The sequence below is a fragment of the Agelaius tricolor genome, unplaced genomic scaffold, assembly GCF_023055355.1.
Source record: "Agelaius tricolor isolate 1412-34295 unplaced genomic scaffold, bAgeTri1.0.p SCAF_7, whole genome shotgun sequence".
Classification (NCBI taxonomy): Eukaryota; Metazoa; Chordata; class Aves; order Passeriformes; family Icteridae; genus Agelaius; species Agelaius tricolor.
The window spans coordinates 42,058,892-42,203,070 of NW_027269267.1; the positions used below are offsets into that span (position 1 = coordinate 42,058,892).

A 144,179-nucleotide genomic window follows, 5' to 3' on the forward strand; every position below is an offset into this window, starting at 1 on the left:
AAGAAGTTTTTATGTAAAAACTCCAGAATTTTTTCATGTAATTTATGTACTTGCAACAGTCCACATTAGATTTTTTATTCATTTATTAAGATTTATAATTTTGAACTACCAAACAAATGAGAGTACTAAATGATCTCAAAAGGCAAAATAAAACTATATCAGAAAGTGATGGCAAATAGTTTTCTCTGCTGAGGTTTTTTTTATGTTGGCATATAGTTTGCAATGATTTATGTCCTGAGTAAGTCTCTAGACATCTACCCTTTATTCTCTGGCTCACCAATGAGTAGCAGCTCCATCTCTTTGGCCTGCCCTCAGGCCATTAACAACTCTGCAGCTCACGGGCCAAACTTGGGATTAGGCATCTGTGTGCAACCCTCTACCATGACAGATATCCCTTGCTCAGAGACAGCCCAGAGACAGCTTCTGCCATGACATCAGCTTCCAGATCCTAACACTCACCCCTTCCCATGTTACAGACACCTGGTTACTATAATGGCATTCCACTTCTGATATCGACATTCGTTCTCGTGGTTTAATACCAAATTGACTGTGCAGGGAGTAAATGGACTTGAACATCAATGCACACTCCCTTACAGATATGTTTAATGTTGGCAAGTGATACATGACCTGCTTTTCCCATAAAGAAAAAAAAAGTAGTCTCAGAGAAAGCTCATGTTGGCCAGTGCAGAAGTCTGTCTGTGCTGTGTGTGATACAGGTTTCTCCCTGAGTTACTCCAGATCCTGTCAAATAAAGGGTTGGGCAGAGAATATCAATATTTGATCAGCTGATTCAGAGTTTTGAAACACCTGAACAGGTTGTCATCATTGCAGGTGTTCTCAGTCAGCTCTTAAAGATTCTTTGCATCTCTCACAGAGACTGGTGTGTCTCTTGGCTTTAATTTAAAATCTCACTCCAGTCTTAACCCTTATGATTGAATTTCAGCCACTCCCAGCCTATGTCATTTGCCACAGGCCCCCATTAAATATGGGTAGAAGCTGAGACAAATGGGTTTGTTCATTCTGAAGAAGAAAATTCTCCAGGGGACCTAATTGTTGTCCACACTGCCAAATGAGAGAGCATGGAAAAAATGGAGCCAGAACTCCTCCCTGGTATGGAGAGCAGGGAGTGGAGGAAAGAATGAGAGAGAAGGATTTTGTAGGTAACAAACAGGGAAGAAGAAAGGGCAACACATAGGAAAGGTAAAAAGGAAAAATGAAGACAACAGAATTTAGAAGCAATCAAAAAATCATATGTATGTTTTGCACCTTGTGTTTGCAAATCCAGACTCTAAGGGCTGTTTGCATTTTCTTTTAGAGGAGTGAAGTTACATGTTTACATTTAGTGACCTGCAGTGGGGTGCAGTGTTTCCACTTTTAAGATGATTTGTCTCTGTTGCTATCTTCAACTTGTGCATTAACTGAAACTTATGCTTTTGAAAGAAGTGACTAAATTCTCCATAGGTGCCAAACATTGATGTGGTTATCTGAAAATTAGTTTATAAACATGAAGACTTAAGGACCTGGCTCAGTTTTTGTGTGATCATAGTCTCAAGCAACAAGTGCAATGGGTTGGGTCATTTTAAGTAAACATAAGTGGCATATTTAATGCTTTTTAAAATTATAATACATTAATATGGTAACAAATCAATTTAAGAAATTAAATGAGTGTAAAAGCCTATCGATATAGAAACTAAACTCTGAGTTCTACATTGAAAAACAGAAAAGAGATAGAAATAGTCTTACTTTCTTACCACCTCTAATAAATTAATAAATTGCTGGGTTACAGTTTTGATTAAACCTAATTACAAGGAGTAAAAAAGCAATGGTATAAAATTATATTTTACTTTAAATTAATTAAATTAAATTAAATTAAATTTAAATGAAGATTCAGGATGTAACTGTATCTACAGAGTCATATGAATCAGACTCCTACTAGGTGTTATATTTTTATCACCAGGAAAATACAGAATGGTTGTATTGGAAATAATAACGTACTTTGGAAAGGATCAAAGAATTCATTGAAAAAATAAAAATAACAAAAAGTTCTTGGAAATACTATAGCCCTTAAGGGAGTTATTCTGTGTTTCTTTTTGGTTTCTTATTGAAATGCAACTTTTTATGTTAATCAGTGGTTTTGAGTGTGGAATGTTCAGGTATTGTAGGATGTTACTTAGAATTCATATTCATAACTTACTTTGATTTTCATGGAGACTAATGTTGTCTTTCTCAGGTGGAATGTAAGATTTGTCTCAGAGAAATGTGTTTGGATCTGTGGGGCCAAACATGAACTTCAGTTGTCCCTTACATGGAGTTACCATGAGCCCTCGATACAACTGCCATGTATGTGTGCATATAGGTAGTATAAGACTTAAATAGGTGTTAATATATGGCAAAAACAATATTTCTGAATAATCTGGTGACTAGGAGGATGTTGTTTTTACATGGTCATTGCTGAGAAGGAGTTTCGGCTTCTGTAGAGCTGCTTGCAGACTGCATGCCAATATTGTATTTTCTTTGTTCTTGTCTGATTATTTTCAGGTTTTGAAAGATTTATGTTGAATTTTTTTGTAGAAAATCACAGGAGTAGCCTTATTAGCAGTTCTTGGTGGGTGCTTTATCTCCTGACTTTTATGGATCTTCTGCACACTGAGAACAAACAGCAAAAGAATACAGACTATCTCATCCTTTTCAAGTGAGATGCATGCTCTGGGGAAGTTATTAATAGAGAAAAAAAATAATGATTACGTGATTTGTGATGACTTATTGTAAGAAATAATGTTTTAAATTAAGTGTCTACTGTCTGCATAGTACTTCCCACTTTTGAGGGATACTTGCTTTATCCAGACTTGTGAATGGCCCATTAAATTGTGAAAATATTTGCACAAAAAGGTGTTGTGAACGTAAAAAATATAATCAGTTTTAAGAATTTTCAGATTAATTAATGGTTCCCATAGTCATTAATTAGCTTCTGTAGTAGGTAGTGCCTAAATAACTGGCTGGAGGAAAAAGAAAATGAATAGGCAATGAAGGATGGCTTTTAAGCCTCCATGTTAACTTCTGGCAGAAACTTTCAATGAAGCCAGATTTGATTTTCAGCCATGCTTAACATCAGTGGCCATGTGCTCTGTTTTGTCATAGGCAGCTACCTGAAGAAGGTTTCTGTGCAAATCAACTGCTGAGAGCAATGATTTTCACTGCTCTAACTGCTATTAGTAATATGTTAAGGGTCTCACACTTATCACTTCTCTCCATGTTGGTCTCATAGTCAAGATTTACTATGAAAAGTCTGGAAATAGCTTCTGATCTTTAGAGGAAAATTTTAGAGTAACATTAGTCTCCACTGTAGCCTTTAAACTTTTATTAGTTTAGCTTACTAGGTCAAAGGACTAAAAATATTGTCCAAAAAATAGAGATTTATTTTTTCTATTGCTCTTGTTTTTTTTTTTTTTGCATTAGGTACTCCCTAACTCTATAAGTAGGGTCACCAGCTTGTCCGACAATATTAGACCATTCAACACCTCCCAGGTTTAAACTAGATTCTTTAGTTGCCCTGAAATATCCATCTTCATTTTTTGTATTATCATGATCCATCAAAAAAAGATTATGGAAAATATTCAAAGGTAAATTGCAATTCCTCGTGTGAAATTTATTTTTATCATTACTGGGAAAGTAAATAAAAACCACAGTATATTTCCATAAATGAATTCTAGGAAAATCAGCATCTGCCTTCAAGCATGTAAGAATATTTTCCTGTTAATACATTCATCAGAAGTTATTCATATAACTTCATGTAAATTAAGCATATTTAATTGTGTTTTATATATATCCCAGTGTGACTCTATCTGTTTAAAATACAATTTTCATTTCAATGCCTGTACAGCAAAATATTATAAAGCAAGGAGGAAGAGATAACTTTGTTTTCTCTTCTATATGGCTACTTTATTAGCTATAATTGAATGTGCAAGCTAATTAAATAATTATTTTCCCATTCATTTTAAATTCTGTTATAACTCCAGATCTATACTTTGTTCATAGATATGTGAATGGGTCTGTTTGAAAGCCTGTATATGGTTTCCTAAAGTTGGTAAATACACCATTTCTTACTGCCCCCCATTTCTTGAACAATATCTTGCCAGAGATCTGCGATTACGATCCTAACTATGAGAAGACTGGAAAATCATCAGGTGGGGTTAATTTGCATAACTCAATTGAACCCCATGGAGCTGTGCTGATTTATGTTGACTGAGGATATGGTTTCACATTTGCAATTCTATGTCTAATATTAATTTCTAGTTAACAAAAATTAGGCTTTTCTGAACACAAAATTATGGATTCGCATTTTATTGTGTATTGGGTTTTCATGGCCAGGTTTTGCTAGTGGGGCAAGTTGTGGGAGTTTGGCAGAGTGGTTTCCATGTCTGACAGCCAATACAAGGTGCTTTAAGACAGACCCAAAGCTTGCCAAGGCCAAGCCGATCAAAGATGGTAGTAATGCCTCTGTGATAACATATATAAGAAAGGAAAAAAAAGGATTATGACACAGAAATGACAGAGGTCAGAGAAGAGTGAGAATATGTGTGAGCATACAGACAACAAGGCCAGGGAGAAAGGAAGGGAAAGAGGGGCTCCAGGTGCTGAGATTCCACTGCAGCCTGTGAAGAAGATAATGATGAGACAGCTGTCCCCATGCAGCCCATGAAGGACCATGGTGGATGACTGAAAGTAGGCTGTGACACTGTGGGAAGCCCACATTTTAGCAAGGTCCTGTTAAGACCCAGAGACCTATGAAAAGAGAAGCCCACACTGGAGCTGGTGTCTTGGTAGGACTTGTGACTCCATGGGGGACCAATGCTGGAGCAGTTCATGAAGTCTGTGGAAAGGACTCACACTGGAGAAGTACATGATGTACTGGACCCCACACTGGAACAGGGACTCCTCCCCTTGAGAAGGAAGCAGCAAAAGAAACGTGATCTGACTATAATGCCCATTCCTCATCTTCTGTGCCTCTCAGGAGGGTGGCCAGTAGAGCCTGTGAATGAGGGAGAGGCAGGGAGAAGATATGTTTAAGATCTGTTTTTTACTTCTCATTACTCTAGTCTGATTTGTTTGATTATTAATTAAATTCAATTCCAAAAGTTGAGTTTGTTTTACCCATGACAGTAATGAGTAATCTCTCCCTATCCTTATCTGAACTGTCAAGTCTTTCATTATATATTTTCTCCCCTGTTCAGCTGCAGAGGGGAGTGATTGTGCAGGTTTGATGGGCATGTGGCACCCAGCCAGGGTAAACCCACCACATTCTTATTGATCTAAAGCTAGAGTAATGTGAATTACTTCAGTCCTTATGTAACTGAACAAAATCTACCCATATGCATTGAGCAGAATAACAAGACACATGAAATCATCCTCGGGAAATGATTATTAGTGTAATTTCTTTTTGTTTGTTTAAATAAAAGCTACCAACAGGATTGCATGTTCTGCGGTGTGGGTTTATTCAGCTTTTAGCAAGCCAGCTGCGTGGAGTCAAGAGCTCCTTCAGAGAGCCCAAAGGGAAGAAAAAAGCAGCAACCTCTCAGTGAACATGAGTGCCCTTCGGCTAAAGTGTATATAAATTCTATTATCTGATATCTTTCTTCTTTTAAAATTTTAATTGAACATGGACATAAAACAAATGTGAATTTTTACTCTGGTATCTGGGAAATTTTTCTAAACATCTAAGTCTCCACATTTAGCTCATAATAGAAGTAGCATGCTCTGTCCTTTTTGATGATAATGCCACAGGAAACAAAACCAAGCTGAGAAACAATATAAATGCACTGTTGGAGTCTTGTTCAATGTTATGTGTTATTTTCTTAACTCTGAGAGTTGGAGGGTACGGAAATAAAAGCTTTCAGCAGAACAGCCCATATGGTGAATTCATAATGTGTGATCAGGACAAAACAATTACTATGACTAGTCCATGAGTGTATGTTTCAGTGATTTTAATTAGAGATAAGAATATTTTCATACCCTCAGATGCATGTCATGATTTTTGTCTTGCTTTACCAGAATCTGCCCTTCTATTTCTAAGGGCAGCTACAGAATCACTGAATCACAGTAATGAAGAAGAGTGGACTAGTAAGGAGAGTAAAACACTGCATGCTTTGCATATTTCATTAATGCTATCAGAGCTATTGCTCTTTTGATGAGAAACTCATGAAGTGACACAATTACAGTCACAGGCTTCTATTAATATATTAAATAATTCCTGCAAAAGTCAGAAATAATTTTTTCAAGGTCTTTATCTGTGGTTTTCACATGTCTTTGAGCTTATTATCTGCAGAGATGCTGCAAAAAAACCCAGAGGTCTTTCCCATTAATTAAGAAGGTTGGATGCCTGTTGGAGCCTGAGTTCCTCTTTTAAGGAAACAAGGTAGGATACATGGTAGCTGCATTCAGTCCTAACCATGCTGTGGAGGTTAAAAATGGATAAGGCTGGATTCAGAAGTGGCAAAAACACCTGCATTCTGGAAATGAGGTTTAGACAGAAAACAGAATCTGTGTTATAGATAATGTTGTTAAAGGAGAGTTGTTCAGGCCAGCCCAGCATGAATAGTAATGAGATATAGACTGCTGAGACAGACAGTTGCTACTTATTGCCAGTGATATATAGAGAGAGAATGTATCAAGTAAAATCCCGCAAGCTGTGTGTGTTGCTATATATGTTCCAAGTCTGTAGAGTATGCAAAGTCAGGGGTTTCTGACACTGCAAAATTCATCAAGCAGTCTGTGCAGAACTGTAGCCACAGAGATGCTAAGAACATCATCATTACCAGGAAACCACCTTGTAAGGAATAAAAACCAAAAAGACCCCAAACTCCAACAACCAAAAAACCCCAACTTTTAGTAGGATATAAAGACTTTTTTCCTTGGCGTGCTGCTGTACTGACAAGATTTTAAGTAATGTATAGTCTGTGACTTGTAATAAAGTCGTAGTCAGTTATAAATGTGCAGCAATTTTTCAATGAGCTCTTGATCATTTGTCTCAGATAATGCATTTTTAAAGGTACTTAGTGTGGGTAGAAAGGATTGTAAATGAACACTTCACAATATAAATCTTGACTTACTATACAACAGCAATAAGAACTCAAGATGTCTGTACAAGATGGATACTAATAGCATGTTCCCAGTGCATATACTTAGCCCTGAAATAAAACTACATGAATTCACGTGTCTACTGATTGCTAAAGCTTTGTCTTCTATTTTCATGTTTCTTATTTTGTTCCATTTCTTTTTTTTTTATTTTTAATTTTTCTCCTCTGATGTTGCTATCACAAATTCCATAGGCATGTGGTCTCATAATTTTTTTCTGATTTTGAGAAAACTACAGTCCCCATCCCACACAAGAAATGAATTTGCAAAGAAAGCCAACAAAATCAGGCAATACCTTTGTTCCTACTGATTACTTTTTTATGCATGGGTCCCCATACCATTTGTTTTGGAATGAGTGTGTTCTGAAGACCTGTAGAAAAACGGAGAAAAAATTCTTTGCAGGGAAACCCATGAGTTTTTCCAGCTTAACTTCTTGATTGATAAGAATCTAACTTCAAGGCTAGATGAGATTGTTCTGGGTCTTGTACATCTGTGTTTTGAGCAGCCTGAGGAATGAAGATTCCATAGAAATTTAGTTCCACAATAATTTTGTGAGATGATATCCCATCTGGGCCAACATGCTTATAATTTCTGTGGGAGTTATGTGTTGGAATTGTTTCTTAACAATCAACATGGTGTTGCGACCTGCACCTGAAGGCACAGGGTTACTGGAGTTCTTGTTAATAGATCACTTGGGGAAAAATAGAGTGAAACAACACTGACAGACCTGTACCTTTATATATGTATATATAGTTTTATTTCAGAACAATTTGATTGAAATAGAAAGCAGGTATGTAACTGTTTTATTTATTATATAGCAACATAGAAGTATAAAAATATTGCTTAAGAAAATACATAGGGGAAAGAAAGAAAGAGAAAGAAAGGATAAAAGTAGAAAGTGGAGAGGAAGATGTTACCACCCATGGAAGCAGTGATGAGACTCAAATGTGACAGTTTTGAGGTCCATTGATTGAAGTGATGGGTGCAATCTTTATCCCTTGAGGGTGGGGGAAGCCCATGAAACACAAAGTTCAATGGTTTGACCTACATTCGGGTTTGGGTGGGAATGCTCAGGTACCTCCTGTGAGCAGATAAACTTTCACACTGCCTTTTACAACCCTGTGGATTGTGCAAAGTGCTACGGTGGAAGGCCCCAGAAATGAGCCTGGGGGTGTTTCAGTGGTCTCTGGTGGCTTATAGTACTTTTCAATGACATGACTGCTGCTTTGCCCTGCTTCTCTCACTTTAGTAGAGTCAGCAGTGCCTATCAGAGGGTAAATGGCATGACAGAAGCATCACACTACCTCAGAAGAATCTGCATCTTATTGATCTTTTTCCTTATCTGGCCAGAAAACAGCTTGTTTAAGGCATTAGTTGCAAGCTATCAAGTACACAATAATTGTGGGGCTCGGTCATTTTGTATATAAAAAATGAATTCATCATGCTCATACTCTGGTAGTGGGTGCTGACCCCTTTGTTTCATGTGGATCAGAATTTTTATCACCACACAGCCAAGCCTCTCCTCCTCCCCTTCAGTTTGGGGCTGCAAACCTGGCCTCAGCAAAGTAGCTGCTGCTTTTGCAAATAGCCAGTTGTTTGAGTCATTAGCCTTTGACATTTCAGCCTCTCATATACGGTACATAGTTGTGATTTTTGATCTGACATAACTATAGTTCACAGTTAAAATTTTTCACTCACCTTGATTGTATAAATTAGTTTCAGTTTTAATTGCTTCATACTAGAAACAGCTTTTGAACACTGCAGAGATTTAACCTTTGCAATTTTAAAGATTTACTTAATTTGCCTCTATTCATGCCTATTTACTCTTTGCTCAGTAACAATCATGAAAACAAAGAGGGTAAAGATAGGGTTTTTTTTTGCACTCCATGACAAATTGTATACAGTATGCTCTAATTATTCTTTCAGCATGCCACCTGTGAGGGGTTCAACACTCTGGAAAAGGCATGAGGCCCTCCCATTGCTCTTCCTCCAAAGACCTTCTTCTTTTTATAATTTCTGCTAGAGCACACAAGATCTGGAATGTTCTCCTGCTCATACTGCAGGAGGAATGCTGTCACTTACAGAATTGATAGTCTGGGAAAATATTTTGGGTGCCCTCTCTAGTTACTTTCTTCAGAAGCTGGTCAAAGGAATCCCACAGTAGCAACAAATAGGTGCTCTGACTCACCATAACACACATACAAATTGCAGATATAGTAGTACAACCTGTCACCTGTGGGCTAGCTTTATAAAATACAGTGTGTCAATTTAGCTCTACATCTATTACAAAGATATCACCTTATCTTAGTTTAAGAAATTGTTGATCACATCTTCCCCATCTCCAGAAAGAAATCTGAAGTCCAATGCATTTTCCTGGGTCCTGGTACTCTTCTTAAATGATGTTAGGCCAGGACTGAGCAGCTTGTTAATTTCTTCTCTGCATCATCCTTCCACAGCAGTCATTCTTCGTGTAACCTGCGAGGGGATGTGCAAAACTGGTTACTTTTTCCAATCACAGGTATCGGGTTGCCCACTACAGATTGAAGTAATTTCTTGCTTCACATTCCTTTTCACGTGTGATAACTTTCATGACATCCTAAATCTAGTTTAAGTTATTGTTAAACTGGGTTGGAGATGAACAGTGCATTTGTGGGTGAGGGATCAACTATTCATCATTTCCTCCCTTTCAATTTTAACTGGACAGATGGTTTTACAAGACCCTCAACTCTACTTGAGTTACAATACCTCCCACTGCTTCTGTAAAGTGTTTGTAATTCAATATGTGTGGCAAAATAACTTCAGGTCTCTTCCTGCACAATCAATGCCCTAGATACTAAGGAACCGGGCTCAAAAGTGACTTGAGAAATCTAAAAAAAATTTTTTACGTGGGTATTCAACCTAAATACAGAATTAGAATTAACAAAATTTCACACAGCCCTAACTTCATATTTTAAAATAATTGTTTGATATTCATTTTTCCATTTCCCCTACAAATTATCAGCTGACAGTTTTTGTGGATTTTTCTCTTCATTCTTGAATTTGGTCTAACTGATGCAGTGTCTGTTTTCAAAAATCTTCAAAAATTGGTGATGTTATTAAAAAACCCTGCCTAGAAAATATTCCTTGTGCAAACATAGACCATGAAAGAAATACTAGGATCATTCTTACCTGTTTGTCTCCATTCTGGAACTAATGCTGCCTTTTGTATTACAGGTTCCTTTCTGTACAATAAAGCATAACATATTAGCTCTTTGTTCTTTGGTTGGGGCTTTGTTGTTTTTGTTTGCTTTTGGGTTTCATTTCTTAAAATCTGGCCATAAATTAAACTCCATACATCATTCTTTCTGAGTCTCTGTTATTTAGAATAGGAAATTTCTCTTTCCTGCACTATTTTCATTTGAAGTTGATACTACAATACATAATCACAAAGATTATCCAAAAAATGGAGAGCAATTTTTTTGAAAATTAAATCTGAAACTATATATTATGGTCTTATATGCTTCTTTTAATTAATTCTTTTTAGTAATCAATTTGCATTAATCATTTAATCACTCAAAATAAAATTTACTAATAATTTAAATACCAAAAATATATCTCTCGAATTTCTTGCTATAATTTCCTATATTTATGTAACATATAAATTGATGTATTATAGTTGTAAAAGGCTGTAAAAAGCTGTTTAACCTCTTAATATTTGGAGCAGGATTTGCTACAAGATAAAATTTCAGCAGTGGAGCAGTTTCATCCTTTAACATTTTCAGGAAGATGAAGCATATTTGCAGAAAGAGATTAGGGAGAGCACAAGTAGAATCAGGCAACTAGAAATAACTGAGGAGTGTCAAGATTCCACAAGCAGAGGATACCAAAGGCAGTAAGACAGAGGTAAATTGTAGATGAACAGAAAATGAGAATGGGAGCATTTATCAAATCTCTAACCTGCGCAAGATTGCAAGTAAGAAATTAATATAAGGAAAAGTAAAGATGGGGCAAATAGCAGAATAACAGCAAACAAGCAAACATGCTGTTCTTTCCTTGCAGTACTGGACCACAGAAATACATAAAAATACAATAATACTTGTTATTGTAAAAGACAATAAAAACCCCTCTGCAATAAGCAACTATATTTGGTGTTGATGAGATGGGTTCATAGAACTTAGAATTACATAACTCTTATCTTCTCAGCATCTCCTGGATGAGAATACGAGGTACTTTGAAGGAAAATAGAGAAAAACTCAAGAACACAGCTTATCCTTGCAAATTTCCTTCTGATATTTCCATTGGTAATATAGTCTTGTTCTAGTATTGTCTTTTGTTCTCACAGTAGTAAATGTAATTCATAATGAGGAATAGCAGGGAAAAGACTGTAGTTTTAAGAAACTACAAACACAGAGAATGGCTTTCCTTCCATCTAATTTTTTGAATAATACCAATATCTGGTATAAATATTTGTTTTCCAATACATGCTGTAGTACTGAAGTTTTGAACACCATCAGAACAAATTTGATTTAATTCCTTTCTCTTTAGGATTGCACACAACTATTTTTTAAAAAACATCAGCAAAAAAGATCTACATTATACTTGATGATTTTGGGCATCCAATAGGTAGATGTGTGCATACTAAATAGGTGATTTAAGTGTGGACTTATTTCTCCATACTTATTAAAATTTGTCTTTACCATTGCTACTTCATATGCATCATTTTTGACAAATACAATTTGAAATTACAAGGATTTTACAAGAATGAACAGTATATGAAGGCATAAATACCTTGTAAAGAATCCACCATGAAAGAACTTAAAAAATGAATAACTATGTGCTGCGTATTTTGGGATACAAAAGAACTGAAACAATAAAAGCAACAGCTGAACACAACACTATTTTCTCTCAAAACTTTTATTCTAGGTTTGTAAATGCTACAATGAAATATATAAAATGTAAATATATCTTACATAAAACAAGATACAGGTCTCTCAAGATGGGCTTTATCCTGAGATTCAGATACTAGAATTAATTGTGTCTACAATATAGCTGTTAGTAACATTTTGTGAACTCTGCACTTTTGTTTTTAGATTACAAATTGAACTTTTATTTAATCTTACTTTTAAATGGGGTTGGTCATGACCTTCAAAATGTCAATTGATGTTTGCACTGCAGTTTTAACAAAGGCCATTTGAGGACTAAGCTGAAGACATTTATCATTACTCTAGGTGGTGATGGAAGTGAATTACCCTGAGTACAAACACACTTAAATCACTTAAAAATGGAAAAATATAAATGGAAAAGAAAAAGAAGTCTCTGACCAAGGATATATTTTGATGTAGGAGTTGTCTATATATGATCATGCAGTCCTCATCCTACAGATCATGGTCTTACATACAGATTCTGAGTCAGCACACCTTTTCAGGCATATATTTACACTACCCTGCTGCCTCACAGCTACCCAGATTATTCTTATTTTAAGGACCATAGTTCAAGATAAAATATACATATTTTTTATGTATTTTACATATACATACATAAATATATTATGAGCTTGAAGCAATATTCTTTGGAGCCACATTACATATCAGGATGATTTTCACAGAAAAACTGCAACAATTTATCAGATATGGAGTATCCTGGTACAGATCAAGAAAATGCTGAAACACTTTGCACAGGTCTAAGGCTGCATTAGTTAGCATAAATTAGCCTAAATTAGCATAAGAACTTAAGTTAGATTAAGTAGTAATACTATAAGGAAAACACATGAAATGGAAATAATGATAAAATAAGAACACTTAAGAGGTGCTGAATGTTCCACAACTGACATTTAGATGTATTTAAATACAGAATGATCAAATTGGACTAGTTAGCACTAGTTTGACTTCAGATTATCAGAATGAAGAGCATTTTCTTGAAACATTTATATTCAGATAGCTTCACATTAGTGATTTTATGATAACAATATGTCTGACATAGAACAGTGAGATTTGGTATTTGCATTCAGAACACGAGGCTGATCAAATCAGTTTTGCAAATAATGTTTATATGTAATTTCACCGTTTACTTTTTAGTGAATGTACATATTAAACAAACTTGTAATAGTTTACTTTTTTTAAATTGTTAAACAGCTCACAAACTGATTTATTTTAGCATTTCAGTTCCTTGAAATAAGTTCAGCTTTTAATGTTCAAAATTCTGACTTCGTGTCACCTCTGCATGACCAAATTCCTTCCTTTTCCTTTTATCAGCTTAATCTCTTCTAGCACTCAATTTTCTGTTGTCAGATGTTTTGTTGTTATTACTCTCTGAGATTTAACAGGGAATTTGATGTCCCCAGTAATGCATCTGATGTATCTTTTTTTCTAATAAAATCATCATAATTTATATATTCCAATTCATTTGTACATGGCTGATGAATTGAACCTTTGGTAGAATAACAGTGTGTTTAACACCACTGAGCAGACACTAAAAGGTAACATGGCCTACAAATTCAGTAACAGAAGGGCTTGAGTGGGAAGATGTAAGTAGAAATATTGTGAGTATTGTGTCTGAAATGAGCTGTAGACAAGATGTCTAATCAAGAGAGAAACTGGCTAAACTGTGAAAAAAGAGAAAACAGAGAACTAACCCAAATTCAAAGTTCTTACTACAAAAATGGTCTTTACACCCATACTTGCTTAAAACCTTTACAGATGTCATCTAACTACAGTCTTGTTCCTGTTCTGGAAAATCTAACTTATTTATGTCAGTTCTCATTAATATCTCCATCAAATATCCTTTAAGTCACAGCTGACAATGGGGAAAAATGGGATTCAATTAGATATTTTTGTCTTGGCAGTGGGAGAGAAAGGGTAAAAATCCAAATTGCACCTGAACCTCTTTTAAGTTTAGAGCTGCTGCATTTTTAAAAATATTTTTCCTCATCAATTTAGAGAAAATAGTGAATAACAAAAAGACACAGTGAAGTTTTCATGAAAATTTTGCTTTTGGAAGAGCCAGAGCAAGAAGATCTGAGGTTGACTTCTGGGAGCTGGTAAGCTTGATGAATTTTGAATTTGTGCAACCATTTATGCAACATGCAACCTTTAGAGAGACTGTAATAAATGGATAATTTGAGTTGGGAGTGGGAATCTCTAAGAGTATATAATTCACCCTCCACTCTTTATACTTTTAGGTATGTCTGAATCAGAGGCATAAGTCGCCTTCAACACCAGTATTTTATTAACTTATGCAAGAGATATTGCAAAGGAACAGAGCATCTTCAGGGGTGGCAGAACATGTCTGTAGCAGTAATTTTGGTAACTGTTCAAGTTGACTGCTGATTTTGTGGCAGTGAAAATTACCAAATAAATCTTTTCGATGTTGAAAGGCAGAACTATTAGTCCTAACCCATGCTGGCAACAATAGAGATAGGAAACATAGGTGGGAAATTTAGGGGTGAAATTCAGGTTGCTATGGTTCTGACCAGCAGGGAGTCCAAGTCTCTTGTCAACAAGGAATCTCTTCTGTAGTACTGCTGGCTGCATATGCAAAACCTAGAAAGAAACTGCATGGGACAGATGTATTTCCCATTAACTAGAAGAAAACCAACCTGAATAAAAATATCATGCAGCATTATTTTCAGTAAAAACAGAGGGAAAACCAACAGGCATGGAGGAGTATTTGGACTTGATGTATACAAAATCTTTTTACATGAAGACAGGAAGCATATATATGGAAAAGCAGCTCTATTACTCCAGGTACAGAGCCCTGCTTGTGTCCCTGGGGCCTTTGGGCCATCAACACAAGACCCTTCAGTGCAAGCTGTGGGTGCTGTCCCTGAGCTTACAGGGGGATGACAGCCAGATTTACTAGAGGAATTGATTAAGTAATTGAAAAAAAAAAAATTATGGTGATTTTTCATAACAGAGAAAGATAACAGAAAGATCTCTCAGGATGCGTGGTATAATGTTTTTTTTTTTTCAGTATGTTCATTATTAGCCTGGAAAAAGCTAAGGGCTGCATCTGTGAGCTTGTTTCTGTGTGATGGAGACCATTGAATGCAAGTTTTATTTTATTAAGGCTTTTCATAACGTAATATTAAAGTTATCTGATGAAGTACAGATTTGATATGTAGAGAGTGAGGGGGATTGAAAATTTAACTGACTCATCTGGGGTTAGGTGGGTAGGACTATATAGTCTCCAGAGGACTCCTGACTTGATAATGTCAATTTTGTTTACATAATGACTAAGATTATGAAGATATTATGGTGTTTTCTGTTGCCACAAGGCAATATAGAGTGAGGTAACCTCAAGAAGAGATCTAGGCTACTCTGTGACATAAAAACTGAGGTGTGAGTGAGATGGGAATAGTACGTTGTTAATAATTTCTCTATCTCCCCCATATGGTCTGTAAATAACACACACATGACAGTAGAAGTGTTGGCACCAGGTCTTGAAAAACCAGATTATTCACTCCAGCTTGTTGATTTCTCCAAATACTGAGAGATGTGCAACAGTTTCAATGTCACCTTGGCCCTTTGGCATGATGGCAGTTGTGCATGGAGGTGTGTGGGCTGTGTGAATGCATGGAGACTTATTTTAATTATTCATTACTTCTCATGTTTAATAGCTGGTGTGAGCTGTCAATGATGACTTTAAAAAAGTCAGATTTTGCTTAGATTTTCTATTTTTTTTTTCTAGTTTCTACTTAGGTGAGGTCTAAATATGATCAAAGACTGGGACAAGGTTCACATGAGCTGTTACCTTTGGGAAGTATCTTTCTTTATTTCATTTCCAATGAGCTTGACAAGCACTTGTCTACTGGTCGTGTCCTCATGTGTAATTCACACATATTGCAAAAATACTTCTGAGACAGTAACTTCAATAGAATTGCTTTGAATATGTTTGAAGTTCAGTGTGATTAGGCTGGAAAATTACAGCATCATCAGTCTTGGGACTGCAGAATTACTGCTGTTAATATACTGATTCAAACTAGGACTGAAAAAGGTCATTTCCAACTTTGTGGAGCAGCATACAGAGAACTAACACATTAGCAGAAATTGGAAAAAAAAAACTAAACAAAACCCTTCAGTCAAAGCATTATTTATTTATTTATATATATTTCTTTGACTCATCTAGGAATCTGGAAATGGATTATAGCCCTCTATTGTGATACAATTAGGCACATATTATACAGGACTTCTAGTTATTTGGGTTACTTTTGGTTTGTTACATGATGGCAGAAAGAGTGCAACATTTTCAATAGTACATTTTTTCCCCTCAAACAACCAAAACACTGTCTTTGACCATTTATGCTGAGCTTTTGTAACAGACACATACTCAGAGGGACAACCTGACTCTTCTAAAACTTCTAGAAAAATTAAAGAACAAAGCAACAGGGTTCTTATCTTAGTGCCACTGTCTCTGACATGAAAATGAAGATTCAGGTGATGATTGTAAGCTTATGATCATGGTCAAAGGAAAAAGAAAATATTAACTGTAATAAATCACAGACAGAATTACTTGACAATAAAAAGAAACATTTTTGACTTAAAAATCAGTTCTGGATTTCTTACATATATTTCTTTTGTTTCACATGTGAGTTTTCCAAAACATATGCTGAATGCAGAGGAGACATACAGCAAAATATCCTTTCATTACAAAACTTAATTTTTTTAAAATTCAATTTTTACTTGGTTATCAAACCTAGATATCCTATGTGCTTAACTCTCATTTTAAGCCTGTCCTGATGAGAATTAGCTAAACAAAGCATCTCAAATTGAGCTATGAAATTTACATATTTGGAAGTGTGACTGCCAGAGACTTGGGAATGGTCAGACTGGGAAGTTTCTTTAACACTTGAGAAAACTAAGGGTTTCTCTACCTTTAGAAGATCAAGGGGGATTTTTTTCTTTTTTTTTTTTTTTCCTTTTGCAGCTACCTAGTAGAACATCATAGTGGTGGCAGGAAGACTTTTGTCCCAGGTGGACAGCAGAAAGATGAGAGACAATGAACAAAAATCTAAAAAACCTGGGAAATTCTGTCTGTTCAGAAAATCTCTCTCACCATGGAAGTGATAAGTGTTAGAGGAAGTTTTTAGAGAAAGTGTGGAATTTGTGCCATTGGAGATTGTTAAAAGTCAACTAGAAGGCCTTAATGGTATTAGAGAATATTAAGGAACGCCTTGGTGCTATTACAACAATTAAGTGATATTTAATGAGTATTGCATCAGTGTGAAAGCAGTCCATGAATAAACACATGGATAAAACTATAGAATTTTATTCTTTTTTATCTTTTTTTTTTTTTTTCAATCAGGTAATTATCTGGGGGTTATTGCTTTTGCATGTTACAAAAAAAATTATCCAGGCTTTTCCTTTAAAACAACATCTTGTTTTAGTGCTTCATTAAATATCACAACTCACACTTAGATTTTTTAAAAAAAAGATTTCAGAAAGAGAAAGGAGGTTTTATAGCTAAAATTCAGGTTTACCTACACTTAACTTGGCAGAGTAATTACTTTAAAAAACAAATGACTTGGAATTTATACTAAAATATCAGAGAACAGAAAAAAAAGGGTAAAAACATTTTTAATGCCACATAAGATGATGAAAAATATAGGAAAGAGAAACTGTTTTTTTCCCATATGAAGGCTTCAGGTGGTCATGGCAACAAGAATATAAACCAAAAAACAAACAGAAGAATAAAAGCTCTATTAGCTAGGGAAGCTGAAACACATTCAGGATTTAATATCAAGAAAGTATGTAAAAATTAGTCCACACTTACTGGAAAATCTGGAATAGTATCATAGAACACTTAATTTCCTGTTATAAGAGCCCTTGTATCTCACTCATGAGTAAATAACTTTCATCAGCATTTCTAGGACGGGAATGATTGTGAATATTTAAACTCAATAGCAATCGAACCTGACCTTTGTTTGGTCAATTTATGGTAGTGATAAGACATCACTTTTATGGGAGCAGTTACCTGCTACAGAAAAGCAGAGCTCAATGTAATGATAGACTAAGAATGTTACCCCACTAACTCACTGATTATACTGATTTGAAATGTGAGGTGCAATATATCTTTGAGAATAGGGAAAAAGGAAAGAAATCTTTTCTATTTCTACCATGAATGAGAATTTTTTCTAAGTTTCATCAACTGTATCAATTAATTACTAATAAATTATAAGGATCAGACTATATTTTCATATCTTAAACTTGTCCTGTGCAGTTCACAATGAGAACTGAAAAAACAAAACTGTTTTTGGTAGCACATTTGGTGACATCTGTTGGTCTCACTGTCTGACTATATGCAAAGAATAGGAAAAAGTTGCTCACATTTTGAGCTATTTCATCAAGGAATTGAAGATTGTATGAATCCACAATAGAAAATGTTGTTATTAAAAGCAAAAAATATTTGGAAACTCCGAATTTAATCACGTGTGGAAATAAAAATGGGCACTGTGTGGAATACCTGACACTGATGACAGTCAGTCTATATTAACCATCCCTGGTTCAAAAATGTGTTTACAAAATCTAAGTAAATGTTAATCATTTCAACAACATGGCACATGGCACCCACAATCTCTAGCCTTAAGAAATATGTTAAGTGGAGATATGAAGGCAGAAAGAGGGTTTACATTTGAAGAAACTTCAGCTGTCTTATGTAAAACACATTATCTGTGATACTCCAGGATGTGTTCTCTTTTCTGTCCAGCTTGTGTAGCATGCTGAAACAGATACAAAAATGAATACACACATACACACACAGAAAGATGTTTCAGGAAAAATCTTAAAATGTTTTTCAAACCCATTCCCTGCCATTATGTGGTTACTCAGGTTAATATAACCTGTCAGAAAGAAGAGGTGCTACCACTAGGCTGTCATAGCCATGGAATCATCAAACTGGTATGTGGCTGGTGCTCTGCTCTGTGGTATTTCAGCCAGTGTGTTTGACATTTCTCAAAAAGCATTCTTACTGAGAACTTGAATTGCTCTGTAGGTGCTTAGCTAAAGCAGAGAACCCATCTGTTACAAGACTTTCAAAGTTTCTTTGAAGGCAAATTAATATTTAATTCATTAATGTGTACTAATTAATATTACTCTATCAATATTAATTTATCTTTTGAATACATTTTATTCTACACAATTTACAGGCAGGTAATTATCACATTAACTATCAGTTAGGATGTAGCTATAGCTAGACTTAGGAAGTTAGTTAGGCTTTTTCCTGTTTGGTAGATTTTAGGGGGTTTTTTTGTGTGCATATGTGATTTTTGTGTTTGATTATGCCTTTTTTGTTTGCCTTTCTTTTAGTTTTCTGAATCTCTCAATGTAACTTAAGTCGATTTTGCAAGTTATTTACAAGAGACTTGGAAAACAATTTATCCCACTTACATTCACAGCAGCCTTTCATCTACTTGAATACTATTATCATATAACTACTTCTCTGTTATAGAATAAGCAGATAGAATGCTCAAATATTCCTTTTTATTGTTTTAGTATACTATGGTCTCATTTTGTATGCTATTATCTCGCACCCTCTGAAAAAGATAATATTCCTATCCAGTAATTCAATATACCACATTCTGGAAATTCTGTTGCCTTCTTTTATTCCCCTAATTACTTGTTTCCTTCTTCTATACATGCCACTTTAATTTCAGTTCTTCCTATTGCTGCCAATCTTTACAGCCAAAATTAGTAAAACAGAAATTAAGTGAATAAATAAAGAGGAGGGAAGACTGGTGCTTGGCAGTTCAATATTCAGTCTGGCAGAGCTCTTCATTGCTTCTTTACTGTTTATTTTGGCTTATAAATTCTGCACTTCAAACAAAATCTACACATTACTTGACAGGATACAGTAGTGCAGCAGTCGTGGAGCTGTCTCAGATTTGTGTGACAGAAACAGTGTAAAGTTACTCATAGATTTGTAGATCTTGTTTTTTGTGGCATAATATAGGCTATACTTAGCAGAAAACAGTTGTATCAGTTCCTGTGAGATTCCTCTATGTGTAGGGAAACATTCAGCTGTAGGAAAGATGACAAAGATCAATGCATTACATTTGAATCTTCAAGAGGAACAGTACTCTTATTTCTCCAATTCATATCAAGAACTGAAAAAAAAATCCTGAAAAAAAAAAAGATTCTGAAGCTTAATTTTTTTCAAATATATTTTTAAGACAGTTGTGACAAATTCAATTACTTTACTGGTATTTATATATATTTCATAGACAATGTGAAGATATAAAAGTCATTCTGCAGTTATGTTTTAGCATATGTAATTACATATGTCTTAAAAACACTATTAAAAATTATCTATAGGTAAAAACATGTATAAGATATACCAGTAAATGGATATGAAAGCTTGTGTTTTTATTGTATGTAGAAAAATATTAAATGGCCTGATATGTCCAGTTTGTGGATCTTAAAGACCATCCTATTTTCAAGTGAAGGAGACACCATGATTGATGGAAATGGAGTGCTGAGAGGAAATTAACATCATTTGCTTCCTTTTCTATCAAATCATTATTTCAACCTGCCAACTTCCATTTTATTTTAACTCTCAGGATAAATGCAATACATGTAATTCAATTGCAATAGTAACGCAATTGTAATAGCAATGCAAGAGTAGCAGTATATTTCTTTGCTCACAGGAAGCTGTGGTCAATGCATGGTACACTCATCATATGTATGTCCAAACTGCCAACTTTGTAGCCAGATGTGAATTTATTTAGTAGTTAAAAAATAAGACAATTTTTAATACATAATAAATTGACAACAACTAGACCCACTAATCCTGTGTCCAGGTTGCAAACAGCAACTTAGAGGCTGTGCACTTCTTTTTCACAACCCTTCATTCATTCATTCATGTTATGACACTGCCACCTTTGATGATGTATTGAGTTCATGTGTCAAGTCCTGTGTGTTGGGGGCTGCAGGGGTAGCAGGGGAGGAGGAGGCAGGGACTGGTGCCAGCCTGCTTTGCAGAGGAGCCACAAGTGTGAGGAGGAGAGAGATGCAGACAAGGTCCTGTTATGGACTGACCACAGCCACCCATTCTCAGCTGGACTTAAGGGTTGGGGAGATGGAAGAGTTGGGAAGCAAAGAATGAAGAAAGGAAGGTGTTTTCAGTTTTTACTTTGGTTATCACTATCCAACTCTACATTTAATTGGCAATAAATTAAGCTAATTTTCCCCAAGCTTTGTCTGTTTTGCCAGTGATGGTAAGTGTGAACTATGAATTATTGTTCACACTTATATATGAATTATTATAAGATGCTTTTGCATCTTATTCCCCACCACCACCCCCCTAGAAGAAGGGGACTAGAAAAGCAACTGGCTGGTCTCTCAGCCAGTCAAATTCAACTCACCACACTGTGCTAGTTAATAATTTTTTAAAATTAAATCATTAAAATAAATTAAATTAATATGTATGCTTTTATAAATAGCATTATTATATTCAAATATTTTATTAATAAGTTGTGGAATTATAATTATGTTAAATTAAATAATGCAGCATTGTTCTGGGAAAATCTTACTGCATTTTCTTATCTCTTTCCAAATTTACATTCTCCTCTAGCTTCCGGTTATTATTTATTTATAAAACCTTCATGGTTTTCTGTCTGTATATGCTGAAGGCCTCTATGTTGGGGGAAAGAGGTGTCATTTATATTTTATAGCCTCCTTCCATTTGCTTCACAGGAAGTATAGATTTTTTGCTTGTATGTTTTCACTATTTATTTTTACATTAAAGTTTGCAATTCCAGATATTGATTTCTTTGGAAATGTCTTAAATATTTACCAACTGTTGTGGTACATTTCTACTCATATCTTTTTTGTCTAAAATTCCATAGTTTTCAAATTCACAAGATTCACTTTTGTAAAGCTGGCCTTTTCCTTTCACCATAAAACTGAGATCTACCAGAGTGCTCTCCCATATTGCATAAAGGTCTTACAGAGGAAAACAATTTTTTCTCTGCAAATTGTAAATTCTGTAGATATTTTATATTTGAAGTTTGAGCATCAGAGTATATCACAGATTTGAACACTGCAGGTTTTATTTTTCAGCTGAAAATCAGTAAGCTATTGCTTCATGCACTGGCTAACCTCCTCCTAGTGTGTTTTGGGAACTTGCTGTGATATATTTTGGTAATGGAGTCCAAACAATAAAACCTTCCTTGAAAAAATGCACTCTCATTCCCCTTGTCCCAATTCAGTTTTAATTGCAAATGCTATGAATAATATTCCTGATTTTAATATTTCAGTCATGAGAGTGTTCCTAACACAGAGATGTATCTACCGACTAAAATGGTATTTCCATTTATTTTGATTTAATCCTTGATTTTGTACAGGCACTCAAATAATTGTTGAAACACAAGTTCAAGATCATAAAAGTGTCTCTCTTGTAATTAATGAGATAAAATTTATTTTAGATCAAATTAATTTTTCTAATACTATCCATAATATAATTAAAAACTGAATTAGAGAATGGAAGGAATTTATTCATATGCTCAACCTAAAGCTTTCCTTTTAGCAATTCTTTTCACAATTCTAGGGATTGCTTGACAGCTGACTTCCAGAGTCAGCTACATCTTTCCTCAGTGATCAAAGAGGTGATGGGCATTTCCATGATTGTAACATTTCAGTGAGGGCAAACTGAGATGTTCTTCACCCAAAGAACATTCCACAGCCATAACAAAGCACAGTAACAGAATCCTTCACACCAAATGTGATCACAGGGTTCGACCTCTGCAATCTATATCTGTCTCCCGAATTCCCTGATGCAACTACTTTGTATGCCTCTGACTGGTGCTCATATTAATGTGCTAGTTGAATATATGTGAACAACCATTTCAAGATAATCAAGAAGGGCTATCAAATCTATGCAATACCAGTTTTTAAAGAATGATGTTGACATGTGAGACATGAATGTTTTACTAACACAGATATTAGTTAAGTCTGATTAAATGGAAAAAATTCAGGGAAATACTGGGCAAATCCTCCAAAGATTATTGAAATATATATTTGTCATGCTCTTTGAAAAGAATTATTTCATGAAGATTCTCATGTCTGAAAATTAGATTTCTCAGTTTAAACCATGCTTTCACGGTAGAATGAAGAGTAGTGGTATATGCTTCAGAGGAAAGTGAGCCAGACTTCCTTAGATAGCCATTGCACAGGTTTACATATGGTCAAATGAATCCCACACAGCGTGACTAAACAGAGTTCAGTCAAGTTGACCAAAGAATTTAAGCTGTACAGACTGAATGCAGACTGAATGCTTTCTTTAACAGCTCTTATTTCAAATTGTATTGCATCAGTATTTATGCATCCTAAGAGAATAGGGACAGAATTCACTTTGTTTAACTTTGAGGAGGAATTTCCAAAACACAACCTAAGATGGATTTGTGGCATTCAGGATTATTAAGCATCTAAAATTTATGAAGTGGTCATAGACTTTATAGACACCTACTTTAGATTAGGTGCCTAACTCTTAGTGGGATAAATTAAGGAAGAGATTTCCCATGGTTATTAATCGCTATCCACCTTTAAAAGATAACATAATTGAAATACTTTTACAAATATAAATATGAATACAGAACAATATATATAACTCCTTCCTCTCATCTTCCTTGCAACTGCTGTTTATTTGGGGAACCAAAAATAGAATTTAAATTCATATTGGTGAAATATTTGTCAAATAAAAAAGTCATAAATCTGAAAATTCAGAAAAAGTAAGAAAATTATAACATTGTTTTTCATGTTTTTTCATATTAGACATTCCTCAGTGACTTCCCTCAAAGTCTGTTTGAAGCAAAATTTTGAAATAATGAAATGTAAATAAAAATCTTATTGTAGTTGCTGCTATTATAAGTGTCAAATGTTAGGGCACATTATTACATTTCATATGAAATGGTCAGTTTAATGTGTTGTGATTGACAAGTATTAACTGCAGCATTGCTGCAGTCAGTGAAAAAATTAGTCATTCCAATAGAGATTTTGATGTTAATTTTCTATGAATTTACTTATGTTTGCAAAAATTATCATCATGTATGTAAATTAATACATTTTATGCATTTAAATTATCATATATTATTTATTGAGACAGCTGTCAAGATTAACCCATTTAGAATGTCACCTTGAAGGTGCTGTTGGTTTTGGCTTGACATAGCTGTTGTGACAGCAAGGGAAACATGCTAGGAGCTTCTAAGTAGTCTTTTTTTAGCTTTTATCCAATTTTATCTTGTAGTTTTTAGTTGTATTTTGATGCCTGAGCAGAAAAAGAAAAACTGAGATAAATCCGTAAACCGAGATAAACCCAGTACAATTTTCAGAAGTAAATAAAAATGTCAGGTAGTGTTTTTATTTTGGAACATCTTTTTTGGCATACACTGTAGAGCTTTGATTTTTTTGGGGGAGGGGCATTTTTTAAATTTTGAAAATCAGCAAATCAATAGAGTATCTCAATGGGTGGTACTGTATGCTAAGGTAAACAAAATACCAGGATGTCTGAATGTGTTAGGAAACTTCTTGGTCCTCAAGGTCTTCAAACAATTCTTACAGATGTGCATAGGCAATGAATTCAGAATTCAGACATCAGAAACCTAAAACTGTACATCTTCCCAAACTGCCACAAATTCAGTCTTTATAAACAAATACTAACCTTAAAATCACATTTACTTTAACATTTTTATCCTCCAAACTATTTAGTAGTGCTCTCCAGAAGAAAATTTTTAGATTGTTTTAGCAGTGTCCTAGCCTAAAAAATGTTCTTCAGAATTGCTAGTCAAAAACTTTTCAAGTTAGTTACTCTGCATATGTCACAGTGAAGAAAGCTAAGGAAAATGCAAACAGCTTGAATACAATTATTTTAAATAACAATTAAAATTGTGGAGAACAGTAAAAAATAATGAAGAAAAATAAAATAAATGGAAAGCATTATTGAAGAATTTAAAACTTTTTGCACTTAGTGTAGATACACATCTGTATCTATGTATTTTCATAGTAATTCTGACTGATACACAGATGTTTTACATTTATTTTACACATGAAAGTAATTGCTTCAGGGAAAAAAGTGCTTTAAAATATGCCAATTTATGTTGTCTGTGCTTTTTTATGTTTCTATGAGGTCACATAGGTATTGAAAAATGGAATTTAATGATTTCTGAACAAATGAAAAGAAATTAACATCAACATTTTACTAGAATAAGAAATACTCTCCCAATTTTTGACATGAATAGCAAAAATCTTACAAATAATATAGAATTTTGATAATTTGGTTTTAAAAATAATATTTTTCCAGTCTTTTTGACATAATTGAATCAAATTTTTCTAGGAAATATATATATCTATATATATTTTATATTTTTATATATTTATATATATGTACAAACCATTATATGTATACATGAATTATTAATATATATTCACCATGTATTCCATAGGTACATAACTTTGGGGGGGTTGGGGAGTTGTTGGGGTCATTTTTTGTGATTTATAGTCTGGTCTTACTTAACAAGAAATATATTGCAAAGGATTTGAAATACAGCACTAATAATAACAATAATAATGAAGGGCAGGACATGAAAAACTTTCCTTCCACATTCCTGATTTTGTAAATGAATGAAACAAATAAATAAAAGAAGCTGTGCATGTTTCCACTATGCTGGGTGCCAATCTATATTCTGAGATAAATAAATGAAGACAGCAGCTTTCCTAAATATGCAAAACTGGGTTTCTAAATTTTACCAGTAGTTAATTTTACAACCAATGGGCTAAATCAGCTGATGTGTATTGTCAGACTTAACTCTACAGTGATTTACACTTTTTGTTTCTGAAAAGAGATCTTTCCATATCTCTCTAACAACAAAATCAGATGACAAATCTGGAAAGTATTTCCCCTCAATGTCATGTGGCTTTACGATTTCTTGGCTGATCTCTGTCATGGTCTGATTCCACTTTCAGCCATGATTATTGAAAAGAAATGTAGTGCTAGTTCAAGATCAAGCCTAAGGACTGGAAATTTACACATTCCCATTTGAATTGCTGTTGGCTTCACAGATAATATTTTGTGTATCACAGGTCCTAGAACTCTGCACATTGCTTTAAAGACATTTAAAGCTGATCCACTTTCAAATGCTAGAATTCTACTGCATGTAGAAATAAAGCATACCTCATAAAGGTTAGGTATTGCTCTGAATTTTCCCTATGCAAATGATTGTAAGTGGAATCTAGGCATAAAAATGGTATGATGTTTTAGGTAGAAGTGCTCCCTTATGCTTTATACAACTTCTTTGTGTTATCATCATAAAAATAGATGTCTCAGTGTGGTTCATATAGATGTACACAAATAAAGATGAGGATTAATTTGTTTTGGCTTTGCACATTATCATTGGCAAAATACCTAGCTGCTATTTTTGGTAAGTTGTTCTTGTTTAGAAAAAGACTTTGTGGTTTGTTTTTGTTGTTGTTGTTGTTGCTGTTGTTGCTGTTTTTTAGGGGATTTTTGGTTGCTTTTATTTGGTTGGTTTTAGTGAAAGATTTTGGTTTCTTCTAGTGAAAGTTCTTAACATTCAGTAAAAGAAGACTACACATAGAATAAATATCCCTTTCTCATACATACGCTCCGGATTTTTATTGGAACTGGGTAAATATTGAATATCTCAAATCATCAATGAGAAAAAAAATCAATTTGAAAAAGAAAAAGTTCAGGGGAAGAAGATAAAAGTAATGTCTGGCCTAAAAATAAGCAAAAAGCACTGTCTATACTTGACCAGCAAAGATCTCAGATCTGAGTTGAGTTCTCTCTTAGTTGAAAGAAAAGGGAAAACATTCACTTTCATAATTTAAAATGCTTTGGGATATGCAGACCAAAGAGTCATTGATAGGAAGCAAGAAAGCAGGGACTTTAACTTGCCTCATGTATATTATAAATAAATCAAATAAACATTGCATGACTTCAGAGCTCTCAAAATCTGTCCTTGGTCTGTGCAACTGTCTAATAAATCCTAACATGCTACAAGAAGCCTCATGCTCTGAAATATAAAAGTACACAAAAAATAGAGAAATTGCTCATTTGTTTCTTGTTTCTTTAAGCCTTAGGGAACATGCTAGTCCATCATGTCCTAAGTATTTACGGTCTACCTCACTAAAAGCATTCTGAAATTTACGTAGAGATGTATCCAAGAGAATTTAAAGCTATGCTATAGCATAATGCTATAAAAGAATATTTTCTGCCTATCTGTGGTTCCCATTTCTTTCAAATTTGTATTCATATGATTCTCATACACCTTCCCAAATAAAGTTCTTCTGAAGATTAAACAGCTAAAAAACCCAAAACAACCAAACAAAAAACTTTGCAAATAAACTGGAAGAAGATATTCTCTAATCTGTTTGTCAACAGAAAAATTCCATGAGGCAATATCTGTAACTATTCTCAGACCACAGGGCTCATGCACATTCTTCTGGTTTATCTGAGTGAAAATCAAGTTCTAGGCTTATAAAAACCCATAATATTCTGGGTTTTCTTTCTTGTCAAGTACAGTATTTCAGAGTTTATTTTTTATTCAACTCTGCCATGACTCCCTTTCTCATTTCAATTTTCTGCTCCATGAAAGGCCTCTCATGCCCTTTTAATATCTCATCTTCTTTGTAGGTAAATTCAGACATATTTTAGCTTTTTGTTTCCCCTCATATTCCCTAATATTTTCAACATTCACCTTGATCCTGTAGCCTTGGCAAGTTTCTCTTTCCTCCAATGAGCCATATGTCAATTATTGCTTTTATCCTTCTCTTACTATAAGGCACTTGGCCATGCTGAGTAACCAAACCAATTAAAAACACAAAATGTTATTTTTTTAATAAAAAATAATATTACATGTAACTACTCTAATTGAGTCAATATTATTGTGGGGTTCTTTTTTTTTGGAGAATTCCAGGATTACTAGGAACAGTGTGGTTTTCAGCACTTCACCTCCCATAAACCCCAAACCCCTAATATTTTTCACTTTAAAAGCAAAAACAAACCACAATTGAATTATTGTTCTCATAAAACTCTTTTAAAATAAAGAATTCAGTAGTGTATTATATAACTAATCTTTTTTTTTATTTTAAATTACTCTAATTAGATTTTTATTAACAATAATATAAATTAAAATCTGAATGAGCACCTACCTGCATTTTTACATTAATCACATAACGAAAAGTACAGAATTTATTAGTGTTGCACCCCGAGAGCAACATTTAGTTAATTAATACATTGAAAGCATTATTTCTGTATAAGCAGATTCACTCAATCAAAGATTACTTAATTTCTTCAAAGATGATTGTTACAGAAATAATCTTTTACTTTGTCAATAGAAATTTTAAATATTAATAGATTCTGACTTGACTGCCTTATCTTGGGAGCCAGAAGTTATTAAGAGGATTTTTAAAGGATAAGACTAACCCCAGGACAATCCTTTCTCAGTGGGAAAACTATCACAATACCACATTTGCATTCTCAGAGTAAGGTAAAATGGAGAGTCGGTATTTTTTATTAGGCCAACTCTCATATTTGGGGAAAAAACTAAAAAAAAAGTCTTGCAAGTTTTTTTGTTTTGTTTCTTTTTTTTTAATTTGTGCCATACATTCAGCCGTATAATAACTGCTGACCTTAGATTTTATGACTATATACACTCCAGGAAGAAATTGGGGCAGTTTAAATGTAATGCTCAGTGTTTGCAAATCTTCAAGTACATCCACTGCTGTCCATCGACTACATACAGAACCTATGCACCTTCTTCAGAGGATTGCTTCAACATGTGCTGAAGATATAGAGGCAATTTTGACAGCTAAGCTGGTTAAAATGATTCCAATATTATAGTATCAAGCTTTATGTATGTAAAAGAAGAATTTCTACAGCAATTTTAGGCTGGTGTAGTGATTTTAAAGCTTGGGAAAAGATAAAATCTAATCAGTATGGCTGTGTGATTAAAATAACGTGACACTTAGGACCATGATTGAATGAGGAATTAGATTTGAACTATGTCTGGAGTTGACCAAAGATTTGTGAGAAGCTACATAGAGGGTGTTGTACAGAGCCTTTTGGTGAGCAGAATTCAGTTGAAAAAGAAATGTGTTTGAAGATTATTTTGGCCAACTGTTATAAAATATATGCTTCTTGTGCCTCTTGCACATTTTCAAAAAAGAACATATAAGCATGAGTAAGCCTGTGTGTATTTTTTGGTCATATAAAAATTCTTTGCAAACTTAATGTAGCTGACAGCAGAAAAACATACCATTCCATTTCCAGCAGAAAAACATACCATTCCATTTCTGACAGCAGAAAAACATACCATTCCATTCAGTTAGTGTTTCAGATTAGGAGTAATTTTTACCTTACCTCAGAAGGAATAAATAGATGACTTTCACAACAGGATTTCTTTCTTTTCTCCAGAAGAGCAGAATGCTCACTGGAAGAGTACTGCAGGATTCATGCATGTGCAGATACAACTTTTGCTTTTTCTCAGGTAAGAAAGGATGGAAGAGAGCAGGAGGGTTCTGCTGAAGGTCAAGAAAGTCATAATACCATTTGTGGAACAGGGCATTTAATTGGTATTCTACTTGCATGGTGTCGACCCTGAACCGATTGAGCTACAGTGTTGCCAGAACCTAGGAAGTCACACAGCATTAATTTCAACAGACCTCCAAGGGTCTCATAACTTTTCATCCAAAAAATATTGAAGAATTACAGAAATCAAATTTGGTTTTATTTTCAAGTAACACAGTCAAACAGCTATTAAAATTAATTAAATTATTTAATGCACTGAAAGAAAAAAGTACCATACTGATACAAGTAAAGCAGACAAGGAGGCACAAAATTTTTGAGTGCTGTCACATTTGACATAACACTTTAACTTCTCATTAATGCTGACATTTAAAAGATTTATTTTTCTGTAAATCTTCCTCACAAAAAGCTAACAAATACATGAGTGTTGAAAGGATGTTTTATACATTTAATACAAATATCTGGAATACTGACTTTGGAAGGTAAATGAGGTAAGACAAGAAAAAGCTGGCAGTGTGGAGACCTTTTTTCCCCTACACAGTATTTTAAGTCAACACAAAAATCCCACAGCTTCTAAATTGTTGTGGTGCTTTTGTCTGAGGGAAAATTAATTTTCTTCACAGCAGCTTGTATGGGGCTGTATTTTGGATTTGTGCTGAGCACAGGGTTGATAATATAGAGGTATTTTCATTATTGTTCATCAGGACTTACCCAGAGCCAAGGCCTTTTCTGCTTTTCCTACTGTCACACTGATGAGGAAATTGAGGTGTCATGGGAGGTTGGGAAGAGATAGAGCCAGGACAGATGACCCCAACTGACCAAAGTGACATTCCAGACCATGTGGCATCGTGCTCAGTACATAAAGTGGGGGAAGAGGGAGGAAGAGAGGGACTTGGGGAGTGATAGTGTTTGTCTTCCCAAGCCACCATCATGTGTGATGATGTGTGGGACCCAGCTCTCCTGGAGATGGCTGAACACCTGCCTGCTCATGGGAGGCAGTGAATTAATTCTTTTTCTTTTTGCTTTGTTTGTGTTCTTTCTCTATTAAACTGCCTTTATCTCAGCCAACAGTTTTCTAGCTTGTACCCTTTAAATTATCTCCCTGATCTGCTAGTGGGGGAGTGAGAGAGCAGCTGCCTGGGGCTGGCTGAGGTTAAACCATGACAATAGCAGGTTTTCATAACTTTGTGCCTTTCATTAATGAATTAGCTAGACAAAACATTTTCTAGTAAAACAGTGCACACTCTATTTAAAGCTTTTTATCCTAAAATACAGAAAAGATTTATTTAGTTAGGGCATTAAAATATAAATATCTTTTCTATAAATTGAATGCCACAAGATAAAGAGCACAGGATTTCTTAAGAAATTGAATGTGTACAGTTCATTTCATTTAATTTATTGCTAGAATAAGTTTTATTAATGTAGAAAATAAATTACTGCTAATAGGGCAAGGTAATATTCCACTCTTTCCTAGATGAATTATGTATAGTATGCTTTGTTTTTGTTTTCTTTCTGGTGGTATCTGAAAAACTATATAAGAATTAAAGTGTTTTTATCAGAAAATTTCAAAAAATTTCCTCTGGTTTGATGATGATTTCTTTCTTATATTATTTCTGGCTGCAGACTTATAGCTGTCAGGACTTCTCTATGTAATTAGCATGATGGAAAGTCCAATATTTGGTCAGATAAAGCAGTGTGTATTTAAATAACAAGACAGGTTGATAAGTTTAATGAAATGATGTGTGACATTATTCAGCAAAGTTTTCAGTTAGAGAAAAGGTCTCCCATGTAATACTGTGAGATTTGAAGTTTTTTTCTGTTATCTCTAAAGTAATTAATATATTGTTTGTCTTTTTTACAATTTTACATATAATGTCACTGAAAAATATAGATCTAAAGATGAGAATTTGAATGAAAAACTTTCTGGAATTACACTGACTATTCAGAACTAAGGTTTGAACCTTTGTCTTCCATTTCTTATGTAAATTGCCTAATGCTAGAGTCCTTTCTTATGTCTGTTAATACATCAGTAGAATTTGCTTGTTTCACAGTGACTATCATAATCCACTATAATACAGATATGAAATGACAGATATTTTAAAATAAAAATAGACTTTTTCTATAACAGTTTAGCTCTGTTCTTTCTAGTTCAAGCATTAACAATGGCGATAAAAATTTCACATTTCTGTAATAAATGTGTTGATGATACATGAACTAAAAAAGAAAAACTGCTCTCATTCACTTATAGGAAGGTTTAAATTGAATCAAATTTACTGAGTGGAGTAGTATTGACAAAATTTGTTTTCCAAATTCCCTCTCTGTCCTGAGCTGGTCTTTAAAATATATCCAGAGGGAAATTCCATTATCTATTTAAAACTAAGAACAGAAGAGAGAATTTCAAGGTCATACAATCTTCCAAAAACTAAATTCTCAGCAAAGCTTTCGTAGATTTTCTAATAAAAACTTGTAATACTACAGCTGACAAGGATTTCATTCTGTTGGCAGTATACCATATAGAGCAATATGAATGTTATTTTAAGAGCAATCTCTTAGCAAGGATCACAATCTGTTGAATCCTTATGAACTAATTTCTTTTTTTAACATACATGGAAACTAGCAATAAATAAATTGTTTTTCTAGTTCTGAATTTCATTTACTCTTGGATATATACCTCATGATTTCTGATTGCATCTCCTAAGTTCCTATAATACACATTAACTAGGAAATAATTAGATTCACTCAGAAGCATCAAAATGTGTTCTCTCTCAAGCACTGGAAGTTTTCCCTTGTCCTTCAAACACTTCATAACTAACTACCTATTCTTTTTGCAGATAACTTTCCTCTTTCTAGGTGGAAACACAAGTAGCATTTTGAAGACAGGGACGTTCTTACTGTGCTGACCCCCCGTCACTCCTATATTACTGACTATCAATAGATCCTTGACACTCTTTCCTTTTTAATGACAAAAAGGTTAATATCCTATTTCTATTTCACTTATGATTACTTACTATTACTGGTAAAATATTTATTCTGGTTATTTATTTTTCACATTTGAGCTTTTGGGATATTATATCTACTTTTTCATTTCTCTCATCGATGGAATTTATCCCTCTTAATCTTTTAAATTAAATCTACAAAGTCTGAGAAGACTACAACAAAGACAGTGGAACTGGATAAGTATATCTTTCCCAGATGGTTCTTAAACCCTAAGATAAATTTGATCTGTTCTTTGAAATCTTTCCAACTTTTAAATTAATTTTATTTTTTTTTTTAGGAATACTGATCACAGCATTTTATTAGTAGTCTCACCAATAATATCTTCAAAAACTTACATCATCAATGTACTCTCATATAAAACTTAGTTTTATATATTTTAATTTTGGGGGGTTTTTTTGCTACACACAAAAAATAATTTATGTTTTTCATGGTGTCATCAAAGAAGATAATTATGTGTATTCCACATTTCTAGGGGTACAACATGAACTTAATATTCCATGAAATGTTTATAGACAAACGAAGGAAGAAGCCACATGAACAAGTAAGAGACACCCTAGAGAAGGTTTATGGAGAATATCTAAATGGATCAAATAATAAAAGAAAACAAAAAATGCTGCTGACAGAAAAGACTGATTTTCTCATATTATGCCTTCCTCTAGAAGGTTCACATTTAGGAATTTTCAATTTAGTCTTTTTCTTGTTTCATCTTGAAGCAGAATACTTCTGGTAGTTAAGCTGAGTGAAACCATTTTGTTTTACTTTGACTAAACATCAAGGTGAGTTTCTCTGGATTGTTACTGTGACTGAAATAAATTATCCTGCATAATACAAAACACAAGTTTCTGTTGTCTTTCTGGGAATAGACTCTGTACCCAGGCATGACCTATAAACCACATGTACATGCTAAGTTCTGCTTGTATCTTTGGGGCTTATTTTGAAAAACAAATAACCAATGCATAATGAGAAGAGTTGTCAATTCTTTGACCTTAGGCCCAACAAATTCAGTAGAAAAATTACAGGACTCATGAAGTACTAGGGCAACTATAGTGTACATACAGATTTATAGAGGAAAGTTAAACAAACTAATTCTGACTTGACTTGATAAACCAAATTAATTGCTTTGATACTCTATGAAGGAGAAGGATTTTTTTATTGTCATTCTGACAACTTTGAGCCTTACTTACTGTGTGGTTTTCTCCTTCATATGTGTTTTTCATGTTTCGTTTACCTGTAATTACTTCATAAATTGCTTCTCTCCTCTGTCCTATTTCCAGATAACATCTTGGAAAATTTTGTGGCTGAGTTAGGTTATAAAAACTATTAAGATGCATTTTCAGATTGTCACTGTGGATGATCAGAACACATCTATCAAAATTTGGGGAAAAAAAATTTCTACTCAGAGTTAGAGGAAAATAATAATATATTTTTCCAAATGTTTTTCTTTGAAATACAAGTAATTATTAATTTTTAAATGCATTATTAGCAATTAGGTATACTTTTTTTATCTTGGTACTTCCTAGAAAGCTGTGTGCTAACACTTTTACATCCATACGAAAATGGCCTTTGAAAATTGAGGATTTGAAGACAGGTATTAAGAGGAGGAGAAAGCTTACCCATGATAAAAATGGCATCTTACAAGACACTGAGAAATTCCTGAAATTACTTTCTGACTTTCGTGTAGCATATTATTTTAATATGCTAATCTAGCTTAGGAGTGTTCCAATTTATAGATGCCAGTTCCTTAATTACCTCTAAGTAGTCTATTAATGAAAAAAAAGGAAGTTGTTTTAGTTTCATTAAAAAGATCCTTTGTCAACTCTATTCTCCTTTAATTGTTCTTCAGTACATTTGAGCTTTCAAAAGGAACTAATCACTGCGGTCTCTACAAAGGGGAATTGTATCAGTCTGTGAGAATTCCTCTGAACTGCAAACAAAAAAACCTAAGTAGAGGTACAACAGTCCACATAATTTTAGTAGACTTTCAAAAACCTTGTGACAAGGTGCCACACAAGCAAGTACTACAAAAAATGGATAACTGTAGATAAAGATGGTATATTTAATCATCTCTCCAAAAGTATATAAAATACCTAAATGAAAAATAGATTATCATTACTACATTCCAGTATACAAAAAAAATAATAATAATAAGGGATTTTGAGGTTATATCCTAGTTTCATATAGTTAAATACTTCCAAGAGTGATTTAGAAATTAAGTTAATGGTAAGGAAAATATTCCAGAAAACAGATTTTTTGATTGATTAGTTCTAGACAGATTGAAAAGAGTGAGAATGTTTCTACGTAATAGAAGTCACAATCAATAAAAAGGGAAGGTGTGTTACCCTACAACAGTTGAACTTTTCCTTAACAAGCAAATGCTTCCAATATTTGAATTCCCACATTTGTGTGTATAGTCCTAGGCCTAAGGATTTGGATTTGAACTAGTGCAGTTATGGTGGTAATGGTACTTCCTGATATTTGGAAAGTAGAATACTGAGAAGAAATATTAACTAGAACATATGAAAGTAAATTTAATCATCACCAGTCAAACAGCAAAAACTGACCTCTTAGATCAAGCTGGAGCTGACTTCAGATTAAAGCTCTAATCCCATCAACAGCTATTTTTGCTAATGTAACATACGATTTTTTAAATTAAAGTTTAGAATAAGTTTTAATCAATTCACTTCAACGTGGAGTATTTCCTTCAGTCCAATTCACCAAAAAGTAACCCTAAAATTTTCATAAAATCCTATATTTCAACTCAGCAAAAAAACGTGCAGAAATTAAGTCAATGATCCTGTATTGCCAAAATCAAAGCAATTTATGTCTATATAGACTCAGAATAGAATAAGAAAGATCAGCTGTGACTTGCATCCCTCTGCAGTGGAAAGGGATAGCAAAGTATATGAATTCTTTCACAGGAAATAGCAAGTGAGCATTCCTATTGATATCTAGCCTACCTTGCTGTATCATTTAACACATGATTTTCCAAGTCAACACTTGATTACAATGTTTGAATATTTAATTCTGGAGATTTTTTTAGGAACTCCTTTACCATTATGTTAATCATTTATGCATTTTCCATTACTATTGTAACAAAGCAACCTTACAAGTGATTTGTCAAAATTCCTGGCAACAAAATACGTCTAATCTATTGTTGCTGAACTATATAGCAAATATAACATTCCTCAATTAACTACAAGTTTATCATAGTAAGATGTTGTATTTCTCATTTATTGCTTATCTCAAATCTTCCTCAGTGAGAAGTGGAAAAAAATCTGTTTGAAATGGCAGCATTCAAAGTGGGTTTCATAATACGATGCTGGGACAGCTCAGCAATGAATACCAAAGCCCCAGTTTTATTTAGGTTTTGATTACAGGAAGGAAGAGGAATATTCTAAGAAAAGGTGCAGATTTAAATGAGAAACCAGGCTTCTTTCTTCCAGGAAAAAGGAAAAAGTAGGTTTCTTCTCATGCGTTTTGAAATGTTTACCACTCAGAGAAGTAATGCATTTATAGGAGAATCCCAACTTCTATCCAGTTATAGAAGTGTCTTAAACACAGCTTGAAAAACACCAAGAGCAAGGCATTATTTCACAGAGAGTAAAGGTTATTGCTTCCCTGGAACCAAATGCCAGGTTCATACAAGGCCAATACCCTGAAAGAATTCCCTTATTGCAGGATACTTCTTAATACCCTAAGCCACTATAAAGGAGCTAATTATTCTTCCATGTGAGTGAAAGGAATTAATTAGAAAAAATCCTGAATTTTTATGGAATGTACATGAAGAGATGTGGCTTCAAACATTTGAGATATGTCAGTAAAAGATGCTTCTAGAGACAGAAAATTTCAAGCACGTGACACAGAATGCTGCCAGTTCTAGCTGTTCATCACCACAGAGGAAAAAAAGGTCACCATAAAGAGGACAAGCTGGGTAAAAAAAGCCTGTAAATTGAACTTATAGTCAGGGTGTTTTCATTTTTATTGTTCTAACTGTGCTGACCAATAGATTTTATTTAATTATTCTGAAAAAATTTGTACATGAACAATTTCTATGTGTCCTAGTTTCTCTGAACTAAATTAGAAAAAGGAAAATTTGTTTGTATCAGCACACTTCTGACTTTAATTTAAATTCTGGTGCAAATCACATTTCTACTAAAATGAGCAGAGAATGATTTTCTTTGTTATTGATTTTAGATTCTGTGGCTTAATGCTCTATGCTTACCCTGCCTAATTAAATAAATCAGCATTTTTCAAGACCAGAAAATATGTATACTTGTATAGGACTTTGTATCTCTTTTGAGCTAATACTCTGTTAGGGGTAATACAGTATTTTGCTTCTTGAATGTGTAATTTTCTTTGGAGTGGTGTTTAGAAATAATTATATATTAATGTAAACTGTATTACAGGCTTTTTTTTTTTTTTTCTGAAGTAGTTAATTCTTAAAAAAAAAACTGTTTTCCATTCATATGGCTATGACTTATTTTGAGGGGAAAAAACCCCAAACAACAGTATAGTTTTATGTGCACATTAAAATAAAAAAACCAAACAGATAACAAAAACCCACAACACAAACCCATCAAAACCCCTAGAATGTCAATGACCATGTAGTCAGGAAGCAAAGTGAGAATGCCAGAATATTGTGCTGAAGATAAGGCCTGTAGGACAAGTTTAATTTAGAAGTTGCCATTTTAAAGGTGCTATAACCAGTAACATTCCCTGAAGGTTTCCTCAGCTGTTGCAAGCATGTCTTGATGATACACTGATTTCATTCCAGTATTTCATAAATAAATGTTTGTTAAACTCTCTTAAAAGGCAGTAGGAGCTTTTCTGTGCTGCCTGTAGTATGGATAACTTCCTGTATTAGCTCCAAAAGCACAAGGGCAGGAAGTTTTCATTAAGCACAGAGCAATGACATTCAAACAACTTCCAATAATTCTGGCACTGGATCCTTCTCTGAGTATCAGAAATGGGGTCATACTTAGAGGCAGGTCAATGAGCACAAGTACAGGGGATTCTCACCTATTTTACTTTTGGAGGTCTCTGGCATCCATAGGGTTAAAGACTGTAATTTTTGTTCAAATTCAGGTTCTTTACTAGAAAACTGTTCAGACTTAGTATATTGCCTTCTAAGTATATAAACATAAATTGCCAGTTTTATTTTCCAATAGTAGCAAGCATTTTAAAGACCCTCAAATGTTTCTTCTCAATAGTTATCACATTTTCACAAGCACCTAGTTTCATTCACTAGCTATAAAATGTTCTTATCTTAATTTCTTACTACTGTCTCTGTCAATTCAATGTAAGTATCATAATATTGTGATATGAAAGAACATGAGAAATAAAAAAAGGAAAATATGAAGTACTGTTTCTAATTTTGCAGAAACCATAGTACAAGACAAAAAAAAAAAAACAGAAAAGCATTATGAGTCATTAACATATTGCTAGAAACCTTACTTTTTAAACTTCTCTATATCAGACTTAAATTTAACTGCATTTCCCAAGGTTCAGGGCATGACCTGTTTCAAAGGGTCTGTGCCTGTAATCCCTATTCTTATTTTCTGCTATCAAGGCATACAGGAAGTGTGCATGACCTGGAATGCCTATTTTTGGCTCACCAATACATTCAAGCCAGTACATTTAGAGGTTTTCCAGTGTTAAAATAACTGCAGATCCACCCTTCCCCTTTCTGCTTAAGATCTGCTTCAAGATTAAATCCTTGCACTTTAAAATATAGGAAAAATTATGACAGAAATGTACCTAACAAATTGAGATCTGTTTTAATAGAGGTAGAGAAAGTAAGCATATTTTGAGAATTTACTTCAAAGTAACAGAGGAAATTTGATTTATAACACTTTCAATACTCAGTCCTTTTTGATCAATGCATTCTGCACTGTGAAAAATTATCCATACAAACTAGCTCCTAGAAAGAATTGTAAGAAATTCTCCCTCTTGACCCTTCGAGAAGAAATGACTAGCATTTATAGAATACCTATCTGAATGTCAGACTAAATACTATTTCTCCCTATTTTTATTTCACAGAGTATTTTTATTTTTTCCAGTAAGAGTTTCATTTATATCTTATGTTCATTTGGTTCCTACAGGTCTGCACAAAATACAATCTACATACATCCACTGCATTTTGCCATTAGACACCTAAATAGTCTAAATCAATTTTAAACTGATATCTGAGATAATAATCTGAATGTTAATGCCAATAAATTTGTAATAACACCTTTTACAGCAAAAAAAAAATCAACCATTTCCATTTTTATAGAACTGTAAATAGGGAAAAATCATTATTAGTATTTAAAATACACTGGTGAAAGATTCATTTTATAATTTAGATAAATATTTTATAGCTTTAGAGACAGATTTTGTTATACTGAATTTCTCACAGTAGTGTAACCTGCTTTTTAATTTTGACTCCTAATCTGTGTTTCTAGATGTGTCCTTCATGTAAAAGCCCCCCTTTTAACTATGAAACTATCAATATGAATTTCTCTAAATATTTTTTTCAAAATATTAATACTGCTGAATAAAATAAAATTTTAAACAATTTTTAAATCCAAAGACATGAGATAAAATTCAAGTTGACATATATGGGTCAGCTGTTAAACATGTATTAGCACTCAGATCATAGTAAAGACTACCAGTTGGCTAGTGTCAGTCAAGGTTCTTTTGTGCTGTCAGTTTGGTCTTAAAATTAGGACTTCCACTGTTAAAGAAATGTAGTCGGGGGAAGATTCTTAGACGTGCCACTTCATAATACCTAAATTTGCAAACCACTTCAACTAAAAAAATAATAAATGTTATAGTCAATCTCATCTATTTACTTCTGTAGATCTCTGTTCTCTGCAGACTTGGTAAACCATGTGATTCAATGGGCACTGCTGTTTTTTAAGTCTTTGTAAGGTACAGAATATGTGTGTATGTAAATGTGAACATGCTGATATCTCAAAAGATCTTGAACTGTGGGTAGAGATCTAGATACCCAGCAATAACCCAGTTATCTACTAACACCTTTATGAACCTTCTTAGGTATATATAGTGACATTTATACAACTAAAATAAATATGATAGGGACTGTAATGTGGCTGGCATTAAAAACTTCCATATTATTAAGCACTATTTTTCTCCAAACCAAGGTACTACTTGCAAACAATACGTTGTAAGTGGTACCTGATTCATGCCAGCTCCCAAATCAAATCCAGGAATTGCTTGGTTAAATACTGACTGGAATGAGCCATGCTTGCAGATCATTTAAATAGCTTAATATTTCAGAGGAGTGAGATCCATTGAATGAAAATATTTTCAGGGAGTGTCTGATTTTCTGGCATAGATATAGCCTAGCTGAAACAGCACATCTAGAAACGGAGGGTACTTAAATTCTTAGTATAAGGAATATAAAGTAAGCAGGTTGTTCCAAAGATGTTGGAGAGGCAAGATCTATCTCCCTGAATTATCAAAATCATATGGACTTGGTCCATCTATTCATCTGACAAGTCATGGACTCTATATTATAAATAAGGAAAAAGAAGTAATGAATGCATGGGTACATATGCAGAACATGTTGAAAACAAAACAGGATACCACAAAATATTGCTCATAAAAAAAAAAAAAATCATTAATACAAATACATTATTCCAGTAATTAGGTCATAAAGTGAAAGGCATGGAAAGACAAGTGCAACTCCCTCTTTGTAAAATGCCTATTGAAGTTAATCCGCAGAACTACCAGAATGACTCTGGTTCATCAACATATTCTGTTAACATTGTGGTCTTTTAAGCACACCAAATTTTACATAAGAACGTGGTAAAGTCAGTAACTTCTCAAAAATTAATGCAGAGCTTTGGAGAGGAGTAGTTTATATATTATCTTTATCTTATAGCTCTAATAACAATAATGAAGAAGCTCGAAAAAAAATGCCCACTTTGTAAAAATATGTGTTTGTACCTGTCCACCATAGGATTGTTCAGTCTCATCTCCTCAAAATCTCAGCTTGGTTTGAGATGTCACAGATTTTGTTCTGCTTGACTCAGGCAGACACTGAAAAGAATAATTTAATTCTGCAACGAAGTATAATAAAGCATTCAATTCACAACCAGTTGCCTTTACCCATGTGCTTCAGTCATCAGAACCCTGTAGACCAGTCTTCCAGTGACAATATTTCTGCTATGTTTGTTTCTTTTTTTTTTCACATTGAGCACTAATAAAAAAAAATGTGTTTCTTTTAAACAATTAGACTGCATAATATGAGTTGAACTCCAGTTGCCTTTGGTAGCTAATTTAAAGATTTTCATTTCCAAGTTTATTTAATGAGCTTTATTAAAACTGTAGAAACAGCTGAAACAGTATTAATATAATATAATATAATATAATATAATATAATATAATACAATATAATATAATATAATATAAATAATACACACATGATACATGTTCTGGTGTTGTGACCTGCCACTTGATTATTCTTGTTCTTTTCAACATTCTTTCTTTATTTTTTTGACTTTCATCTACTATGCTTATTATGAGGATCTTCCAATTTATATTTTCTCTTGTGAATGCCAGCCATAAAGAAATATTATAAAACTAGATAAATGTAGTGGCTTGCAGAAGGACACTCAACTTTTTGCAACATAAAAATATTTGGTTGTTTACAGTGTTAGACTTTAAAATTAATCTTATTTCCTGTGACAAGATGGAAAATTACATATTAAATTTGAAAAAGCACCCTTAAATTGTCTGTACAAACCCACATATTTTAGAGAAGTATGAGAAAGGAAAAGCATTAAGAGTGAGATTTTTTGTTTAACTTCAGCATAAGAAAGTAACTAAGTATCTAGGCATAACTCACATTTTAGTAGTTGTCAATAATCAGTGCAGCTGTACTCTGGGCATAGTTAACATTATTTATCTGCTTTAAAACAGAATGAATCACTAGCTGGAAATGTCTCTCATTAACTTGAAAAAGAGCTTTGATATGACTCCTTGACTACATTTTTGAGAGTCCAAGTGTCTCTGAATCTTCACTTTGAGTTATCAGATCTGTGAAAAAAATATAAATCAGAATTTCAATTTTCCTGTTGCAGTTGTATAAACACAACATAGCTTCTGATTTCAGATTAAGTAGACTTGCATTGCACTTTATATTTACTTACTTATTTGTTTATTCTGAGAGAAGTTTGGACAATGGGAAGGAAAAAGGAAAAAAAAATCTCGGACTCTACATTTTTTGATTCACATTTTTTTGCCTTACCCAGTTTATAATGTTTTGTGTGAGCAGGGGTCTTACAAGAATTTTCTACTATTGCTCTATGCTCCATGACAGCAAGGCACAGATTCCAGGCCATTACCCCCCAGTCTACCTCTAGTATACATTCTTTGTGGCACAGCCTGTAACACTGTCAGATTAGTTATGCACATTTAACTTATAAGGATATTAAACTGCTTTTAACTGCACCCCAGGCAGATTTTTAACCTTGTCCAGTACACAGCTGTATCCTTTATTCTTTGGCTCCCTTTAAGAACTTCTGTAGTTCTTTCAACCAAAAGGAAGAAAAGGAAATGGAAGAAGACAGAGAGATAGAAGCAAGTCTTTCTTATAGAATTCCTGTCTGTTGGAGATATAAGGTTCCTGGAATAGATCAGACTCTTATTTAACTTTTCAGCTCCTATACAATGTATGTGATTGAATTATGGATAGTTTCTTAATGCATACTTAGTGTAGAAGAGCTTAGAAAATATACAGCATCATTTGATCAACTCTTTAGCTAGAGTCGGTTAAATCTTCAATATATCTAAAGGCAAGAAAATGTGTGAAATTGTTGATTTAATGTAAGACAACTAAAGAATTAAAGAGTATAAAGCCCGTGAAAATAATTCTATAAATGTGAATTTCTTGTATTGGAACACTCATTTTTTATTTTTTATTTTATTTGATCCATTGTAAGCATAACTTCAAATACCCTGAGAAAATAAAAACTGTAAAAAGTAAAGGAAAAGCCCTGACATGGCTGTGTTATAAGACATATTATCTCTCATAATCTAGAGTTTCAATACCCATTTACACACATAAATGTCATAAAACTATTGTAACAATATTTGTGTTCACTCAGACTATAGCTTCTCAATCAATACTTTTTCAGAAGGCTTAACAAATTTTAAATGGCTTTTTCATACTCTGCAAATCCTGACAAGCAAGCCAGATTTTTTGCTGTCACAAAGTATAGGGATATAAATTCATGTTTGGCTTCATTTTTCCATCCAGTAAATAACTTCACTGTTTCCACTGAGCAAATGGGGTGTCAGTCAGAAGAAGTGACTCATTTAATGAAATGTGAGTTCACACACAGCATAGTGTCTAAAATGCTGCTGTGTACTCCAACCAGTTTAGTACCTAGCATTTAAAGTGGCAACATTTTATTGAAGCACTGTAATAGTAACTTTGTTAACTACCCACAACTGTCACAAATATTTTCAATCAACATTTTACTTCATGAAGCAAAGCTGTGTAAAACTTTCATTACAGAAAGCAAGCCCATGCAAAACAAGATTGTGTCGTGTTTCATTTGTGAATGCAAAACTCATCTCAGTTTTCTGGCAATATCTGAAGCACAGGAAAGATTCTGGTAATGTATGACTGTCCCTTCTTGTGAATTTATTTATTTTCTTCCAAGTTCTTGAATATAAAACCACATTGCCCATAAAGACTGCTGTTATCTTCTTGCTTATCATATGCTCTTGGCAAATATATTTTACTTTATTATATGATTTCCTTTCCAAAGCTTTCTGTCATAAGGAATGCATCCAAATAAAGGTGAAAGGGGCACACACAACTGCCAGAAATATCTAGTCATTTTGGAGAAGTTTTTCCAGCCTCTTCCATTTTTGAAAGATTGCTTTCTGACTGCATTATCTGCTTGTTTTTAACTATTTTTTTATCAGTTGTTCTTTTGGAGAAAAAAGAAAAACTGGAAAGGCTGCAAATTTCCTGCCAGTCAAAGAAATCCTTATATAAACCCCCCTAGCATTTGGAGGTGACTTTTCTGGTTTGTTTCTTTAGAAAGGGACTGATGACAATCTCTGTAGATCCTCTTAGAGAAACACAATATGGAAAAATAAGGAAAGGCACCCAAAGAAATCATGTATTGCCATTCATTTCCACAAGGACAGGAATGTTTTCTAGGTAAAAAATTTATGGCACATGCTCTCTTATAAGGGGTGGAATAAGTTAGGATGATTAAGAAAAGCTTGTCAGTTTTTGGGTTTCATTTTTTTTATTATTATTATTTCTGACTTGTCCTGAGTTCTATGACATTCCACAGAGTCTAGTATTTACACTTTTCAGTGCATTTATCTTTACTATTATTTGTGTGCATAAGTCATGTAAAGTGAGGGATGTCACTGTACATTCAGATTTTTTTGCCTAATAGCTTGAAAATGAAAATTATTCTGTTCAATTTTCTTTTCAGTGTGTTTCTTTATTGTTGAACAAAGTCCCCATTAATTAAAAATAGGCATGATGGTATTACTGGAATGATGGTATTTACTAAGAAAACTCTTTAGTAATCTTTATTAGAACATGAAAAAAACTAAGGAAGGGTAGGATATGCAAAGAGAAATGTTTGTAGAAAAATGTTACTTAATGGCAGAATTTATCAACAAGAAGATATTTGGTCTACTTTAAAATTTGAGGAGTGGTAAAAAGTACATGGTCCTTGACAAACATTTTTAAATCCTGATTGAATTTAGCCACTGCTAAAGCACTCTGTAGGAACCATTACTGAGATGCAAATAAGCCTTCTCTACATCTTCTTAATTTTTTCCTCTATCCTTCCTGGTTGTTGCTCCTAACTTAAATGCTCCAGAGAGAAACTAGAAATTTCTTTGCCCTAATAATAAAAGAAGTTATGAAAAAAAAATAGAATGTGACCATTTGCATAATCTTACTAAACATGGTTTGGATTTTTAAATGAAATAATTGGAAATTCTTTTTAAAAAATCAGCATATTCTTAAAACTACTTTTAGGTGACACTGGGTTTTGAGTTTGGGTTTGATTTGGTCTGGGGTTTTTTTCCACTCTGAGGTAGATTTCAAAATGTTCTCAAATATCCATAGCAAAATGTTGCTACTTTTTGAATAATTTTGGTTTTCAGTCTCTTCTTCAAATGTATACATTCTATATGGTATTTGCCCGTATTCTTCTACCTAATTTTGCAGGGCCTAGGAGAATAAGCAGAAAATAGATCCATTGGGAAATTATGCAAGCAAAAGTTTCGTAGAAATAATCTGCTAGCAAATTTTAATGGCTTTTATTTCTTATTTCTCACAGAATAAATTGTTGGGGTTTTTTTGTTGTTTTGTTGTTTTTTAAACCCAGCAACAAACAATGAGCTCCACTTATGTAAATGGATCCAAACAGTATCACACTAAAATTTTAATGAAGAAAAATTTGATTTGGAGGGGGGTAGGGCAGGGATATTAGTGAATCCAAGAGGGTTGGAATGAGAGTAGAGTTTTATGCTTCCCATTTCCTTCAAGTTTTTCTGAAATATGGCTATATGAAAGGGACTTTCTTTCCATCTCCTTTTTGGAAGTCAAAAATTATATTTCATTGTCAAAAACATTACCAAGAATATTTCATTCATATAACAGGAGTATTTCATCTTCCAGTGTACTAGCATTATAATTCATATGTAAAATCCCCAGAAATATCCCCTGTAGCTTTTCTATATTTAATAATTTCCTCTGGATAATTTATTTCTGTTGATTAATCCTAATGATATGACCAGCCAATGGACGTGAGGACACCAGTAGATACTACCTCTGTGCAGTCTTTCCTGGTTCAATCAAGAATGAACATCCGTTAGTCCAAAAATGCAGGTGTGCCATAAATATTATCAAACTTGGAACAACCTCAAGAGAAGCAGAAGAGATATCCTCTGCTTTTGCTAACTTAATCCTCATAAATATATTAAATTCCAGAAATCGAATATCTTGAGTTATTTCATACCAAAATCAATGGCAATGCCATAGATTTCCTTTAACTGTGGAGCTTTGTGTCTTAAATTAATGTGTTATGTATTCTGAAAAACTAAAGATTCTGTTATTCCTATAAAAATTTCTTCAAAGCTAACAGATAAACGTAGAGCTTAAAGACATGAAGAAACTAGAACTAAACTACTGATCCATATTCTAGACCAAAACATATATAAAATATGGTATAAAACTCCAATATAATTGGTGGAAAAAGATCATCATTACAAAATTTGTGAAGGAAAACCAAAATCAAATCATCCCTTCACTATTGAATCAGTTGCCCATAAAAATCTAAATAGTAAAAGTTTAAATAGTCCTGAAGCCAGAGCCATGTGGGATACTCACGTTCATTTAAGGCTAAGGAATCACACTAACTGTGGAGTGGGACAATGACTTTCATTAATTTGCATAAGGTGAGCCATCTGAAAATGAGATCACAATGTCACCCATTCCTAAAATATAACTCAGGTTTGACAGGACAAGAAAAGGCATCTCATGGGTAGTTTCCATTCACAGGGATTTTCCTGGCCTTCCTTTCTGCCTGTATTGCAGCAGCACATCTGCTCACACATTGAGCTAGTTCATGCGGCAAAGTCACCAGGGGAATAGGAATGCATGTCTGGATATGAAGAGGAACAGGGTCCCATCTTCTAACCATACAGCCAGTCTTTTACACAGATCTGAAGTGGGAAAGGCAAATTACACCCCCCCAGACTTAGTAAAAGTTATAAAGATTAGATCTCTGCAGGGTATTTTTTTTTGGTTTATGGGTAGGATTTTTTTGTTTGTTTGTTTTTTGGGCTTTTTTGGTATTTTTTCCTATGGGAGCACCTAATACGCAGTAAAGGCAATGAATCAAAACATACAAGAGGAGAAGGATCCTTCTTTCTGCAGAAAAGTCAGTCATTTGCCTGTAAATACTTGACTGCAGTTCAGGTTCACTTCCCTGTTTGATCCCCAGACCTGTACAGATCTAAGCTCCAACCCATAAAGAAATGTACATACGCCCTTCTGAGCACATACATGGCAGTCTACTCCTGTGGAGAGGATGGGTGCAATACACTGGGAGAGCATGAAATAGAAAGAAAAATATCCAAGCCTATAAATAGAAAAGTGGGACACTGAGAAGGAGCACAGCAGCCAGCAGCCTGCAAGGATAGCAGGTAGATAAGATGATTTTTCCTTAAGGTAGTAATTAGGAGTGGAAAAGCCAGCTGTGAGAGAGAGCGACTCAGAGCAATAACACTTTTTTAGAGCACTGTCCATCAAGCCTTTCTTATCCCTGCTCTTTATAAAATTATTTATGAGTACTTTCTTACATGAATAAACACAAAAGAGAAGCTGGTAGATTTTCATAACAAAGGTTTTAATCCTAAAATAATTTGTGTGTAAATAATACCATAAAATGTCGTTAATTTCTATATTTTCCCAGAAGCTAACAGGTAAGTTAGCAGGACAAAACACAATTGCTCAGGAAGTTGTTGTGATAGTTTTCTATCATGTTCCCTCAAATTACCTTGTTCTTCACTGCAAAAGTGTTATTTATGTATTCCAGGACTTACACAAATAAAACATGACAGCTCTGCTGAGTTGTACATTGGATTTTAGTGAAAGAGTGATTTTGGAAAAAATTAAAGTCAGTCAAAAAAATCTCAGGTTGTTTGATTATTTTCAAACTGATTTGGTTCCAAAACTCATAAAATTAAAGACTAATAATTATATTTTTATTAAATTAATTATATATGCATATATATGTAGATGTATGCAGATAGATAGATGTAGATACTTACATAGATGATATCGATGTAGGTACAGATATAGATATAGATAGATATAGATAAAATAACTGTGCCTTCTTAATAAATTGGAAGATTGAAATACAAATACAGATGTCTCTAAAACAATATTTTCTCATAAAAATATAAATAGTCAGACATGCTGACATTAATTTTGTACGAAAAAATTAAACCCCCCACAATATTTAAGGACGATGAATATCACTGCCTAGTAAAATCATTCATGTTTGATTAACATATCTATTAGTGATGTTAGTTTACCACTGCATAATATTTTCAGTAGAAAATTTTATATATTATTATTTCAAAGATTACATTTCTTCTTATTGATCGAAGTATTGAATCTTCAATAGAAATAAATGGCAGCTAATCCAATTTACATAATTTGGAAAAAAAGAATTCTTAAATCTTACTTTTCCTCTTTTCTTTTTGAAAGAACAGATTTTTCCATGCTTACTTGTGACTGATGCACATGCTCTTTTCTGGATTTTGTAACCTGGGCATAGCTAACCAGCAGTGGGTCATGCGTAAAAGCTGCTCAGTTATGCAGTCTATAGTTTGTGAGAGGGTTTTTTTTCTTACTAATCAAGCCTTCCTCTCTATTTCTCCAAAGCAGAAGTTTCTAAATGAAATAGACAGTCTTCCTGAAACAGATTCCTTGTGTTTCTGCAAGACCAATACTTGTTTCTGTTGTGATTGGTTTTCCTCCAAGTATTTCACCAGGATTTGCTGATTGAATAAAAATATTAAAACCATATCAATACCATATTAAACATATTCACTATTGTAAAGTCTAAACAATATACATATTAGTTTCTCTTTCCATTCGTCTCTTGTTCAGGTATTTTTTAAAATCCATGTTAAAATTAAATCTGAAAATTAAAAGTGCACAATTTTTTCATCTTATTTATTAAGTTTTAGAATAATCTGCCAATGAATCTCTGCAAGGGTTGAGTATCTATTAGTGGGAGTTGACAGACCTGAAATAGATCACAGAGAATTTTATACTAAGTTGACCAATTAAAACAGGAAGCTTTTCTTGGAGATTCGTTTCTCTGTGCTTTATTATTTTTCTGTCCTTACTTGTTCATTGCTGATTGATGTTTCTGTGAGAAAAGTATAATGGGGCAGATCTTTTGAAGGCACTTTTATTACACAGGCAACACTGTGGGAATAATTATACAGTCATAAAAAAAATGCCAAAATATCTTCCCCATCTCAAAAGACACTTTCTGCAAGTGCCAGTCAGAAGAACCTGTCATGACTTCAAGATCTGTTTCTTCAGTTGTCAGGGAGACGGCACAACACATCATAATGTGACAGTCCCCTTGGGGGGGCCAAAATGTGTTAAGGGATTTTACTCCCTAGGATAGCAAAACAGGCTGTTTTAAATGCTATTAAGGCCATAACTCTGACACAAGACCAATTTTCCCTGCCTTGACCAGAATTCTTGAGCAGAGCAGTCCAATCCAATCTATTGAAAAGGCCAGTTGAAGCAAAGAAAAAAATTCAAGAGACGTTTTAGATTTTGGCACCCGGTGCTGAAGACAGCTGGAGTCAAATGGCTTTTTAGTTCCAAGTACTACTCGGTGCACTGTAAATTCTATATAGAAATAAAAACAGAATTAAACTTTTGGTAACTAAGAAGGTCATGAGGAAAGATTTGTCTTAAAATGTCATCTCAGAATCCCAAATAGCATGATGTCAGTAAAATTCAGGTGTATATATCACATCAAGTCCATAACACTTCCTGCAAATAGCTTGGGAAACCTCATTATAACTTTAACTTCTTCAGGTGATAAAGGTCATGTTGTAAGTAGTATTCTCTGCAGCTTTTTGAAACCAGAAAAATGTCTTGTGGAGAAAAACTGTATTAAAACTGCTGACCTATCTTTTCTGTAAGATCATCAAGGATTTCAACACAGATATACACAGAATAAATTGAATAAAAGGGAAAAATAATCTGAAGTATAACAATACTGAATAAATTATATTAAAATGCAGTACTAAAAGAATCATTTAATAAAAACATTGTACTTGGCTGAAGTGTCCAAATAAATTAATGTGCTTAGTTGAAATATATATTATGGTGATGCTGCAAGATTCTCACCTGAAATAGATTGTTAAATTTAAATAACGTATTTTATTTTCTGATTAACTGGTTGTTAATTTATAGCACTTTTTCTGCAGATTACTCTGGAGAGACAATTATCTTGAATCATTATTTCCTTATGTGACATTGCTTTTTTTGATTTATAGTTCTTTTATATGCTACATCTCATCAAGGTTATAATGGACTTCCAGTCTAAGAAATAACAGGTTTGAGCATTAATTAACACATTGTTATTCCCATTTTGGTCTATTTTTCAAAGTTACCTACGGCTATACAGAGTTTTTCTCTTTCTTTGAACCCACACAGGGAGCCCAGAGTCACGTCCTGGCCTGGGAGGGCCACAAGCACCACACTTCTCCTGGCTGTGACTGTGGGGTACTGGTTTAACTCCACCATAAGTGCACAAAATTTTATTTTGCTCAACCCCAGGAGCTTTTTCCCTCTGGACCCAGAGGAACATTGGATGACTGTAACACCAAAGAAAAGGGTTAGGAATTGAAAAGATTTTGTCCATTAGCGAATCTTCCTACTTGGGTCTGTTTGTGTTGGCATTGTTTGTTGAAGTCTGTTAAGAGTGAGGCCACCCTTCATATACTCTCATATTATTGTAATTGAGTTAGCAACAACTACTTGTTATATCTTCATTACACTGCTGAGATTCTAAGAAGGCAAAGTAAGCACTTTTTTTCCCCTAAAAGCCTTTTTGACTAACATTTGGATCTACATATATGTATTGAAGTCAGTGTAAGAACAGACTTCAAATTCAACAGACAGTATGGGGTGAGGTCAGGTACAGAAGTAGACACCTGCACCTGGGCATTTAAATTACCTGTAATACAAGGACAAGACTGAACATAAATGCTCAGTGGCATTTGACATGCCTTAACACACATATATTGTTTGAACTTCATCTGACCTTACAGAAAGCATGATTGTTTCCAACACCTCGTGTCACATATTCCATATATATATATGTATATACATGTATATATTTCCCACTGTTTGGGCAACAACTGAACCAAAACCAAGGTTTACATTGGCTGTAACAGGAACTTAGATATGCAGTTTACATGTAGACATCTACATGTAGATGTCACAAGGACTACATAATTTCAGTAATGTCTAAGATTTAACATGACAGTAATGTTTGCCTTACTTTAGAATTACATCAGCTGTGAATGATACAAATACACACATTAAACCTTCACAGTTTTCACTTACTCTTTTACTTCCTTCACCCATATTTATATTGGGTGAATATTTTTACCAAAACACATCTTTGAAAATAATGGGTCCCAAGTTATCTCATAGATATTTAAATGTGAAAGTTTGTGATTACCTCTAAATCTTGCCAGAAAGCAGGAGTCTGAAAAATGTGTGATTGTTCTAGCCTTCTGATGGATCTCTAGAAGCAGCAGGTAAGGTGTAAGTATTTTACAAGATCTACTGTCCCCTAAGGCCTAGTTTTTCAAACAGAGTGAAAGAAAATGCATTGGCTGATGTCACAAGTTTAAAAACACATATTGAGTAAGTAACCTTCTGGGAAGCCAAATCATCAAATTTGTAGACCCGGGCCTCACATACAGGCTTTGGCTAACTTAGAAATGTAATGGCAAATAGCTCAAGTAAATTTACATAAACTTGAACATCTTGCTCTGAAAATCCTGAAGGACTTGAATTCCTAAAATTGTATCTTTTATCTAGCATGTTTAAGTTTTGACTATGATGAAGTTTTTGAGACAAAATGTTTGTAATGTGGCTACCTATATTTAGCAGTGAGAATTACAACCAAAAGGTGGCACTACTGTATGCACTAAACATTGGGTCTGAAAGATTATTACAGAATACACTGAATTGGAAGGGACCCATGAGGATCATCAAGTATAACTCCTGACCCTGCACAAGACCATCCCCAAGAGTAACATCATGTGCCCCATGAGTAACATCATGGGCATCATCCAAATGCTTCTTGACCTCAGCCTAGTGTTGTGACCACTTCATTGGGGAGCCTGTTCCTGTGTCCAACAACCCTCTGGGTGAAGAATCTTTTTCTAACATTCAATCTAATAGTAGTGAAACTAGATTTAGTGGCTGAAACACTCTGAATCTCAGAAGACTTATTAATTTTGAATGGGAAACATTGTCCTAAGAAAATTGTTTAGACTTGGGGTACCCACTCCATATTCTTGTTCTGTATTTAGAGAACATACATTTTATCTTTTGTAATAAAAGTGAAATATTAGGTTCTGGCAAGACTGTTGACCTAAAATAAATTAATAAAATTAACTACAGTTAATGCATATAACCATTCTGGATCAAAATCAAAGATTTGTATCACATTGCCTTTTTTTACACAGAAAAAAACTATCTATTTAAAACTGTTAATTTCAAGAAATAGAAGTGGTCAACATAATTTGTAAAATATGATTTTAAAATGGGTAACAAGCACTAAAAATGGACAGCACAGTTTCCTAATATTCCAGAATAAAATTCATATGACATACCTCTTGAATTGGAGTTAAATATGTTTGTCTTACACAAATGTCTCTTAAAAAAAATAAATAATAGTTGTTAAAGTTTTTCAGTCTAATGAGAGAGAAGTTACATTTTATCTTTCTTACTGTCTGCTACAAGTGTTTTTGCTCTTTCTCAGTAGTTATTTCACACTGCTAATTAATATCTCCCTAGCTGATCCCTGGGTCTTGGTAGCCTCCACCATTTATGCTTCATGAATGCAACTTTACTGCTTTGAAGTCAGTCAGCATTTTCCCTCTGAAATATGTTCTTGGTTCTATGAACAGCCTACGAAGGCAACTCCCATTGTGAAATTTAGAAGAGTTGTAGCTGGGACTTGGGCCCATCCAGCCTTCTGAGCTGTCGTTCACAGTTCCAGCAGGCTTTGAACCCCAAACTCCCCCATGTGTTGTCATACTGCTCTTCTGAATTCAGAGAAACACTGCTCTTACAGTCACCACTGCGGTGAGACAATCATATTATTTTAGATCCTGTGAAATAGAAAAGCCAACATGGTTTTAGAGCCACAGAGGACTCAAGGACACTCAAGGCCAAGTGCTGTAGGTGTAGCCCAGCTGCTCAAGAAGGGGTTAAGCTTGAGCAGTCTGACCACAATCCCCAGTCAGTGTGTACAGGCTGGCCTCCAGGTCAATGATCAGTCCAAGTGGAAGATAAACTTGGAAAATATTCAGAAAAACAATGGTGTTTTTAATTCCCCTTTTCCCCCTCCACAAAGGCAGAATATTTTTCTATGACATTTTTTAAATCAGTCAAGTTGTGATGGATGCACTCAACATTATATTAAAACCTTTTCTTGCTAATACCTCTGATACTAATCCTTTAAGCCAACCAAATCATTCATTTGTGACACAAGTGAAAATATATGGGAAACAATGAGCAATGTCAAGGACTCTGTACAGAACTCCAGAGGACAATTAGTAAAGGTTAATGATTTAGGAGACCCAGAATCAAAGGAGAGAGGTTCAAACCAAGTTACCTGCTAAGAATATAATTATGTCTAAGCTAGAAATCCAATATTTCTCACCACATCAGTAAAAATAAGGCTGACAGACACTGACCTTCTATGTTCTCAAAGAAAGATTGATTATTTTTAAGGGAAAAAAAAAGACGTTCCTTCTTCTGGTTATAAGATATCAGAAAAGCAGAAAGTAACTTCAGTTCTCCCGCATCTCTGCAAGTAGAGACAGAAAGAGAAGAGCTGTTTGAAGTACTTTTTTTGGCTTTCCTTGATTTAAAGTTTTGAGTAGCATAGGAGGATACTGAAAGTTTCTGATGGCTTTTAAAGAACAGGTGGAATTTAACCTGACCTACTGTAGGAGAGAACTCCCAGGAAAAAGGAACTGAGAGAAGACAAAAACCACAGGTGAAGCCAAGAGAGCAGACACGAAAGATGGATTCACAAAAGCTAATTTTATACTATACAGGATGACTTCATAGAGCTGTCTCTATAGGACTTACTGAGAGTCAGATGTAATACAAAAAAAATCTAAAATTATTCTCTTATTCTGAATTATCTAGTGGACTTTCCTATCTTTTGCAAGTGACTAGGGAAGTTAGTGCTTTTGGGCTAAATTTACAATTTGGGTGAAATGAAGTTTGATAATCAGAACAGAAAGAAAAAAATTTACTTAAAAGTCAGTAATTAAACCTGAAATAAAAAGATTTTCTTGTTCTTAAAAGAAAAAAAAAAAAACAACAACAAAAAACATCACCACCACCACAAACAACAACAACAAAAACCACAGAAAATTAATTTCTAAAATTTTAGACTCCCAGATTGATGAGAATTCCTGAGCATATTATTTGCTCAGACCTGAGCATATTATTTGCTCAGAACATATTCTTTTTCTCTCTTAAAAATATAAAAATGAAGTAGAGAAATAATGAAGTAATGAAGTAATAAATGGAGTAATGATTTTAAAATTTTGAAAATCTTTTTTCTATATTTCTTGTGGCATTTATGCCTTCTGCCACTCTAGTACTCTTATCAGCATTTCTCTGAGACTTCATGAGAAGTCACTTATGCTAATATTATGAATTTTCTTCTAAGAGGAAAATACTATTTCGGAAACAGGTGCAAAATGCATACAGAAATTGAGTTTCTAGAATAAATCTATATATTGTCTTGATATAAACTTCATTACAGGTCACATAAACTTCTCAGAGCTTCCTGAGTTATCCAGTTATGAGACATGCATCAGGTCAGTGGCACTTTCTTCTTTTTACTCAATACTTTAAAATTGATTGATACCTGTCAAACAAGGACAGGCAGCAGAGGAGCAGGTTTACTTAACCTATGAATCTGTCTCTGTGCAATCACAAGTATGGTCATGTATATGAATTTTTATATATGTATTTGTACACACATATATATATATTTATTGTTCTGCTTTGATGAATTTCATTGTCTCCTCCTCAGTATTTGTAGGTGTTATTAATTTTAAGATGCAGTATAGAAGGAACACACAGAGACTCCCTGTTTTTCATTCTCCCTTAATCCACCCACATAAATGAACAAACAACTCTTCCCACTGAACAGTCCCTCCTAGCACCTGGGAATGTCAGGAAACTGTTACCTTCCTTCTGCTTTTGTTTGTAGAGAGCTTAAAAAAAGATCTCCAGATTTCAGTGTTGACATATTTGGCCGAGGAAATAATTGTTACAAAATGGAAAAGTAAACAAAAATCAAGCAAATAATGGATGCAAATTTGCATAATAGTTTTGATTGAAAATTCTCTAGAAACGAGACTGAATGTTTAAATGAACTCATTAATGCACTAGTCTCTTTAACCTAGTAAAGTAGTAGTAATTTTTGTAATTATTATTCACTGCTGAAAAAAGCCTTAAAATAGTGAGGGTGTTGTTAGAAAAAATTTAAAATATAGAAAGGACAAGAAATAAATACCAATCCTCTCACAGAATTGTAAACCTGGAAAATTCTGGATGTCTATTTTCATCCCAGACTTTTTAAATAGGGGTTCTATTTTATTAATATTGAGTTTTAAAACAATTCTCTAAAGAAAAAAATTAATTTGAAATGTTATGTAGAGATTTCAAAGTAAAAACCTGTAGTCTGTAAGCTTACAAAAAAATATCAATTGGAACATTTTGTCTTAATTAGAATCAATTAAAACATAGGTGAAACTATTTAGGAGAAATTGTGATCCTGCTACAAGATATGGCTAATTTTGACCCTTCTCTGTTTATGGTAGTGTAATTCAAATTCTCTCCTTGTGTCACACTGTCTTTATAATTTTCACTAGGATATCTTTGTTCATTTGAGGAGTAGATTCTCTGCCACTAGCCTCTGGTGTTTTTTTGTTTCCTGGGTTTAGGTATCTCAGTGCTTGTCATTCTGGGTATTCTAATTCCCTGAGGATTTTAGTTCCCTTTGATTTTATTCATATGCACTGATTTCACGAAGATGCACATACCCAGAGCACAGATACTCCTTCTTTTGCAGTAGTGCACCCCAGCCTTCCCTTCATAGCCCTAACTGTAATACAGAAACACAGAAACATAGAAAACTTCTATCATGAAGGAAAAGCAAGTGAGAGACAACAACTAATGATGGAGTCAAGTCCACTGAAGTTTATTGCAAATTGAGAATCTACAGAGAGCAGACGTAAATCACAGAGCAACAAATATTTACCAAAAGGCGAAGAATGAAATATGAAACCCCAAGTGAGGAGGCAAGCACAAAGAGTGAATCAGAATATTCACTAGATTTTTTTAAATTTAAATTTGTCTATTTATTAAATGATTAGTTTTTGTCTTCATGCTGCAATGGCTTTAATCAGCTAATCTGTAACTCACAAAAAACAGACTGCAGTCTAGGGCTGACAAACCAATACACAAGATATGGCATTGAACTTCAACTACCATTCCAAGCATTAAAATGAACAGTTGGACTGTGTATATTTGACTAATGTCTTGGGTCATTAGTGATATAGAAACAAAGGGATAACAAATGGTTTTATCGTAATTCTCATTGTTTTCAGTTGGGAGACTGAAAACATTTATCCAGCAAGATATCACGACATCAGTCCAACACAAAACTGACATGAGGAGCAGCTAAGGGAGCAAAGAGAAGAGAAAATTGGATGCATCCTAAGCCCTTACTCTTGCACTCTGAATTAAAGGCTTTTTAACAGCTATTGCCTTGCAAGTATGGGGCCATTCAGTGATACACCCTTGGCTACACCAGTCATATAAGACTTTGCCAGCACCATTCCTTTCAAAATCACTTTTTCAAAACTGACAATTTTTTCCATTAGTGATTTAGGGAAGTCTAGAAAAAAATTATATTTTCTGACTTATTTTCTGCTTCCAATAGACCTTATTTTAACCACTTGGAAGTAGAATCTTCTGACGTAAATGGTCAGGTACAACTTTCAAGGACTTTGATAGCATCTGTTTTTTCTACAGTATCAGATTTAAAACAATGGCACTTTTCTGACAGAAATTAAATTACTTCTCAGTGCTCTGTCTCAGGGTATTATGGAAAGGAAAAAGGATGTGTTAACTATTAAGGATTATCAATATACACTGTATCACGGAGTGGAAGATATGAGGGGCAACTGGAGACAGATTAAAGAGAATCAGAAACAAATCAAAACTACATATTCACAGCTTCCTGCTGTGACAATAATGAAAGAGGATGAGTTTCATCCAAACCCCCTGAAAATTACAAGCCATGAAACAGATAAAAAGCTAATATTTATTGAGGATAAGTCATTTATGTTTTATTACTTTTAACATTTTTTAAAGATTCAAAACTAGTAGCTGTTGTAGCAGAAGTGAGTTAGATGAGGAAGTAGGGATTTAAATGAAGAAAAAACAGTATCTTTACAAATGATGGTCAAAAAATAATGAAAAAAGAACAGGAATACAAACGGAAGAAAGGAGATATTTGTGATTCAGCATCTTTAGAATGAACTGCATTTATAGAAGAGACATTTTTTTCTTCATAACTTGATACTGAGATTTTTAAAGATGTTAACATGATTGCAAATGTATTTGTGACAGGGGTAATAACTCCATCTACAAAACCTAGAAAAAATCTGAGTAGGAATAATAAAACTGCCTGAAGCATTTACATTTTTTGACACAGAGAGGAAAAATCTTATTTTAAGAACTTGAGAATCCCTTTTTATTCCTCCCCATCTTCATAGATGACTCTTCTTCCTGACAAGATTGCCATGAAGTTGGCTAAGCAGAGTCTTCAGTTTCAATTATGCACACAACCTTGAAGATGTTAGATTTTATCACCTGCAAAGATGGGCATCAATTATGTATGTGCAAGCCAGATTTTCTAGGAAGTTAGAATGACAGAATGTGATGGAAAATACTGTGAATATTTTCTCATCCTCTCTCCACTGAGAGTTTTCTAACAAATATAATTTGATCATTGGTTTTGATCACTGATTCGGCCGTGACACTGGTAAAAACAAATGTTATTTATATGCTTCAGGGAAAAAAAAAATATATTTAGCTTCTGGATATATTGCTCATATTATAAACAAAATGAATCCATGTTATTATTTCACTTAGATTTCACAATGGTGTTACAGAGGTAATGGAATTACTTGCACATAGCAGGAAAAAAGTAAAGAGAAAAGCAGGCCCCTTTTTTAAAACCTTTTCCCAAGATTAAGAGGTCTGAATCAGATTTTTCAAAAGCAAGATGAAATAAGGTTTTAATTAACAGATTAGAGTACTTTGTTCCTATGTTGGGCCTCCCTCATTGTTTTAAGATAAATTTCATCAGCCCTAGAACACAAGACTTCCTTTAGAGGTGCACTAACATTACATATTGAAGACCAATGAAGATTTAGTGGGTGAAATATTCTTTGAAACATACAATGTTGGTCAGCCAGAATTGTTCCTGAATTTGGATTGTACTCAAGTGAAAGGAAAGAAAGAACATTTTAATTTTCATGTAAAATAATTTTCATTAGAGAATTGGGCAAATTAATAAAATATTTTATTTCAAAATGAGAAAAACCATTTGGATTAACCCCAAAAGAGTTGTTTTTTTTTCTTTAGCTTCTTTAGCTGAATCACCAGACTCCTATTGTTACAGTTGTTCTTATTCTGGATAGATTTTTTACAGTTTTGAATGTTCCCTCATGATATAGCATCAGAAGGATTCTAAGGTATGGAGTTCCATCATGTAAATTTACTTCATCAAATAAATGCATATTTCAGAAATTCATCCTCAATAGGGATGGAAAAAATCTTGAAATATTGGACCTTATCACAAAAGACTGTGGGAGAAAAGGTTAGACATGTAACAAGCTATTTATTATAGAAACCTAAATATAAATCTCATATTAATTAATGAATTTAGAAGATGGAGCAATAGTTTCAGAAGGAAAAATTCAAGAGACAAAACCCAAAATATGTTTTTTGGACATCATCTGAACACTAGTTGCAGTGAAAGCACTTTTAAAAATGCTTCTGTATTAATGATTCATATTAACATGACAAGAATTAAACCTTTCACCTTATTAGCCAATATGTGGTCCATGAAAAAAAGTGAAGATATTTTCAAGTAGCTGAAGCTGGTGAAGAAAATTATTCAACAGGGCAGATATCATCTTTTGGCAGACAGCTTAGCAAAACAGAGTTGAAGTTTCTAACAGCTCATGTTCCTTTGTTCACTCCCTTTCTTCTCTCTTTGATCACTGCTTTGGCAGCATCTATTATATTACTGAAAAGCCCATTTCCATTAAATGGCTGTGTTGATTTGGAGTGACAATGTTTTTCAGTCACTTTAGTAAATGAGCATTTCTCCTCAGCAGTTTTCTGAGAAGTGCCAAGAAAAGAGAGTACTTTCAAAAAACTCTGAAATTACATGGCTGGAGTCGTGAGATAACTGCATTACTACAACTGATGCCTTTTCTCTGTTGGACATAATAAACCCTTAATAATAACAACAGCAATGACAGCAGACACCTGTTTTAATCCTAGAAGATACTGGGAGTGGGGGGATGGGGAAGGAATACTAGGAATATTTTGTGTCACTTTAATGACCATCAAAATTGAGAAGAGGAGATTACATTTTTTTCTACCATGTAATTATGTCAGAGGAGAGGTGAAGTTCTGTGTTTGGTGTGTATATTACTTGTTCTTTTCTCAAATAAACTTTTGACTATTTGATTGCAAGACATCAGCAACAACAAAGAAATAATAAAAAGGAATTCTCTAGAGACATTATGCTCAGAATAATATGCTTCACAGTTTTTTCTATGAAGAGGAGTGATCGTGGATGATAGAGAAAGTTCCTGATGGTGTTTATTTAACTCAATTACTACAATTTGAGTGATAACTTCTCTTTAGGCAAGTAATTTTCCTATATCATCCACTGTGCTGAAAGGAATAAAAATAATTTCTAGTCCCTGACTGTAAGTAGCAAGTCAGACACAAGACATTTTGTTGTCTGCAGAAAATCACAGTAGCCTGGTCCATTATGGGATTATTTGTGCATTGAGTCCATGTGAGTTACTGTCATTCCTGTATTCTGGGGAACAGATGGTAATAGGTAATTTAGAGTCAGGAGTGCTGACCTACTCTTATTCAGGAATTTCACAAAATTCTTCTACTTAAGTAGCAATTAGAAGTGAATAATTTTGCAATTTTGGTTTGGAGTGGGACAGAAGGAAAACAAATATTTCATTTTTTTACCAATCCTTCCAAAGAGCACCAACTGTTTCCGGCCCAATTTGAAAAGGGTAGATAAAATTATTCTAAACATTCAGAGAAAGCCTTAGTTACAAAGACTTTGGATATGCTAATAGAAGTCTTACACCTTTCCAGTTTAGTATTTGTATACTGGGGTGTTTTTGACAAAATATTTATAAGAGAGAGAATGAAAAATAAAAATAAAAATATTGTGATTTGGAGACCAATATGGATGGCAGAAGGTATGGGATGAGTCCCTGAGCTAATAAACCTTTATTTAGTCAAGTAAATTTATTATAGAAAATAAACAAAAGAAATTAGAACTTTCATTCTGCTTGGTTATCTTCCTCACTTTCCCACAATATTAAGTTTACAGACTCACAGAATCATTTAGGTTGAAAAAGACTTTAGAGATCATAAACTAGTTCACTAGATGTTGCCTTCCTTTCCCTGCAGGAACATTTTTGCTGCTCTAGGAAGGTCAGGCATAAATTTCTGTTGCTTCCTGCTATGCAGCTGCTGGTAGTTACTAGTCCTGTGCATCACTAGATTAGGCACTCGCCTCTATGCTTCTCTCCTATCTCCAGGACCTTCTCCAATTTTGAGAGCTTTCCTACAGCTAGGATCTTCCCCTTATTATTTCTGGACTTCTTTCTTCTTTTCTCAGCCTCCTCTTTGTTTCAGAATTCCTTATTTTTTGTAGCACTTTCTTTCTGGAACATCAAGTCCCTGGTTTTCACAATCAAATGGACAGTGTGGATAAACAAATGCTCTCAGTTTTGTAATTTTAAGGGGCTTTGTCTCCTGTCTGTATTGATTGGAGGATTCACTTCTGTTTAATATAAGTGTTTTCCAAATTTGCAACAAGTTCATACCAAGGACAACTAGCAAGTATCAGGCTTCCCCTTGAAACTTCAAGAACTCACTTTAGCACATTTACTCACAAACACACAGACATCCAGTTAGATTCCATGAGTTTACATTCAAAATTAATGACTTTTTTCTCCTTTCTTTGATTCCATTTTTTTTGGGGGGGGGGGTGTGTTGGGGTTTTTTGGTGTTTTTTTTTTCACATACAGCAGACGGAAAAGTGTTTTTCCTCAATAAGCAGTTTTTCTATTAATAAACAGACTTGTGGAGAGAAGGGAGAAATCCTTTCCATTTGCTTTTGAAATGTGAAATGGTGATCCACATGTTTCCAAGCTGATCCCTTGATCATTTTGTTTTCTGGCTTTGCAAAGTCTGCTGTAGATACAAGTTCCTGCTAAAATAGAGGGATTAGGGAATTTGAACAAAATTTCATCCTCACCTGTAATACATATTAATCTATTTTTTAATTCCTTACATGAGGAAACATGGATTTTTCATCTGGCTTCCTCAAGTCCAGAAGAGACAACCTGAAGGTTTTTTCCTGTATAGACTCTGAAAATATGTATCATTTCCAATTCTGACCATAATTTATCTGTAGATATTGCTGGTCCGAGAATAAACTTGGGTTCAGCTTGGGTCACAAGTAGCCATGAATTTCTGGAAAACATACAGAAACATATTTCTGTCTGGGAGTCTTTCAGGTTTAGAAAGAGCTGAGCAAGGTCTTGAAAAGTTCATCACTACATTATTATTTTATCAAGTTGCCTAAATTCATACAGATGCTCAGGCTTTAATCTAAACAGACAAAAGAAAAATCATTACTTTTTTTAATAAATGGTTTTACTGCTGAATTGATTCACAACTGCATCGGCTCAGAGATCTAACCAAAGTTCTCATGGAACATCTTTCTTTGCAGCTGCACTAATGGAATGGCAGGAAACATTTCAGACAGTTCTGCATCTGTTACAAAGGATACAATACTCTAATGAAAGAGACTACATCCATTGGATCTTACATCTAATTCCAACAAGTGTATCAAACATCTTAAATATAACAGAAGAAGTAGTATTAGAGTGCTTAATATTCTGTCTATAGACAGATGGATTTCACCTTACCATCTACACATTTTTGAAGCTTAAAGTTTTTGGGGTTTTTTTATGATAATGATGGAGGATTTTATACCATAGTAAACTAATTAATGGTCTAATCAGGTTTCACATAAAAGAAAATCTTCAAAAAAAGTATAAATATTTAAATAGTTTTAATATTTGGATTCATGAAGCACACCTCTCTTATTTCTATTATGTTTTGTTTTGCTGGGGTTTTTTTTGGTTGTTTCTTATTTGTTTTTATACTTCTAGTTTTACCACACATTTTACTATGACGGTTATTAAAGACTTTGAGGAGAGGATGTTACTGCAGCTATTTTAATGAAAGATTTAATTCAAATTCCTACACATAGTCTGATAAGAATTTCTTAACTGAGGTGTGTGATGTAACTGTTTAATTTCTCTGGTGTTTACTTCATGTCCTTTTTATTTGTATTCTGTTCAAAGCATATGGCAGAATACCAAAAAAGGCAACCAGCTGTTTACCTTATTGTTGGATAATACTTCCTGAATTGAATGAAACTGCAGAGAAGGTAAAAGGGATTGCTATTTGTCTGTAGCCAAAATATCAAAAGTAGTTTGGAGAAATCCAAAAAGTTAGATGAGATGAAGGTAATATGGAATCATACAACAAAAGAGTTTAAAAAAAGCTAGGAAACAAACAAGCAAACAAAAAAGGGTTAAAGGGTAAAACGAGCAAAAAGGGTAAAAGAAATTTTCCTGGGGACTGACTTTGTTGCAGTTCAGTAAGACCCTGAAAGTCTCTGAACTCATACCTAAACAAAAAGCACACCCTTACTTAGGAAGGACAAAGAAAGAAACATGGCAGATTTGTTACCAATTCCTTTTATTTCAAGCTTTTAAATAAATCAAATTCTATTCTGTTTCAAACAATGCCTTATCTCAATGTGTTTACTAATAATATATACAGGTAGAGTTTTCAAGGATGACAACAAGTGAAGGGAAAAATGTTACAAGAATCTAGTGAAAGAAAGGCTTATTTTATTCCTACTAGATATACTATTGCTCAGTTGCTTATTTTTTTTTTTTTTTGGTAAAATTTCTCTGCTAGTTGTGGTCTTGCTCCATATTACCAGATTTCTGTTTGGTGAAAAAAAAAGTCAAAATTTTACTTCACATACCCACCACATTTACTGCATATAAGTATCATCTGCTGGTTAAGAATAAAACCACAAGTAATCTTTCTTTGTAGCATTAACTGCTTTGAACCAGCAGTTCCAGTGCCAGCATGATATGCAGCAGAGCACTCTAGCACAGTGGACTGGGGAGTTCTGAACTGGAGCAACCTCAGGGGCAGCCAAGAAAGCCACTGGGAGCCCCCAGCTTGTGCCACAGCAGCTGGCAGACTTGAGCAGGGCCACAAGCAGTGGTGGCCAGCAACTTGCTGCACACCCAGGACCTCAGCTGCAGGTGTGTCCTGCTTTCATGACAATACTGAACATGCAGAAGTGAGCACACCTGCGGGATGACTGTCCTGGTACAGGAAATCCTCTGCTTAGGAACAGATGTCAAGGAGGAAGTGACTAAGGGGAGGAGCATGAGGGAGCCTGAAAGGTAGATTACTGGAATCACACTCTGCCTTCCCTAGGACAGGCCAGGCAGGCAGACAGGACACATGGTACGGAGGATTCCCTATCTTTTCTCTGCCTGGCTGAATGTGTTGACTCAAGCAGTCAGGGGCAATGGTGATAAATTCCTGCGTGGCACAGCAGACACATGACTGAACAGTGCCATGACTTCACAGGTACAGAGTTTTGCAAGTGAAACTGAACAATAGCAAGCACAAAGTTCATCTAGGTTGGGATGTTGCTGAGGTTAAATTGTCCTACAACCTGCATCAAAATAGCTTCCATAAAGAAGATAACTTGCAGACACAGCTGGTGAATGAGTCAAGGACCTGCTATTTGTGAAAACACAAGAACTGGTGGGTTATGTGATGGATAAAGGCCATGTTGGGCATAAAAATAATGAAAACATAGTTTTCAAGTTATGGGGACATAAGGAACTGTGTTCAGCTTTGGGTGTCTCTTTACAAGGAGAACATTGAGGTGCTGAAGTGTGTCTAAAAAAGCTGTTGAAGGGTTTGGAGCACAAGTCTCGGGAGGACCGGCTGAGGGATTGTTTATCCAGAGAAAAGGAAGCTATGGGAAAACCTTATTCCATTCTACAACAACTGGGAAGTAGGTGCAGAGTTCAGAACCACAGAATATTCTGGAAGGGTCCCACAAGAATCATCAAGTCCAATTCTTAGGTGAATGGCCCACACAGGTATTGAATCCACAACCTTGGCATTATTAGCAGCAAGCTCTGACCAATGCGATGATATGGGGGTTGGCCTCTTCTCCCAGGTAGCAAGTTACATGATGAGATTAAATAACGGGCCTCAAATTGTGCCAGGGGAAATTTAGATTGGATATGAGGAAAAATTTCTACCCCAAAAGAGTTGCCAAATTTTGGAACAGGCTTCCTGGGTAAGTGGCTGAGTCCCCATTGCTGTGGATATTTAAAAGACCTGCAGCTGTGGTGCTTAGCAACATTGTTTACTGGTGGACTTGGCAGTGCTGAGTTAATGGCTGGGCTTCATAATCTTCAAGGTCTTTTCCAACCTTAGCAGTTCTATGGTTTTATGAATAATAAAAACTTATCTACATGATGGAAAAATATTTATTGCATTTTTAAAAGAAAGCTAATGATATCTCAGTTCCTGTCTTGATTTCAGTATTTTTGCTCTCATTACAAATTGCTTTGCATTTCTCAAAATACTGAGATGATGTCAAATACTCCTATTAATATGGGCAAAAGGAAGCATATTTAACAGAGATGATGGGTAAACATTTAATGAGGACACTTTGAATAATTCCTAGCTGTCTATAAATAGTTGACAAAACTGATTATGAATTTAGGCATCGTGCCTGGTGTATGAAGTGAGAAAAAAGCAATCTGAATAGCTTTAAAGCTTGTCTTTGAAGTGCTAAGGGTGATATCCATTAGGTCACTTAGGTTTTGGGTGGGGGGTTGTTGGTTGGAGGATTTTTTTAATTTTACTGCATTATGCTTTAATGGACTTATCGATGAGGTGGTTTTTAGGGAATTCTGAAATTCCTGTATTTACTGTAATTTGATAATATGGTGTCTGTTTTCCTTATTATTCAATTACATGGTGGTAATTTAAATACTCCAAACTAGACTATGATAATGAGCTCTTCAGGGAATTAAACTTAAATCAGCCTGGTAACTGAAACTAGTAAAGCACACAGCATCTCACATATCTCCTGACATGTAATTTTGACATCCTATGATACCTTTATGCTCCCTAGTTCTCCTGATGGAGCTGCTGGTATTGTTAATTTTGTCTAAAGAGCTGAAGGTCAGGATTTTTCAATCCACCCAGATCTGTTACCTATGTGCTGGGGTAAATTAGACATCATCAGAGGATTGATGAATATGGTCGAGGACCTGTAGAATACTCCTTCTCTTGGTGCAACCAGTGATGCCCCAGGATCACCTTTAGCATGGTAAATAGCAGAGTATGTCTTTCTGTGCTTTCTTCATGGTTATGTTTTAGTTTTGGTTTTGCTACTTTGTGATTCTTAGGACGTGTCAATCCTTTCTTTTCCTCAACTCATGGAAACCAAATTTCAAGAAAACACTGACATTGCACAAACCAGAGCTACCTTTTAGTGCAGTGAAATATATTCCTTCTTCCAGAATTCAATTGTATCACCCTATTTCCCATGAATAACATTCTAAAGTTCTGTCACATTGCCAATGCTCCTCAGTTTTGTAGCATTTGCAACTTTTGTCAAGTTCTGTAAGCACAGTCTGGTCTTTCTGGTATGCCTTTGGTCTTGCTATGTTTCTTTTTTTTCTATATTATCTCTTGGATAGTCCTTATATATATTGTGCCTGTGTGTACTTGGCCTTGCTTTGATTTCTGATGCTCATATATAAGATTATATTTATGCCTATTTAACCTCAGGATTTGCCATATATATTTCATGGCATAATTTGCTACCAATGTTAGTTTTAAATGTCTGCCAAGCAAATAAAAATAAATGTGAAGAACAGATGATAAAATGCCACAGTTTGTGCAATCACTTGTTTTCAGGCACATTTCACATAAAATAGTAATTGTGGAAGCTTCAAAGACTGTCTGAAAAACATTGGGTATAACCATGTTTCTGCCTTCTGGGCAAAACTGTTCTAAGCAGTTCAGTTCCAGCACTGATTCAATAGTCTTTCTTTTTTAACAAATTTTGAAATGCCATTGTCACTGATACTATAAAAAACTCTTGGGATCACCCAATGGCTGGTGATCCAGTGCCTCCATAAATTTTAGTTTTTGCCAAGAAATCTGGGTGTTTTTCCCCAGGTAGTTTTAACCATCTTCAGCATATTCTCTTCTTGAGCTACTTATGTTTGACTCCTCACAGCTGAGGCACACAGTCAGGAACAGAGCTCAAATGGACGATCAGCTGCTGAAGTACATTTTATGACAAGATTAATTATTTCTAGAAGTGCCAATTCCTTAAAGTTAATCTGAATGGTTAGCTTGGATTAAAAAAATGACATTGTAGATACTTGGAGCAACAAGCTATGTTCCAAGACCTTTTGAAAACACTTGAGGCTGACGTATACCAGGCACAGTTGACATTCTGTCTTTATAGCCAGGAAATTGGTAAGAATGTCAGCTGCACTGCACATCTCCAGCATCTAAACAATTCAGGGAGATTGTGTATTTTTAGCTTTTTAATTATTTTGAATTTTCAGATTTTTTTGGGGGTAGGAGGGGACAAGCAAAACATGTTTGCATTTAAATTAGACAAGATTCAAACTTTAAATAAATACATATTCACATTAAAATTTTGACTTTTATTAAATTCCTATATCAGTAAATCAATTTCCAGAGTTTCTTAAGTATAAATAATAGCTTTATCTTGAAAAAGATTTAAAATAAGAATATTCTCAAACCTATAACAGGTAAGCTTTAGGGTTTTTTCAAAAAGAAATGCTGTAGTTATCTTTTATCATACTATTCCAACAGTGTTTGCAAGACAGTTTTCCTAGGCTAGAAATATTAAATAAATAAATAAATTTTATTTTTCATTTCACATGAAATAGAGAAGAAAATTCATATACATATATACTTCTCTACTGTCTATTTGAGGCAAAGAAGACTATTTCATCAATTTAATTTAATTTGTGTCACTGTGACAGCAAAGTCCCATAGCCTTAAATTAATGCAAAAGACAGAGAAAGATTCTATTTCAGTTTGTGCAAAAGTTCTGCAACAAAGACACAATGGGCAGTAAAATACCCTGGGCATTACCACAGTTTTTGTCTTTATTTCATCAAACTGACAACACAGTCACAGTCCTTTTAGCTACAGCTTACACTGCATTTGTTGTGAAAGTTCTTGAGTGTTTTGGCAAACTGAGAATGCTCAGCATGAATTTCATCTAAGTAAAAAATCACAATGTGACTTGGAATTAGGTACTGAGCCCTTTTGAAAAGAAGAAAGGGTACTAATAGTCTCAGTTTTTCAAAGAATACAACCAAAATACATTTTCATTTTTCTGCTTTCTACACAAAAGCAAACTATAAAATAAAGAAAACAAGAACTAAAACAAGTCTCTAGAAATTATCAATCTCATCTCACCCATTTGAACAACGTATAAAGGCACAGCTAGAGAACCTGTAAAATCAAGGCATATTAGTGCTTCTTGTGCTAAAATGTGATTGTATTGCACAGTATCATAGAATTGTTCAGGTCAGAAAGAACCTCTGGAATTCTTCTACTTCAGTGTTCCTTTTAAGAGTAGGATCAATTACAGTAGGCTACTTAGGGCTGTGTCCAAGTTGAATTATTCATGTCTCCAAGAAGGGAGTATCCACAACCTGTCTGGTAAACTTGGTCCAATGTTTGACCATTCTACAGTAAAAAAAAAGCCTTTCCTTGTGCTCACACATGATTTTTTGTATATAAATTTGTATCTTAAACATGTGCCCACCACAGTTGTCCATTCACAGAATATCACTGAGAGCTGGTTTTCTTCTTCCCACCCACAGCAGGGTATACCCCAGCAGGTATTTAGACACATTGGTAAGATTTCCCCAAGCCTTCTCTTCTCTAAGCTAAACAGTTCCTGCTCTGTCAGCCTCTCCTCACATGTCTGACACTTGAAGTCCTTAATGATCTTCATGGTCCTTTGCAAGATTTACTCCACTATGTCCATGTCTCCTTCCTACTGAGGAGCTCAGACATGGACACAGCACTCCAGAGATGGCCTTTCCAGTGCTGAGTTAAGGGGAATAATTAACTCCCACAATTTCCTGACAATGTTCTTCCTAATGGAGTCTGGGAAGTTACTGGCCTCTTTTTCTGCAATAAACAATTGCCGGTTAATTTTCAATTTTCTGATCATCAAGCTCTTCTCTTCTCCAGATGCTTCCCAGTACTCATGTACTCATGTATGGATTTATTTATTTCCAGCTACTCCAAATTTTCTTTTGCTGAAATATCTGACATTATTATTGTCCCTTTTCTCCTTCCTATCTGAGCAGTTCTTCCTTAATTTTCTTGATGCTTTGGTTTTTTTTTCTTTTCTTTCTTATTTCATAATTTCTTTAGATGCATCCAATGTAAAAACTATATAGTGCTGTCCGAAAAAAATTAAAAAGCATACACTATGCTTATGCTTTCAGAAAATACACACTTACTCTATTATTTACTTGTCTGTATGCATGTGTAAACACAGACCATTATGTCATACATATAAAGGTATGTGTTTGCATATGCATACAGACACATACATATATTCATAAATATATTTAAGATTAAATGTATTTAAGTATCAATTATCAGAAATAAATAACATATTATATAAGAGATCTAATGCAGTTCATATGATAAGTGTTCTTAATATATGTCTTGGATATTTAATATGTTTTCAAAAGAGCCCTCTCTCTATTTAACAGCAAAATAAGCCAGGTATTTCTAGCTGTATTCAAAAATTAATAATATTGAGAATTTTCCCTAATGTTTATGATTTAAGTATTTATGGAAAGTTTCCTTCCCTGTCACTGATTTCACTCCCTTTATTTTATATTAAAAGTGGTTTTAATTTTAACTTGATTAATTCTCAATGTAAGTTACTGATAACTTACTGATTTATTACTGGTTGTAATAAATCTTCATCCATGAAGCTGAGAAGCTACAAATCCATCTCCACTCTGTCATACAGTAAATAGTTAAATGCACTGAATATTGATATTCATATTATATTATTTTTTTTTCCTTTTTTGGAACAAAACTTGGCTAATTTTAAGAGGTCAGCCAATACAAAAAGTTTATTAATAGAATGCTCAACTCTTCTTTACTATGCTTTCTTTTTCTTTTCATCAAATATCTGCATTATGAATGTGCTTCTATCTTTCAAGGATGTCAGTGGAAATAGGCAGCCTAATTCCAATTTTATGACATCTACATTTTTGCTCTGTGTTGTCACAGTCATCATTTTAAGAATACATTTTGCAGATTTTATCTGTATATCTTTAGACCTTTAGACATCATAACTAAGTAAATCAACTATAAAAATAAAACACTATGGGTTTTCTTTTCTGTTAGTATATAAAACCTCTAACAGAAAATAGTTCCATTGTAGCACTCTCTTTTTTCTGGAAGACTTTTGAAATAGCAGAAAATTATTCTTTTCTGTCTGTGGTTCATTGTTCTCTTCGGACATTTCCTACTAAAATTAACCAGAGCAGGCTCCATTTTCTATCTATTCAATTGCTTTTATTAGGTTATATCATGCCTGTTCCCTCAAATTGCTCAAGGATTCAGCACATACTACAGAAGAAAACCCCCCCAGCCGAAAGTTATGCTACTGTTGGAGTGACATCTTCTATCAGCATTGTCTTGCTTGCCTCCACAATTTCACTGTGCTGGCATCAGAGCAGGAGCAATTCTTTCCTCTCCGTGGCCATGCTGAAGGCCACTGTGAAGTCTCTGCAGTACCTAACTTCAGTGTGTAAAGTTTATGTTAGCAAAACAATTATTGAAGGTCTGCTCCTGAAAACTTGTATAGCTGTGAAATTGTAATTTAACTACAGTCTAGTGAGAATCACTGACTTACCTCAATGCCTTTGTTGTACTTGCCTCTGGAGTTACCAGTTATTTTGAGTCTGACAAAATAGGACTGTTTTCCTTAGTTAATTAAAATCTTAGATGCTGTTTTAGCTTCATAGAATTGTTGGATTTAATTTGGCCCTTCTACCTAGCTACTTTCAACCAGGCTGGCTTATGCTCAAATGCCTGTCATTTTCTAATAGTCCATTTTGGAAACAGAGTTGTTTATTATATTAAATATATTTCCACTCTGTCATTTACCTCTAACAGAAATACAGTCAAGAGGTAGCTCACGAATGTATACACAATTTATTACAAATATGGAATGTAAATGTAGAGGGGGTAGTAGGGGGAAGGACAGATAATAATATAATTTGAGGAAAAAATGAACACAAATAATTTAAAGGAAAATAATTTACATGCATAATATAAGTGGGAATAATTCCAATTGAGAGAAAAATAAAATTATCATAATATAATAAGGGCATTTCATAATAGAGTTATGAACCTGTTGTATTGCGCTTGAAGTTTCTAAGTTGAAAGTAAACTTCATCTGCAAAGATCTCACCCCTGAACTGAGATAAATGAGACTGATAATTCAGAAGAGACAGAGAAAACCTATGACAATTAGCCAAGGCATTTATAAATATACCTCTTACATGATCTTGCAAACAAGGACTGGAGAAGTCTTATTACCCCAAAGCCTTCTCATTTCCAGGCTCAACCATCCAAGTTTCTTAGCCTTCTGTCATAGGAATGTCTCATGGGAATTTCATGAGGTTCACAAGGACAAATACAAGGTTCTGTACCTGGGTCAGGGCAATTCAAGTAACGGGGCAGGCTGGGAGACAGAAGGATTGACAATAGTCCTGCAGGACTTCAGGATTTGGGGATGCTGGTGGATTAAAAACTGGATATGAGCTGTCAATGGGTGCTTGTAGTACAGGAAGTCAATTGCATCCTGGGCTGCATCCAAAGAAGCATGGCCAGCAGGGCAAGGGAAGAGATTCATCCCCTCTACTCTGCTGTGGTGCGATCCTGTCTGGAACCCTGCATCCAGCTCTGGGGCCCTCAATGCAGGAAAGACATGGACCTGTTGGAGTGGGTCCTGAGGAGGGCCACAGATATACAGAGATGGCTAGAACTCTCTTGTATGAGAAACCTCTGAGGGAGCTGAGATTGTTCAACAGAACAGAAGGTGGGGAGATCATATTGTTGTCTTTCAGTATATAAAGGGGTCTTACAGGAAAGATGGGAGAAAATTTTTAATAGGGCCTTTTGCTATAGGAAAAGAGACAACAGTTTTGAACTAAAAGGTAGATTTAGATATATGTCATAATTTTTTTTTTGAGAGGGTGTTGAAACATTGGAACAGGTGGCCAAGAGAACTGGTAGATTCCCATCCCCATTCCAGGCCTCTGAGGAACCTTCAACCTGTAGTTGAAGATGTTTGTTCATTGCAGCAGCATTGGACTATACAATCTTTAAAGGTCCCTTCCAAATAATACTATTCGATGATTCTATAAACATTCTTAGCAATATAGGTGTTACACAGATTTCTGTTCTGCTGATAAATTCTAAGGTAAACCAGAAAGGCAAAGCTTGACCATGATTTTCTGAGAATGTGAATTCATACCTTTTCCAGCCCCACCAAAGAAGTCTCATTTTACCATAGATCATAAAAATGGAAGGCAGGAGGGAGACAGTTCGGCAAGTTATCTCCATCTGCTTCCCAGCCAGTCTCTCAAGCTGCATGCCAAAATTAGCATGTCACCTCCCAGCAAGTCACAGAAGTATTACTAATTAAAATATTATCAACATGTCAGATTTGATTTTAATCAAGTAATTACTAGTGCTGTGCACTAAAGTAGATCTGAAAAACACTGGAAAGTGCATTTTAATCCCTTTTCTTCATTTGTTTAATACACACTATAAAATTGTTCTGAGTAAATCAACTCTGTCAACTAATTCAATTTTCTTTCCACTGTGTGAAGACCTCACTAAGCATTATACCTGGCAGCTTAAGAAAGTGGGCAGTGAGCTAGGAAGTACATGGAACTAAGAGCCTAAACCGCTTCCATTTTAATACTTTATTTTTGGCAGATTCATTAAAAATTACCCATTACTTTGAAAGTAGCTCCTCTCTGGATGTCATCCATAGATACAACAAATTTTAGATAAAAATCCCAACTTATTAATTAATGAAAATCCTGCAAGTCTTGCCTTCCTAAGTGGCTTCTTTTATCATTTAACTGCTTTAAAATACAAAGAATAAACCAAAATGTTTTATGAGAAATGTAAGAATGTAAACATTATCTATACTGGATTAGGTACATAACCTTTTGTTTGTTAGATAGTCTAGATGGGTTGGTTTCAATGGTAAAATTTATCACAGAAAATTTTAGCTGATTAAAATTCATGCATCCAGTTTTAGTAACTCAAATGCCTAAGATCTGGCTAAAGAATTAAGGCTCGAGGTGGGCTCATCACCAGGTTTTAGATCTAAATTTAGCATTCAAATGTAATTGGCTAGGCATGAGTCCAATGACATGATTCAGTTTCTAGACCACAGGCGTATACCATTAGGTGGAATGCTCTTGGGAATACTGCAAAATGATAATTCTGACAACAGAAATTTATACTTTCCTGGAGCAGTATCTGGAAAGTAAATGAGATACAGCAGAACTTGTTAAATAAAATGAAATGTTCTCTCTTACACTACTGAAAACTACTACTAAGTAAGTTACTTCTACTGCAGCAGCAACTTAGATTCTTTGACATGGGCTTCACCAATTAAACTTATGGTTAGTGCCATTAGGGTATTTGAGTCAACACTTCCTCCTGTCTGACTGGTGTGAGCCTGGAACTGCTAGAGGCCTTAGTCCTGCAGGAAGAGCAATGACAGGCAGCTGCATTCCTTCCCTAGTTCACATGTACATATTGCAACCACATACCTAGGTAAAGGGGTTTAATAGCATTTAAGAAGCCTTAGGTAGATTTAAGATGTCTCCATGAATGTAGCATACATGTCACACCATACATAAGTAGCTGAAATGGTAGCTAAAAACATCTGGGAGTCACACTTCAAGTCATCTAAATCAGCATCAGACTGCTCTGTTTAGGATGCTGAACCAATTTCCAAGTACAGAGTACAGCTGCTGTATTAGGCATCTAATTTTACATGCAAATTTACCTCTCTGCAAGCTGGAGTCCATCTTGATATTTAATAATGCTTGCCATATTGCCAATAAAAATCTCTAGTTTTCAGTCTCTTATTTATCTAGTTTTTCTATATTTGCTAAATAAACTGAGGCATTTCTGGTTTTTTGGTTTTATTCTTTTTTTTTTTCCCCATGCAAGTCTTCTATGATTTTAAGAGCAATTTCTCTACACCTCCTTAGGTACCTCTGCTTACTCAGATTTTACATTAGTGTAAGCAAATTGGCTTCAGTTTTATTATACTATCTCTGAAAGCAGAACAATATAATTTCCTTTGTATAAAAATCTAGTTCTTAGCAGTAGTCCCCTGTGGAAACCCAGTTTTTGGAAGAAGCTATTATGCTGCAGATAAACTTAAATGAGAATAAAGTGACTTTTCTCCCTAGTCAATTTAGTCCCCAAAACATGATGTCAGTTTTCATGTATCCTGTTCTGCCCTGAACAGATGAGACTAACATGATACATGAATGAAAACATGTTTTTACAGAAATCTGTAAATAAACTAGACTTTAGTCCTTGAGGAGCAGACCATTTAAAGGAATTTATTAAAATATTAAAGAATCACTGTGTGACAAGGTGTGAGAATCAAAGTACAGTTTTTTGTGGCCATGTTGAAAATGGATGAGACTTAAATAAGCAACATAAACAGTAAGACAAAAGGGAATGAAAAAAGTGAATTTCAAAATAATTTCATTTAAATATATGCACTTTACAGTTTTACTGCACTGACCAATAATTTATTTTAAAAGATGTTGTTCAAAATAAAGTTCACACAGATAAGTCTTCCAAAATTACTGAACTAAAGAACTACTACATTCACTAGTATCCTTTAGGAGTTAATCATATGTTTTCTGATCCCTTCTTGATTTTTCATGCTGGAGATACTCAGGCATCTTTTGAATAAACTTTCATAGAAAACATTTAAATTCTGATGAAGAAAAACAATGAAATTATTTTAAATTTATCTGTCTACAAATGGGAACAAAATCACACCCATATATGAAATATGTTCCTGAGGTCTTCAGGTTAATGAGTATTAACGGACAGAAAATCTTTACACTGAGGGTGATGAGGAACTGGAAAAGTTTGTCCCAAGAAACTTTGAATGCTCCATCCCTGGAAGTGTCCAAGGCCAGGTTGGATGGAACTTAGAACAACATGGTCTAGTGGAAGGTGTCCCCGTGGCAAGTGACACGTTGATTTGAAATAGGGGAACATTAGGGTCCCTTCCAATCCAAAGCTTTCTATAACTCTGGAATTCTATGAAATATATAAATTCAATACTCTAATAACCAGTGAGCTACTGAGGGATCTGAGTTTTCAACCATGATTCAACACACAAATGATTCAAGCTTTTGTTTTTTTTTTTTTTTTAAGTCCTAAAAAAGTGATGCATTCCTGTGGGATAAAGATAAAAGTAATTGAGAAACCTAAACTAATTTCTCTTTTACTGAACTAACGTTAGAACATATGTGACTGAAACTAGCCCCATATTGCAATCTTGAAACATACAGAAGATAAATCCGGAGTAACAATGGGAGGTTTTGTACTGGGATTAAGAAATGGGAACTGTGAGCCAGATGAAGTAACAGCTTGACTAGAAACAAGGCTTTTGACATAATCTAACCATTCTTTATTTACTAATGTAGCTAGAAGAAACATTAGAAGAAAGTCTATTTGTAAAAGAACAAAGCTGAAGATCATAACATGCCTGTGACTGAATTTAAGGAAAAATTCAAGAAGGTGGAAAGGGTATCACATAATGTTTTTGAGAACTAAAGAAAATTGTGACCTTTTGCCTTGGATTAGAAGGTGGGTGTTTGCAAGTGAAGCAGCTACTATCCTGTTACAATTAGCTGATATCCTTTACACAGATTTTTTAAACAAATGTTTAAAAAGTGCTGCCTGAGACATGTCAGTGAATCACATTTTAATGCCTTCAGGGAAATATTAGATAGAAAACTAACACTTTGGCACAAACTTACAGAAGGTTTCCCACTACTCTAAGAATTTAGCAAAATGAACCTTAAAATAACATTGAGAAAATCACATTATGACCCACAATTTTTGCTTTTCTTCATTCAGTGAAAATATTTAAAAAAAGACAAGGTTATTTTTTTATTTCGATATTTTTTCAAACTGTTCATACTTCATTTGTAGTATGTTGACTATCTTTCACTCCCAGTACCCCTGGAAATATATCTGTAATGCCTCAGAGAAATAGACTCAAGTGTGTTCTGCCTGTCCAAACTGGCTCAACATGGCAGAGCTTTAATTCAAAGCCTCTTCAGCTGCCAGCATAATGATACACTTGAGGAACTGGGCTGATTATCTCAATCACACTGACATCCAATGTAGCAACACACTTTTTAGACTGAAGCTGGATTGCACCATGGCATTTGGAACATGAGAGCTTGTACTTGGATGGTCTGCAAAAGTATGTATGTCTTTATGTGTGCACACAAAATAAAGATATCACTCCTCAGTGTCCTTTCATCTTTGAAGAGAGGATGACAGAAAGTGACCACATCTTTCCAGAAAAGAGCCATAGGATCTTTCATGTCTTTCATGTAATATTTTTATTAGTACCCCCAAAACAGGTTTTCTCTTTTTTAAAACAACAGCACAATTTTCAGTGTCTTGAAATGCCTGAGGAACCTTCAGGTTACTTTCTGAAACTTTACTCGATAGATGTATGTGTAACTAATTTTCAAGTTAAATTCTTTTATTCTTTTTTATTGTTTCTAAAATTTTCCTAAAGTTCATTCCCTTATGTTTCACATTCTCCTTCATCTAAATGAATGGAATAAGTAATTAATATCTAATTTTCTGGAGGCTTGATGTCTCATCTCCCATGTCTCCCTATTTGGCTCTTAAGAAGTGATATTACCTTTCTTAGGCTCCTCCTGACATGTATAGGCCTACATTTATACCTATATCCCTGGTCTTTGGGGCATTTTATTACTAAAGTATAGCCTGGAAGTCAATACTATAAAGAATTTTATTTTTTTTCCCAAGCAAATGCTTTTAACTGTATACATCAATATTACGGACCAGAGATTAAATTCATTCACTTAGAAAATTCTGAACTGTAGTCTAGCCATGCAAGGTGTTTAAAATTTTTCTTTTTTTCATTAAGAAAATTGTAAATCAGTAAACAACACTGGAAATAAAACAGACATCTTTGAGGTGCGACAGTGAATATAATCTTCCGGTTTGGAAGCGTATTACTAATAACTGTTGGAAGGATGTTCTTGCCAACCAGTTATGCATTTCTCCTGCATGGATTTTCTCTTCATCATATATATTTTAATTTAGATATCAAACAGAGTGATAAATTAATATTTTACTTTGACAGATATCATAATCAAAAATTTTGAACAGATGCTATTTTTACAAGCTTCTCAATAGAGAAACAATGGTTTAGTTCTTAGTGAAATGAGATCTCCCCAGTACTTGGCATTTATTTGGGTCCCCTGCAGCCACAGCAACTGTGCCTTTTTAAAAAAAAATTGGTTCAGTTCAAGCAGAAATTATTTTTCCTGTCTCTTTTGAGTGGGATTAAAATATCAGCTTTTCAGAGCACTGGTATTTTATTGTATGCAAAATATTTTTTAGAATATAAAAAGTACTTCTGTTTAATATTTAAAACAAAAATGATATCTTAATGAAAGTTTAAAAACATAATTTTCTGCTTCTGAAATGAAAAATGCAATCAAAATTTTAGTTTTTACAATGCATATACATCGGGGAGAGGGTGAGCTATGAGAGTTAATTTCAACACTAATTAATGGTTTTCAAACACCATATTAATTATAATTGCCATTAACTCAGAAAAGCCTTATTCTGAAAATCACAATAGGATGGGTGAATGCATCACAGAGTTTAATAAAACCAATATAGATAACACTTGCTGGCTATCCAAGAGAAAATGCATTATTATTTTGATAGAGTTTATGAATAACTACCAGCATTTCAGATATAAACAAACACTTCAAAAATTATTGAAGGTATATTTTAGCAGATAATGTGAATTTGCACACAGGTAACCCATTTGTTCTTTAATAGATGCTTTTCTTGCTTTAGCTTGGGAGTTAGCATCAGTCTTACTACATTTCTATTGCTATCAGCAATAATCCTCAGAAAAGTTATAAATTCAGCATTTAAGTGCTTTCCACAGTAATGAAGATCTTAGGTTTCTCTGTTTTCTGCATGTTAGTCTGTCAGTTTTTGCATGTAGATACATTGTGGTATTTCCTACCTGCTTAGAAAAAAAATCTTCATTCATGTTTGGCCAAATTAATTCATTCATTATTTAGATCATTAACAGAGAACCTTTAGCCCTTTCTGTGCTTTATTCTTTTTTATATACAAATTCTTACTCTTTTCTTTGCATGATGTTCATATTCTCTCTTTTAAAAATATATTTTTATGTGTTGCTTTACTTTTATTTGCTCAGTTGATTTACTTTCTAGACATCTTATGTCAGGACGCTTTTGTGTGTGCATGTGTGTGCATGTGTGTTTGTAAGTAGTATTTTGCTGAATCAATATTTAGCAACTTTTGTTATGTATTGGGTCTTTTCACTACAACTGTTTCCTGACAGTATTTTAAAGTGGTTGTAGTCAATTTTATTTGTGACCAAATAATGAAAATATCAATGCTTTTCATGAAGTTAATATACAACTTATTTTCTACTATATTTTCTGGCTACATGCTGCTCAAATAGAATTATAACATCACTTCTCTCTTAGAGAGAAGGGGATGAATTTACATCATTGCTCTTTGGTCTTAACTCTTTCAACTTCATCTAGAACTTGCAGTCTCTTTCTTATTTGTTTATTTGGCATTCAGTACCAAGATTTGTAGTAACAGCACCCTCAAGACTTGTGTGTATACTAATGCACAACTTTATCTCATATTCTAAAACTTCATATTCTCCCTGAGTGTTACACATATTGCTGTTATCCTACCCATAGTGCTATCATTCTAGTAACATTTGAAATGTATGAGGGATTCCTTAGGCCTTTATTTTCCCAATGAAAATTCTTGGCTCTCAGAAATCTGCTGCTCCCACACAGTTCAATGCTGTTATGAAGTTGTTATTTTTGCTTTGGTGGTTTTTTTTTGTTTTTTGTTTTTTTTTTTTTTTTTTTGTTTTTTGTTTTTTGTGGTTTTTTTGGTTTTTTTTTGGTTTTGTTTTATTTTTTTGTTGGTTTGGTTTTAAACTGGTTTTAAAGATTTATATTCTTAAATATTGGCTCTTCAGAATTACTCCTGTGGCATTATTTTGTTCTTTACCAGAAGTTGTCCAACAAATAAATCATTATTTTTTAAATAAAAGCACACAATAAAAATCAAGTTATGTCCTTATACTGCTAGCAATTTCCTGTTTTCTGGTGTTGGCATGTGGATCCATATTATAGTGGTCCAATACTCATAACAAAAATACATCATTCTATGTCACATTTTATAGATTCAAAACAAAAAAAATTAGCTTACTAAATTATTAAAAAAAACCTCCAGTCATAAGCTATCAACAAAATGATAAATAAGACTGCAGATTAACCACAAATTTCCACACTGAGTTTGTATTTTGGTTTTCATGATACTAAATTGTAAATCACTGTTTATGGGAACAAAATAAAAAAGCAAGGAAGAAAAACAGAAGTATCATAAAACAGTAGAACTTCTGGAAGAATTATTGATTTATTGTTTTGCAATAAGAATTGTGTGCAAAATAGCAAAATTGCAAGTTAAATTGTAAAATATTGTATTGGGTCTGGCTATGACAGAGTTAATTTTCTTCATAACATCTCATATGTTGCTGTGTTTTAGACCTTTTATCCAAAACAATACTGATAACACACTAATGTTCACAGGGGTCTTATGTTGAAGGAAGAGACAAAGATCTGACTCCATATTTCAGAAGGCTTGATTTATTATTTTATTTATTATTATTTATATTTATTTATTATATTATGATAGATACAATCATTAAAAGTATACTAAAACTAACATTAAAACTATACTAAAAGAATAGAAGAAAAGGTTCTCATCAGAAGGCTAGGCTAAGAATAGAAAGGAATGAATGATAACAAAGGCAGCTGTCTCAGACTCTGTCCAAGCCAGCTGGGCTGTGGTTGGCCATTAATTATAAACATCCAAGATGGGCCAATCACGGATCCACCTGTTGCATTCCACAGCTGCAGATAACCATTGTTTACATTTTGTTCCTGAGGCCTCCCAGCTTCTCAGGAGGAAAAAATCCTAAGGAAAGGATTTTCATGAAAAGATGTCTGCAACACACTAACATTCTAATTTTTGCTGAAAAGTGGATACAGCATCAAGACCTACTTTGTTGCTCACCTTGTCCCCTTGGTACACAGATTAGGAGGTGCAGAATAGCCAGGGAAGAGTCATAACGATGCAGACAACTTGAACAAATCAGAGATATTCTGGACCACGTAATATGCAGGGGGGAATGACCAGGTACCTCCTCTGAGGAGGAGAGGGGCGGGCTTGACACTGTCTCTTGCAACAGACTGGATCTGTAGCATCTCTTTGCCTTGTGTGCAGTGCTCCGGTGCAAGGCCTCAGGAATCAGTCTGGGAATACTGCAGAGGTCTTTATGGACAATGACACACCCTCAGCTGCTCCTCACATGAATGCCCCATGGATGTAAAATCCTCCACCATGGCGTAGGGGGTTTTACAACTGAGCCAATTTGTGTAAGAGAGGATGGGTGTTCACTCCCTCTGAGCAGAGGTTATGCCACACTCCAAAAACTCATTTCCTTCCCCCTTGGTTATGGGGGAATCTGTACAAACCTGGCCTCAGAAGATGGGGTTATGGGCTGTGGCCTCCCTCCAAAGCAAGTGAGAAATGATTTTCAGGACAGCTGCTGGGTTTGATTTTCTTGTGGATAAATTCTTTTCCCTCAGCCTTGCTTATTTCTGTCTAGACCTGAGATAAATGGACAGAAGTGTCACCTTTGTCTTATCTCAAATTCCCTTAGGCAACTTAACTCACAGTCTGAATTTCCAGTTCAGAAGGTGTATTCAGGGAGAGGTGAGCTTAGGTGGTTGCAGCTTCTTTATAGAGTTTTGCCTTAATGGGCAAAAAGTTCTTCACAACAATGTTTAAGCCATTGACTATAACATTTTTTTCTCTCACATCTTTAAAGATCATGCAGCTCCAACTCCCCTGCCAGGGACATTTTCGTTTGCTCAAAGCCCTGTCCAACTTGACCTTGAACTCTTTCAATGATGGGGCATCCACAGCTTCTCTGAGAAACTTATTCCAGTGTTTCATCACTCACAATGTAAAAAAATTTCTTCCTTATCCAATCTAAATCTACCACCTCTCTGTTGAATACCATTGTCCCTTGTCCTGTCAGTACAGACCATGGCAAAAAGTCTCTTCTCATCTTTCTCTAAGTCCACTTTATATATTAAAACATCACAATCAGGTCTTCCCAGAACTTTCTCTTTTGTAGGCTGAACAGCCCCAACTCTCCCAGTCTTTTCTCATAGGAGAGGCTCTCCATTTGTCTGATAGTTTTTGTGGTCCACCTCTGGACTTGCTCTAAAAAGTCTATGTCCTTTTTTCTCCAGACCTGAATGAGGGGCTTCAGACCTGGATGCAGTACTCCAGGCAGTGGTCTTACAAAAGCAAAGTAGAAGGGGAATATAAGTTCCCTTGATCTGCTGGTCATGCTTTTAATGCAGCCCAGAATGGATTTGGCTTTCTGGGCTGTGATTATACCTCGCTCCTTCACCTTCACCTTCGTGAGCTTCATGTGCGCTGCCTCCTCAAGCCTGTCAAAATCTCTCAGGACACCATCCTGTCCCTCAAGAGAATCATCTGTGTCACTCAGCTTGATGTCCTCTGCAAACCTGCTGAGGATTACAGTCAATCCCACTCCCTATGTATTCAAAAAAGATATTGAACAATACTGGCTGCAATATAGAGCTTTGAGGACATTATTTATTTTATTAGCATTCTCCTTTTGGACCCAGAGTCATTGACTAGAAGTTGTTGGATATGGCTGCCCAGCCAAATTTTCATCCATCAAATATTCCACTCATCAAATCCACATCTGTTTAATATATAGACAAGTATATTGTGTGGTGATGTCTAAGCTACTCTCTTCCACTTCAGTTATGTTGGGGCGTGATATCTAAATCCCACTGTAGTCAGTGAAGGTTTTGTCTATACAATAAGTGAACCTTGGGAAAATTTTCAGCTGATCAAACACACAAAAATATTTTTAGACTGAGCTGAATAGACTTCTAGATGTCATTAAATACAGTGGGAATTTTGGACACCCAGCTTGCAGACAAACACCCAATTTCAGAAATTGAATTGCACATATGTGTAATCGAGTGCTGAAGTGTATTTTTGACTTTGGTTGTATGTCTTTGTCTAATGAAGTTTGTTTTTACTTACAGATCTTTTTCTGTTAATCCTAATATCTTCTCTCCAAAGTGTTTCTGCAGGTTTAAAATTAATATAGCTACAGTAGAACCCGTAAAAAAATCACCTAAATTGACTATATAACTTTGCTGAGTTAGCCATCGCTTAAATTATTAGATTTTTTTTTTCGAGATATCTACTTTGCTTTAAATGTGCTAGGTGAACATCTTTACAGAAGTTTTTGGTATTAAAACTTAAAAGATTTAATTTTTTTCTATACATAGCTGAGGATGGGGGATTTACATTACTAATATGGCTAAAAATGTCTTTGAGCCAAATGTTGCACTTTTTCATGATAGAGCAGCAGATATTCTCCTCCTCCCCAAACTCAACCAATGTTTCTGAGGTCTAAACCATTAAACAACTGAAAAAATCTTTACATAATGTCTTACTTCTTATGTCTTTATATAAAGACAGATCCTTCCTCGTGTAGTTTCCTCTTCTGTCTCTATCTCTCCTCTCTTCTCTTTCTCTTTCCCTTTCTTTCATCCAAAAGACAGAAATATCACTTGTATTGAGTTATTGTACATTTTAAGGAAATCAATCAAAAGCTGGGAATGAACTACACTTGTCTGTTGCATTCTACAGCTATGATGAGTTGGAATATGCCAGCTGTACAGCTTGTCCACAGCTGTTGTCTCTCAAATCTTTTTATAATATCCATTTTCTCTCCAGCATTTACAAAGTTTATAACTGCAGTGAGAGCTGATCAAAATTATTCTAGTATGGAACATGACTAGTGTAATAGCTCTTGATTTCAAGCTATGCATAAGGGATTCTATACCAGAAATAATTCTTCATATAATGCTTAAGACAGCACAGATGTCTGTGTTTGATCTAAGAAGGCATAATTAAGGAGAAAATGCTGACAAAAATAGAGTATACATACCACCAAGTAGATCAGAGGGGAAAAAACTGTGCAGAGAAAGCTGAAATGATAGTATTTGGGGAGGTTAATGTGTAGTTTGACTGTAAACCAAAAGACCAATACAGAGGATGGAAAACAAACAAACAAATGAAACCAGACATTAACTAGAAATATCCTACCACCACCAAAAAAATGCATTTGAATACCATTTGCTGATGAAAACCGAAACATCTCCAGATAATTGTTTTGGTGTGTAAATACTTCTACTACCAGTTCACAGTAAACTGTAAGAAGAAAGCTTGTTCAGAAGCCAAGTTAAATACAAATCAGTGCATGTTTAAATGTGTATACGTGTATCAGAGCTTGAACTCCAGTACTGAAACCATAACACTGTGAAATTCTGGACACATGAAGAAAACAACATATGCTCTCACCTGTACAAAGAGCATCTGTTTCCCTGCTTACTTAAATCTTTTTCATATCCCATGAGACCTATTGCAGAGTCACAGCTGATTTGGCAGTTGCTGAATAGTTGACTTTTGTGCCAAAAATGAATGAAGTCTGATGTGCTCCTGAAGTCTAGGAGAGCCAAACAGCTTGCCTTTCTCTATTATGATAAATAAATTAAAAAATAAAACAATCCATGCACATGTCCCTGACTCTGAAATCTAAGGTGGTATAAGTTCATTTTATTGAACCTTATTTTCGGTTAGCCTCGGTGGCATATTTATACTAGAGATGCAGTTGGATTGGCTCAAAATCAAGGTGGGATAGAGTTAGGAAATATGTAGTGCTCAAACAGTGTTCAAAATTTTCCTTTGACAATCTTTTCTTCAGAAATACGGACATATATACCATGTGAGACTTCTGTTGCCTCACGGGAAACAAATCGGCCTTTGGGAGGAATGGGTTACAAGCAGAACACTGGCAAGTAGGATTGTAGAGGACCTTTCATCTTGAAATAACCCTTGATAAATCTGCATGAACAAGAGGCCAATGATCCTCCAGCATAGAACAACTTTAGCAGTGCCTGGGTCTCTGCTTGTGTACCACTGCCCAGGGTTCCTTCGGGGATTCCCCCTTAAGCAAGGAAACAGATACTTTTCATAAGCAAGGCAATGGAAATATGTTTAGTCAGTGTTTTAGCTGTGTATTTGTGGCTCTCGGCCGCTGGCCTGTGCTGATTCATACACCAACCTTAAAACATGTTATAACACACAGAAATAGTAGAACCTGGAATAACTTTGTTGGCTACAGGAAATAATGTCTGGTTTCTATATAGAATCATAGGATGGTCTGGGTTGTGAAGGACCTTAAAGATCATCTATTTCCAATCCCTCCTGCCATATATACCAGTATACACATGTATGTCAATAACCATTTTATAAATCTATATAAACACATATGTAGATATACAGGTGCAGAAAGACATGTGCAATTATATAAACCTACAGTTGTTTTCTTAAAGAGCCAGGGCTGAACAAAGGTGATGCAGGATTTAGTTTTTGTTTTCTAGTGAAATCTTCCTTGTGGGAGAGATGAAGAGTGGGAATTTCTCTCCTAATTGAAAAAAAATAATGGAGACTGGGGCTGCACAGCTACGGAACCTTTTTGGAAAAGAGGATGCAATAATAAAAAGAAATATAGAGTGTAGGGATGACATATCATAAAGAGTCACTAAGGAGAACTGCAGATCCTGAATTTCAAACAGCATTCTTTGGCTTTCCAGAGTTACAGGATTCTTCTTTGCAAAGGTCTCTGTAGAAGGGTTTTTAGCACGATCAGATGAGATTTATCAAGTTGATTCAAATGAATCTTTATATCCAGCTGATCCATGGTCCCGTGTGACCATGCATCTGCAGCATCTATAGTTATTACCTTAAAAGGACTGCATAACCTCTCTGAACCACCATTACTATTTGTAAACATCTGTTCTCTTTGACCATTTATGGATCCTCAGAAACAGTTTATGCTCATTACTTACATGTACTATCAATACAGAGTTTGGTCTGTATAATTCTGCATCAGAAACTATGTGAGATAGCTTTTGGGATGGTCAGATTTTCCATGGTAATTAACACATTTAAGTAATTTTTAACCATCAGTTGTCTTATGAAGCTTTTTAAGCCACAATATGAAATACAAAAAATGTCAATATATGTCACTTCAATTTCAAAACGTAATTATTAGTCAAAGTTATGAATTATTAAAAATAATTATAAAAATAAATTACATTTTAAAATTATGTTATTCTTTTGTGTACAGAGACTAACAATATTTTATATGTGATTAACAATGGCAATTTTAAAAGACATATACTCTTCAGGAAAAATAAAGAAAAAAAAAGCATACAGGCAGTCCTCACAATTTAACTCTATTCATTTGAAAATCGAAGATATATACTTATAGCCCAGTGATGGGCTTGGTTGAGCTTTTTAACAATATGAAGGAACAAGTCAGAGAAAAAAGGATTTTTTTCATGATGAACGAAGAAGTATTTCATCTATGCATGGCAGATCAAGGGTTCATGTGTATCTGGTAAAATCCTCAGTGAAAAAATCAAAACCAATCAGACAACAATAAGAGATCTGATTCATAGAGGCTAGTCTTCTGAACATTTGGGCTATGAACTGATTTTAGCATGTGCTCAGTCTACTGTCACATATCCAGGGTTTTGCTTGTAATGAATGACCTAAGAGTCTTCTGCACTCTTAGGTCCTGTCAAACTATAAAGGACAATTCTAAAGGACAATTCTTTGTATCTGCAGCATTTTTTATTTATGAACAATGATTTGTGCTGTTCTTTTCTACAAGTCACAAAATTTCAAGGAGCTGTGAGTCTGTGTAAAACTCCTATCTCCAAGTCTCTATGGAATTAGTAAAAGACATCACAGTATAAGAGAGCAGGGAAGAAAAAAGGCAAAGGTAAATTTTATGAAAGCTAGCTTTAATGGGACAAATAAACTAATGAAAGAAAAAACTCATTCCTATTATTTGTAAATTGATAAGAACATAGTTGATTATTAGGTGTTGTAGAGAAATAATATTTCTTCTAATTAGCTCTTTTTGGTAAACAAAATGACCAAAAAATTTAAAGCTCCTTTCTATCATTATAATTATAAAATTAGTAAATGAGCATTAGACAAGCTTTTACACTTTAACCTTAAAACTTGTCATTCTGTAAATACCAGCACTTAAACTAGGCTTTATAAAAATTTCAGTTATATACTTCCTACAGTATTCGGCAACTAGATTGGTTTGCCTTGGCTGCTTGAGACACCCTTGTGAGACAACCTTGTGAAGGTTCAGAAGTTATTCATGGGAGGAGCAGATGTGTAGAAAACTAGCATAGAGTTACAACACTCACACAAAGTTATAGATCATTCCTAATTCTCATTTAATTGAATAAATAGGTGAAACAAGAAAAATAAAAATCAAAATTAAAAAATCCCCCACAACCCACAACGGATTACAGTAGTTTATCTGTATTTATAATCTTAGAACCATGCAAAGGTACTAAGCTATCATGCTGCACTCTGAGTGGTATAACAGCAACTATTTCAAAGAAGTAAAGTCAGAATGAAGAAAAACAATTTCTTGCTCCTAAAGGAATTATTGATCCATTATTTCTAATCCTCGTCATTTAATCTTGTCAGAGGTGAAGAAAAAATAGAAATATGTCCAGTAGTGCAAGAGGAAACATCTGTGGCTTTATGCTTTTGTACAGAAACATGCTCTGTATTAGGTATGTGCCTCGAGTTCTTCTTCAACCCCGAGAGAGCTTGAATTAATTCACAAATGAAAAGTTGACGGAGTGTACAGGTGGAGAGGATTAGCTGAGTGAACTGAACTTCCACTCCTCATGCAGCAGTTGGTAATGGAGTCTGTTAGAACTGATGAGGAATGTTTCAGCAAGCATCTATGTGCTGAAATATTCATAATATTGATCACAGTGACCACATCAGCTGAATTTTCTCAGACCTAGGGCGAAAGAGTTCATGAAAAAGAAAAAGAAAGGTTACCATTGAATATAATCAACTGTTAGGGTATTCATTAGACAGGAACTCTTCTGTTCAAGTCTTAGACTGATAATTTAGAACTGAGTTTGAGCTTGAAATAATAAATATCTAAGCCTGTGCTAGTCTGCAAATATTTCATTCATAACAAATAAAGATAAATTTGTAACAAGAAAAGGGCTTTATGTTAATATGAAAGAGATACCTAAAAATTTTAGATGAATAATACTCTGGAAATATGTCTGTATTAGCCATTGGGTTTGACAGACATATTAAAAAAAATAGGAGGTTGAATTTATGTTTCTAATCAATTTGTCAATGTGATTTATCTTTTCTTTTGCCCAGTCCTTTTCAAATGTACCTATTTCAAAGGCGGTGTAAGCCCTCACTATCTAAAGGACTGCAAAGTGGTACTGGTTACCTGATGTGCTTTACTAGCTCAGTTTTGAAAGAACACTGAGATTAAAACAGAAAATTTAAAGTTCTACTGTTTAGAGAAGTGCTCCAGAGAAAACTGGCAGTTGTATATTTATGTAGCTCGATGATTTTAAAATAGCACTGTTATTTTTATTTATTTTTAATAAGTATGTAAAAGTGTTTTTAATGCTGTAATTTATTCTGTCAGAAATGTTGTACCTAAGAAATACTCCTATATGTGCTCAGGAAAGCTGTATTTTTAATAATTGTAGTGAAAATTCACATTGTAGTGGTTCTGCAATAATTTGTGACCAAGTATATCAGTATATGGAAGGCCCAACTATGGAAGGATAAGATATCTATATAAAGATAAGATATATAGATATATAGATATATAGATGATATATAGACATATAGATATATAGAAATACAGATATATAGATATATAGATATATAGATGATATATAGACATATAGATACATAGATATATAGATTAGATATATAGATATATAGATATATAGATATATAGATATATAATCTTCACTCCAAATAAGAAAGTGAAGTTTGTTGATGAGGTAAGAAATGTTTAAATATTTTCTTGTGAGAATTATGGAATTAAAGTGCTCAGGGCCTCCTTCTGGTAAACAGAGTTGGCGCTAGGGAATTAAATCAGCAACAATCTAATGATGTTGTCCACAAGGCCTTTCTTGCTGAAAGGGTATATAAGTAATTGGCTTATTACATATCATTGCAGACCCCTTGAAGATTCATTTATGGAGGTAGGAGTCTGCCCAAAGGCTGTGTAAAGTTCCAGAAAGGCAAGTGCAAGGTCCTCCACCTGGGTCAGAGCCACAAAAATGATCAGAGTGCTGTAATCTTCTCTCCTGTGAAGCAAGGCCAAGGGCTACTTGTCCTGGAGAAGAGAAAGTTCTGGGAAAACCTTATGGTGGCTTCCTGATAACTAAAGAGAGCTCATGAGAAAGATGAGGACAGGCTTTTAAATAGGCTTTTAAATTCAACCTCCTATTTTTTTTTTTAATATGTTGTAATAGGACAGTGGTAGTGGTTTTAAACTGAAAGTGGGTAGACTTATATTGGAAATAAAGAATATTTTTTTCTACAGCGAGTATGGTGAAACACTCTAACACCAGGTTGTCCAGAGAAGTTGTGGATGCCCCATCATGGAAAGAGTTCAAGGCCAAGCTGGACAGGACACTAAGGAACCTGATCTAGTGAAATATGTCACTGACCATGGCAAGAGGTTTATGAATGAATATTGAAGGTCCTTTCCAACCCAAACCATTCAATGATTGCTCATTACATCTCTTCATATTTAAGCAAAAATATGCATTTAATTTGCCTCAAGGAGTAAAATAAAAATTCACCAACAGAATTCAGTTAGTCTGGGTATACACTGAAACACTGACATACTTCAAAATAGGATGTAATCAGATGTAATTGAATGTAATCAAAGTTTTGCCCATTCTATACTCAGCTAAGACCTTCTTGGACTAGAATTTATATCCCATTTTTCATCTTGTTATTCCTATATTCCATAGTTTTCAACACATATAGGAGTAAAGTATTCATGCTCTAATAATTTAGAAAAACTTTTAATTAAGTCTTTAATTTTGCTTTTTATCCTTCTAATTAGATAATAATAGAAATAGAAATAAACTAGTAACATTTCTCTGCAGTAATTGTATGGTGAGATGTGGAAGGAGAATTTTTATCAGAGATGCTATGTGCTGACAGTGCAGAAACATCTCCAGAAATTAAAGAAAGTTATTAATAGTAGTAATGACAGTCCTGATCATCTGCTAATCCTTGAAAGAACCAGATTACTCAGACTTTCACTATGGGAAATTTTTAATGCTTCTGTGCCATTAATACATAGGATAACATGTGATAGCCTAAATGTTTGCCCTCTATGTAGTCTGTAAGTAATTGATAACAATCTTTTTATTTTAATTTAGGCATAACTAATATGAAAGAGTCAACATTTGGCCAGCATGTCATCTCCTGGAAGACTAACAGCCCTGCAAGATATTTAAATTCCTAGATAAATACTATTCATCAAAAGAAAATATCCTCTACAATGTATATCTTTCAAAGCCATATTTCAAAACGAATCATGGTTTAAAAAAGTTAAGGACATGTTGATACATTGTATTAATATATGAATCAAAACTTTAAACCCACCTCTAATTATTTAATTTTCCTTGAATTAGTTAAATTTAGTATTTCAAAATTTAATTTTCAAAGATGCAATCTTTGTTGTTTTATCAGCATGTGTAATTTAAAGGTCAAAGTAAATGAAATTCATTCTAGGTTCTGTCACAGGCTTAAATTTTCTATTAAGTAAAATGAGCCTTGACTTTAGTTTCTCATGAATAATCAGGTTCATTGACCAGAAAATTTAAACAGAAAATTATTTAAAATGAGATTTTTTTATTAAAGTGTGAGTTATTATAATGCACTCTCATAGAATGTGTTTGATTCAAAATTAATGAAAAACCCCATAGAGAAGAAAAAGAAAAGACTGGCTCTAGGGCTTAAAATTAATTTAATGTTTGTTTAATTAAATTAAAATTTTACCTTTCTAATAATGTTTCCTCCTTTTAAAAATTATTGTAATTGCTGGAATTAATATGATATTAGATTAAGGAAATTAATTTCAAGGAATACCTTCATTATTTTCAGTTTAATAAGGTTTTGTACATTCAACAGCTTTTAAGAGAGATGTTACCCCATGTATTTTCAGGAGCCGATTGTAAGAAATACTGGGTGATTTAACAGGTTATTTTTGTCTTCTATGGGGATTTATAATCTGTTCTATCTTCTCTAAATGAAAGGAAATAAAAAATAAGAGTTGTCTTATTCAAACTAAAATCGTGGAAGTCTCAAATCAGGTCTGCTTGATGAATTTCTAGTATAAAAGACATATTTACTTGATTACAAACAGCTGAAATGGCCATATGGTTGAACCATCAGCCAGGGAACAAAGTAATTGTCCCATGGATAACAATAATGTGAACATTCTCTTGAAATATTCAGCATCATTTCCAAGTTTGAGGCATTATGTCATGTGGTAATTTCTCAGTGGATTTTTTCCTGGCTTCTACCTTATCAGTGAACAGCACTGTGTTCTTCCTTCTCTCTAAAGTTTCTTCTATCCCATGTATTTGAATTAAATATAAAGGGTGGTGCAAGAAAACAGTGCATTATTTTTTATTTATTAAAAATAAAGGGTAGTGAAATTTTTAGTTTCATACTGATTGTGGTTTAGTGTTAGTATTTGCAGAATTGTTCTTATACTTGTATGCATTCCACATTCATTGGAAATAAATAACCACCTCTACTTAAAATTAAAAGAAATGAAAGAAATGAAAAGAAAAAACTATTCCTGGTATTCTTGGTTAAACAAGAACAAATAATCATCTTGAATACTCCTGTCAATATATGCAGCAAATACATTTAATGCAGACTTCTATAATTTTCCTTTTAAAAAAAAGAAGAACTTTATAATTTGCTTGTTTTTCTATTGCCATGTAGCTGTTTATTGTCTACAGAGAAAAGGATTGTTAGAAAATATCTTACCCCTTTATTTCCTTTCTTCCCCGATTCTCTGGACAAATTATGATTCTCTGTAGTTACACCATAATTGTTCTTAAATAGCTTGACAGACCTCATATCCAGCTCTCAATTTGAATTCAAGTAATATTTGATGGAAAAAAGAGTATGAACTAAAAAAATCTTTGAAAGAGAAAAATAAATTATACTGCCAAGGTCTTCTGAAGATAAGGTGAAACATGAACATTTAATCTAAGGAGATTAAAACACAACCGAAAATAAATATATACATAAATTTAAAAACAGGCTTCCTTTGGAGGGAAAATAGTAATTCCAAAACAACAAAAGAAACAATACAAAATTTAGATATTAACTTGGGAGAATTAAAAACTTGCAAAAAACCATAATTCTGGTAGGTGTTGATGGGACAGTAGATAGCAAAATAAATATGAGTTTGATATGCCTTTGCCTTAGAAAAGATGCCTGTATGTTTTGGAATATATATGCAATTTTATTAAGAAAAGAAATGTCTAAAATAGTTACATTGTATAAGTTCCTTATAAACTATTACAAATATTATTATACCTACTAGAAAAGAAATTAATAAATTGAGAAAAATAACAAACATTAAATCCTCATTAACATGATAATCTTCAGAGCTGCTAGTAAGGGCAATAAAAAGAATGTCATGAACAACTGAAATTAGCACAAAACCAATACTTGCTTGACATTTGGAGAGGAAAAAATGGTGTAACTGTGTGAAGAAGTGTTTCTTTTTTTCTTTTTCTTCTGTTTTTTGGAGAACAAATGTTTACAAATACAGTAGATTTATAAGCAGTTATTTGTTTAAAAATGACAAAACAAGTTGTCTCTAGTTTCTATCAATATATATATGAGAGCAAGAAAGCACTCCAAATTCCACTACTGATACTAGCTTTAAAGAATACCAAAGTAGACACTATATATTTAACATATGACCTTTACCTACTTGTTTAAGATTGCAGTGGCTGTAGACTTAGCAGGACATTCTGAACAAAGCTTACAACAAACCATGTGACATTTGAAGACCACGTAAAACTAGAGATGCAAGTAGGCCCAAACAGCAGTGTATTCATTCTCCACAGTCTTTACTTTCAGGGTCTTCCTAGGTGCTTTCTTTTCTGACTGTATGAAAGCTTATTTGCTGCCATTTTACTCAGCCAGTGTGCAGTTATTAAAAGTTACTCTCAGTTTGCAAGACAGAGCACTGTGACCATAACCTTTCCTTTCATGGAAACCTTTTAATTCTCATTCAGTTCTCTTCTTTTAACTGAGGCTGGACCTACATCAAGAAGGAATAATATCTTCATGCCCTTAAACATAACCTCTTCATTTTTTCCTACCGCCTGTAGCATTCTATCCTTGTCCCAGGTGTACAACAAGGTCAAAATCATGGTCCCTCCTACACTGTTAGTCAGAGATGGCCTCGATGTGGGATTCCTATGGCATTTCTGATCCAGATTAGATAGTCTTTCAAGTTGTGTGACTGAAATACATATAAAATTTTCCATGAAAAAGACGGTGTCAGCACTTCCTGTCCCCACTGAAATTCTCAGAAGTTCAATGTCCCTTCTTTGTTATGAGTAGTCTGAAATTTCAAGTCATCTTTTTGTGTCAGTAAGATTCGTCTTAAGTATTTTTATGCCTTGGAAGTGTTTGTTTGTTTCCCATTTTCTCAAAAGGTTTGCATTTGAACTCAATTTAAATGAGAAAGGGAAAAGCTAGACTTCTGTCTTGGGATCTTTACCTCTAAATCTAAATAAGTATATCACTCTAGTTATATTTTTATGTTAGTATGCTTTCATTCCTTGCATATTTATTAGCTATGTTGCACATGACTAAAACACAAGCCTCTCTTTTGAAGTGCAATTCATAAATATCAAATGAGAATTCTTAGTCTGTAGTTCGACTTCGTATATTGAGAATTCAGGTGGTTAGCTGACTAAAATTGATTTTTTTTAATTGAAGATAAGAAAACCATATGGTTCATCACAGATGAATTAATATTTGAAGGGACTGTATGAGCCTCAGTTTTGCATCCAAGATTCTTCAAGTTCAATCACTTATTCATCTTTTTCCATTTTTGTTATAAAGCATTTTTAGGTTTAAATAAAAATGTTAAAAATAAAATAAAAATTTTTGAATTATCTATACAGACTAAAATTTAACATTTTTGAGTGAAGCCACACTTCAGTCTATTTTTCCACTGCACTTCCTGACGATAGATGAGAGCATAATTCAATACATATAACAAAGCCATTAGATTTAGGCTATTCCAGATAAACATGTAAAAACATAATAAAAAGATAAACTACTTCCAAAGAAGATGCTGCTATGATTTCTTTCTTCCCAATAATGAAAATTACTCATACCAATGTACATTTATATAGTTGAAGTTAGATTAAGAAATGATGGATCAAAAGACAATATTTGTATCACTTGAAAGTCATGAACAAAGTAGTCATATATGTCATAACTCTGTGGTAAAGTTTAGTATTAAAAGAGATAACAAAGTTACTTCCATTTGTAAACATTACATTTCAATGTTGTGTTCATTCATTCTGTTTGGATGAACTATTTCAAGATTAAGCTTCAAAAACACTTGTGGGGCTCGGACAGACTGAGAAAAACCAACCTCCCAAATATTTCTCCTCAGCTGTACTTCATGCTAAGTAAAGAAAGAGAATAATGTTAAATATAATAAATATGCAACTGAAAAATAAGAATAGACGAAAAAGGTTCCTTAATGCTTCTCTTACCCTGAGAAAATGATTTTTAAATAGAGAAATAATAAAATGATGTTTAAAATCTAATGAATTCAAGTTAAAGAGCTATGCTGTCCTCAGAGCTTATCATCCATGAAAGACAGAAAACCAGAAATGCTTACTTAAAGCAGATTTTAGAGATGCCTTGTCCATTATCATTCTCAAAACAGGATTATCACCAAGACAAAGCCAGATCAGTCAGATTTGAAGCAGGAAATATCCACAGACATGATTTTTAATGCATTCCCTCTGGACAATATTTTACAGTGGTGAACTTTCTGCCAGCTGGAAAGGTTTTTCCTGATGTTTAATCTCCCCCTCAAAACAACTCTGCTACACCATCTGCAACAACAGGGAATCATTTGAATCTGCTTTCTTTGAAACTCCCCTCCAAAAAATTACAATGTCAGTTCATGAGGCTCCTCTCTACCAGACATTTCTTTCAGTTTGACCTCCTCCACAGGTCATGCTCTAGCTCTCTCACTATCCTGGTAGTTGTCCACTGGGCCCTGCTCAACCTTTTTTTTTTTGAGGCATTTTTGCCATGGGGCCAAGTAAAATACAACTGAGCCTGGTAATTCAGATGTAACCTCCTCAGGGCTAAGATGAGATAATAAAAACAATGGGATAATGATTTTACTCAACTTCTTGCTCTCCTCTTCCTAATGTAGCCCACTATACACTAAACCTGCAATAAAAGGCACACTTTGGGCTTACCATAATCTTAGTGCCTGCAGTAACACTGAAGTCCTTTTCAGCTAAACTATTTTTCAGCCATTTTATGTTGTTCTCAAGCATACGGTCACTCTCACCAAGGTTCAGAACTTTGTACTTCTCTGTGATGAAGATGAACATGCAAATTTAATTGCTAATAATGTTGAAAATGTTGTATGTGAATCCTCCTGCAACAAGACTTTGAAAATATTTCATCATACTGAGTCTTCATCTATTGTTTGATTTAACCATTTAGATAGTGTATATTATATTTTCCTACATGTGTGTGCTTAAGCCTAGAACCTGCTAAGCTGATGGAATTTTAGGTGAACACTAAGATTCCCAACTTGGTCAGTCCCAAAGCAATATTTACAGGAGCCAAATGTATGAACCCAATTGACTATTTCTGTGCCCAAAATGTTACAATGTTGTGTACAGGCAGCTGTTAATTTTATTCATTCTAGATCACAAACAAAACATAATATATTCTATGTCTCGTTGTAGAGAATAAGTACACCCAAATATTCGGGGAGATAAGATTAGACTGATCATGTTTGATACCAGTTTTGTGGAATCATTTCATAGTTCTCCAACACAAGGTTCACTGTGCCTTTTTGTGTTGCTTGTGCTGGTCTTTCTAAGCTTTTATCATCTCCTTTACTGCTGGGTCTTAGAAATCTCAGTGGTTTCTGCCCTTCACCACACAATTTATTTTCTTAGCTCCAGCTACAGTCAGTAATGATGTGGCAGTGGTATCTTCAGAGCTCTGGATTCTTCAGTTCTACAGACCAGAATGTAGCACTAGCACTTAGGACAGTGGTAAACCAGTACAAACTTCTGAAAAATCCTTCATAATGACTAAATAAAATTGAAATGTATCTTTCCATTTATTTTATAGCCTGAAGATAAGGAGACTAATAAAATATATTAGTTACAAGAAGATTCAAACTGCCAATATTTCAATGTAACATTTTTGATGGATGTGGAGTAATCCACTATGTAGGTAAACACTATGTAGGTAAAATATTGCCATATACAACATGGTAATCAAATATGTATTTCTGGTGCAAGTTGGAACAGCCTGAAGAAAATCTGATTAATTAGTTATGGCAGTTTACTGTGCTTCACTAAGAAGTTATACACTGTAAAATTTTAACTGAATTGAGGAATATTCTTTAGTTGTTTGTCCTATGAACTTCTGAGATTGTTTACAGCTTCCCTCTAGCAATAAGAAATAGTTTTATATGGCATTGACCTTTAAGCAAAGAAGACTTTCTAAAGTACTAGAAAGAAAACAGCTGACATAAGCTCTGTGAACTTTAAGAGAACTAATAAGAAAAGATCTTAGTGCAGATGTGAAGACAGACTCTACTCTCATCATTGTGCTGTAATCAGACTATGTGAAGGTAGACTAATGTATTCCTCCTCAGTGTTACAAGACTTAAAGGACCTAGCAAGTAAATTCTACCTTCAGAGATAATGCAGAGACTTGGTGGAGGCAGGACTCTTCTTCCTTGACCTTAGACATTTAAATAGTCAGTGTTAGGATCATTTTTGTCCATGATTAACCAAGGCTAATTTAACAGGCAGTAGATAGATTGGTAATCACCAAAGGAAATTCATACAGTTTTAGATCAGAGCTCAAATTTCTATTAATTTCCCTACAGAGCCTTTATTTCTCCTGCTGACTAAGAGCAGCCTAGGATGATTAGCACAAAAGTAGAACTCAGAACACCTTTCTGCTATTCACACCTAAAGTCTGTTTGAGCTGGGGTGCTGTAGGATGTCTGAGATATTCTTGCAGGCATATGAAAGAGACCATAAAGACAATTCATGTTTGGTTTTTATTCTGAAAGGACAAGTGGATCTGAGCTAGGATACCCAGCAAACTCAGATGTTTAGAGGTGCCTCTGTGTAGGCTATTGAATTAATACCTCCAGATTCTAAGACAGCACAAGTCATGGCAAACATCCACCATCAAAGTTTAAGGATCTTTATTCTTAGGGTCTGAAAGCAATTTTTAATAAAAATACTTATGCTGTTCATCACACTCTGTTAATTGAACCTGTTTCTGACACAGTGCTGGTAGTGTGCTCGACCTGAAGGTGTCTTTCAAAGGTATTTTGTAATTTTTATAACATTGCTTCATTTATTTAAATTAGTAGAACCAAAGCCCATAGTGGAATAGCAAAGTCAAACACTTTTGATCATACATATCCATGCTATAACACGCTGAGTGAAATTTACAGAACATTTTGTTAAATGACTGGTATTTCAATGACACTTAGAAAATTGGAAATGGAATAAGTTTAATTCAAAATTAGTATTAAACCACAAATATGTTACTGCATTCAAGAATGTATTCATTTTATATCATGTTTACACATGGCCTAAATTTATTTTCTGGTTTCATGGCAATTAACCACTGTTAGAAGTATTCAAATTGCTTCACTTGATTTTTTCTGAATGTTATTTTTTTATTTGCTCTTATTTGTCAAAGTTGTTATTCCTTCTTAGACAATTAAAAAAAAATCATCAAAATTGTTTGCCATGGTTCCTCTTAATGAGCTGTCATGATACACAGCTTAGCAAAGGACATAATTGTGTGTGTACAGAATCAATAAAAATAGATTCTATAAAAGCCACATAGTTTTGTTTTATCATTTATATCCTTTATTTCAGTACTTAGAGTTTCTGAGTACCCTGGGATGTTTTCCAGCAGAATACATTAATGCATTAGGTTACTCACAGGACAATGGATTGCTTTTGACTGGCTTTTGATGTATGAAGTATCTTCTTGGATGGGAGAAAGAATGTTCATCATGAAATATAATTAATTTAGCAAAATGAACATTTCATCCTTAGTGTCTTCATCTCCTTATATTTTGCTCTACTAATGCTTAGTTTTACATGTTGCTGTTCCTATACAGTTGCCACAACTTGTTTAAGAGACAGTTATATAAATAATGTTTATAATTAAGTTATTCTATTTTCTTTGATTTCACCAAAATTTTATCTAGTATTTTAATTAAAACCTGTATGTTAGGTTTTGTTGTCTTTTCAGTATTTTCTTCAACATTTAATTAATGTTTTAATTAATTAAATCAATTCCCTAATTAATCAAGGTCTTATTCTAAAATCAAACTAATTTTCTTCCACTCCAGGCTGCAACATCCAGTTCTCCAATTCAAAACCAGTGTATGGCCAAGTCTTCCACAATGTCTACACTACAAAGAGGAAACATTAACAATGCACTTGTATTTACTGCAAGTATATAACTGTAAGTTTGATGGCTTTCTTGATAAGAAATTTTACAGAAAATGGGAACACAGAAAAGTTGCTGCCCTAGATTTATTAAATCATTTTGTGCAGTAAAACACAGGATACCACATTAGCTATTTTGGAGAAGGTGAGAATTGCAGTAAGAATTATGTGATGCAAGTGGCTTTTGAGATGGAGAGTATGCGTCAGACTGAGCCTGTTAGAGGTATTCAGATATGATAAGCTCAAAGAGGTATTCTGTTTTATAATTTCATGTATTATTTTTTCAGGGGAAAAGAATCTGTGAAGGAAATTTATTTGTGATTGCTGTGGTTTGACACTGGCCCAATGCCAGGCACCCATAAAAGCCACTTGCTCACACTCCCCTGCCACAGCTGGGCAGAAGAGAGGAAAAAAAAAACGACAAAGTGCTCATGAGTTAAGCACCAGGACAAAACACTTCAAGGGCAATAAAGGCTCAGCTTAAAGTTTCAAAGTGAATTCATTACTAACAGAATCAGAGAATGATAACGGGAAGTAAAATAAGCCCTCAAAACACCTTTTTTTTCCCCTCCCTCCCCCCCCCCGACAGTGCAGGGAGAGACGGCATGGAGTTTTGGTCAATTTGTCACCCAAGGTTTTTTTCCACTGCTCTGGGAGAGGAGTCCTTCCACTGTGAGACCGTGGGGCCACTTCCCAAGGAAGAGAGCTCTCTCTGAACTTCTCTAGCATGGCTCCAATCTCCCAAGCAGCAGTCTGCCCAAAACTGCTGCAACATGAGTCCTTGCCATAGGCAGACAGCCCCTCCTTTATGCTGCCAGTTATCCCAACTCCTCCCCAGTTGCCTTGGAGATTATTGTACCCTTTCTCAACTCCCTCCCCAGTGCCCTGCCCGTCACTCAGCGCTCCCACCCTTCTCTCTAGAAACTTCCAGCTAGAGCATAGAGTGATTGGCTCAGGAGCCGGGGCCCCACCCTCAAGGTATCCCCATTGGTGTTCTCCCTAAGTCAATCTTTTGTATCCCACTCCCCTCTGAAACCCTATTCGTCCAAGGACTGACTTCTCCCTTGTTTTCCTCCCTCCTTATTAGATGTTGCAACTCCACCCCTTCCTCTTTAGCTGTTGGTTCCCCTAGGACTCAATAAACTTGGATTCAGCACAGCTGGAGAGCGCTCTCTGTTTCTGCTGACTGTAGCCATAAGCCAAGCCATGTCCTACCACAAGGTCACGCTGCTGTCATAGCACAGAGCGTTTGCCTTAAGTGCTGTCCCGAACCACGGAGATCGGGATAGTGCCCCTGTACTGCTAGAGGTGCTGGATAGCTAACTCGGACGTCCCAGAAGGACAATCAATCTTTCTCCAGCTGGACCTCCATTAAGTTGAAGAAAATCTAATGCATCAATGAAAATCAGACAACTGGCTAGAAAGTGTGAGTTCACCTTGAAGAACAGGCAAATGAACATGAAGTAAAAATTAATGCTGCAAAATGTGAGGAAGAGTAATTAGAGCTTAATAACAACAAAAATCCATTGTAATATAAATAGAAAAATCTGCTATATGAGAGCTCTTTGTGGCAAGTGGCTGCCTGTACAAAAATGTTCAAAAGTACCACAGGCACATTTACATATATCACTTCAAGCCTGAAAATAAGTTTTCTCAGCAATCATGTGTTTTATGAGAAAAAAATATAAGAAATTATAAAGGAGACTCTAAATGTACATCAGGTGTTTTAGGGGCTTGCTAAGTTCAGTAGCCCAGTGGAGGCAAGGCTGGGGTAGCTCCATGTCCCTAGTTTGTTTTTTTCCTGGGTGATTTTCTTTTTTTTTTTTTTTTTTTATATCCTGCTACTTCCTTCAGTTTTCTAGAGAATGTATCTTAGCCTTAATTATACTACTGATCAATATCACTTTTTTATTTGGGAAGTGGGGATACTCTTCTAGTATCTCAACTTATAAACTAATTTTAAGCATTCCCTTAGGTTTTTTAGGTTGTTCTGGTAATGAAAACTTCTCATTTTGTGTTGTACTTTATTTTTCATCATATTTCAAATCCCAAATGTCTTTATAAAATTCTAGGATTTAAAAAACCCCCACACTTCATTATATTTCTTCTTAATGGGGATTAGCTTACTCGTCTTCATAAATAAAGTACTCTGCATTGCCGGTAAAGCAGTATTTCCACATGAAAGATAGTTTTATTCATTGCACTGAATGTACCTTTCCCTAAAGAATAAAAGGGAAGAAAGATTCCTATGGTTCTTTCTTTTCCCTTTTCATTCTTGCCTGTGTTTACTTTAATCATTTAGAAGCTAAGAAACTCAAGATTAATTCCCTTAGAAACTGAGATTAAATGATGGACAAAGCATGCAGGAAAGTTCTGAATAAATCGCATTCAAGTGAGCAGACCATAATGGTTGCCTGCAGATTGCTCCTTAATAAAATTTCAGCATAATCAAAAAGCAAGGTCACATGCAAACAATTACTGCCAGCGGTGGTGGGACTCGCTCTCAGCAAGTTGGCTTCAAATAGATGTAAATTTTTTTTGTACTTTATGAAAAAATGTAGGCAAAGTGTATCAAAGGGTAATGAATGTTTCTAAAACTGGTGACATCGGGTTCAACCCACATCCAATCGCACACACATACACTCAGCTTAAGTATACACACGTGAACATCTAGGCATGCTATGCAAGTGCATGAGGATTGACACATATGCACAAGGCTTCCACTAAAAAGGAAAAACAAGACCAACTATTGACCAAAGAAGTAATGAAAACAGAGAATACAGTGTGCACAAATTATAGTGGGAGGGGAGATGCCAGTTTACATTTATATATATTGAAACAAACTTTTATTTTCCCAAATACCTATTTGGTCCTTTTGTTGAAATGGGGATGTTTTAAAAGCAAAAGTGTCTAAAGTAGAGAAGCAAAACAGCTCAGTTAATGTGCTGCTGATTTTCACACAAGGCTTAATGGAACATATATATCACATAAAAGAAGATGAAAAAAAGAAAAGTTAGTGATAGTTTTCATTTCTATTTCTTTAATTTAAGGAGATCCTTGTAGTTTTTTGCATGAGTTAGCAGTTTAGAGAATAATCAATTTTCACTACTTGCTTTTCATAGAGCTGTTGAAAGACTTTATTTCTAAAGTTGAGCTCAGACAATGTCCTTCTGTGTGCTCTGGGCGACTTACTTATTTTGAAAATGTGGATCATTATATGTTATGACACAGCTTAATATTTCCCAATAACGAGGCTCTACTCTGCAACTATTACTACTGTCTCAATCACACAGTGGAAGAATAAAATTTTTAAGGACTTTGTAGTAGAAAAGTTCAGCCCTATAGCTGCTTGGAATGGATAATTTATACCAATCCCTACAGTACAAGGAACTGCATTGTTACCCATTAATGTGGCATCAAACATACAAAAAGAAGTGTACAATTGTAAAAACGATGTTAAATTTAAGCCACAGAGTTACCTTGCTTATAGAAAGAAAATGCTGGAGCCATGAGAATGTCAGTGAAAATTGTCACAGCCTAAGATATATTTTTATAATGGGAAAATAAAATAGAAAATTAAATCCTGAAGTGCAGTTTTTCCAGGGAAAGTTGCATTAATTTTTTTACAAATGTCTTTATTTATCATGAATAATGACTAAACCATCCTGTGCAGAAAGAACATGAATACTGACATATATTTTTATTGTGACTACAGTGCCATAAAACTGATTTACTCAACAGAGAGAGGTAAAGAAACAAAAGAGAAAACCACAACAAAAATACTCTATTTCTGAGGGGGGAAAAAGGAAAGCAAGAGGCAGTTTTCCCCAATAAGAAAGACAGCAATTTGGGATTTCTATGCAAAGAATCGAGGAAGCTTTTTGTTCATTTCTTTGTTGATTTGTGTAAGGGTTTTTGCAATCCAAAGGACTTACTTCATTTTCTTCATATAAAATCATACTATTCATTTGAATTACTACTAAAATTTTCACCAATGATTTTTTATAAGTTGTTGATGTTATATGAAACATATGGTTATCTAGTAATGAAAAGGTCATATAGATAAGTAATAGAAATGTGCAACAACACTTTAAAATATTTTATAAACAGCAGCAACTGTTTCATTTTAATTTCTATAAATTTTGCCATCTTTAGTAAAAGATTAATACTAAAGGTGTTCACTTAAGTATTCAGGAAAATAAAAAGAGGAGTTGAGCCTATCTACTCATGAGTGGTGCCTTATTCAAATTAACTTATTGAAGGGAACTGAAACCAAGTACACATCTTAGTTTACCATCCCAACCTGATTTGAAGAGGGAGTGGAGAATGGCTTTAATGTTGTTTATATCATGAATGTTTCTGCTGTACAGCCATTTCCTTCACTTCTCCTGCTGCTGTGAAGCGTCTGCACCTTAAAGACAAGGTCAGACAGACTCTGGAGAGGAAAGAGGGTAGCAGGGAAGGTGCTTTAGCTGTCCCCAGAAGTGTTTGTGTGATAACACCAACTAGAATGGCTGGGGCTAATGAAGGAGAAAGAGTTATTGTCAGTCTTGCTTTGGACAAACACTGGCAAGAGCTGGTCAAGAACTAGCATATCCAAGCTAAAGAATGCCAGCAAACACATCTATTAAAAGACTAAAGAGATAGTGTGGGTCTTCAGGATTGCTTTGAAAGGAACAAGCATTTTCAGATGGAAAGTGCTAAGAGTGGACAGTTCAGATGGAAGCCCAGTGCTGACGTTCTGCTGGCATTACAGAAAACACTTGGATGCACATGAGCCCATATCTTGGCCTGTCAGCCTGTCCCAATCCTCATGGCTCTACTGGCCATGCTGGGACTGTGTCTCCAGGGATCTGCCATCCTCTGCTGCAATTGATAGCAAGGCTAACTTTTTAGGTTGAAGCAAAAGTTTCTAACCTTTCCCCATCTATCTGAATTCATCTTAACTTTGATTCACCACGCAACCAACATGCTAACATGCACGGCATATAAGTGTACATTGGCTTAAAAATAAGCTACCATGTAATATTTTTTATTGCATTTTTAAGAATACAGTTGCAAAATGACCCAAGCCTTCCATTTTGCTCATACTTTATTACATAGAGAGCACCTTATTGTATAAGAAAATAATAAACTGTCGCAGACATCTTTTCACTAAGAATCCTTTCTTTAGGATTTTTCCTTCTGAGAAACTAAGAGGCCCCAGAGACAGAATGTAAACAATGGTTATCTGATGCTGTGGAATGCAACAGGTGGATCTTTGATTGGCCCATCTTGGATGTTTATAATTAATGGCCAATCAAGGACCGAGCTATCTCGGACAGAGTCCAAGAGAGCTGCCTTTGTTATCATTCTTTTCTATTCTATTCTTAGCTTAGCAAGCTTTGGAGAAAACCTGTCCTTTTTCTTTTTAGTATAGTTATAATGTAATATATATATATCATAAAATGTAATATATATATATCAAGCCTTCTGAACATGGAGTCAACATTCTCGTCTCTTCCCTCATCCAAGAACCCCTGTGAACACAGTCACAATAAACTTCCATAATTTCCTGTTTTGTGTGTATGCCTGTTTACCTGTACCTATGCCTAGCTTCAGAACTCATGGTAGGAGCAAAGAAGTTTCATGTAGCTAGAATTCTTGTCTGATGTGAATGCTTGTCAGATAGGTGGGAAGTTAAATCAAAACAGATTCAGCAAGCCGTACTCTTTGTGTCAACATCTGAATACATAGGAGATATATATGAGCTATGGAAAAACAGCACTATGATGTAAATACAGTGCAATAATGTTTTTCTGTTTTGTGCTTTTTAATGAAACCTGGAGAAGCTGAATAGCAGAATGAATTCAATCCTGAAAGCATTCTAAAAAGCAAGTATTCTATCCTTTTTTTTTTTTCACACCCGCATTCACTCTCAGTTCTTTTACAGAGTGAAGAACCAAAAAGAGTCTGTATTCACATAATATAATAAAAGCGTGCTGCTCTGTTATAACTGGAACTTACAGAGTGATAATGGAGATAGCTGCTGAATCATTAATATAGTCACAGGAGAGAATAAGACAATACTTTTGTAATTAAATTTATTTCAGGAGCAGCATGTTCTCTTAGATGCTGTTGATATGCTTTAAATCCTTTTCTGTATTTAAATGTCAAAAAAAAAAAAAAAAAAGAAGCAGCAAGTGTTGCATGGGAGTGTTAAAGAGGAAAAGGGAAAGTTTACATTCAAAATATATGTTTAGCCTGAAGTGTTAGAAAAGCTTCTACTCTGTGTACCCTCAAAGTTACACTATTGATTAAATTAGAATCAGTACATCCTCCTCAATAACCACTCAGTTATCACTGTAATATCATTCAAAAACTAATAAAGAGACATAATATCTTCAATTGTTAACTATAAGTAGTTTTTAAATGTTTAGAAAAGCGTGAAAATCATATTTTTTTTAAGGTGAGAAAAACGAGTGTTCAAAGGGAAAAGTATCTTTATGCTATTCCTCCCATATGTGTTCTAAGTTTTTCTATACTTAAAATCAGACTGATTATGTTCCTTACTAAGGTCAGTTCAAAGACTGCTGTTCTGATAGTCTTTCTGTGACTTAGTTTATTGATCACAGCATGGCAGTCTAATTTGAGAACTTATAGATATAATGATTATTTTAAATTCTACTTCCTGATTTTGGTCTAATCAGCACATTATCTGATTAAATAAGAAAGTAGCTGCAGATTAAAACTTCTAAATGAAGGTGTAGTCCTGTGAAAGAGGCATTTATGCAACTATTATGCTCAGTGGAGAATTAGGTAACACCCTCAAGGGAGCCTATGGGCACCTTTATACAAAGCACTTTAGTTACCTTCTCAGCTGCCAAAATTTCACATACCTGGAGTTATTTTTCTTGCTTCAAGGTCTGGCTTCCTGTATCTGGGCCAAAACCATGCAGATCTCCATTTGGTATTGTTCCTGGATATCCTTGGGAATGCATGGAAATGGATGCCCACCTCTGGGTAACTGAAAGGCTCATTTGTTTTGAGTAACACCTTTGTCAACACTGAACATTTTGATGTGGGGTGAAATTTTAGAAAATTATATAATTGTGTTGTACTGGCATGGCAGAGACATGCATGAGGCTCTTGGGCACTACATGGGACAGAAGGGAGATAGATGCTATTCCAAGGTAGCGACTGGAGATAGGCTAGGATAAGCTGGGACATTCAGACACTTCTAATCAGCACCATTTAGGCAACAGAATTAAATTCTGGTTCACTGGTTATATATAATGACATCTGGTTAGATATAATGACAGCTTCCACATCTAAAGAGCTCTTCAGTTTGCTATACAGATGCATATAGTTTTATTTAAGAAGACTTAAAAATAGCTGCTGGAAGTTATTACAAAGGACTTATGGAGGACCAATGCCTTTTTGGAGTAACAATTGGAAGCAGGCCGGTTACTATAAGCTTTAGTAGCTGTAAGATTCAATACTTATGTTTGGATAACTAAATTTGGCCCCTGCCTTACACACTGATATTAAAATGTGTACATCCTGAACTTCAAATCAGTAGGAATCATCTGAGAGTTCCTAAGGCATAATAAACATCTTCAAAGGACAAGACAGAGGACACATAGAAAGCCAGACCTTTCAAGAAAACTCCTGTTACATCCATGCAGAATAGCCCAAGACATCTCAAAGAACACTGGGTGTTTAAGTGCAGGAAGAGGAATCAAGTCATAGATGTTTATATCTGAAATATTATCATTCTAAGCACATAGAGCCATCTAAAGGAAATCTAAAATACATTAGTTGAATTATGCTTTTGTGAGCCTCATTCTCTCTTTTTACTTACAGGAAAACAAACTGCTTTGTCTTACATCTGCATATGTAAACATGGGTGAGATTAATCTTGTTCTCAGTGTGAATGAGACATCATTTGCAGAAATGATGCCAGGTTATGATTTGTTTCCACTCCTGTGGTTACTAGTTGCACTAGAAACTCCATGTAAGTAAATGTTGAGATAAATTACCAGTACATAAAACACTTCAGTAAAGGAATAAGGTTAACTATGGTCTTGCTGTGTTCTTGCAAGAAACGTGGTTTTATTTTTCAGCTGAGTTGTATCAGGACAATTCAGGACATTGAGGAAAAGACAGACCTTGAAGAGTTTAAGGAAAGAATGAAATGCATGCTCTCCTCAGAAAGGTAACAGGAACAGACATATTTGTGGGGAAAAAAGAGCAATAACCACGGAAAAACAATCATGCTGACTGCTAATTTTGAGAAAGGACAGGGAAGATATAAGATAATAAATGCATAGGAATACAGGGAATCAGTGCCCACTGATAAGGAGCAAGGACTGGATACTGTCATGTCTGAGGCAAAATTGTGTAGAGCTGTATTTGACAAGATCAACTTAGTAGCTAAATCCATGTAAGAAGAAACATTGAAGATTTAGTAACAGGAATATATGCTAATATATGGCATATATGTTAATATATGTATGGATGGCTTATATATTTTCTTTAGCTTTTCCTTTATTATAAAGCCTTCAGGCAAATTATTTGTGAAATGGACTTTCCAATCTTGAATGATCTTCTGCAGAAATGTACAATTTCAGTTTTCATTTTACATTTTTTTTGAAATAAATTTAGTTCTGCTGGTGAATTTCCCTGAGCTGAACATCCTTAATATTATTTCTGTAAAAGTTCTTATACAATATATTGACTAAGTTAAATGATTAGTTGTCTCCAATTACTTCAACTGCGCTTATGCTTTCTTTCTTTAGAAAAATCTATTAGAAATTATTACAAAGCGGCACTTGAATTTCTTTTCAGATGCAGTTTTTAATTTTAATACATTATGTTTCTTTTAAATATTCTTGAAAGGCTCTCTTGTTCTTTGTTTCATTTTTAATGAATTTTTGCAATTCATTATGATATATTGTAAAAAAGTTTTTGAGATATTTGAGAGTGTTATAAAATAAATGTTTAAAGTGAGACGTTTCAACAGAAGTGGAGGTTTGACTAGGCCTTAGAGAATTATAATGGGAAAATCATCGGAAATAGAATATACTGATGTGATACTGATATACACATCAGTGATCCTGGACTGAGAGAAAGAAAAACTTAAATTTTTCACAATTGCTGGTCCTTTATTCTTGTTTTACTCTTATGAATTCACATACAAAATAAAGCAACTCATGTATGAATGAATAGATATGCTTCCTGTATATAAGCTAATCCACTTAGAAAACTAAAGCATATAGGAAGAAAACAGTCCAAAAATATGTGTATGTCATTCAAGGACATCTTTCTTTCATCTTTTCATTCTAGAATGATGCACTGTTATCAAAGTCATTCTATGGGAATTTTATGCAGTATCTCAAAAAAGGTATTTTTAAGCTTTCTACTTCAGTTTCTATCCAATCATGTCAAGTCATTGAATGAATGAGGCACTGAGTTCATGGTGGGCACACTGCTACTGCAGTGCCATGCTGTGGAGCACAAGAGCTTGGAGAAGTTTGGAGCACCATTCTGTTAGCTTGGATGTAGTATCAGATTTATATAATGCCCTGACTTCCACCTTGGTGACAATTGGGTTAGCACGGGTCAAGACAACATCTGTCTGAAGACACATCCTAACACACAGCTTAGTAATACTGCCCAAACATCAGTCAAAACCCATTTCTATCGAAGCAGGGATGTCTAAAAAGGAAATTTTTTCTTCAGTTATGATGACTAAAATTTACTTCAAATATCATACCAGAAGCAAAATACAGGGAAAACCTCTTATTTATTTTACTATCAGGATTCTTGGAAATCCTAGCCATACTGTGCTGCAAGCTATAAACATGCACATGCTTTCATAGTCCCTGTGTACATCTCTTCATCCAGACCATGGAATAGGGACAGGGAACTCTCCATATTTTCCTCAGAAACAGGTTGCACACCAGTTCCTATCCCAGTAGAGGCTACAGCAGAATCAACCTAAGAATACCAAACTCATCTATTTCCTGTGATTATTTGTATTCTTGGTATTGTTGGTTTGTTTCAAATTATTTACTGAGTAGCCCAAAGGGGATTAACAATGGAGCACTAGATATATGTTTTCCTATGTTTCTAGTGACTGAAGAGCTCTATCTTTTTGGTGGTGCAGTAAATTGCATAAGGCTGTTTTAATAATAGGAGCCTGAAACGTAAGATACACAAAATTCTTCCTTCCATTCTCAGTAAATATATATTCAGAAAAAAAAACAAAAACAAGGAGACCAAAGCAGCAAACCCCTCCTCACCACATACTTAAATTATGTTTCTTTGTATCAGATTATATCTATAAAGAAATAACTTAATAAATAAATGTTCTGATACATTTGTCACTCACAGTAAGTGACTGATTAAACCCATTAAGGATCAACAGCATTGAAGTGATTGTATAGTTTCAGTCACCTCATGAGAGGGGAGAAAAAAGCCTCAGAAAGACTGTTTCTTTTCAAGGATTTGCTTTCTTCTATTGATTCTGATAAGGTATTTTTGCTCAATGTTTCAGCTTCTTTTAAGAGGTCTCAGGAATTAAGTACTTAAAAGATATTTCAATTTATTTCATACTACTATTATCTGGTGAATAAAGATCTTTCTTTACCGCAGTGCAAGAGAAATGAAAGCTCTTTAAGCCATTTTGAGTTTGTTTTCAAGCCATATAGTAACAGGACATTTTGCAGTCTACCAGGAGACAAACAATCTGCTCATATTCCCGATAAATGAACAGAGTGATCTTTAGGAACTCCTGGGTTACCATGGATACCATGTATTCCAAGTCACATTGTTTCTGAATTAAAAATCAGTTTTCAAAACTGTTAAACATAACAGAAGCATGCATTTTTTCCTTTGGTTTGTTATATTTTTCTCTTTTGTTTCTGCCATAAAAGGCATAGTAATACTAAAGGTAGGGAAAAAAAAATGCTACTCACCGGCAGTCATTTACAACTTGGATCTTCATCAGTTGAGCTGTCTTCTTTAGTTGCTGAGTGATAATGATTTCATTTTATGCAATTTTACTTTGGACTACTAAAGGTTACTATGGAAACCTCAACTCTTTTCCCCTCTTCACATTCTTTGAACAGGTAGTAAGTCTCGCTATGTGGGGGAAGTGGCACTGAAACATTTCTTGAAAATCAGCTCCAAATTGCTTTTGCCATTCATAAGGCAATGTGAAACTAAGATTTTTCAGACAGTCTGGTAGAAGAACAAAATATTTTAAAAAAACAGAAAAAGTTTGAATCTCTAATATCTGCCAAACTTCTGGTTTTTGACTCACTGAAATGTCATTTTTTGCTTGATTATAATGGTGAATATAAATGATTCCAGCATTAATCAACATAATAAAGTGGTTCAGGATTTATTCTCACATGGTTGCTCTTGTTTTCAGTTTTTTTTTTAATTTTTCAACCTCTGAAAAAGCCTTTTTATTTTCTTTTGATTCCTCATGTTAAATTAATTGTTAAAACACAAACAATGGATACATTTAGATAGTTTCAGCACCTCCAATTTACTTCTAACACTGTAATTGGTTTTTGGTCCAAAATTCACAATGTCTAATCAGAACATCTAAGTGGGTTTCTAATTTGTCTCAACCTAAAATTCAGTTCATAATTTAGAATACTGAAGCATTTACTTTCAGGCCAGTCTTTAATTTTGCCATCAAATAATTTAGTTCTTTATATATTACAATCTAGTTCTGTGCCCCATCTCTAAGCAAGCAAGCCAGCTAATGATCTTGGACTCGTATTTGTTTATATTTCTTTCCAGTTATGTAGAAAAGAAAAATCTATAATTTTGCTTCTTGTCTTGATTCTTCTCAGTCTTACTCCTTACTTGGGTTTATCGGCTTTGTTTGGAAAACTTCCAATATCAAAATTAAACAACACAGAAACAAAGCCAGTAACAAATCTTTGATGGTCATTTCTATATGAATTTTGACTGCCAGAATTTAATTTAGTATTTTTAAAATATTTTAATTAGGCATTAATAAATACTTTACTTGACCTTTTAATTTCCATTCAAAATGGAATTGAAGGGCAGAAGAGACCAGAGCCTCCTTTGCCAAGACCAGATGTCGCATTGTTCGTCTCCCAAATTTGCTTGAACAATATCCAAATATAAATAATTTTGTTCTGCTACATCAAAAACTTCTTCTTCACAAACATCAACAAACACTACGTTCAAATACATGTCTTATGTTTTCTGTTCATTCTGTCTAGTAAGCCAAATGAATAATTTTTTTTTTTAATATTGGAGTGACAGATTTTTGCATGGGCATTCAGATTTGGGGAAGTTTTATGAGACATGAAAATTCCAGACACATTTATCTCCACTTGTTTTTTACAATTTTATTGAAAGTGCAATTTAAAAATCAATATAAATCATTATTTTCTATATTTAAGTAATTTCCATTTTTACCTTTTTGACATGCCAGAAAACCAAATCCTGATATGTATGCAGGCAAATATGGTCTTTCTCTAAAGCTCATTCAATTTCTTCTTTTGTTAACTCCTTTTTTTTGATGGTTTTCTTTTTAGAAGATATTTAAATATCATAATTTAAAACTTTGTAACCAAAACCAGAAGAATGGTACTCTTTGTTTTGTATATTTTTCTATACCCCAAATAAATTCTGGTATGGCATCTACTCTTAGAAGCTTAAAAAAGTTCATACATGGTAGTTCAGGTTCTCTAAAATGATTAATGTTTTGATAAGCACACCACAACACATCCACACAATTCACATGACACATTAACAGCCTTGTAAGGGCACTGCTGCATTAAGTTTCCTGACCTTTGATTATTAGCTATAAAACATAATGACACTTTATTTAAAGGAAGTTCTAAGGTTTTAGTTGTGTTTTTAGAACAGATTTAGTCAAGAGGACATTCACTCATGAATTTAAGAAGCACCATTATATGAAGAATAACATAAGTATTACATAGTTTTTAATACAATGATACTAACATTGTAGGCAATAAAAATTGGTGGACTTTGCAGTGGCAACATTGTGGTTACAATTGTACTTGATGATCTTACAGGACCTTTCCAACTGAAATTATTTATAATTCTATATAAAAAAGAAATTTATTTTACTGAATTTTGTATATTATCAAGTGTCCCATCAGCCTTCCTACTCCACCAACTCTTGTATGTTTACATAGTTATATACAAATAAATTTAATTTAAAACGTAAGTCTAAGAAATCTGGGGAGATAAAAGACTTTGAGAAGCTTGAATTTTGGTCTAAAAAGACTAGTTACTTACATTTAACCCTTGTCAACTTTAAAATAATTTCTGTATATTGGAATTTTGTCTGAAAATATATTATATAGCCTAAATTAATTCACTTAGAATTGAAGCTGAGGAAAAAGGCAACTGTGAGATGGGGAGAAAATAATCTTAAGATCAGATCTTCCTTAAAATCAGGATTTATGTGTCAGATTCCTCAACAGTCATAAGGCTTTTGTAACCAATAATTTTCTGCCTGTTTTTTTGTTTTAATAATAGTGAAATAATTTGGTTAATACTATCTGTGTTCAATAATTCTAGTCAATACCAGTAGGTACAGCAACAGGTAATCAATATTATCTGCAATATTTTCTTCCTGTAGTCCTGAATATTGGTAGTAACTTTGAATACCAGAAGATAGGAGTCTATGATGCAGCTGTTGTCTCCATTTTCCATATCAGTTTTCTAGTTAAGTCACTCACCTGTGCTGGCCCGTGTTAAGCATGAATACTTTGTCACCAGCAAGTGTTGGGCATTGGTAGGAAAAATTCCTCAGTTTCTTCTGCTACTGGCACGAGGAATGAAATCTTCTAGAGAAGGAAAAAAAGGACAAAGAATGCTATGGATCGAGCGTATATTTAGCATCTAATACAGCATCTCACAATTGGGAGTGACAGACCTGGAGGACCTAGGCTGCCTTTGCATTTTAAATTAGAATGAAACTACCAGAAGTAAGGGTATAAGATCAAGATCACATCACTTACGGCCAAAGTGTGGATCAGCACCCAATGACAAAGAGTGCTTTTTTTCCTAGTCATGGTAGTTGTGAACAGCTTTGCTTACAGTCATTCTTAATTTAGAGTAGCTGGGCTCAACATGTGAAGATTCCAAAAACTTCCTCTTTTGGTCCTAGAGAATAATAGCATTAAAAATAAAATATAAACAAACAAAAAAACCCCAGCAACAAAACCAGCCAAAACAAACTAAAAAAGGCCAAAAAGGAAATTCAGGTGTTCCACTACATGAAGCACTTTTAGTTTCTCCCCATATTAGATTTCTGCATTCGAATTTTACTATCTGGTTGTCTGATTCCTGACCATCATGAAAGAAAAAGTGTAGGTCTACCTGAAAAAGCCTGCATGATTTTCAGTTACCATTTGATGAAAACATCCCATTATGTAGGTCAGATACAGTTATTTTTATTACTTTTGACAAGTCTTTCATTTTTCATCATTATTACACCTTTTTTCTATAAGGATATTGATCCAACAAACCAATTCCATACTCTTTCACTTGTTATTTTGCTACACATTCTGTTTGAGGTCACCAACATTAGATAAAACAATGTCTGTGCTCATTCAATGCCACTATAAAAAAAAAAATACTTTTAAAGTAATTGTCTATACCAGCTAGTTAATCTTTAGTTGAGTGTAAAGACTGTCATTGTGGGTGTAAATTCTTAATGTCTACCTTACAAAGTCTGTAAAAGCTTTACAGATGTCATTACAGTGATGGCTGGTATAGAAATTCATGGGATAGATGACATTATGGATGGCAATTCATGGAGTATATTGGTCTTTAATGAGAATTTGATTAAGGAACACACTGAACTCTTGCTGCAAGTTCTTTCTGCACTGTTTACCTCCTGTGGCAATGTTTCAGTAAAGAGGGCAAGCTGATGGAAGATCTCTTGCAGTTCAGTGGTAATCAATACAGGGAGAAAACACCTCAAGAGAAATTTGAAATAACTTACAGAGGGCTGAAGTAATTAGATGATCTGAAGTCATAGAAACAGATGGAAGAGGGGGAAAGCATAATGGAATGAAAACCCTTTAAATTCTCATTACAAAGAAATGAAAGATCAGTATGGTTATAGACAAATATTAGTCAGTTGCTTTTGTTCAGTCTGACTCGACACATTATGAATGACATTTATTCAACCCTCTGCTGTCTTTTCAACCACAAAATTCATATAGATTTTGGTGCATTTATTGATATTCTTTCTCTTTCAATATTGTAATTACAGTCATTAACTTACTCCTGGGAAATTTTGAAATGCTGCTCCGCAAATACGTGCAAGTGGAGATCTGCTTTGAAGTTGAAATACAGACTATCCAGGATGCTTTGTTGCTCATATATGTGGGCAGATCTTCCCCTTAAGAGCTTTGTATGAAACCATGCTATAACCTCACCCTGTCATGAAGACTTGACCTTAGAAGCAATGTTTTACGTGTATAAAGTGGGATTTTTACCTTTTCACATTCTTCCCATCTAAAATTTTGGAAAAACATGCATAATTTATCTCTAATATTTCTCATTTTCTCCCCAAATTATCTCAGACTGATAAACTGCTTAAAGTACAGATTTCACAATATCTTTGATAGGCTATTACTTTGTAATCTTAAAAGATTAATTTAGCTAAGCCATTTTATATAAACTAGATGAAAAAATGAAAAGAATATTGTCATTATGAAGTGCATTTTTATGTAGAAACCCCAAAATTTATAACAATCCTTTTATAATAGTTTAAAAAAAAAAGCTGGTTTTCCCAGGCAAAGAACAACAGAATCGTGAAAATTGCATAAATTTTACTGATATTGGTTTTCTGACAATGCTAATATTCCTTTCTTCTCTTCTTCTACTTTTTCTTTTAATATTATCTTCTTTTCTTTTCTCCTTCCTTTCCTTTCACCTGAGTCATGCTTAGCTTTTCAGGAATATTTCTTAGTAAACCATCAGAAGAAGGCTTTAATCATTTTGAGGGTTTTTGAGGGTTTCTAAATGACATATAGATTATCACCACAAAGATCTTTTATGTTTCCCTTATATTATTTAGACACATACAATATTAAAGCTATTTTTCATCATCTAACTCTGTGATGCTGAAGTTGGAAAAAAAAAGGATGTCTTCTAGCTTTAAAAAAATCCTAAAATAAGTATATTTTGTCGTCTCCAAGATTCTCTGTTCAGGAATTCTCTGTCAGTGGATGTATAAAATAATAGGTGACGCTCCACAGTCTTTCTCCATAACCTCTACTACAGTATTTTGTGGCTCTTAGAAATTTGACTATTTCTGTTGTAAGGATCTAAAGTCTTGCACTAACATGGTACAACTGTGTAATCGTGGCTCAGGCTTCCAATAAAATTGGTAAGTGGTGAGAACAAGCTGTAAAAATATCTGTTCAGGCATAAGCAACATAAAAGTTCAGATGGATGTGTATCTTAGGAGGAAATGTGCATCCAACACAGTGTCACCAGGCAGTCAGAATTAGCCCACTGTGTTCAACATTGCTGTGGCCTCATTTGGAGTACTAAGTGCAGTTCTGGTCCACACTAATTTGAGAAGGATCTGAAGGTCTTTGCATGCATCCAGAGGAGGGAAACAAAGCTAGTGAAAGTGCTGGAAGACATTTCTTGTGAGGAGTGGCTGAGGAGTCTGGGTTTGTCTAGTTTGAAGAAATGGAGGCTGAGGGCTGACCTTAGGGTTTCCTACAACTTCCTGGGGAGGGGAAGTGAAGGGAGAGATGCTAACCTCTCCTCCCTGAAATCCAGTGACAAGATGCACAAGAAAGGTTGGTTCAAAGCTGTGCCAGGACAAGTTCAGACTGGATATAGGGAAGCATCAGGAGAAGGTGGTCAAACATTGCAGGCTTCCTTGAGGAATTGGTCAATGCCCAAAGCCACTGTTCAAGAATCATTTGGATAATGCCGTTAACAGCATTAACTTTTGGTCAGCCCTGAATAGTTCAGGTAGTTGGACTAGAGGATCACTGCAGGCCCCTTCAAATTAAGATAGTCTATTCTATTTCCTTCTATGCAGAAACTTAAGGAGTCAAAAGGAAAAAAGATCACTTTGAAAAGGTATGAAATCCTGATAGGAAAAACACAGAGTTGTCATTCCACTGTTAGCAAAATCACTGGGTGGTCAGTAATCAGCTGATGTATATAAATGCATAAATATATATTAATATATAAACCTGCTGTATATAATGCCATTTGAGATTAAACCTGGTCAAAAGTCTCCTAACTACAGATTTACTATGCCATTCTTCATGTTTTCAATGTATAATTAAGATTATTGAATGAAAAATGCACATAGTAATGAAGTTGATTTTAAATCAGGAAAATTGAATTGGCATTATGCCAACCTAGCACTTCATTGCATTATGCTTTTGAGTTCTATTTACTGTACTTTAAATAAGATTAGCTTGCTAGTGGTTGGATAGATACTGCATATAAAATTCATTTGTGGGAGGGCAAGCAGCAAGCACTACTTTGTGGTACATAAAGTAGGGCAATTTATAAGAACTAAAGTCGGATAAAAACATTGGCAAAACTACAGTGATTTTGACAGTGATTTAAGCCTGGTTTCCTGGGCTTACTCTGCCATTTTCATTTCTTCCATCTCATATGTTTTGAATTCCAGTTTCAAACATACCTACGCTGGATATGGATCACAAAGAGAATTAAGTTTGTATATGTTTTGTATATTATTGGTGACCATGTAGGCAAGACTGTTATATATGTAAGTATAGTAGAGGCTTATAAAATTCAGATTTTACTAAATCAAAATTATTAAAGTATACAGTAATTATATGCACATATTTTTATATATATGCATATACATACACACACACAGATGTATATTTTTGAAATTCAGCAGTGACGATTTCTAGAGGTTAAAAAGATTGCTGTGGAAATTGTAGGACTGTGAAAACAAAATAAGAATAAAAATCAATTGGGAAAAAGCTTTGTTTTCTTAATTAATTTAAAATTTTGGGAAATTTCAAATGCTACTAAACTACCTTTATCTTTAAAATTTGGGGGGCAGGGGGGAACGGACACAGGGCTTTTTTGGTGTTTTGACCTTTAAGGAATTTAAAAATCTCCATGGAGCTCCACACGGGCACTTGCCAAGCAATTTACAGATGCCATTTTTTGTGTGTTGTGGCTCAGATGAGCCCTTATCAATTAAAAGTTTTTCTTAAAATCTGAGTTAATCTGAGTTATATTTCTTATAGGGACATTCTTAGAATTTAGTGTGTGCATGTCACATAAGAGCTCTTGGTTACTTATTGGAGTTGCGAAGATGCAACTCTTTAGAAAAAGGAGTCTAAATTCCTGCTAGAGCACCTGCAGTCTAGTTTTAAAAGCCAAATGAAACAAACAATGTTTTAAGGACCCATCATTCTATGGCAACTTACCCAGCTAATATGATATCAAACAAGTTTTTCTAAATTTTCAGCTTCACTTTTGTGACTTCTCTTTTTAAAGTATTAGTAGGTTTTTTTCCACCACATGAAAAAGAATAGGTCTAAATTCTGCCTTCAGTTTCAAGAAGACAATTTAGCAAAAAAAATTCATCTTTTTGAACAAATACTAAGAGCCATCAAAAGCTTTTGTACCTGAGAACAAAAATCACCCATGTAAGACACTTTCAGATATTTTTGGAGTTTTCAACTTTTACTTTAACTGCTTCAGTGTAAATGACTGAACCCACTATGTCTTTAGGTCCCTTTTTTTTAAATATATTTACCTTAATAGACTATCTAGACTCATGCTTTTGTAGGCATGAAAAGCAAGTAATTAGGAAAAAGGGGAAATCGGAATGACAGAATTAGCTGGCAAAGTGCAGAAATTCTTAGAAGAAAATTATTTACAAGAAATTAATATATAAAGTGAAATTAATCCAATTAAAGAGACAGAGAAAAAGCTATGGTGTTGGAAGAGTTAAAAAAACAGCTCATAAATCTAAGCATCTCCTTTTAAAAAGTTTCACCTGAAAATCTGTAAGAATCTAATGAAAAAAAATAGCAATAAATAAAACAACAACAAAAAGGTCATCTTAACCCACTGAAGAGTACTTCTGTCATTGTTCTTGAGTGTGGTACTCTAGCTTGCAAAAATACACATTCCCATCCTTGCATTAAGTAAATAGTGGTAGAAAAGAAATAAGTATCAAAACAAAATACTTTTTAAATAACTTCTCTTAGAGAAGTTATTTGTCACTTCTGTATGTACTTTATTAACCTTGCTCTAATGTTTTTTCCTCTACAACTGCCTCAAGTCTAGACAACGTGCTTGATATAATCTGTTATACAGAAAGAATTTCTTCACCCTTCACATAGATATCTAGAGCATGGTTTAATATTTCATACCAAAAATATTCCAAAATATCTGCAGAAGAAAGCACTTGAAAGTAGAGAAAAATAATTCCAAATGTTTCTGGAATGTGGCAAAGGTCATCTGGGTTTTTTTGCACATAGTGCCATGAAAGCGAATCCTAACTCCCATCACACTCTTGTATTCTGTTTCTAGCTTCTTCACATTGCCTTTTATTCCCACAGCTGAATTTTACTTAGTGGGAGCCTTTAAAAATTGTTCCCCAGTTCAAGATCACACCTATTGCTCCAGAGAAAAAGAAAAGACATCTGATTTAATAGTGATATTTAGAGTATGGAAATTCCACTGTCCTTCTCCTTAACTTCCCTTTGTCAGTCCTGCAAAGGTCCCTCAGGAATTTTTAAGTTTTGTTATGGAAATTGATAGTTATAAAAAAAATAAAAAAAATAAATGTTCTAGTAAGTTTTTGTCTATATTCTGCTGTAACCTTACAAGTATAATGTAGGAGATCCCTTTTCTGTCCTTCAAAAATGAGCCCCGAAGGCAACATCCTGGATCTGTTCCTCATTCTCTGAATAGTTTAATGTAATTTTCCAAGTCATTCTAAACCTGCCTTTAAACTACTCTGCTCTTCAAAATATTTTTCCTTCATATGGGTGAAACAGGACACGACATAAATAAACATTTTATGTTTCTCCATTTCTTGTCATTAACGTGTCACATCAATAAAAAGAACGCTCCTGAGGAGCTCATTTTTGTTCTGGAAAGGACTGTTACATGCTGTCTGCGTCTGCTGTATGCAACCCTAGCACATAAAATTTTCAAAGCATAAGAAAGCTAATCCTTTAACAACCTTAAAAAAAATTAAAAAAACAAAAAGAAAGAAGTTTAGAAAAAATTGAACATGCAATATATCCTGAATTTAAAAAAAAAAAAGCTGGAGCAGTGGAAAGTAAGAGATTTGTCTTAATAAAATACTGTTTTTTTTAATATAAAATAAATATCCTGCTTCAGGAAGGACTTGTCTCTATGATCCTACTCACTTATGAGACAACATTCTTTATTTGTACTGATTATGTGAATAGCTTCTGTTAATATTTTAGGGTTTGTTCCATCACTTTAGCCAAACTAGTAAAATATGAGGGCATATTTTCAGTCTAACTGTCTCCAAAACAAAATTATCTGTCACAGATATGATTTATGGATATCAAATCTCACAAAAAGTTTATATTCATCTGCTCCAAAAAGCTGAATACATTAACTATCACATATTTCTCAGCAGCTATGTCCATACAGCCAACTGGCTCTTACCACTAGGTAGACAGAAGAAAATCTTCTTCATTTTACATTCCTCATTGCAGGATCATATCCCAAACTACTTAGCTAGTCTTTTGGCCTTCAGTAATCTTAAGAATGTCACAGAATACCAGCTGGAAATGGGATTTAGGATTTAACTCTCAGAAGTTCCTACCTGGCAGTACTTTCAAGCCACTATAGCAGCAAATAGCAGTGCTAGCCCGTAGGATGCTGTTGTTGCAAATAAGCAGCAGCTTGTATTCAGCAGCTTGCTGCCAGCCAGCTCCAGTTGGCTGAAGAGCTTGTGCAGCTGTTTTCACAACAGCATCAGCAGTTATCCCACCCCAGCTGCACCCAGGAGGAAATGGCAGCAACTTAAATCAGCTGCTGCTGAAGGGTCTTGGATATGCTTTACTTGTTAAAGCACCATTGATAGGTCCATAAAATAATTATCAATATGTCTTCTGCAATCTTCCCTAGCTGATGCAGCCTAGGAAATAGGTCAAAAAAGAAATAGCTAGGACTAAAGGAAGGAAATTTTTCCATACTAAATGTAGTCATTGGATCCTATCAATGTATTTATTGGGAGTAACTTGGCCTGTTTGAAAGACTTGCAGTCATATCAGCACATGTTGCTAGCAGTATTGGTTTTGGCCAGGATAGCATTAGGTTTTTTAATTGTTGCATTTATGGTGTTTGATTTGAATTGTTGATAAGAACAGTTTTGGTAATACAGAGATGTGCAGTGTTTCACACACCGTCAAGGCCTTTTCTACTTCTCACTGTCCCTTGTCAGCAAGTAGGTGACAAGAAGCCTGGAGGCAACACAGATGGGACAGCTGACCCCAACTGGCCAAAGGGATGTTTCATAACATCCAGCATCATGCTCAGCAATAAGAGCTAGGAGACGAAGGAGGAAGGAAGGACATTTGGAGGGATGGTGTTTGTCCTCCCAAGTCACCATTACAGGTGATGGAGCCCTACTTTCTAGAGATGGCTCATCACCTTCCTGCCTATAGGAAACAGTGAATGAATTTCTTACTTTGCTTTTGTTTGCATTCATTGCTTTTACTTTACTTACTAAATTGTCTTCCTTTTAAGCCAATATTTTTCTCACTTTTCTGATTCTTTTCCTCATCCTGCTGTAAAAGGGAGTAAGTGAGAAGCTGTGTGGGGCTGATCTGCTGGCTAGTATGGTTAAATTATAACACCAGCCCTTTACCCAAGAGAGATCATAGTAGTAGCTTGTTATTCAAAGAAGATGTTCATAATAAATAGAAACTGTAAATGAGGTATGGCTTGCATCCTGATCTCTCCCTGCAAACAGAATATTTTGGAAGTTACTTGTCAACTATCTCTGCAAATGCGGAGTACACCTTCAGGAACTCAAATCAGCTCTGCTCTGCAATCTCTGTACTGACCTTGCTAGAGACCTCCAATACTTCTGCAGACACAAAGCAGGTAAAGCTCATCTTGAATAAGCCTGGTTCCTCCTCAGAAGACAATATATTTTCAGCATGCATGCTCCAAGACTTACCAAGAAGGAAAAGCAGAAAATAGGAAAAGGAATCATATATATGGTATCAAGAGATAACAGGCTATGATGTTAAATTACTATATATTTAGTATCAGGGGAAAGTGTCAGTATTAACAACAGTCCTATAGTACATTAATGGATTCTAGCTTAATTTTGTTATCATGTATTTGGATTTTTAATGTTATACTGAACTATTCTATTAAAAGATTATGGATATGAATCCACATTAATCAAAGGCAGGAAATTCAAAGTCCTCCTCACCTCAGCATTTCTGAGTGACTGTGCCAATGAACTAATTCACCTAGAAATGTAAGAATGCAAGATCATGGGATAGATTGTGCAACACCTCTATATTATCTTAACTAGTTTTACCCAATTCCATGAATGGCAGTGGAAGTTTAGTTTTAAATAATTTCTTCCTTTTATTTGTGCATAGAAAGTACACATAGCAAATAGTTGTCCAGGTGCACACTGATGGAATAGGAACACTTTAAAAGTCTTACTTATTTAAAGGTAGAGGGCAGCAGTGTATTACTGCTGCTTTCTTTCCCAGACAGTTCAAGGTCAAGGACTGAGGCTGATAGATAAAGGAGTCTCCATGACTCTGATTTTATTTACTATGTTTTCCTGACAGCAGGAGTATAGGCTATCCATTGTTTTCCTGATAAGAGATGTCCTTAAAAGCTGAGAGTAGATACGTTTTGATATTGATGACCTGACGACTTCAATGTTAACAGCACATGACAGTTTATCTTCCTTATTCTGCTATACTTTTGGTTGCCACACATCTACATAGTCTGCCATTCTCTGCCTATATATTTTTTATTATTTCTTTTGCATATTTCTGCAATCTGAATTGTGAGAATAATTAAGTTTGTGATGTCCTCCTGGCTGTGAGAACTATGCAGTTGAATTCTTAGGTTACATTAAAACTTAAGATCAGGCATGGAGTTAAATTAAGAATTTGTGAACTCTTCAATAATATTATCAATTTATTTGATTTTCACCCATGCTGTTAGCCTTCAGAAACACACAATCACATAAGCGATTATATGCAGGTGCTTTTATTAAGAACTCTGGGTGTCAGGAATATTCAACTCAAATCTGACTCCAACCATACATTCAAGATGATCGTGTTTTTATATTCTATCGTTATATAACTTTCATGTTAGTTATTAAACTCATATTGTCCTATTGTATACATAGATTTCAGCTAAACATAGCCCCCTTAAATTTCCAGCATAGTTTCTCATGATTCTTCTCATGATTATATAATAATTATATTTAATTACTAAACAATCATCACATCTAACAATTATATCATTTATCATACTGCTTACGCGGGTGCAGTGATCTGAGAAAACACAAAGCCTAACATTTTCAGAGTTCTATCTTCAACATTTTCCAAGGCTCCACTATCAATGCCAGTGAAATCAAAGACAAAACCTGAGTACTGTCCAGGGAACAACATGGCCTTTAGACTTTCCCACCAAGAAGGTGGACAGCCTGTTCTGCAGGAGTACCTCCACGGACTGTATGGATGCCAGCTGTGTCATGAATTTTGTCCTCATGTCTGAAGAACACTTATTGCTCATAGCTGTGTATAAACTTGATGCAACCCTCAATAAATATGAAGACTTGTATAACACTGACAATGGGACTCAATACATTTCCATTTACTTTTGTTTTGCCCTACACGTCTGCTTAGGAATAATCCTTGACAAGCAAACCTGGGACTTTGATAACCTGCTTAAGTATGATAGCGAAGTTCCACTGAAACAGATGTTGGTATTATCATGTGCTGTTAAATGAACTGCGTAGCATTTAAATCTTTGTTTAATTATTTACAGTTAAAGACATTTGACTGTAGATGCTGAGTGTTGAAAAGAAAAACAATACTGACTCACTAGTTGTTATTGTTAGCTCTCTGTGCCTAGTGAGAAATTCTTCATATAGTGAGCAGGAACACTTGGGTAAAACACTTTGATCAAGGTCTTGGAGATATACAGGGCATAGTATTGACAGTGAAAAATTCACAAAACTTATTGTAACTTTGAATCTGTTTTGATAAATTTTTCTTTACAGTCAGTTGTCACCCATTCATAGATCTTAGAGTATAAGGAAAAGATTCAGCAGAACTTTGAAAATTCTATGAAAAACTGTGTGAAACAGTATTAGAAGAAAAATATTAAGAACCATTAAAAATACCCTTTTTCTACCTCTCTACCCCCCACTTCATATCAAAACTTGCAACCTGAATACAGAGGAGCTTTTATGGCAAAAGATAGCATGACAGGGAATTGTGTAATAAAGTGTTCAGGCATGTCAAAAGACTATCTTTGATGGCTGAACACAGTCATATTGCTTCTGATACACTTTGTAGTACTAAAAAGAAATCAGCACTAATGATTATTTCAAGTTACAAATAGCTGCTAGTCAAGGTTTTATATAGAATTTTCCATACATGTTGTCTCTTATTTTCTTGCTTTATATAGCATTTTAAAATTTTCCTTTATAAATCATGTGCTGACACTTGAGACGTGCTGTCATGTAAGAAAACATATTGTACTATATCACTTAAAGTCACACATTTTTCAAAAACATGAGATCCTATCTTTCAGATGGTATAAATCATTCTAGTTCTGCCATCTGCAAAGCTGACCCAGTGTGTGAATATTTAAAATTTTTATGTTAGAAATGCTATCCTGTCAAGCAAATAAAAAGACATTAGATAAGATTTTTAACATTGTAAATAAAATTGATTGTGTTATTTGAGAAATTTTTTCTGAAATCCTTTGGACAACTGGAAGATAACATCTACTTCCTAGCACTGACTTTTTGGAAATTAGATATTTATTCTTCCTAGTAACATATCACAAAATGCCTATCATTTAGGCATAGATTAGGTGGCCAAAACCTCATTATAGACAATAAAAATTCTCATCTGCAAGATTTGGAAGAATATCATCCTGGAGTTCCTGGAAAATGATATTGGAAATTGTTCTATCTAAAATAATACATATAGATTATAAATAATTTTAAACATATAAGATCTACATTTCAAATTTCTTTTAATAAAGGAAAGAAGAAAAGATGGTTCTGTTACCATCGGCCCATTCTGACATATATATATATATATATATATATATATATATATATATATATGTATATAAATATTTATATATATATATATAAAGAGAGAGAGAGAGAAAGAGAGAGAGGGAGATTGAGAAATATATATGTGCATATTCCCTATTCCCTTGGGGATATGGTAAGAAGGCAGAGGAGTTGGGTTTGAAGGAATTAAATTTAGTCCAGAAAAATGAGGAAGGTGCAAGAAAGGAGTTTTTAGTATGCCTTTGTCTCTCACTATCCAAATATTTTAAATTTCAGGAGGAAAATTCATTTTACTTGCTTCAACTATGCTTTGTTCATGGTGACAACTGATAAGTGACCTCCCTGTCTGTATCTTGACCTGCAAAATATTTCATCTTATTTTTTTCTCCTGTCATGTTGGGGAGAGAGAGTGAGACAGTGACTGGGTGGGTATCTGGCAGCCAGACTCAATAAGACCCATCAAGAAATAGTTATGCAGAGTAAGCTATAAATAGATTGTATTTTAAAATACTTTATATAAGGAATAAAGAAATTTATGCTGTAGTATATACAAAATTATTCACCATAAACATATGAATTAAAGAAAAATGATATTTGATCTTTGAAGATGAATAATACATATATTTAAAACAAACTTGATTATAATAATCAAACTGAAAATGAGAATATAATGTTTTACCTATGAATTTCTGATTAGGAGACAAATAGAGGTAACATTTTGAAGGTGTTAAAATACTTTCTAATAAACTTTAAATAAAACTTTTTTATTTGATTGCAAACATTCTTTTATTTTGCCTTTTTCACTTCTCTTTCCCTTGTCTTCAATACATTATTTATACTTTCATGGCAGTCATTCGAGAGAGAGAATTAATGTAATTTTAATGCAATTCTACTTCAGCACTCTTTTCCTTTTAATAGTAATTTAGATTTAAGTGATCCTTTAAAAAATAAATGAAATCCTTTAAAGATCTATTTCTCTTCAATATACTTGAAGAGTTCTCATTAATGTTGACAGCGGGAGTAACAATGAAATGGGCTAGATTTAAGTATCCAGAAGCTAATATCTTCAAGTTTTTATATATGAAACTGTTGAGCGAGCTGTCCAAGGACTAATCTTGCATATCTATTTTGCTGGCTTAGCTATTTTAATTGCTGCAGTTCATCGATATTTTCATTTCTAAAGCCACATTCAGCAATGATCATTACTTTGTATTTTGCTATTTCATATGCACCATGTCTTTTGGTTCAAACTTTTCCCATATGCAAATTCATTCATTTCACCAGGACACATAGGAATGGAAATTGCCATCAGCTGTGCAATATCCTAGACATGGGCTAGAGCAATCCCCAATATCAGTACAGACAGGAGGATGAACGTATTGAGAGTAGCCCTAAAGAGAATGAAGTGGGAATACTAGTTGATTTAAAAAATTAACATAATTCAGCAATGTGTGTTTTCAGCCCAAAAACTTGATTGCATGCCTGTTTGCATAAAAAATCATCACAGACAATAGGTCTAGGAAGACAATTCTGCTCTTCTACTCTCCTCTGCTGACACCCCACCTGGAGTACTGCATCCAGGCCTGGGTTCACAGTATATGAAAGAAATCGACCTGATAGAGCAGCAGAGCAGAGAATCACAGAGCCACAGAATGGGTCAGGCTAAAAGTGATCACAGTGGGTCATCTGGCCCAACCTCCCTGCTCAGGAGGGTGATCCTAAAGCATGTGGCAGAGGATTGCACCCAGACTATTCTGGAGTGTCTCCAGTGAGACTGACTGCAACTTCTCTGGGCAATCTGTTCCAGTGTGCTGTCACCCACAAAGTAAAGAAGGTGGAACTTCCTGTGCATCAGTTTCTGCCCATTGCCTCTTGTCTTGCTGCTTGGCACCAAGAAGATCCTGGCTCCATCCTCTTGCACCCTCCATTCAGATACTGAGACAATGACAAGGTCCCGTCTCAGTCATCTCTTCTCAGGCTGAACAGGCCCAGCTTCTTCAGCCCTTCCTTGTAAGAGAGACGCTCCAGTCCCTCAATTGCCTTTGTTGCCCTCCACTGAATCTGCTCCAGGAGCTCCGTGTCTCCCTTGTACTGGGGAGCCCGCAACTGGACTCAAAACTCCAGATGTGGCCTTTCCAGGCCTGGGTAGAGGGGCAGAATCACCTCTCTCAACCTGCTGGCAATGTGTTTCCTGATGCAACATTGATGACAAAAAGCTGGAATATCTCTCCTAGGAAGAAAGGCTGAGAGAAATGGGGTTGTTCAGCCTGGAGAAGAGAAGGTTCTGGTTTGATCTTATTGTACCTTTGTGGGGCTTATAAGAAAAAAGGGTCAGGCTTTTTAATAGGCCATGTACTGACAGAACAAGGATGATTGGTTTTAAAGTGAAAAAGGGTGGATTTAGATTAAATATAAGGAAGAAACTTTTCTTATGCTCAAATTTGTAAGACACCAGAGCATGTTTCTCAGAAGTGAATGCCCCAGTGTTGGAAGGTTCCAAGATCAAACTGAATGGGCTTTGAGCAACCTGATCAAGTGAAAGTTGTCCTTTCCCATGACAGTTGGACAAATGATCTTTAAAGCTCCCTTTTATCACAAAACATTCTATGGCTCTATGATTTTATGGTTGCAATTTCAAGAAAACATCTCAAAACAAGTCGCAATTTATTATATGTATCAAAATTATTGGTTTTGAAATTTATTCCTGTTTGGATATAATTAGGTCAATGTAAATATGTATTTCTGGTGGTTAGGAAACAGTGTTCCTGAATTGGGGATCTGAATTCTTGATGGCCAACAAGAGGAACAGAAAAACTCCCTTTAGGAAGGCTGCACCATGACCTTGATTAGTCACTCCAAACCACAGCTGAAACAATTATTTTGGGCTTTTGGCATCTGTAGCTGGATAAGCAGTTACAGATTCTTTAGTATAGCTAATTCATTAAAAAAACTGCAAGACAGTAATTTTTATGTGAATGGATTGTGAATAGATGAATAGTGTCTGATAATTGACTAAAAGGTTATTTGATGAAATACCCTCCATGTATAATTTAATTTTCAAAAATGAGCCTAATTTTTTTTCTGGATAAGAACATGTTAAAAAAAATTCTTCTTGCTGTTTTTAATGAACTCTAACTCAGCTACTTTTTTTTTTTCATTAGGACTGCATGGTAAAATAACGGGCTAAGACGCTTGCCATTTTTATGTGTCATCAGCCATAAAATTAAACAGTAAAAAAGTTGAGTGCCTGCTGGGAAGGAAGAGCTGTGGACTTTTACAGTGAATAACCAAAACCCTTTCTTTGTCAAGTGAAAGACATCTCCAATGAAGATACTTCTGTGCCCTCTGGTCAGAGCTGCTACTATTTCATGTCGTTAGTTATGACAAATGCTACATAAGAGAAAACTAAACCAAGGGTTTTACATATTGTGTATAAGAACATTGCACTTTAACCTTATGTTTTATCATCCTACTGGATTAAGAATAAGAGGTCTGGTTTGGCTGCAGTGGTCTTCAGGAGTGCCTTATGGTGACACAACACTGAAGTTTTCCTGGTTTTCAAGAAAAATTTTCTTTAGCACAGTTATTTAATTGGTGGCAGAATATTATGCAAAAGTAGCAGGTACACTGTTTTTATTTCTGCTATATGTAATAACATATAGCAGAAATAAAAACAAAACCTTTAAAGAATAACATTAAAAAGTGAGAAATGTTTTTATCTCTAAACAAATAATTGCAAATAATTATATTGTAAACAAATAAGTTGAAGTCGCCCCTCCTCGTCCGCTTCTCTAAATTAGACAAATCCAGCATCCTCAGCCACTACTCACAGGATGTGCCTTCCATCCCTTTTACCAACTTTGTTATTATCTGCTGTATTCATTCAAGGACTTTCAGGTCATTCTTGAACTGTGGGGCCCAGAACTTCACACAGTACTCTGGGTGAGGCTGTATCAATGCTGAATACAGTTGAATAATTACCACTTTTTATTGGCTGAAGATGCTGTTTGCCCTCCTGATTGCAAGGGAACACTGCTGGCTCCCATTGAGCCTGAGCCAATCTTCTATGGAGCTGTGTTCCAGACACTCCCATCCCAATTATATGTGCCTCTGTCACAATTGTGGAATCCAGCACCTGGATTTGTTAAATTTGCCATTAATAATTCCTCAATGCTTTAATTTGTCTAGATCCCTTGATTAGTCCTATCATCCCTCAAGGGAGTCATCAGAACCTCCCAGTTTGGTACTGTCAGAAAAATTTCTAATGGTACATTCATCTCCTGCATCCATGTAATTCAAAACCTATTGAACCAGCTATAGGATTGAGCCCTGTGGAAGACTTTTGGTGATTGATTGCTCATTCTCCTCAAGAACCTCAGTCCAGAACTAACCAGTGTTAATCAAACCCCAAAAGCAGCATGCCATAATAATTATTATATATTTCTTAAGATCTGTTAGAAGAGAGTCTTTTCATCCTATTAAACTTTTATTTAAGGATTTTATTAGGTAATTACTTATAGGTGTTTATTTCTTGGTCCATTACATACCATTTTATTCCCCAATAGCTATTGAGTTTTTTGGGTGGGTTTTTTGGTTTCAAGGGTTTTTTTTGTGGGGGGAAAGGGGGTGGGGGGCTGGTTTGTTTTTGGTTTTTGGTTTCTATTTTGGCTTTGTTTTTGTTTTGTTTTGTTTTCCTAACCTGATGTAATGTCTATGAAGGAGTTGAATGTCCTCTCTCTAGGTTAAACCTTATACATGTCAGTGAGCTCACAGTGCCTCACTCTTATTCATGTTTATACTATCTCTTAGTTTCTGCAGTGAGTCTGCTCTAAAGTCAGCCTTTCCTTTTATCTTTTCTAAGCTTGAAGTAGTTAGTATCTTCAAGGACCTTACCTTCATTCTCCCTGCTCTTACTCTCTCCTGTTCAGGTCAATTACTTTTTCTTAGTTTCTTTTTCTTTCTCTCTCTCTCTCTCTCTTTTTTTTTTTTTTTTAATCTATGTCCCCTAGAGACCAGGAGAGCTACTCACACTGAATTTTTGAACTTTACTTCTTCTAAATTTAGTGAATTTCTTCTGTAAGCTTCAAGGGTTTCTTTTTCTTTGAAGCAGATTGTATAGATATAGGCTCCACCAGAAGTCCATTTCATGCAGCTTGTGTCTGTCTAAGAGGCATGGGGAGATGAAGGCAGCAATAACCACATTTGTACTCTAGGTACCAAGCAGCAGGTAAGCAGTGTCAGCCAGGAGTCTGTAAGCCGGCAATGATTCTTGCCTATTTCTCTCACCTTCATCCATTATTGTTCATTTTCTTTTCCTTAAAAGAATACTTAATACTCAATATGTTATTAGCCCTTTCCTAGAAGCCAGCCAATGTGAAACATCAATTTAAGAAGTCTTTATCAAGTGTTGGTTCTGAGCAATCAGACTGAACACAGGACCAGGTGCCCCAGCCTTAGACCTTCTGCCCAGTCATGGTACTTTCTGCCTTGGGGTGAGAAAGAGGAAGCGGGTGACCAGGGCAGGGGAGTACCGAGATGAGGTCAGCAATTACATGTGGGTTGAACACATGTGTTTATGTGTCCCATATAGGCTTTTACTGCATCCTTAGGGGACTCTATAAAAAGACTTTTAAGAATCCATTCTCTACAATTCTTGGGCAAGAAATGTCCAGAGACTAGGAAAACATAAGAAAATAACTTGCATAATCAAAGTACTGAAATAGCAAGACTGAAGGTTCTGAAAATTAAAATTTTGGATATGGAGTCAAAATATAGCTGTGTATTACTGCCTAGAGATTGTCACCAGATGTGCTGATCCATAGGGCCTGTTCAGGTGTGTGTGAGTGTGCAGGCTCCTCAGGATGCAATATCTCTGTGTTTGAAGGTGTGGTTGAATTTCATCAGACTTGCTGATGAAAATATAGCACTAATTCTTTAGTAGAAAATCTATTGGCCTTGAATGTTTTTTGCTGTAATTAATTTCTCAGTACCAAACTTTCTTTTCCCTATCCACTCTCCCTTCTAGGTTCAGACTGATTCCTGGGATAGCGCCATACTTTACTCTCATTTCATTGTCAGAAGTTAACTAATTTCTATTTTACAGTTCCAGAAATATGTGTTAGTAAAGAAGTAAGAAGCAAAGATTAATGTTATTTAGATGTTTGATTTGTCTTCAGTCAAAAGGAGTACATAACAGTAAACAATACAATGTGTGTATTTCCCGGTTGTGCTTTCTTACAACAATTTCTGGGTCTTCTTTAGGATTAATGTCCTCTGAGATCTATCCAGTGCACTGCAGGTCTTAGCTAGAGATAGTATGACTAGATGTGAATGAGCACATAAACAAAATGAAGCACCAAAATTATTGTAATCTGGGACCTGGGGGTTATATAATTAGGAAATAGAACCATTGAGTCCTATTTCTAAGTAGGAAAAATCAATTCAGGCACAAAAGTGTACTGAGAGTTTGTCTAAATTGGAAGAACTTGTTATCTACAGGTGCATAACCTGGATAAAATATCTTTTTAAATCTTCAGTGTAAGAGCCACCATTAAACTTAACTCCTCAGACATATATCAAGAATATGTGGGCAGAGGTATGGACTCTAATGGGTCAGATGAACTGTGCCAGAAAGTGCCTGTATCTATTAAATGATAATAGGACCCAGGCTGACTGTCTCAAACACAGCTACTAAAACATTCAGGTTATCAGGCAAGGAAGGTGAATCTCATCTACAGAATAATAAAAAAAATTATTTGTATTCTCCATTTTATATGGATTTTAAGTACAAATTTAATGAAACTATATTTTGAATGTCCAAAGTAATTGATAATTGCTTGTTGAAAATATTTGCCTCAGTAACAAATTAGAAAGTAAATAAATGGTAAACAAATTTGTATGTACATTCATCCCTGTTATGTATGGGTGTATTTACATCCTAGTTTTTAGGTCAATGAGGAGAAATGGAGCAGTTGGTTTTCAGCTCTTGTATTTTGGTAATAAAGTTAAATAAAAACATGTCTTGGGGAAAGCTGTACTTCATTAGGTTAACCAGCAATATAAGACTTTTTTAAGATGCAACATAATTTATTTATATTTTATTACTTTCTAGATTGCAATTAAGAATTATATCTCTGCCCACAATAACTGATGAACTCTTAAAATAATCATCTAAATTGTGTGTCCTTTCAAACACAAGAACCCATTTTGCAGTTGTAATAGTAAATTAAATATAGCTGTGGCGTAGCTTTAATATGATTTAGGTGATATTTCCAGATGTTTGTTTGATTTTTTTGGTTTGTTTGTTTTTTTATTTACAGAGTGGGCAGTAGCCTGAAGATGTAATTAGTAATGTGTAATAAAGCAGTAATGTAGTAATGTGTAATAATTACCCATACAGTCATTCCTATTTTTATAAATCAGACTGGTATATGGTAAGGATTAGTCTAACCTCTACAATAAAATTATCACCACACGAGTTCCAACATTCAGTTTGGTCCAGAATCTGACATATTGATATACAGAGACGTCCATATTTCTCACATGGACACACCTCCTAGAGTGGACTATTTTCACCACCACAGCATGGTTTCCTGCGTCCCATACTGATGCCCTGACTTTCTGTCTCTTAATTACTACTTTTGTGGATTGTTCTTTTAGGAGTATTTAAATAATGTGAAGCTGCCACATCCCAACTGAGTGATGTTTTATAAAATTGAGGGTGTGTCTTGAACATGTAGTGAGAATAGGAGGGTGCAAAATTTAATAAAATACTGTGGTGGACAGTGAAAAGATGGAAGCAGTGCCTTCTGGGAGCTGTTCCTGCAATAAAATATCCACAGAATCATAAAAACTGGATATTGTCCTGGACAGAAAAAATTAGAATGAGTCAAAACTGGAAGATGGAATAATCTAAATATTAATGTGTGCATATTCATGGAATTCAATTTTCAAAACTCCTCACCTGTCCTACCTTATCAAGCAATGTCTTTAAAATCTTCAAGACAGAATTAACTGATACGGACAGAAAACGAATCCGTTTTCTTAGAAATTCTAAATTTGCTTCTGTGAAATTCTTATTTTCTGATAATTATCTTTTTAGCTTTCCTATCAACATTACTGCTTTTCAAGTAAAAAAAAAAGTAGTAAAGCACTTTTAAAATTTATAACTATGTTAAATGTTCTCTATAAATCAAAGGCTTGGGGGCTCGGGTAAGGCAGACTTAAATTCTGCCGAGCAAACAACATATTCATCAAACAGGATATATCAACGACAGAAGTTGCTGAAGGTATTTTTTCTGATAGCTAATGAGAAGGCTGGAGAAAATTATGACTCATGAGCCCATAAGCCCATACTCAAACTCAAAGATAACAAAGAAACTCAGGAATTAACTGAGAAAGCATGTTCTGAATGGAGAGCTAGGTGTATTCTTTATTTTTTTGATTTTTCACCTGATGGCAGGTTCTTTCTACAAAACTTTGTCTGGCCTTAACATACTGTGATTGGCTATCAGGAAAATTTATATTTTTACCATGTACCGTGCTTCAAAAGGTCATATTGTGTACAGTATAATGAAATGTATATGTAGCTTTCAGAGATACAAGGTTAAATATTAGAATAACATACCATATATATGTTGAGAAATATTGTATATTATGAATAATTTGTGTCATTTATAAAATTAAATATATTAAAAATTGGTGTTGTTTTCATTTGCTCTAACCAGTTATCTGTTTCATTTACGATTTGAAGATCGCTACTTTTATAAGGGTTGTTTAAATTAGTGGGAAGAAGCACTGACTGAAGACTTTTTATATGAATGTACATACAGATCTTACTCAAAAATTTAGAATTGCAGTTTGTGGTAATTGAGCAAAAGCTATGCTGAGGCCTTTACTTAGCCATAAGTTGTACAAAAACTCAATTTGTCAGGACAACATTTTCTCACCATCTTACTTTCAGTCTTTTGAGCCCTAAGTGCATTTCCAGGAAGTATAACAGAACACACAATTATGGGTACTTTTTACCAAACAATTAATCTGTTAAATGGTGCCATCCTTTAGATAAATTCTGCATTTCTAAATTCATTAAAGTCTTGCCAAGTGGGAGCTTGCACTGTAATTTACATATTATCTGAGATGGTTTTTTTATTATAAGTACAAAGAGTCACAAGAGCTTTAAACAGACATGTCACTTGTAATTAGGAGTTCTAATAATGAAATGCCATGCTTGGCAAGGTTTATTTAAGTAATGAAAATCTTCAAGATGAAGTGAGTATTACAAGAAATTGAATTGTTATTACAAACGTTGGAATTCTTCTCACAGCCAACTTTTTGGTTGTATTTTGACTAGTGGTCAAGCCCCTGTAGATATTTATCAGGCCCTATCCATTCAAAGTCACAATCATAATGATATGACTAGTACTGACTCCTGCACCTGAAGTTCTTCATGCAATAGTGAAGAGTTAGAAAAGAAACTTGAGTGTCTTCAATTCTCTTTGTCTTACCAAATTGCTGTGTTTGACTGTGGGAAACTGTGAGGAGTTCTTTTAAAAATGGATGATCAGGAATGAAATTAAGTCAAACAAGACAAACACTTGTACCTGAGACCCATTTATTGATATTGAAAAAAAAACCAAAATAGAAAGGAGTCACTCTACTAAAGAGACAGAAAAGAAGGATGGGAAATGGAAAAGGAATGGGAGAGAGGGGAAAGAGAGAGAAAGTGGAGACAGAGATAAATAGGGTGCTACCACTGGAGGTCAGGGATTGCCAGGAGGTAGGGGATGTGCACACTGCCTGCCTGTGGACAGCACCCAGAGCAAACAGGCACGATGTGAGGGGGTGCTCGGGCAGGAGGTCCAGAGCTCTGGATGGTGTCCTGGTGAGGATGGGCCGTAGGCTGGCTCAGAGCGGGCAGGGTGGGCGTAAGGGGCTCAGGCAGGGATGCAGAGATGAAGCAGGCTGGGCAGTGGGCAGGGAGATAGGGAGGCAGAACAGACCTGAGGGTGAGGAAGAGCCAGCCAGGGCAGGAGAGCACAGGCTGGGCTAGGGCAAAAGGGACAAAAAGCAGGCTATGGCCAGAGAAAGAAGCAGATCTGAAAAGCCCCAACTCAAAAGCAAATCACAAAAAAGCCCCAAAAAGCAATAAGACCCAAAAGCACCCAAGCCAAAAGGCCCCCAAAAACAAAGATTCCAGAGCCCCCCAAAACACAAAAGCATACATGCCAGCAAGTTTCTAAAAGCCCCAGGGCTTGTGACACATTTGCTTTTTATGCCCTTTGCTTTTCCCAAAGTCTGCCTGTTGACAGGAGACCTTTGGCCCAGTCCAATCTTCCTCTAGGAGTCATCCACATCTCTGTTTTTATTCTAACTTGCCATTATGAAATCATTCTCTCACCTATAATATGTGTTTGAGATTCATGAGCTTCATGAGGGTTTTAGCTTCTAGTTTTAGCTTTTCCTGAGTATGTGCCTAACAGTTGGGTTACTATGGAAAGTGCAGCTACTATTATCTTGTCTTTCTTCATGTCTTCTCCTTTCTTGATAAATTTAGAACCAGTTCTGCTTGAGCAAGTAATTAGAACTGTTTAAAATGTACCTCTGATTCGACTCAGAGGTTGAAAGGTCCTCTCCAGCAAGAGAAGAGACTTGTTCTTGCACTTAGCAATTTTCACTCATCTGCTGTACAGGTTTAAGTGGAGAGTCACTGAATAACTGACCTTTTTATCTTTAGAGAGTCCTTGACTAGAGGCTATTGAAGGTCATTTCCACAAATCCACTAGAGCTTGAAAGCCAAACTTCATAATAAGTAAGAGAATCAAAATGGGTTTAGTGGATAAATGTCACTTACATAATACGTGTGCATAGTGTAAACACATACATCTGATACTTGCTTCAAACTTCTCTTCAAATTCACAGAGATATATATGCACTTTGGGAGAAGCAAATTAGTCCATTTAAAAATAAACTAATCACACACAGAAGAGCAATCAATTACAATCAGTTATGTAGATACCCATGTTGGGGTGATATTGATGTCTACATTATGTATACTATGTATATTATGATGTCTACATTACGTATACTATATATACTACGTATATTATGTAAATCTAAATTTATGAAAAAATTGATCTCAGCCATTGCAGATTGCCCAAAAATTTTATTTATACAATTTTAGATGGCATAGATTTTACGGGTATTTATATGAATGAAAATTAATTTATTTGATTTTTATTTCCTTTATAAGAACATAAATCCAATTTTTTAGCACAATTAGTAGATTTTCTCAAGTTTTTTTTTTAATGCATTGGCATTTTTATTTATCTTTGCTTTATTCATATCAATTTTTATAAAGATATTTCTAAATCTGGGAGAAAAGCAAATAAAAAGCACCAGGAGGAAATCTTTTATTGATTAAACTAGAAATTAGAGCTCAAGGTAAGCCACTTAGTTTGGAATGCAGGCCACATAAAAAGCATAAATGTGTTACATTTTTCAGTTCCTTTTCTTGCAGTGTATTTCTGATTTTTTTTAATAAAACTTCTGATTTTAATAATTCCATATGATTTTACACATCACAAAGCTAAAAAAATATTAGTGTACTTTCCTATGGATAGTTAGCCAAAATCAGGTAGAACTGTAGACAATAGAGTCCCAGAAATAATGTGGAGATTGCTACTATCTGAATAACGATTGATAACTAGTATCTCAAACAAAAAAATTAGAATAGTCACATAATTAAAATATCTGGCAAATTATTATGTAATTCTTTATGAATATTTCCTTTATCTACTTTACATATTTCACATTCCTTTACCATTGCTTTTAGACAACGAAAATTAATGAGAATAAGGAAAAAAAAACTCAGTAAAACAATCAGAAATACATATGATTTGAAAATATAACCCATTATTAAATTATCTCCCATGCTATATAAATGGTCTTGTTTCTTGAAGATGTAGCAGTGTTTTTAAAACTCTCTGCTTTAACAGAGAATTTTAAAGTCATATTTAAAGATATTGTAAATATCTCTGAACTCTTATTTCTGAATTTCTACATGATGATAACATCTTGAATTATTCTGCTGTTAATAGCCTGCAGGTTGTCACAGTTTTCACAATATGGGAATGCTGTAGAGGTACCTCTGTTATGCTTGTGACTTTTTCATGAAGTGTGACGACATTTAAGATGACTTGATGATATTTTCTTTTAAAATTACTAATGATTCTAGATAATATTACTGCATATTGAAGGGGAAACAATCTCTCAGACAAAAAAATTACCCTAAACTTGCAAAGCTTTCTTATCTCAAGACACCATTGCGTTTATTCTGGATTAATACCTTTCCTTAAAATTAAGAATCACAGAAGAGTTGAGGCTGGAAAGGACTTCTGAAGGTCATCTTGTCCAACCACACTGCACAAGTAAGGCCACTAAGTGCCCATTGTCAAGCACATTATTTAGACAGGTATTGAATAACTCTCAGAATGGTGGCTCTGCAACCTTCCTTGGCAACACATTCCAGTGCTCAGTCATCTTTGAAGGAAAAAAAACAAACCAAAAGTGTTTCCTGATGTTCAGAGGGAACATCTTGCATTTTAGTGTGTGCCCATCCATCTGGACCTGTCACTGGGCCCTACTGAGAGGGTCTGGCTCCATCCTCTTCTCATCCTTCCTTCAGGAATTCATATACATGAGTAACAAGCCCTCCAAGCTCTTCTCCAGGCTTCAGTCCCAGCACTCTCAGCCTTCTCACATAGGTGAAGTCTTGTAAATAAAGACTGAGACAGAAAAAGAATTCTCTACCTCACACTGTAACCAAAACATGAATCATTGGTGCCACATTTTTCTTGTATTGCCTCTACATTTGTAGATCCCCCTTTATCTGACATCCAGGGCCAGATCATATACCAGCTGGGATTTAACTTTCATAACTTTGTCCTTGGATGCTTAGATAGTGTTTCCCCATTCCTCCCAGGTTGTCTACCTTTGTTTTCACACTCTGTCTGCTCTCTTTTTATTTCTGAGTTTGGCCAGGTGGTCTTTGTTCATCCTCCTGGCATTTTTATTTGACTAGTTATTAATTTTGGATGGAGGTCTGCTGAGCCTATATGAAGAGATATTTGAATATTAACCAGCTTTCTTGGGCGTCTCCCCTGTAGGAACTTACCGGATGCGTCTCTGCTGAATGATTCTTTGAAGATGCAAAAGTCTGCTCTCCCATTGTCCAGGTTTGTGGGACTTGATTTTCACTCTCCTCCCTGACCTCAGGATCCTTCACACCTTCATCCTGTGACCCATAGCCAGGGCTGCCTTTAATCTTCACATTTCCAATGATCCCCTCAATCCCCTCATTGGTGACTATCAGATGCAGAAATGCACCTCTCTATCATTTGTAGGAAGAATTTATCACTAATAGACTCCAGGAACCTTCTAAATTATTTATGCCTTAGTGTGTTGACCTTTCACAATCATGCTGGTGATTGAAGTCCCCAGTGAGGATCAAGACTTTAAAATTTGAGACTGATCCTATTGTTATCCACTTCTTCTGCCTTGTTTGGGTGGCCTATAGCAGACACCCAATATAAAATCATCTTTGAATGTTATTTCCTTCATTCTAAACCAGAAGCTCTCCATCAGCTCCAATTCCACACTCAGGAAAAATCTGCAGCCAAAACTCTCTAGGAAATAAGCTAAATAATTGTGTTGCCCCCTTTGTTGTTTTTTTTTTTTTTCTTTTTTATTCCCCCTCATTTTACAAAAGAAAGTGACTTCCAATTCTCACTAAATAACTCTTGAAATCATTATCTTATTTCAGTTGTGCTGAAGGAAGAAGAGATTTCAAAAAGAAGAATTCCCAATAAGTTTGCTCAAGGCTAGCAAATCTTTCTCTCTAGGTAGAGAGAAAAGAAAATGATTGCAAAGAGCTTCTATGGTAAGTGCTGTTGTTAATCATGCTATGAGTATTTGGAGTTAATGACTAGTGTTCAGGGATGTCAAAGAAGTGACTCTCCTTATTCTGAAAGGGAGTCTGAAAAAAAAAATTAAAAAGGAGGAAAAATCACAGAGATCTGGAAGAATATTGAGACTGTTGCAAAATTGCAATGTTATGAACTACAGGAATTATGACAGAAAAATATGGAAAACACTCCATGCTTTCATTAATCTTTCTGATTATTAAATAGAACATTATTTTTTATTTTTCTGCAATTGTTAGTGTTGCAAAATTTTATCTGATGGAAATAACTTGACTGACAATCTTGATAATCAAATTCATTAACAAAGGTTACACAAAGCTGAGACTGTTCTAGTTCCAGCCTTTCTTACTTCCAAAGAGTTTAAAATATGATCTGAGGAAACACTGCAGAAGGCGAGAAGTCAGTTTGTGCTTTCATCCTGTGAAATGTTGTTTCTGTGCTGTAACTACACATTACTCTTGATGGTACTTTTTTATCATGCACAGTTCTTCATCAAAAAGTGGGATGCTTGCTTTGCATAAGCCATCTAACAATCTGGACAATCTCCTAACCAAGGATGCATCTGAACTAATGACCTATAAATTCAAATAAATGGTGTTCATTTGTCATTTGAGCCTACATTATTCCTGCTGAAGATCCCTTGTATTATTACAACTATTGTATTAACAGTGATTTCTGTAAGTAGTTTATAAACTAATTAAGGACCTGTGTGCACTGAAGTGTTAAGAAAATATTAGAAAACCCTATCTCTGCTGAGACTTATAAATCTTTTCTGGTAAAATTTTCAAACAAGCAGAAAGAAAAATATTTGGTATATTTTAAAAGAGAATCTTGAAATTTGAAAGTGAAACTGTATTAAAAAATAAAACTATGTGTTCTTATACCCAAAAATCAGAAAAATAAAAAATATGGTAAGACCAGGTCTCAGTAATCTCTGACCTAGGATACCAATGTAAAGGAATGTTGGAAGGCTTACCCTTGATTAAGGACATTTGGGTTAGAGAACACATACGAAAACAATATTCACAAGTCCCATGTGCCCTTATGGGATGCATCCATGAGTGCTGAGAGGCCTGGTAGACACTAAAGCAAGGCCTCTCCTGATCATCCTTGAAAGGTTGAGGCAACTGGGAGAGATGCCTGAGGACTGGACAGAGGTAATTACCGGCCAGTCAGCCTCACCTGATCCCTGGGAAGGTGATGGGGTGCCTCATTCTAGGGGCCATGTCTACACACGTGACCCTAACCCTAACCCCAATCACCCCCACCCTCTCAAACAGGCTTCCATTAATTCCTGGAATGTGGACTGTAAGTTCAGCCACCTGAAGGAATTTGAGGCAAGATAAAGATACTACTATTGTGCAATTATCTCAGGCCTAGAGGGGAGGTGAACAAGGCTGGGAGAGAAGAATACACTACTGCAAGGAGTCCACAGGGAAGGCCAGCTCAGAAACCGTGCTGAAGATCAGCTCTGTCTGGGTCTGGCAGGGGAGGTCATAGCTCACCAACAGAAGTCAGAAGTTAGCACTCAAGAGAAAGACTGAGCATGGGACTAATTAGAAGTGAGGGAATTATTCAACCAATAGAATAAGAGAACTGTGGAGCCAATAAGCATTGATTATTTTTTTTGCTGAAATGTATAAATAGTGAAAATTTTAAGTGCCCTCGAGACTCCTACCACTAAGAAACCCACAAGGAAAAAAGATCCAATGGGACACAGTTGGATCCATGCGAGATGATATTTTTCTGCTTAATCTGTCTCTCTTTCACTCTTTCTCTTTCCCCTTCTCTGGCCTTTCCCCATTTCTTTCTATCTCCCTCCCTCATATTTACTGTTAAATAAAATCCATACTATTGACTATAGCACATAGTCTCATTTGCACCTAATTTGGGTAGAGGCATCTCTCAATAACTGGATCTTAACAGTATCCTGGGAGCATTAGGAAAGCATTGTCATCAGGTCAAAGGAGGTGATCCTGCTGCTCTGTTCAGCTCTGGTGAGGCCATAGCTGCTCAGGCAGGGAGGTGGGACCAGATAACACACTAGGGTCCCTTCCAAATTTACCCATTTTTTGATTCTGAGTATGTAAGGATCTGCATGCTTTTGACCACTTTGCTTGGATTTTTTTTCACTTTATGGATCATGACATCTTCCCACAGCCTCAAAAAAATACAGCTATATTGGCAGTAATTGTGACTGAATAATAATTCCTTCAGATTATCTGCCACAAATGGGTTTTCAAAGGAAAGAATGGGTCATCAAGTATAGAAAATTGATCATCTTTCATACCAAGTAGCTTGTTAAATTCTTTGGAGGATATCTCTGGGAACCTAGTCTCAGAAGAAAATTCCACACTGTAACCTAAATGCTAGGAGATGGCTGTCTTTTTCTTTGAATTACTGCTTTCTTCATTAAATGAAAAGTGAAAAAAATAAAAAGGACAAATCCCAGTATTTCAACATTATTGGTGCTAACCTTCTGGTGTCTTTCTACTGTGTGTATGGGTTTCCCTTTGAATACATTGCTGATGGATATAATTTCACTTATAAATTGAATAATAATTTTTAAATATATTTTTTTGTAGTTCAAAGCCAAAAAAAAAATTAAAGTCAAACTGGTTGACATTTAGGTATGTTATTAAATCAAACTCTTCAATGTCTGCCTATACATCAGTTTTATAAACTAATTACCAATATAAAAATTGCCTGAGAATAAGAAAGCATTACCACTTAAAAGTAGCCAGAACTTGGATAATTTTTGAACTGTTTCAACTAGGAGAATTTAATGGTGGGCTAGTGTACTTATGTACAGTCATTTTCATTTTCTAAAAATAAATAACATTATTTTTCTCTGAGAAGAGTAAAGAAACTATATGAAACTAGCTCCTTTCTCACACTTTCTCACATCCTCAAGGCATTCTTAGGCAGAAGTTGACCTAAAATTTCCTCTCTGGGTTTCTTTCAGGACAGTGTGTGTTGTCCTTTCCCCCGTCTTCTTCTATTTCTCAGCGCCACTTTCACTCACAAAATGCACAAACACACTCATGCATTGTTATTCAAGAGTGTTCAAGGGGAAAGAAATTAATAATCAACACCTCCTTAATTAGTGAATTGCTTTATCTATTTGGTTTTATAAGTTGTATGCTTTCCTTTTGGTTTGGTGGCCATCTATTGTTTCTTTCAATTAATCTGAACAAAAGACAATTACAGGTCTTAAGATCTTAATGAATTTTGCTTCCAAAGTATGTATTAGTGCACTTATAAATGGAGAATGGAGGCTAAATAAACAACAATCTTGTTTCCTACTTTCTTCCCGTCTGGCGTTCATGGTTCTAATAGTGAAGAAGAGATATATTTTTAGACTTGTAAACAGTCAACTGTATATTAACTTTCCTGATCACCTGCTGCCAGCTTTGCTGTGTTATGATTAAAGTTTACTTACTTTCAAAAAAATTAGAAAAGAAGAAAACTTTTAATCACAAATGAGTCAAAACAGGGTTCTTTACTTACAATTAAAAGTCTGCCTTTAACATGGTTGGCACATAATGCAACCTAAAATCTAGAGTCAGCAATGAAATATACATTATCAAAGCTTCAGCACAGAGTTTTCTATTAGTTTATGATCCCATTAGAGGACGCAAAAATGGGACATCCAATTTAGTAATGGCTTATTAACTATTTTCACTGTTAATAATATTAGCTAAAAAGGGCCTTAGAGCGCAAAATCTTTTAATCATATTGGATAGCTGCAAAAGGAAAGAATCCTTCATTTTGACATTAGTATTTTTTAGTAGGGATGTGGCTATTCTACAAGCAATGATCTGTGCCTGGCCTGTGACAGTATCAGTAATTACCTCCATCCAGTTGTGATGGGAATGAAGCTGTTATTTGTCTCTATTATGGCTGAACATTCAAGCTGCCTTACATTTTATCCAGCAAATGAAATGATTTAACTATGATAGTGAAAGACTAAAAAAAAAACAAACTCCAAAAATAAAAAGTCTGCCTACTTTTTGTAAAAAATTCTGTCATGAATTCTTTGTTAGAACAAATAGATAGAACAATCATAGATACACAAAATAGACAGGTATGGGTACATGAGTATTCTCTAGCTCTGTTTTGGTTGATAATTTTTTACAAACTCTCTTCAATATGAAGACATATATGAATATAATCTATTTCAAACTATTTTATATACATTTTTTTCCCATTCTTCTTTGTGATGGTAAAGCTATTGATACAAACTGCCTTCTGGATACAGAACAATTATAGTTTTATTTTCTATTATTTGAAAAATTTTCTTCTCATATTACCATGATGGAGCCACAGAAGTGATATTTTATTTCCAGTCCCAAGATTAGAAGACTTTTTTTTAAAAAAAAAGCTCCTAAGAAATATCAAATTTTGTCAATCATTACTATTGAAAAGACATTATAGTACCATCTTTGTATATATGTTGCCACCTTAAGTACTGAGTGGGGGTTGGTTCTATGTCTGTTGATTTCAGTAGCCATTGGATGAATCTCCTAGTGAGAAACTGCTTTACAAAGGATAACTGAGACACACACATATTTCAAGGGAAATTTGAAATGAATCTCTAGTGAAATTGTTCATTATCCTAACTCTCAGTGACTGCCTTATGATAGCTGGTTTGGGTTGCTAGGTAGATCATATCAGAATGTCTGCAAACTAGCTTGGGAAATTAGATCCTATGTACACCCTATAAATTTTGTTAATATGGACAAGGCCATAAAAAAATACAAAAAAAATCTGTTATTTTTCTTTTTTATTGTTTTATTTTTACAGTTAACTCTTTATTATCTGGCAGAATGTAGAAGCTGTCTAGCTGAGAAAGAAAAGCAAACTGTTGTGTCTAAGCCCTGCACAGCCACTCACACATTCTCCCCTGGTGGGATACGGAGAGAATCAGAAAGGTAAAACTGGGGAAAGTCAGAGGTTGAGAAAAACTGTTTCATACATAAAGAGAAAGCTGCACATGCAAGCCAAAAGAAAACAAGGAATTAATTCACAACTTCCAACTTATTAGTTGGCAGGTATTCAGCCAACTCTAGGAAAACACAGCTCCATTACACGTAACAGTGCTTGGGAAGACAAACACAGTAACTCTGAACTTCCACTCTTTCAGGTCAATTAGCCCTCAGACTTTTAAAAGATGGGTGTACTTTCATGGACTCATACTGAGAGCAAATCTACAGGCCTTCTTTATCTTTGTAAAGAGTACAAGTTAATGCCAGCATTGTCTGAATCAAGGAAAATATATGAAAAATGGGGAAAAAAATCATACAATTAAGAAAGAATAACTTACTGAACTCCCCCCCCCACCTTCCCTATTGCACAAGACCATGAAAGAAATAATTTGTCTGAACTTGCCTAATAAGGTCACCTTCAGAGCCAAACAAGTTGCTCCTTTTGGTGATTTACTCCAGAATGAGAGCAGGAGCAAAGGAATCACTCCCTGAGCAGCCATGTTTCTCTTCATTTGCACTGAATGATGGTAACTAACTCAAATGTACATGTCCAGCTCGTTAATGTTCCAATGTAATAGAGAGGAATTCCTCCTGTAAGGATCCAGTTTTCAAAGATAAAGAGCAACTGTTTTGAACAGACAGCTGTGCACATGAATATATCTTTAATTTACAGTCAATTCTGTTGTTTTAAATAATTAGGATATGTAAAAATATCTCGTAAGTGACCCTGTATCTCATCCTACATGAGATTTTGGAAGATGCAAAAGCAATTTATATGAAATTTTCCTTTAGAAATATTCCTGCAAACTTTCATGTACTTCATTGTTGAAAAGTGTCTCAAACTTATGAAGTATGACAGTTACCTTTCAGCACTACTGTCTCATATACAAAAGTAAACAATTTATTTGCAGATGAAGTTGTGAGACCTTATGGTATGACTCCAGAACACACTGACATCAGAGCAGTTCTTTCAGTCTGTGACTTTATATGGTTGAAGTATCATCAGCAGAAGTAAAAGGCAGCTTTTTCTTCTGGATAATATGATCACATTGAAAAAGTGGACCAATACATTCCATGAGAGTGGACCAATACAATACACGAGTGTTCAGCTTACCATCAACTCTGTCTTATGTCCACTTACTCTGTGCTCATCTGACCTGACTACTTCTGCCCTTTCTGAGGTAGAGCTTAAAGCTGGGATCTGGTTCAACTAAATTTAGGCACATAGGAAATTATAATAGATAAGAAGTGATGACCTTCCTCTGACAACTTTATTTTTCTTGACAGAAAAACTGATCCTAAAATAGGAGAAAGTTAGTTGTTGAAATTAAATCCTCAATTTCAATTGGGTGTTAAGTTTGATTGTATGTATGTACAGGCACATATGATTTGAATATCTGAGGCTGTACAGTTGAACAAGTCATCCAACTTCTCATGTGTCCCTATTTTGTTTAATTTGGTCTGATTTTATTGTCCTGCCATGGCTTAATCCCAGCTGGTAAAAATCACCACAGCCACTTCCTCCCTCCTGCACCCACAGTGTGGAGGAGAATTGGAAAAAAAAGTAAACCTTGTGAACAGTTTAATTGTGAAAAAGAAATAATTATATGCTGAACACAGAAGGAATAGATACTAAAAAAATCTGTATGTTGTTGTTCTTCTATTATTTCTAGAGTCCCATATTGTTGTTATTAGATTTCCAAAGTCCATACCTCTCTGATGTATTCTCATGGCTGCAGATCTTCACCGCACAGACTCCTTCTGCTGCATGCTGTTCTCTCTCAGGTCAGGGCTCCTCCAAGGCTCTCCCTGACTGCCTAACCCACCTCCTTTTATCCCAGTTATCTTCATTGGTCACAGCTGCAGCCCAATTAAGGACATCACAGCTGCAGCCCATCAAGGGCAACCAGGACCTCTGGGGCAAAGCCTCTATACAGATATTCAAATACATTTCCTCTACTATATATGTATTGTTTTTAAATTAAAATAACAGGGGTTTTCCAGGACCCTCACATTAAGGACTGCTTATGAAATGTAAGAAGGAACATGAGCTACTGATTCATGTTCACTTAAACTATGACTATTCCATTTTAGCTAGATTTTATACATGCATTTTTTAAAGAGTCACTCAAATAAAATTCTGCATAAAAGTATTTCCTCAACATTAAAAAGTGGGTTTGCCTTTCTTTTGCTTTTTTTTTTGGTTTATCTGAGATGTATGTTAAATCATCATTTAAATGCATTCAAGCACAGAATGGTTTCTTGCTAATTTTTTGATTTCAAACAATGGGATTAGAAAAACTGAAATTTTGACACCATCTTCATTTCCAAATGGAAATAACCAACCAAGTAAAGTTCAGAGGTTGTTAGCACCAGCAGGCAGTATTCATATCAGGTCGTTCCTTAAGAGGAAAAATTGAGGTCAGACATTGCTGTGTTGCGTGAATGAATGTATGCTGAAAATATTCTATTAGATCTGTAAAAATTATAACAGAATCACAGAATCACAGGATGGGTAAGGCTGGGAGGAACCACTGGTGGGGTCATCTAGTCCAACCTCCAACATTAAATTAGGGATTTTCT

At 34.7% G+C, this 144,179-nt stretch overlaps 1 long non-coding RNA gene across 2 annotated transcripts; it reads right to left on the reverse strand.

Moving 5' to 3' along the window:
- Positions 1-7,861: 7,861 nt before the first annotated feature.
- On the reverse strand, positions 7,862-108,628 carry LOC139591848 (uncharacterized). 2 transcript variants are annotated; one of them, XR_011679780.1, is made up of 4 exons: positions 108,252-108,628; positions 40,591-40,683; positions 10,300-10,352; positions 7,862-9,606 (listed from the first exon to the last, which is right to left on the reverse strand). It is a non-coding gene; the product is annotated as an uncharacterized lncRNA (long non-coding RNA). The 2 variants fall into 2 exon arrangements; XR_011679779.1 differs by lacking the exon at positions 40,591-40,683.
- Between the last annotated feature and the right edge of the window lie 35,551 nt (positions 108,629-144,179).